Source organism: Brachionichthys hirsutus, chromosome 4 (assembly GCF_040956055.1).
Source record: "Brachionichthys hirsutus isolate HB-005 chromosome 4, CSIRO-AGI_Bhir_v1, whole genome shotgun sequence".
Taxonomy (NCBI): Eukaryota; Metazoa; Chordata; class Actinopteri; order Lophiiformes; family Brachionichthyidae; genus Brachionichthys; species Brachionichthys hirsutus.
This window is the reverse complement of record NC_090900.1, coordinates 5,687,071-5,831,249: the sequence shown is the minus strand read 5'-3', so window position 1 is coordinate 5,831,249 and position 144,179 is coordinate 5,687,071. Positions and strand designations below refer to the sequence as shown.

Below are 144,179 nucleotides of genomic sequence, written 5' to 3'. Positions count from 1 at the left end.
TCCTTTGGTGAATGAAAGCTGGCGGGAAAAATGATTCATGAAAAACCACTCGGGGTGGAAATCTATGATAAATCCATGTTATAATACTACCATGATGTTACAGTGTATGAAAATGATTCATTATGTGTTAAGATTGCTGTAACAGATGAAAATGTCATATAAAAAAATGCAAGAAAAACTAAATTTACAGTATATTTATACCAGTAGAATAGAGTCACAGAAAATAAATGAGGGTGAAGAGATAAACCTACAAATATAGGTACCGTATATGTAAAAATATCAAACACTGCAACAGCAACAACCAGAATCTCAACTTGTTCCATGACTGCAGCCGGAGATTGTGACGCTCGCGTACCCGCTGGCAGTGTTTGTAAGCGTCACAAGAGACAACAGTCCTTTTCTGTGGCACAACACTCAAGCAACAATTAACTGTGTTGCACTCGGAGCTTAAAGACAATGAAGGCGTGTGACCAACATGACAACATGTCTTAATGTTCCTCACAGGCGTGTCAAAAATATATATAACGCACGAGCTCGGCCCAGGAACGAATTATTCTCGTATGTCAAAGTATTACTGTAATCTATTTTAGCAATAATTCTTTGTTTATGTTAACGTGTGTATAATTAAGTACAGTACTTGAACAGGTAAGGTAAGAAGATCAAATGCCAAATGTGGCCACTTTTCTTAAGCTTCTTAAGCTATAAATAAGAAGTACACGTAACCTGTCACTTACATCGAAGTGTTCTTGGAAAGAAATCTGTCGCTTCATGGGAGGTGACAGAAGGGGTCAGATCATCAGCTGAAGACTGGGTCTCCTCCTCATAGTCCCCAGACAGCAGGTCTTTGGCAATTTCCTCCTGGGGAGAAATAATGATATCCTTGTTTTACTTGGGAAGGTGAGAGATGATGAATATCTAAATTTCATAGCAAAGATAAACAGATCTCCTTCTGACTTTTCACAAACGTATTTCCTGCATAACAGGAATTATTTACCTTGTCCAAAGTCATGTCAGGCAACTCATCAGTCAGATCTCCAGAGGAACTATCTATACTGGAGCCTGCAGAGGCCTCATAACGATAGATGGCCAGCAGTTCTTCTAAAGGCATGTTCCCCTCCTGATATGAAAAAGAGCAAAGTTACATTTAGATTTTCTTTACTTGGGGGGGAAAGGAGAAACACGTTCCTCATGATGTTGAAATGCTATTTTATTTACATGCATATTTCCTCCAAATATTAACTTGGCATAATACATTTGAGATTTTAATTCAGTAATTAGTTACTGAACCTTTAATGAAGGTCACACAACCAACAGAGTGTTATAATACGCATATTTTGGAAGTTATATCAACATGAATATTAGCATCTCTGCTGCATTACGACAACAGTGCCCTCTAGTTTCTACTCTAACCACATTCAAATATATTATATGAATAAATGCATACTAATTAAATAGTTTAGTCAACACATAAACTAATTAATGTGTTAAAGCTTTCACTAGGTAACAGACTTTCATTTTACCTTCTCCAGATCTGCAATCTCAGAGCGGAAATTCCTCCCTCCTTCGAGAGATTCTTCTTCCTCCAGAGTCCGCTCGTCATCACACTCATGAACTAACATTTCTGCTGTTGGGTCAAAGTCATGATCCTCTGATGACAAAGAGCCAACTGAGACAGGGCAGAGAGAACAATGATGGGTCAGTATCATCAAACAAATCCTAAAGATTCATGCGTGTAACTATACAGACACACAGCTGCAATGGGAATAGCAGCAACTATGTGGAAGCTGGCTTTACACATTGAAAAACAGGAACGTTTCAGCAATGTATATACAGTATACAGCTACATGTAAGAATATACTTCGTTAACTGTTGATACCATTAGTTGAATTATAGTAAAATAAATACCTGGACTTGAACTCCCGAGGGAAGCCTGGAAAAAGAAAAAGCAGAAATGAGCACGGTAAACATGGATGAGTCTATGCAGACGCTTTCAATTTTACATTTTTAATTAGGTGGACGAAGAAAGAAAACTTTCGTAATTTGTATAATGGCCACGGAAAATAATAGTGAGAAGCCACATTTACCGTTAACCTTAAAGTCACCTGAAAAGGTGGCTAATTCACCGTTAGCCGCGGCTAAACTTTGCATTCTGTGGAGGCTAGTTAGCAAACTATGCTCTTAAAAGCGTGGAATTGGTGTGATCCATTTCGCAGGGGATGATCGCAGTAAAATGGAGAAATAAGTCAAGGAGGGAGCACGATTTACGCAGTGTCGGCTTCTGTAACAGTGAGCTAGCCAGGGAGCTAGCCTGTTAGCGCTGTGCATTCAAAATTGTAAACATTAATTTCGCATACATGGCACAACAAACCCAACACTTGTATGAACTTTGCAATTTAACTGCCGGTGATTCTTCATAAAATAAAAAAACTCAATGCCCATTCACAAGACAGACGATTTATTTCCTCTAACTAGCAAGCTAGCGTTAAATTTACGTATCAATTTACACAGCCGATACACTAAAGCAGCTGAGAGCGAAGGCGCAGCGGCCTTGTAGTGAAGGATCAGTCCAGACATTCAAGTATATTCTTGAGGAATAAAAATGGTAATTATGCCACCAAAGACAATATACACAAGGCAAAAACTATTATGTATTTAATCGATAACATTAAAATGAAAAATATACCACAATTATCTTAGAAATATCGATTTAAGATCGTTTGCTTCTCCCCTGTTTTCGCTCTTACCTCCGCCATATTGGTACCTTTAGCTCATGGGCTCGTTCTAGCGCAGTACCCGGATGAGCCTTCTGAGCCAATCAGAGGTCCAGGTGACAGTCGGAGTCGTGACGTGCTCAAACCATCCACCGATCAGCGTAACGGGATAACACACGATAAATCTACTGTACAACGAACAAAAATCGAATTCAGTCACAAATACATAATACATTTCAATATGTTGGAATTGAGCCTAAAATTCCATCTTCAAATATATCTAAATACATCCCAGCTGAAGTCCCGTCATCATGAACGTCGTCTATCGCAGCTATGACGTCAATGCCCTGCGTCATCGCGATTCGTGATTCTGTTACACTGTATTCCTGCTTCCTTTAAAGCAGTAGCTGCTCTAAAGACCAAACAGTGATCTTCATTCAAATTTTAAATGAACTATTATTGTGATGACAGTCATGAAAAAGTCTTTAAATAAAGTATTTGTTGATAATCACCCATTGCTGCTGATCACTGTAATATCTATATCCATGACCTAAATTATTTGTTATTCTATGAATCACTGGTGAATGCTTTTAAAGCTTTGTGTCAGTAAGAAATTAACTATTTATTTACGGTACTTGTACACCATTCTATTGCACCAAACCATTACTTTGACTTGAAATGTGTTGTTTTCAGTGGCTCTGAGAGGTGGTCATCTGGCCCAGAGCGTATACACTATACACAATACACTATACACTATACAATTTTCTATTGAAATAGAATTTAAGGTGATCGTGAAGGTTGGCCAGCTTCTCCACTGCATACAGTGATATCTATGTTGCATATTTTATTGTGGAGTCAGGGGAATATGTTTAAACTTGTTGTGGAAAGCAAAATATTTATGCTTCAGAAAAACAGAATTCCCTGTAAGGCGTAGGAAGAGCAGCATGGGCTTTATTTAGAGAGCTCTCCAAACAAATGAGTCACTGTTTTGAGGCAACTCAGAAGGACATCGCTCCACAGGCGAAATCATTTCTGATCAGGAACATATGTTTGCTTTATTTTTAATATACGGTAAAAGTTGAACAACTGCAGATTCCTCACAAAAGTTTTGGGGTTTTCTTATTCTGCTTCTGTTACCAAGTAGCTGTGTACTGTTTCTGCCATTCTACTGGTTGGATGTTCATGTGCAGCGGTGCAATGACGGTGTACTAGTAATACGATAAGAGCTCTTGCTATCATTCTCTCTATTTTGCCATTTTTTCTTCGGCCAATTTATGACAAGATTACCATTTGACAGTCAATTTGAACCTCACTTTTACAGAACAACCTAGTTAGGCAGACATGTGCACGAAATCCGTCAGACGGACAACCCATCCTTTGACGTAGTTTGTGGGGAGAGTGGTGACAAAAGGTCACGATCCATTGTTCTTGTGTGAAAAAGGATGCGGCTGACCGGATTGGGCACACACCTACTTTTGTTAATGTGCTAATAGAGGAAATGAAGGCTTTATCATTCTAACCACCACATAATATAATTTATATTGCACTTAGATTAGTTCAATATCACAGCAGAGGGTAACAATCTTGGAAACAACTTGTGCTGTTGATATTAGCTGTGGACGGTGTCAGAATGTCAGTAAATCCTTCTTTAACTCTACAGGCCAGCACATAAAAGGAGTGTAAACTGACTGACATTGGTAAAACACTTCACCCTTCAGAAGCAATTAAAAGCACTAAAAGCACTGATGCTGGAAGCCCAAATTGCAGGACTACAATCACATTAAAAAAAATCTTATTTTGATTTAACATAAAAATATATGTAATCCAATTCACACTGTTGGAAAAAAAGTGGACTCAACAAGGAAAATTTGAAACTAGGCTCGCTGTCACACACCGCCACCAGGGGGCGGTGTGTGACAGCTTTATATTCCAATGACTCAGCTTTACCCATGTTTTCCATTCCCTCTGCTCCAAACACCACCTTCAGTCATGCTGCAGTAATGAATACATGAGCACAATCTTTAGTTGTGATGATATTGTTGGGTGAATTACGTCAAACTCCAACAGATGCAGCAATGCTGATTTATATGTGTTTACCATGTAAAGTATATTTATCCCCAAGCAGGGATCATTAAACAGTCAGCAGCTGTGGAGCCAACCATGTGGTGTCAACAAACCTTTCAGGAGGACTTAGTCAGCTTAAAGTTTATATTTCAAATGAGTGGTACTAACAAGATGTTGGTCCGTATCTGTGTAGGTTCGCAATCATCGAGGTCATGGGAGTCCTGAGGGATTTTTTCTATTTTGAAGACTTAAAAAAAAAAAGAGGTATCATTATGATACCTGTGGCAGTAATACACATTTTATTCTAAATTACATGAAATCAATCAGCTGCAACAGTGAAAAAAGGGACGTTTTTGTGCAGCATCCCATGAAGTTGCATGAAAATTACTTTAATTCTGCCTTTGTGAGCTGGAACACAGACATCTCCAGGCAGGTGGAGATTCGTCAGGTCACCTCGGGTAATGCTGGGGTTGGGGAGACATGCAATAACCAAGAGTTTGAGAATTAGCAGTCCCCTGGCAGCGGGGGGGGGGGGAATAAATGTGATTGGATGGATGGAGAGATGGAGACAGAGTTCATACTCAGAGTCAGAAATGTTATAAAAGTCATGTCTTCGAACGTTAACGCTGTCTGTGCCCTGTTCCTTTTTCTTACATACCGGTACTTGAAACTCTGTGCAGCGAGAGCCCACTTCAAGGCGTTCGTGTGTAGGCACTGCAATTTCCTCTGTTTCTGTAGTCAGACGCAGCATGCGTAGGTGTTTGTATATATCCGTAACTTGCGTCATGATACGTACTCACGTATTTTATGTGCTTTCTTTGAATACCTTTATTAAATAGAAGCTGGAAATGACTGCATTTGCAAAGATGGAGCAACGTAAACACTTGAAAGCTGTTTAGAAAGAAGCTGTGTTTCCAAATAATGCAAATTCCTTTAATTGAAATTTGCTAACTCTCAGCAATTGTAAAAAGCAGCGGCATAGATTTACGATATTAAATCCATGTGACAAATGTTTTTTTTGATGCGTCTCTGGAAAGGCTCATACATGTAAGAGACTGTCAGCAAGAGCCGGAGGGTATTTCGCTGTATCCTTCAAAAAGTATCTAGCACCCATGACAGTTCACAAAGCCACTTGTTGTGGCAGCAGCAGTGAAGGTCCTCAGCAGGTTAGGCAGGAAGTTCGGCTCTAACGCGCCTTTGATTCAAGTACTATTGAGAGCATGCAAGTGATGAGCAACGCACCAAATGTGAAGGATCGAGGAAACATCTGTGCTGCCATGGATAAAAGGCTTGTCATGGCAAGACGTGGGTGATTCCGTCTCCATGGTAACACTTTGTGAGCAGAAGATGCTGGCTGGGGACTGAAAACTTGGGAAATTCTCACATCTTTGGTTACACATGCATTCAGATGTCACATACTCAACACCCACAGAGACATTCTGACAGTTGCTACATCTCAGTAGTATGGGCTCCATGAAGACATTAACTCAAAAAAAAAGTGTAATAATAATAGCTTAATTATTAATGTTTAAGTGTGTGACAGGTTTAATGATTCAATTATTTATTGGATTTCTCCTCGCTGACTTTGTATATTTTCTAACAAGATCAGTTCCTCCTTGTCCTTTGTTCGTTGGTTTGTCAGCAGGATTTGCACAATAGATGTTTAACGCCAGTACACATCTACAAACTGTTTAAAATATATTTGTTCTTCATTTCTCTTTTGAGAAACTCTTCGTTCAGTGTGTTTCTTTGCAGGACGTCTCTCTGGTGGATAAGCTGAGGTCTCCCTCGTTGAACTGACCTCTTATTTTGCAGGTGATGCGCCCTCTGTGAGTTATGAGGATTACATCAACCCATCTGCGGACCTTATGCCTTGAAGCTCAGTGAGCAATTGCGTGCATGAGTACCTGAAAGTAACATCTGCTCACTGATTTGCTCACACACTCGTGAGTTTAACCCCCAACACTCCTCCTCACACTTCACCAAAAGCTGTAATTTTCTTTAATGAATATGCATGAAGAATTGATATCGTCCACGAAAACACTGAAATCCCAGCCTGGTCTTGCTGATGCTCCTTGCTGCAGGTTGGAGTTTTAGTGTGAACGAGAAGTTGGGAAGTCTTGACTTCAGCTGTCAAGCTTGTCTCTGCCAAAGGGACAAATCCTGCTATGAAACATACAGCACCTGGACTCTCATTTAGTACTATGTAGTGAATTGTTAATAACTGTGTGTGTTTTTTAAAGATATGCTACTCTCTGGTGATAATCATTCTATAAGGTTTTAGTGTTTGGAATCCACACACATTGAAAATGAGAGAAGAGACCCACGTTTGAGATTCGAGCCCCTCTTTAGAGACACCGTTAACACAACCCACCTCTGTGCCGCCGCTATATACCCGACTTCCCTTGCTGGGAGGAGAAACCAGGTGGCATAACCGATTGTTGACCTGCAATGACACGAACGTCTCAGAGACAACCTGTGAACAGGACACTTGACATAGCAACCAGGCATAGAGAAAAGCTTTATATAGTATATACACAATATTGAGGAAACAAATCCTAAATAGATGTATCTGGTAGCTGAATATATATATATATATATATACACGCACATATATATTTGTGGAACACACTATAGAATGAATACTTTAATAGATTCTTTAAATGTTAATGTATGCTCACATTTCCAGCAATGTAAGAATCTCATGGCTGCAAGATCAATGGAACAGGAAGCAGCTCATGAGAGGAGCAAGGACCTGCGAGGCCAACAAAAGGTTCCAGGCATTTGGCTCATCGGTTACAGTTCTGTTCCAAGATGTATTTCATTTTGTCTCCAACATCTGCTCTGTAAATTAGTTGTACCATGTTCTATCCTAAGAGGAAAACATATATATATATATATATATATACACAGAAACATAGTTTTTTAAGTTCAGTTTCAGTGACACCACATCCTGTTCTGAATTATTACCTCCACCGAGACGGAGGTAATGGAATCGCCGTCGTTTGTTTGTCCGTCCATCTGTCTGTTAGCAAGACGGCTCAAAACGTTTTGGATGGATCTTGAGGAAATGTTCAGGGAATGTTACCAGGAATAGGTGATTAAACGGTTTTCCTAAAGGAGACTGGGCTTTGATTCTTTCGGGGAGTCAATTTATTTGACCAAAAAAACCTAGAAAAGACATTACATTTTACTGTAACAACAAATATTCCTGTCAGAACCTCACCTGATGTTGCAATATCCTCTCAGTAATTCATTTGTGCATGTGAATCTTACACACAGGGAGGGCAGGTAAGCCTTTGTCTCCAAGAGGAAAGCAAACGTGCTCTTAGTTTCATCCCATAATCCCAAGGGCCATCCTCACATCGGAGAGCGGCATCCTGAACTCCGGCTGAGGGGAGGCAGGAAGGAAGAGGCTGTGTGTAAATGCCACATTGTGCTGTGTATTTAAGTGTAAGTGGCTGTGTGTGTTTAGGCCTTCAAAACCTCTTTACTTCACAGTGCTGGGAACAGCTGCAGGCAGCGCTTCCTGCGTTTCCACAGGAAACAAGATGGCCGAGTGTGGGAGGCCTGGAACAATAGTGTGAAAGCCAGCACCACCCAGGTTAAGGGATGAGGTTGCTCTCAATCAGAGGCCAGATAGGTGAGAAGAGCAAGGCCTCCTCGCTGCTGCAAGAGCCATGTGTGTTAGAACACCTCCTCTGGCCTTTGTGTAGAATTCAAAGCAGCCAGAACAGTGTCCTTGGCGGGTAGGAAGCAATGTGTGCTGCAGGCGTCACACTAATCTTTTTATAATGTGATAAAATGTTTAGAAATTCTTAACAGGTATATCTGCATAAAAGATCAGAGTAGAGCAATAACAATTAATAGAAAAAAAGAAATAAAATAACTATAAAGAGATTTCAGGCTGCCAACAATAGTACGCTCCTGAGCATTCTCACGTTTCAGAACTAATCTTCACAGTGAGGAGGATGTTTACCGCGGCTTTGTTTGGCTTTTACCGACGCTATATTTAGTTTCTTCGAGATAAAACAATTTCCTTTCAGCCCGTTTTCTGTCCTCTGTGGATAAGGAACTGATTTTCCTATGACTATAGCAACTCATTCTAAAATAGTGGCCATCCCATCCCTATTTTTTTTAAAGTTCTAATTCTAATGCTTTATTTGCAGCACTGTGTTAGTGACTGAGGCAGTGAAAGATTTAAGACAATGGAAGTCTTGAAATGTGAGCTAAATGCTACTCCACCAGAAATTGTTTTACAGTAAAAATAAAACAAAAAAACAATTCCAACCCAAGTGCCTGTAAGGTTTGCAGCTTATGTCTTTAAAAATAGACAGGTGCTGAAGGCCAATTCAGATGAACACAACACATTTTTTATTTGCCACACTTCAAACATTGTTATTATTGAGTTAGTATTAAAAAAATATTTTAAGACTGAACATATTTTCTGATATACTCTTTTAGAGATTCCCTTTCCTGGTTCCTTAAGCCTAAATCCCCCAAGAGATACTAAACTGGCTATATTCACACTGGGAGCCACTATTGCAAAGAAAATCTATTTCGTCACCCAGTTTCTGTCTTTTCTGTTTAACCAAATGTAAAATAGAACGTCAATCTTTCAAAGATTGACAGGTGAATAGAGATATGTTCTCTATCTCTTATCTGCACAGCAAAACTCTCCCCCTGCCCTGTCAGACAATTTTGTGAGGGAAATAATGAAACAGCACAGATCACAGCTGCACCGTCTCAGCTGAGGGGACACAATACTCCAAGTGAAGAAAAACTTCTAGACATTTTTCCATCCCCTTATCGCAGTTAGCAGATGCCGTTCACTTCCAGACACACACCTGTGAATATAGACAATGTTCTTTGCACAACTGGCCTCCCATTCAGCCCTAACACGATAATGATGAAAGGCAGCCGAACGAGTTTAGATAACTGTGATTTGAAATTAGTGAATGGAAAAGCAGTGAAATGTGTCACTGTGAAGATATGAGAAAAATTACTGCAGGCTACTTTCAAGTCAAATTCACATTACTTTCTCTTTTTTATTTTTTTCAAGTCATTGAGCAATCCAAATCCTACAGTAGTTCAAATGGCAGCAATTTAAGTAAATTTTAGTAAAATGTACATGAAACATCCTAATTTTAAGGAAAGGTTTTCAAAAAGCCTGGATTTCATCCTTTAATGATAACTTATCTTACACAGAAAACTGCAGCCAGATGGCCAGAACTTCAAAGCTTACACTCGGCGGCTAGAACTAATTACTGGAAGATAAAATTAGATCCCACTGTTCTCTTGTAAAGCTCCATTCTAAATCAGTTTCACAGTGCTTCTAGCCAGAAATAGAAAACATCACAGTATCCACAATCAGACCCAATTAATCACTATTGATTTCAGATTTCAATAAACCAGCAAGCACAAGACTGTGCTGATGTGAAATCTGGATGTCATCAGTTAACTATATTAATAATCTATTAATACGTCCATTAAGTGATAATGGGAATCCCCCCCCTCCCCTCTCATAGTGTTGATTGCTCCAGGAACAATGTCAATGATGTTCAAACTGCCTCAGAGCTCTCTTTCGAGAAGACCAGCTTCCTTTGACCCGTTACCTTATAGAGCCCTGAGCCAGCATTTGGAAGCAGGAGCTGAAGGTAGGTCAGCCCCGCCCAGCCTGAGACCAACAAGGGAGAGCGCAAAACTGACAAAAGACAAGCAGAGTGGGAAAACCAGCAGGAAATACACACAACATTCCTATACTGTCGAATACCAACATTTTTAATTAAGCTATTTTACCTTAAAAAAACACACATCTTTTACAAAGATGCAGACACGACATTTCTGTACAACACTCACTAAACTAAAACATTCACATTCCTGTAATTAATTAGGCTTCCTCTCCACGTCACCCTCCGGAGGAGCTGCTTTCCCCTCTACGACCATCCATATGTTTCCTTTAAGGAAGGATGCCATCACACCTCCTCCGCCCTGAAGGTTCCACCCTTTCCTCACTTAATGGCCCAGTAAAGTTCAGCAATGACGCGTGGACAGAGTGTGCAGCATTAATAATGCTCAGTGCAGAGTTCAAAGGACAAAGTGTGCAGATTTCAGATGTACAGGCTTTAGAGTGCATGGACACTGCACATGCATTGTGTGTGTGTGTGTGTGTGTGTGTGTGTAAGGAACCATGGTATTATTAAAAGCAAATTACCTCTGAGGCGCCGAGGCATTTTAGTTACAAGACAACAATTCTCACTAGGATTATTTTAACATAATTTGTAAAGCATAATTGCATTTTTTTTCTACTAAGCTGTAATAGTTCAGGGACATGGTGATTTAAAGGAGTATGTGCATTTGTGTGTGATGATTCCACTTGTTACATATTAATTAGCAGATAACATTCTTATTTGTCAACATTCTCATTTGAATGAAAATGATTGCAAAGTGGGGAAGCTGTCTTTTATGCAGTTTCTAAACATGGATGGATGAACCTCATAGTTGCAAAAGTTAAGCACGGGCGGCACCGTCCACCCACACAGGGCATCAATATCGATGTGGATCCGTTTGTGACTCACCAATAAAAAAAATTGAGATCTCTGACTCAGGGGAAAGAGTAGGACGAGTGCGAAATGTTGGTCTGTTCTGACAGAGAGAGGAGTGGATGTGTTTCCAGAGAGCACATAAGCTCCGTGAATCATCGCTGGAATCCCTTAAACACCGCCTCCTCCTGAACGTCTTCAGAGGAAGCCTCCCGCACCGAGAGCGGATGGGATGACCTCCGGCAAGGGGAACAGTGGAAAATCAGGATGTCTGGAAATGAAAAAGGCGTGGATGAAGCTGGAGTCGCTAATATCAAGAAGAGCCAGAACCCCTAATTGTTGTAAATCACCTATCGAGGCTTCGGTCCATTTCCGCTTCAGAGCCATTCAAATTAATGCATCGAGCGTTCTTTTTCTCAGAGTGAAACTAATTCACAGGGAGAAATGGGTTTGAATGCAAGCAGCTTAAACACATTTCTCCTTAGTAAAGAATGTGCTGTGCCCCGTTTTAAAACCAAAGCACCCCACCCCTTATTTTTGAAGTATGACATAATTACATTTCTGGCATAGTTTGTGTATTACTCCATAATGAGGCTGATTTTTCACACATGCGTGGGAATGCCCCCAAGAATGCGACTTGGCTTGCACAACCAGCCTGCGTGTGAATGCGTAGGCGCCAGACACACACACACACACACACACACCTGTGTGTCTTTGTAACGTGCTAGACATTTGGTAGACCCTTTCATATCATTGCAAGAGTTGACCAAATGTGACACCAGAAGATCGGTGTGAGATTGACGACACCGTGAAGCATTACAGCCCTATTTGCAAGAAGCATATTCTACATGGACTGGCTGCACAAAACTAAAAAGGAATTCAATGAAATAACAGTCAAATGGAATTCCAATCATCAGTGTAAAAGTGACGTAACCTTCTGACTAAGTAGCATCAGATTGCTTTTTGAAGGAGCTTCAGGTGAGGTTATCCGGAACTGAATTCCATTGTGAGGAGAGGAAATCACCTTCGCATGGCCCGCCGCCCGACGCTAGTGTCACTCCACTGGTATGACAGCAGTCAGTGGCGTCGCATTCTAAAGGCAGCAGGAATTATGCACCCTTCTCTGATTCACACGATCTGCCCAAAATAAGTCACACTTCACGACAAACGACATGCGCAGTCACACCTTTTATCTTACCATACCTTGGAGTTTAAAAAGGATGAGGCGTGTTACAGGAAGTAAAAAAAAAAAAGTAGTTTCATATTTTAGGCTGATGCAACACACAAACAAGACTCGCATTGAATTCACTCTGATTCTGTAATCCCAAAGCAGAAGGAGGTAGAGAAACATGATCTAATAAGTTCTTGTGCAGCACATGCTGTGTGGTTAAGCGGTTTAGGAAATGCTGTACTATGAAGCGATTTTAAAGTAACATTTAGACGCTGTTCTAACTGGAATATCTTTCCAACGACTCCAAATCTGTGCGATTTACAAGCTGCACCTTTTGTACGCACAGCGGTGGGGTGGTTCAAGGACCATGTTGCAATGTTGACCATGTCTTTACTGACAACACCCCATTAAAAGAATGCGCCTTTTTAAAGTTCCAATTTTCAATGTATGATGCTCATCTTCGTGCAACCCCTCCGTCAACCACAAAGGTTTCATCGGGGTGGGTAGGCAGATTCCTCACAAGTGCCCGTTTGCTCACTAGATACCAGTCATTTTGACAACTGTAGATCCCTAGATATCATTCTTTATTCAAAATTCAAAAGAACCTAACCCTAATCAGGTATATGTCATCCAGTGTAGTCCTTTTTAAAACTGTTTTGTTGCATTAAACCTGGAAAACAATGGATGAGGTAAGTCTTAAAAGCAAAAAAAAAATATTAGAAAAATCTCTACGATGTTGAACACAGAGGAAGGGGCGGAGCTTTCAGGCCTTGGTTCCCACTGACTGTGTGCAGCTGTAGGAGCTAAACAATAATGTGAAACAAACAGTGAAAGTGAATCAACATGACCATTTCCCTGGGGAAGTGACAGGATATGATGTGTCAGCCTGTTTCTGCAGAAAGATAAAAGAAACTGTCCTTGATTCATATCAATATTTCTGTACACAACACAGGTGACCACAGGCCATTTTAATGTCCAATGGGTTGCTAGGACATTTTAGATGCATTCATAGGATGGCACCTTACAGCACAAAAAAAAACAGGTCACAATACTTGCAAAAACATTAGCAAATGTTTGCATGCTAACACACTGCTGTCATCATTTTCAACAAGGCATGCTAACTCATTTTGCAGTTTTGTTGCTGCATACATGCTTTACTGTCTTCTTGAGGGAGAGTAGTCAGAACAGACAGGAATAATGAGACAGTGCTTATATCACACCAGCATAATAGATGACCAGTAATTACACCCACAGTGACTACAGTCAAATAGTTAAAATGCAACAGTGGTAAATACAAGTATCATTCATGTGTGTGTGTGTGTGGGGGGGGGGGGGGGGGGGGGGGCACAATAGCGAGAGAGAGAGAGAGAGAGAGAGAGAGAGCAATGTTCTTGGCATTCAACAATGAAGTGTGAGAATTTTCACTGTCACAACCTGTTCTTGCTCCATTTTCTACAGTCTATCACACTCCATCCATCCATCCATGAGTCCCTTTTCTGTTTATTGTCTATTTGTGTTAGCAGCAGGACAACAAGAGCTCCAAATGTCTCCCCTCACCAGCATCAGTCTTCAGCCGACGCGCTACGGATACATACCGTAATTCCTCCAGCGAGGTCCACCCTGAGCTTAAACTAGTTCATTGTCTTTGAAAAGTCATTTTTATCAACACATAGTGATCCAAGTTGGTTATAAACATGTATATATACATGCACACCAGTATAGTCTTACATGTAATATCCATTATACATCTGCTCTGCATATCTTTTCTAACATTCAATGATTATAAAATGAGTGAAGTGAGCCTCTTTACCCTCAAGACGTCTGGCTTCCGTCTCTGTTTGCAAAGCTCCATACGTCCTCATTAAAACACAGCGCACAGAGTCCAGCTATAGCTTGACAACACGGGCCCTGTGGTCGGTGGGTGAAAGTTCACCACATGAGAAAGTCTTTGGTTCCTTTGTGGACCACTGACAGTCCAACTGGCTGCCAAAGATACTAAAATACTGCATTAAAAGATTCTGACCTTTAAACAACCTCCTGTGTCGTTTCCACACAAATCAAAAAGACCTGGAGAAGGACAAAGCACAGAGAGGATGACCTTTCTTAGACAAACTGCAAATTGTAAAGAACAGGGCAATCTTTTCATGCTCTAAGAAGAGTCAGCAGTGATTCTGACAGTTTAGCAGCCTGAGATTACTCGTTGCTCCTTTTGAATGAGAGGACAGCAGCTAGCGAGGGAAGCGGGTGGGAGCACCAGGCAATGTGTAGTGTATCTGTGTATATCCAGAGCATTAGAGGATAGCAATGCAATGACAATGTGCGGCACTTTTAATAAAATTCTGTGACCGAATCACTTGTCACTGAATTTTCTCCATAAACACAGCCAAGTTGACATGAATTATTTAACCTTTTTATTTCTGTACCCAAAAGACATACTGAGCAAGTGTGTCACATGACTGTTTTCCTATGGCCAGAGAGAGAGAGAGAGAATAATCGGCAGCAATTCTAAAATTTACCTTCATTATGGATGCACAAACATTTAAACCCTGATTACCAGTTGCGGCTCCTTTCAAATCTCTCAAAGAGGCAGTTTTTGCTACTACTAGATAACTAGCATTACATTGCGCTTCATTTTTCACGTTACCTTTCGTACGGATTAGCAGGGGTGCACAGTCAGGAGAGGCAAAATACACAAATGCTTAGGGATGCCTAAAAACTTTGGGAAAGGTGGTCACACTACTCCTATCAGAATAGTTTGTAATGATAAATACCAATAAAACTCAAATGAAGCTGGATATCATTAATTGGGACACTTCTACATGAGTACTTGCACGGGGGGGTGGGGGGGTGTTTATTAAGCCTGCTGAAAAGAGAACAAGGCAAGGATTCGAAATAAGGGCAGAGAAGAGCCACTGCCTGCCTTTTTCCTCCACTGTCAGACAATAGACAATAATTGTATATGTTTAATTCCATTCAGTGCAGTGATAAGAACTGTTGCCTTATTAAAGGGTACAAAAGGCATCCTCCCACATCCTAGAAACCTGCAGCTGATTCGCTGACTGTAAGCTGTCCGTAAATGTAAATAGTTGGTTGTATTTCCATGTGTTGATCCTATAATGAACCGCCGACTTTAAGCCCAGTGTCAGCGGAGATGGGGTCCAGTTCCCCCCGGGGACCCTGCGCAGGATAAGTGGTTTGAGAAAATGGATGGAAGATTCATTTTCACGTTGAAATGCTGTGGTGACAGCGGCAGCAGTGACTCATGGAAGCAGGGGAGGCTGCGGTTGGCAGAGGTGACCTTGAAAAAAAAAACAGCAGCTTGATGCATGATCCGTATACGTGTTATTGACACGACGACAGGAGCCGTGCTGAACCTGAGTTATTACCATCTAAAAGCGTCGGCCCTGTGGTGTGACTTACATCGGCGGAGTCTGTCATTGCGACCTTTACAGTAATGCATGCAGGATGGTATTTGATTCAGATGAGGGCTGTAATATCCCGAGCCTTTTAGTCTAATAACACCGTGAATCAGGCATTTGAGGGTGGATTTCTGCATAATTCTGCCCTCTGAGTTCTCTTGGTGCTGCAATTGATATCTCTCATGTTAAGACTTGCACTCCGCAGACTTTGGCCCTCTGACACTGCGTCGCTCTATATACGAAAGGTCTGAACATCATCCATGGCTTCATGTTGGGGAATTCAAGTAAAACTCAATCCCCTCTCAGGATCAAAGTGTAAAGCTTTTGCTTTCAATGGTCGTATTTGAGAAGAACATGCATAACAGGAACAGAGACACCAGTTTCTTTACCAACTAAAGCCTCAATTCACCACGATGGCCACGGGTCACCGACTACACCTGCTCGGCCCAAGCCAAGAAGCCCAAGAGCTCAGGACCTTCAAAGTGAAAGACTCTTTTGATTTTGACATTATTTGCACAGTGCACACTTGAGCTTGAGAAACCCTGTAACAAAAAGCAAAATATATTTGTTCAGGTTGGTATTTTCTCATAGCCTGACTGTGCTTTTTCACACCTTGATGTATTTCAGATGTGTTTGAGCAAAAACATGCTGGCAGCACCTGATAAATATTTTCAAACATAAAAAAAAAAAAAAAAAAAACTCATAGTTTTATCACAATTTAAAAGAGAGCAGCAGAGAGGACTAGGGCGATGCCAGACTCCGATAGTAATCAATCACTACGCCACCGGGGGAGGGGGGGGGGGGCGTCAGTGGTTAATGGTTTTTCATTTGAAAGCTTCATCTGGAGCATAAGAAAGCTCTCAACCAACAGATGGAGATGAGAGGGAAGCTTTGAAGTGTTTAATGCTTCTCCTGGGTTGCGTAATAGACAGAGCGATGAAAGGTGCATCGTGGAGCAAAATGACAAGAAGCATTTGACGGAATACGGAATGGCTGTAACTGGTCTTCTTTCAAAAGACGCTCTCATGGTTGTCCATATTAGAAAAAAAACAAGTGTATTTGGAATATGGTAGGCCACACACACCGTCTATTGTCGGGGTGTACACCAGGGCTCTGTAACATCAGGAGGTGTGATGTACAACGCAACAGTTAGCATAGGAGGTGTTATATTTCACCGTCCCCCCCCCCCGTCTCGCAGTCATTTCCTGTACTTGTTCTTCAAATAACAGACTTCCCGTTGCTGCGGATCAAAGTCCCACAGGGAAGGTTGCAAACTCCGAACACATTGCTACGTCGTCAAACAGGCATTCGAGCAGCTTGCTAGCTTCCGAGGTGTCACAGAGGTGGAACAAACTCAGAGCCCATTACGCCCTCGTTGCATTCAAACAGACGTCGAGATGAAATAAAGCTGCGGCAGGCGTCCGAATGAGGCTTTAGGGCTGTGCTGCTGAAAATCCAACCAACCAGCAGAGTTCTATCAAATGTTATGAGGCCAGATTGCTTTTGTATTAGGTGCACGTTTCACACCTGCAATTTTGCTTCGGATTAAACCAAAGAAGTCTGAGACATTTCAGACCGAAAGATGCTGGTTTGAATACGTCTAAAGAATCAGTTTGAAACGCAACATTTCACTTCTTCAACCCCCCCCCCCAGAGCAGTCTCAACATTTAAGGATTTCTTTCTGCTTTCCCCTCCCTGTGCTTTCCTCTCACCCTACCCCCCTTGGTCATTTTCTTCTCCCTTTATAACTACGTCTCCTCAATCTCTCGCCCTGTCTCTGTGTCCTGTGCACATTAGTATTCTGTTCATTCCCAGTCAGTCTAAGCAGGGCGGGAGAGACTGTCTGCTCCTCTGGGTCGAACCCACTGCAATGAAACGCCCCAGTATTCACAGAGCTTTATTCATCAGTGTGTAATCACTCAAACACACACACACCATCCAAAATCATGCAATCTCTCTCGCTCCCGTTTTTGTGTGCTGCAAAGTTTCCTGCTGCTGTACTTGCGAGCTGTCCCTGAATGCCTTTGGTGCTGACAGGTCTCATCAGAGCTGTAATGCAGCCTCGCTCTCTCTTTTTATGCCCTGATAAGTCTTAGAGAGACGCTGCTCATCAGTACCCAGCACGACATGATGCCGCGCCGAACAGCACGACCAAGCACGGCACGACATCTGGAAAAATTACAACCACTCACGCCTTTTTTAGTTATCAGGAAGCAATACCGAATCGTGTCACAGAAAGTGCTATTCAGACCATTCCACAGTGATTTCCACGTGAAATCCCCACAAACACTGATTCCTGGAGGATTGAGCCACACTGTGATGCTCAATTATCTGCTGCGATGTTCAAATGTTCAGCAGAGCACAATATGCTGCTTCTTACTTCAATGCCAACTTAAACAAATTAGGACGCTCCTGCTGCTGCTCGGGAAACGTCACCACTTCATTGTTGCTGCGGCAGCCCAGCCCAGCCCAGCCCCCCATGGTTTTTCACGCTCTCGCAATCGGGCCACAACAAAAGAGAACGACTCTGAGACGCGAAAGAACAGCCCGGAGGAATGGATTGGTGTTGTCACTGAGATCGGACTTAGTGTGTGAACATCCAGTACTAACACACACACACACACACACTGCCCAAGGCTCAATCTTTCAAATTCCAGATCTGCCACCACACAAAATGTGCAAATCTCAGTCGGCTCAGTCGTCTAAAAATCACTTTCAGAGAATCCTCATAGAATCACACAAATAGACAGCCGTCTACCGTCACTTTAACGCCGGAATATAACTACTGTCCCTCGAACAATTAGAGCTGAAGAACGGTTGATTTGCCCTATTTGATTGCACCAGTCTGTTTGCAAGACAACTGGAAAAGTTGTGAAACTGATTGAAGTTTTGGAGGGACATCCGGTCGTGGTTGGCGTTTCTTGATTGAAATCGACAAGTGATGTATCAACAACTGATCTTTGCTTCAGCGTCTGACAAACAGTTTAGGAATTCATTCTTGCTTTAACTCTGGCTTTCATTTTTGCAATATTTGTCAGACATGCCCAGACAGCTTCTGTGGCTGCAGCTCAGTCAAATTGAGTCTTGAGAGGGAATTAGTACAATACACACAGTACACACAGTACACACATCACAAACCAGATAGCATCTATCCCAGCGCATTAGGCGCTCATAGAAACCGATATCCATAATTAAGACAAACAACCCCTTAGTTTACAATCTATGATTAAATCTCATGAAGTTAATTAATATTTAATCATTTTATAGCCAAGGACATCCTTATGGACAGCCATAAACAAACTACAGCAAATTAATAAATCCCATATATACTATGTCTGTGTACCATCACCCTAATCTCTGTTAAGATAGCAATGATTGACTGCTAAAATATAAGGAAATATTAAACTTGGATTCTGAAGAAAATACCCAATATATCTGACTACCGCTGCGTCACTAAATATCGAGCGCTGTTTTAGAAGGCAACAAACATTCATTATCACACGACATTGCCAAAGTAACTGAATCCTCCCATTAATTTGCAACCTCAGAAGTTCTGTTTGCTTTTGTTGCTTTCATTATTTACTCAATCTCTGCCTTTTTATGTGTTTTCTTCTGAGGAAATCTTTTTCCCATTCATAATTGACAGTAATTCTGAACAGGAAGTGGTCTCAAGAGACTGCATAGTCCTGCCAAGGCCCACAAATCACTTTTAGTACCGGTAAATTTAAACCTGCATCTAAATCCCAATAAATCCATTTCCTTTTTCTGTATTCCTGCTGACACTAACAAAACCTCCTTGGCCATATTAATCACTTGTGTGCATTATTTCTTATATATAAACCAGTATATAGTTCAGTCTATTTTCAACATAAGTGCAACGTGTGCAAACAACTAATTCACGCATCACACATCACTGAACTGTGAACACAGCATGAATGTCTTTTCACCATGGTAACAAGGTTAGGTTCAGGCCGGGCGTGAGTTTTATACCAATGTTAAATTTTATGTAAATGGCTGGTGCAGTTCAACATACAAAAGCTATAGTTCAACCAACAATAGTAATAAAAAACAAAAATGAAAATCAAGGAGAAACACCATTTTTGTTATTCTGCTAAAGACTAATCTGCACCTGTTGAGGAAGCCCAAGACAATGTGGCAAAGAGAGGTCGTCCATCAGCTCTGAGCCCTTTGCATCTCTCTCACCCTGCTCTGTGTTTCCTGTTGTGCAGGAAATCCGGCAAACTCTGCTCCACCCACTGGTTGGAGGGTAAACACAGCATGGGGCAGAAAGATAGAGAACAATTGCAAATGATCAAGAGAGTTGTCTGAACTAAAGTCAAACTTTGATTTATTAATTGATGATTAAAGTGGGTCAAAACCAAACAATATTATTAAACTCTGCCCTCAGAAGAAGGTTCTTTGCTGCTGCAAATTTCTATTGTAAGAGGTTAGCAGTTGCTCGTCAACTCAGGATGCAGGCTGGAAGGAAAATAACTATTTGGAAGAATTTAGGCAGCAGGAAACCTTGTGCTTAGACAGCTAGCTCTTTCCTGCTGGAAGGAAGGCGTTTTCACTTACGCATTCAGGGATCTGCAGCTGCAAGCCCTTTTATGTTCCACCCACAATCCATGGTACAAGCAAGTGGAGCAAATGCATGCTTTTAATGAACACACACTTGTTTGAAGAATATATGAATTCTATATTACATTTATGATATATATATATTTTTTTCTAGTGCTTGCTTTTGCTGTCTGGACTGGAGTAAAATGTTTGTGTGTTTGATAATCTGTAAAAACACATAATCTCATGTATTTTGAAATACTTCAATCCCATGATGCCTCTGGCAGTGAGGTGTGAAAGGCTGAGGCTGGGAAACAGTCCACCGCCTATGAGTTTGATGTGAATCATATGATCTCATTTTGTTCGTTTCATTGTTGAGCTAACCCAGCTCGTAACTTCAGACACATGTACTTCTATGCATGGAATCTCAGAAACATTATCGCCCTGTGTTTTTAACAGCAAACAGAACGATGAGGTACTGCACCTCTTTTACTCAACGGCGGTAGATATGCAGGTGGTGATTGCCCAAATATAAAAAAGTGTCTTCCTCGTTCTTGACATGGGACATTTGGAGCACGATGTGCTCTCAGGCATGTCTGGGCTTGTCCACAAAACGCACCGGTGTACACATTTGTACCTTTGAAGGATAGACAAGGAGAATGTTTTCTCACACTCTTATCTAGCTGTTGATAGCTGGAGTTTATATGCCAGATGTTGTAGACTTTATTTAATAAAATCATGAGGCTGATAATGAACAGAACTCCCTCGTTCTAGTTTCTACAACCGTTTACTCTAAATCAAGTCTGTGTGTGAGTGTGTGTTCATCCATCAACACGATCATTACTGTGCGTATACACTCTACTATTACCATCTATATTATTACCTGCACCAGTGAGAGTAGGAGGAGGCATTTAAAAAAATTCCTTGACATATTTTGATGACATTTTAATGTGGGGTTGATCTTGAAAGTATTTGGGTGGATCTTTGGAATCGCTCACACAACACTTAAATGCCACAAAAGATTAAATCAAGCCTCTCAAAACCAAAATAGAAAAATATTTAAAACATGTGACTCTCCACAACTCTGGGTAATTCCATCAAGGTACAAAGTAAGAACCTGATCTGCGAGGTAATTAGAAGTTTGAGTCATGTAAAGCTGAGTTTAATCTAAATGCCTTATGTGAAGGGGGCTACAGCAAGGACCAACAGCTATCAGATAAGTTGTTTAACTACCGGTAATAAAATATACCCATTGAACATACATGGAAGAATAAAATGTAAAAATATATACAATTATATACACAAGTCTCACAACATCCAGTGACTTGGAAATCATCCGTAAGTCTGTTGTTTACAGGGGATGAATGTCTTTGAACCTGGAGAAGAAAAAATGCGGGGAAAACCTGAAAACCCACGAACATAAGAGGAAACACGGAAGCATTTACACCTACTGAGCCCTGGAGCTGCAGTGAGCCTTTTCAAATACACATGACGCTACAGACATTAATAGGTTTTAGTCAAGCATAAGCAACTGCAGGTGGGCTCTTAGCTGACGCACGCACAGATGCACAGACAAAGCTTAGAACTACATGCAGGTGTCGCATCAGTGAGTCAAGTTGCTTGTTTGCTTTGCTGCATTTAGCCGAGGTCGTCAGAGGTGAGCTCATGAGAGTGAGCGAGAACTATGGAAGTAAAGCCATGCCATCGGAGTTGGAATGTGAATTTCCAACACTGAATTTTGTCAGCATCGAAATTCATATTCGAACTCCGATGGCACAGATTTACTTCCATAGAGAAACCCCATGTTATTTGTCATGGAGAGTAAGGTAATGTAACGGCCACTCGGCATGTCCTGAAATGTAGTTAACAAAAAACCTCGTGCACCTAGATGGAAAAAGAGAAAAGCACAATACTTAAATTTGAGCTTTTATTTATTTATTTATTTATTCGTCTATTGAATAATAACTGTAATATTATTTGATGCATTGTATAATTTTCAAAGACGATAAGATAAATAGGTTGCATGTAGTTTCATTATAGCGGCGTTACTCCATTGGTACGGGGGCTTTGTCTGGTGGCCTTTGTGTATTTGTTTGCTAAAGCCTGAGTTGAGTTCAACAAGGAGCTCCCTATTGGATTATGTCACTTGCAGCAAATTATTATTTTAATTATTTGTGCATTTATGATTCACAGGGGGAAAAACAACAACAACAACAACTCACAAACATAATGTCCATTGTTTTTTTTCTATCATTAATATTTGACGAGAGGAGTCATGGCTGAATCTGATTTCTCTTTGGAGACAATGCATTACTTATATGGGTCATTCATCTGAATGACGTCAGCAATGTCACTAACATGTTGCTGGATTTAGTTTGTCTCTGTATACCATAGATGTCTTCTGTGTTGTTCTTTCAGATTTCCTTTATTTTCTCCCACAGGCTCGATTTAACTGTAGGGATTTGTAAGGCTGCTAATTAGCTTGCTTCTTCTCACTCACTTTCTTTCAGAGATTACAGTCCACCTCCTCGTTCTACTTCCCACCTCTATTATTTTTGCCTATTGTTCCCGTCAAATCTGTCTTGTCAAACAGAGGATGTCCAGTAGGATGTATTCCTTTTCACTTCCCCCTGAAGGAATACAAACAGTGACAACAGTCCTGCTACAGCGTGAAAAGAAAATGACACTACAGTTTTTCAGCAGTCCGTCGTGTCAAAACGTCGACAAACAGCTCATTCAACAAAATTCTTATAATCTATGAAAAATCTATAAAAGATTTAACCAATCACAATTTTTGACTGATCACTTACTTATTACTTATCACACATATTATAAGGTCATTGTCATTTTTTGGATAAAGTTTTCTCTGGGTAGACACTTCCTGCTGATATCTGGGGTAACAACAAGGGAAGTTGCTAGTGCAAACTGAAAAGATAGTAGATAATAATAATAATAATAATAATAATAATAATAATAATAATAATAGTAAATTATTGTTGTTATATTTGAAAAATTATAATAATTCAGATTTTAAATGTGGAATGAGTCAAATGTGTGTTTAATATACTATGTATATATTTATATATATTAACAGAGGAAGTGTGCGCACAATACAGGATGACTCACAGAAAGCAGTCAAATTAAATGCAGTTGGGTGTCTATGCTAGGACTGGGATGTGACTACCAGTTGCCATGGATACAGTGTGTGTGTGTGTGTATGCGTGTGTGTCCCACTCAGCTCAAAGGGAGAGCAAGTGGAAACTGCTGATCTATTATGAGAGATGATGCATTGATTGGCTCGTTGATGGGACTCTCAGACAAACTGCCAGAAACGCTGCCCGACCACAGAAACCTCATGTCTGGCAGGTTACCTTTTTCATGATGGAGGGAGAGATCTTGATGAGTGATAGAGCCCGGGCACATAAAGAGACAGGAACATGTTGACAGACAGACGCGACTGAAGCGAAGCTGCCGTCTGCATTAAAAATGAGACAGCCCCTCAGTCATTTAGTCATTCTTAAAGCAGTTTTAGCAGTGCAGCAAGAAGTGGTTGTTGGTTCTTACATTCACTATGTCCATTTAACTGCTGGGGATACACATAACAACATGTGATAACAACTATCTTGTGTGGTTCCATGATTAAATCATGAAGGAGAAAAATGGATGTTTGTCTGCCACACAAAACACCCAGTCAAACTCGCAATGTGTCAACAGTAGCTGCTTTGAAAATGTTTTTGTGAATGCATATTATGAAATGCCAACACTTTGCAGCGTCATCTAAGAGTTGGTCCCTCTGTGGAAATTAATCTCTATGCAGCTCCTCCATTCTTCACTATGGGCCATTCATCTGCCCTCACATAGGTCCAGTGCATTCTGGGAAAACAGCAATTTGGAAATGGCCTTTAACATTTACCAGATGAAGGCTTGCCGCTGTGTGAAATGCCAAAGAGCCAGAGGTTATATCATAGACTTTTCAGTTACTATCTATGTTTCTGATCAAACTTTAGACAGTAGTCTGATCTATCTATCTATCTATCTATCTATCTATCTATCTATCTATCTATCTATCTATCTATCTATCTATCTATCTATCTATCTATCCATGATGCCTTGTGCTTTCTTCGTCATGCATTTCATGCCTTGCTAGGTGTTCAGACAGATTAAATACTTGAGAATGAGTCACCAGCAATGGCCATTCATGCTCAATAGTATTTAAGTGATGCTTTCTCGTTGCTCCTGCGATTTCCTGAAATTACCGCTCTTTAAAGGCCCTGACTGAAAAGAGAACCTTTTGGATTGCTTTTGGTTTATTCATGGGTCAAGCGTGCTCCCGCGGCAGAGAGTAAATTACAAAACACGGAAATGACATTGAATTTAAACCGTGAGCTTTTGTTACTCATAATCCTTTTTGTCCATTTGGGATATTAGCGTGTGGCATATTGTCAATTGCTCTAGTTCACACAGAGGTCACATGTTTCATATAGCATCCTATATAGCCACAAGCTCTGACTCAAGTAGCTCATATGAACCTAATTCTGTCTGCATGCTATAAAGCTGGAACTGTTTGTAAATGGTTAACATGAAAATATCCAAATTAAACTCAAATAAACCCCCAAAATTCGAATCATTATTGAAATATTTGGCCCTCATTTTTCTGATTAAGTGTATAGACCCCCACTACTTAACTGTAAGGAGAACATTGCGTGCCATACTAACTCGCTGCATGCAACCTACGTCACAGTGATTTCTGCAAAAGCACTGTCGTGTGCAGTGGATGAGCGTCAGAGCTGCGGATTTCTTTTTTGTTCAGTTTCTATAAAATAGGAAAAAAATAACAAAAAACAAGTGCCCTGCAGCCTCCTCCAGCAACTAAAGAAAGAATGCGACTTCCTCAAAAATGGGATGTATAATGAATGGCCTGCTGACTTTCATTATTAGAACATCCCACTTGTTGTGTGTGGGTGGCCTTCGGACAAAAAAAACTATAGAGAAGAAACAGAGAAATAGTCTGCAGGGGCTTCCACAGCAATGAAAATCAGCTTTAGGCTTTTTATTAGCCATCACAAGAAACACAAGTCTTATACTGATACTAGAACGTAAAATGTCCAGCATTAACAAACATGTTCTCTCATCAGTCCAGTAATTAGGCCAGATCTGACTCTCCACTAAAGATCAATAACAGTATCAGTTTGATTCATAATTCCATACATCAGAATGCCTTTGGAATCAACAGCAAAGCTTGTCTGCATGAGGAATTTGAGCTTTTGGAATGCATTTCAACAACATCCCACAGCATCAACCACCCTGTCCTGTCATTACGACGTATTAGTTCAGCAGGTGATCGTTGAAATGCACGGCTTGGACATAATTACTGTTCAAGCCCTTCTTTGGTATACTTCCGACAAAAGGGAAATCACATTCCATCCATACCAGCCTATGAATGAGCGGGTTTGGTTCCCATGCTCAGGCTCCTCTGTGAGGTTTCGACTTGTCTGAGCATCATCGAGGCTGTAGTTAGTCATGTGTTATAAGTTCTATTCTAACTATGGCTGGGAGCTGAAATTTTAACAATCAGCTTCAGCAGCTCTAAATAATATTTACAGCGGGACTTTCTTACGGGGCTTTCAATTAAATAAATGTTTGCTATGAAACAAAAAAACAACTTGAAGAAATGTCTTGTTTTAGCAGGTTATAATCTACGATTCCGTCACTAACTATGGGAAGCATGTGGCTCAGAGTTGCTTTCGTGTCCCTAAATGTAGATACAAGGCAGGATCTGTGACGTGTATTTAAATGCAAGCCTGCCTGGTGGAGGGCAGAAACATGAGAAGCTTGTAAGGAGTGTTTCTATCCTGTGACTGACAATAAAGATGGACAAAGCAACTCTCACACACACACACACACACACACACTTCTTAAATATTTGAAAGCACTTAATTGGTTAGCCTGCAGAAATACAGTCGATACTGAAGGCTTGTGTGTGCAGCAGGGAAACGGCCGAAGGCGCACTCTTCCCATCTATACCTCTCCAGTACATCTGTTTTTGTCCACAGAGTGGGAGGAGGAGTTCTGACATTTGGCATGCAAAGGCCTTTTAATCCCCCCCCCCCCCCCCCCCCCCAAGTGCTTCCCAGTGAGTGCATGTATCAGAGCAGGTTTTTATTTGTGTGTGTGTGTTTTGTTTTATTCCTTCCGGCAGAATGTGCGTATCACTTGTAATACCAGACTGACTCACTCGTCTGCCTGGAGAGAACTTGCTGCTAGAAGTTGAGAAATCATGTTCACCGTTGTCACTGCAGTTTAGATTCAATCCGGAGCTAAGCCTGACAGACATTTTTTTCTTTCTCCTGTCAGTGTGGCATAACAGAGGAGCAGACTTGTGTGGGTGAAGTGTCATGGCTGTGTTTTTTTTTTCCCAGATGACAGTGACACTCAGAACATTGAGTGAACTTGCAGTCTTTGTTGTTTGAATCCCACGGGGTTTCCCCAATTAGTTCATGTCCTCGCTTGCTTACACAGACGCATAGAACGTTCCCGTGAGGCCAACAACGTTGATCACCTTACATTTGCTGACGCACAGACCTGACCTGAATTGCCGCTTACACCAGACATCACTGGGAAATGTTTTCACATGTGTAGCCACTTCAATCTGACACCTTCCCTCAGCTTGCTTGGTTAAATCCATTGCAGCCATTTGAATGAGATGCTCACTTCTGTCTTGGGATAAAAACACCCACAAGAGCCCCCCCCCCCCCAAAAAAAGCTTCACATGACCAATAAAATCTATTTCTGTCTGACTTCAGCTTCCAATCCAGGGGCCATTAGTGTCAAAATACACACACTCGGACCAGGAGGTGCCTCCATGAATAATTCCTGTGGGCTACTTCCGCTTTAGCTTCAGTCTGTGTGGGTATGTTTATGCATCAGCCATTCATTATTGAACTCTGAAGTGCACAGATATTCTGAGTGAATCTCTACAGGGATGACTCAGTATCCACGCCCCCCCGCACCCCGCCCCAGCATTACATAAGCAACGAAGGCAAAGGGGTGTTCAACAGACAGCTGGATGACAATATTCACTTTGAGGACAGAAAGGCTGCAGCAGAAGAAGTCAATTGGTAGTAGCGAAAAGATAGGACTTACAATTTTATAAGGACGTCACAACATGAACTCCAGCTTCCTGCGAAGAAAAAAAAAAGTGTCAGATGCGTTTCACGCAGCCTCCATTCATTTCCGACTGCCTCCAACGTATTTAGTGGCTGCTTGTTGCCATGGTTACGGCCAGCGAACGTTCAAAGATGTCCAAGAATGGGTGTAGACATGTGACCCTACAAGCTCTGACGCGATCGCCGTCACAGTTGGACCAAGTGTGTCATTTCGTCAGTCTGCATCTCCAGCTAGGATTTGTTTGTTTGTTTATCTGTTCATCTCATTTGTATATAAAGCCATATGGCGGTGTGTGTGTGTGCGTGTGTGTGTGTGCGTGTTTGTGTGTTTCACCTTTGCCATCCTCGATTTTTGAGAAACAGAGTGTAATTAACTTGACTGTAAGCGTGCTGGCTATCACGCAACCATCTCCCATTCTGTGCTCATTTCCTGTTTGGATCCTGGTTACAGCTCAGATGTGTGTAGTTCAGTTTAATTTAACTCTCGACATGCTGGTCAGTGCATGAACTCTACTTATTACATCCTTAAAAAACAAACAAGTTCACAAAATAGATGACTTTTAAGAAAGAAAGAAAGAAAGGCATCTATTTTGAGAGAAATTATGAAAGCAGCAAAACACCCAACAGTTTTATATAAATAGACAAAGACTTTCTTTTAAAATAGAAAAAGCTTTTTTATTAAATAAATAAATACTGAACTTTTCTTACACAATAATTTATTGAGGACATTTTCTTTCATGGTGATAATGCCCCACCTAACAATCACAGTTTGAAATATTATTGTGAAATACAGCCTCTCACACACACACGCGTGCGCACACACACACACACACTTGGTGAATTCACAAATGTTAGTAGATCCTTGCCGAGCTGGCTGTGACATTCACTGTACATCATTTACACTATTTCACAGTCTTGCTCCGCTTCCATTCAGAGCAACATTTTATGGATCGTCTCTATAAAACCTTAAATATATCCACACACATCCCAGCTGGTGCCAGCCCAGCACTCGTCTTCACTTCTAAAATAGCCCTCCCTTTCTGCCGATCATGATCATTCACACCAACATACTCCGACAGCCTCAGTCAATTCTCTCCTCTATCAACCGACATACAAATCAGCCCTTTACCAAACATGGTCTTTGCTACATTTCATCTCCCCTTCCCCCAGTCTGCCGAGTCACGTAGCTGCATCACTGTAGGAATCTCATTAAATTTCTCAAAAAGTGTCGTCCTCAAACTCATCCTTCCCACGCACATCCTTGCGAATGCCAAGTCTGCTGCGTCACAACGCGTTTTAGCTGCATCTCTGCAGCAGCATGTTTAAGGAGTACACCATCCGATCACGGAGGTCGCTGGGACAGCCCGACGTCAGCAGGGACCTGAGCGCGAAGGTTTTAGAGACGCGGTCCTCGTTGATGTATGTCAGCATGTATTCGTCCTTCTGGCAGCAGAGGATGATCTTGGTGTGGTCGTGGTAAAAGTTGATCTGTGGGAGGTAAAGATTGGTTTATTCTCCATTCTCCTCCTTTTGAACAACGTTCATCGGAGCATGCCCAGCAACGGCGGTGCTGTTGGTGCGTGTTTACCTGGAAGGTGCCGTCGTTAAAGAGCATCATGAGGGCGCGGTCGGACTTTAGCCACTGCAGCAGGTAAAGTCTGGGCATGTGTGCATCCGTCATACTACCAAGGTCCCCGCCCTGAGAAACAAAATGAGCAGCACATTAGGAAGCAGGCTGGGACATGAAGGTCGCCATTTCGTCAAGAGGTAGACTGACGCATGAGATCGAGGGAGATATGGGTTATAAAAATAGAAGGGGGGGGGGGGGGGTGAAGAGCACTTACATCCATTAGGTTTTCCTCCATATAATGGGAGAAGTACTTGAGCACTGTCACTTGGCCCACAAAGTGTTCAGGGACCTCAGAAGTGGGGAAGACAGAGCGCTGACCCAGCTCTGCGTAGTAATGGATGGTCCTGAGGAGACAGAGAGAGAGTTGCTTGACCGGAAGGACTGCGAGCTCGAGCTTCATGGATCAGTGAGGACAGCAGCGAGATGTTTGAATTAAATAAAGGCTCTCTCTCTCGACTTTATCAGTCGTCTCACGATGCTAACAGATTCCTCAAAGCACTTCCGCGTAATGAGAGTGTGCTCAAACATGCCAGCTCCATTCCATGCAGCGAGTGAGCGTTGAGTGAAAGTGCAGAGTAGCGCGTACTTTCTGTCTGGCAGGAGGCTCATGTGAGTGCCGTTGTTGAAGAGAACTCCCACGGTGTGATCCGACAATTGGTATCCAAAGCCGTACTTGTTGGAGTAGTCCACCCATTTAGTCACCCACTGAAGGCTGCAGCTGTCGGAGGCCTGAGGAATGTCGCCGGCTGCGGGGCGAGAGCACGGAGGAGGACGACAATGAAATGAAAAGCTCAGCTATAAACTGTTCTGAGGTGGTAGACGTTTTGCAATGCTAAGTGGTGCGTCTTTGAAAATCAAATCAAATCAAGAAACGCTAATTCCAACATGATCGTCTCTCTGTTTATGAGATTCTTCAACACGGCCTTCTCTAACCAGCAACCACATGTAACAGTCACGAGTGGAGGCGATGTCATCGTGTCCAGTCACCTTTCGGCATGCTCTCCAGACATCCCCTCAACACGCTGGACACAGTCTCGGCCACGCTCCCCGTCGTGTTGTCTTCAAGGCCTTTATGAAGAGCAGCAGCAGAGAACACGCCGTCATTTAGATCGATTCGTCCGCTACCAGTGAATTCATGACGTTTTCTCGACGCGTAGCCTGAAATGACGTGCAACTCACATTCGCTGCTGCTGCTGCAGCTCCCCAGACTTCCTCTGACGAGCAGACGGATCGTATCTCGCATCGACGGGGATTGGCTCTCTGTTACCAGGGCAACGGGGCTCTCAGCAGATGGCGGAAGGCTTCCATTCTGGGGTGGGAAATCAGTGACGGCAGGAATTAGAATATGGGAGCTGAGATCATCTCTTCCTGTGATGACTCATCGGGCACCCACAGATTCAAAGTGGCGGAAAATAAAAGCTTTTCATTTTGTCCACGCAGCGCGCTTGTTAAAAAGTTTGCCGTCGCTCACCGGATTCCCCTACATTCATAATATTTCATTTTATTAGCTCTATGGATAATATAGCTTCAAAATGACCGGTGTCAGATATTCTCCTCCGTGGTGGGCGGGGCCACTTACCTCGGGGATCTTTTTCCTCTGCTGCTGGCTGATGGCAGTTCGCTCCAGGTCGTGCTGCAGTTTATAGATCTCCTCTTCCTCTTTGGACAGCTTATCTATCAAACACAATATTGACAACACTCACAGATTAGCCCATGGCCTCTTTTTAAGCATGAGCTAATTAACCTCACGTTAGAGCATTATGGGATAAAACATGACACTGGCGTGGCAACCGTCTCATCAACAAGGCTAAACAACATCATTTTAACTGCACGGCTGGGCTTAGTGCTTGATGCCGTACTCACTCTCGTAGTATTTGACCTTGTCTCTTCTTCCTCCAAAGAGTGCGGCAGCGGCTTTCTTGAAGAAACTCTTGGCAGGACTGGAGATGTGGAAATCTGGTGCTGAATGGCAACAGCTCGCTGGCAAACGCTCCGGACTGAAGCCCTGCAGAGAGTCGACGCGAGTCAGTGGAACGGAGGTCAACGCCGCACCGAAGTGACGTTTAGAGACAGACGCGGGATGAAGGGGGTAGAGGCTACAAAAAAAAAAAAAGGTGCCAAACCTGCGTGAAGAATTCATGCCTCAGAATGTGGTCCAGGTTGGGTCTGTCCTCGGGGATCTTGGTCAGCAAGCTGGCAATTAACTGCTTGGCCTGCGCTGACAGGGAGGAGGGCAAGGAGTAGCGCGCCTCCCTAATGCACCTGTACGTCTCCTTGAGGTTGGTGGTTTCAAACGGCGGCCTGCCCAACAGCATGGTATACCTGGAGCCGAGCAGAAGGCAAAAGGTCAGCGGATTGTCTCCACTACAGCATCCGACAATTCTGAAGTAGTACTCCATGGAACGCGGAATACCCATTTAAGCAGAGTATGCATTCTTAAATGAAATCAAACAGTGGTGCCTAAACTTTGCTTTGCTACTCACATTACACAGCCCAGGGCCCAAATGTCTGACTCGCAGCCGTGGCCCTGCTTGTTGAGCACCTCGGGGGACAGGTAGTTTGGCGTTCCACAGATCGTCTTCCTCCTATTCCCCGCCGGCTCCAGCTTGGCAGCCAGACCAAAGTCTCCAACCTTCAGTTCCATCGACTCGCTCACAAAGAAGTTACCTGCAGGGAACGAGAGGTGGTGAACACGGGACATCCAGCACGGGATCAAAGGGCAAACAATGAAGCAGGAACAAAAATACAGTCAGTCACAGCGACACTGCTGCAGAAATATTCCTTACCAAGTTTCAGGTCTCTGTGAAGGATCTCTTGTTCGTGCAGATACCTGAGACCAGACACAATCTGCCTGAGGTAATAGCGCACCTCCGGCTCCGTGAGCACCTTACGAGCCTTCAGGATGTGAGCTAAAGACTGCAAAACAGAGCAGAAAAGAATTAGTCCAGGGCAGGTTCCTAGAGTACAAACGAATGGAACAGTAACAGAAGGGGAACACCCAAAGAACGTTCTGCTCCACTGGTTTTAGGTGCAATGCAGACTTTAGCGGGTAACAAAACGTACTTTTCTACTGCAGTACTCCAACAGGATGTAGATGTTCTCCTTGTCCTCGAAATGGTGATAAAAGTGCACGATGTGTTTATGGTGGAGAACTCTGTGCAGCTCGATTTCTCTGTCAATCTGAGGGCGAGAGGAGCAGAAAGCAACAGTCACAAATGGAACTGATCACATTTTCATCCATTCATAAAAGAGCGCGCACGCGCTTACCTTCTCTCTTTGGTGGGGTTTGGAGACGCGCGCGTGCGGGATAATTTTGGCCGCATAAACTTTGCTGGTGGAGAGATCGGTCATCTCGTAGCATTTGGCAAACCCCCCCTGCAGGGAGGAGGAGGGAAAGACACCGTTAACACGCCGCGTCTTCGGGTCGGTCCATCCAAACAGAGACCGGTCGTACAAAGGCGCTACCTTTCCCAAAACGTTCCCACGGCAGTAGCACTTCCCCGTGGAGGGATCCGTGATGATCCTGGCCATCTCTGCAGGCGCGGCGCGCTCATCCATTCTCTTCCGACGCGGCTCGCAGGACCGCGGCGCGGGTTCGCACGTCTGTGGTTGTCCCGGATCTCTCCGTCCTTCCACGACAGAAGACATAGTGCGCTCAGAGTGCCGACCGGCGAGCGTCTCCGTGTCTTTATACTCCGGCAGCCCCCCCCCCCCCCCCTCGCTGTCTGACGTCACGATATGAAACGGGACCATGATATTGATTACGCTGCATGAAACCCTGCTGCTGCTGACGGAACAGACAAGGAATCAATGACAGTCAACATTGATCGTGTTTTCTGAGACGTGATTATTTGCATCACCGTCACCATCCACGACAATGGAGCCAGACATGATTGCGCATCACTTATTTATTGCTCACGCTTTTTGTTTTTGTTTTTTATCTGTGGCGCCTCAACGGGCCTTCGTGGTGAATATCAATTTCAGGTTATTTGAAGTCTGCTGCAAGTTATTTAATAAAAAAATATCCACAGGTTCAACATTATAATAAGCGTCTTCAAAACGTGAGCGCAGGTTGGAGCACTAGCGCCCTCAGCTGGAGAAAACGGTATTACAAGCTGACGCGGTTGGCTGCTGTTCGCAATGAAAAAGCTCGGGTTACAAACACGTCATTTTTTGATGTCAGATATTGTCCACAAGTGTCCATGGAAATGCTGCATCTTCATTTTGGGAAAAAATAAAAGTCGAAATTAGTTGTTCACTGAAAAATTCCATATTTGTCAATGAATTTTATTGAAATCTCTTTTAGATATTCACACATAGAGCAATGGTTTTCTGACATAGTGCATATTACACATGAGCCTCAAAGGTCAGGTTACACAGAGAGGCATTACAGACACCTGTCGCCTTGCACAACATGAAGACGTGTGCCCAACCTTCAGTGGCTGCCGATTGAACGAATCTCCCGAGAGGCATTGATCTGGGGAAATCGGACCACACGAAAAGGACACAGACAGAACTATTGAATAACGTTTAAGAAAAGAGAAAAGAGAAAAACCTTGGCCGTCACCATCCCTCATGTAGCATAGCTCCCATGCAGAGACTCGGAGACACGGCACTTTGTAGTGAAGTGATTCAATAGAGAGCCAGAGTCACAGCGCTCGATGGACTTTACAACATGATTATGACATGGTTTCCATCTGTTCTACCAGTGAGAGAGAAAAAACTGGACAAATACCGCAGCAGCCAAGTGATGTCAGAATGTATCTCATCAGCCGGCCGAGTCACACACAGTCTCACTCATTCTGGAAATCTTCAGGGACGTCACTCAGGAGGAGCGCTGCAGTATGGAGGACCAAAACCGGCACAATTAAAAATAAACAATATAAAGAAAAATGAAAAATGAAAGAAAAACATATATACTGTATATACATATACATAAAAAACTGTTAATATAAATACAAAAAATATAAAACAAGATTCAAAAATAAAAAAGATATATGTGGAAATAAATACGAAAATAAATCTATAAATATAATTAAATATCAACAAAAAAATAAATAAAAGTTCTCTGCTTTGGATAGTTCATTTCAGGTTTAATAGAGCAGATTTAGTTTACTTACGCCGCTGTATCTGGAAGTTTTCTCCGGTGTGAGCGCATACACACTGGACGCCATAAACAAAAGTGTGGCCAAGGCCCGGAGCCCAACTCTGTTTGGGACAGTTTGGGAAAGGAAAGGAAAATGACAAGCAATGACACGTGCATCATCCGGAAGCTCCTTGATCAGCTTCTCACCCACCACCTCCATCTGTAGAGCAAATAGAAAAGTCTACATCAGACACTCTGAAAGCTGTGTTTGCTAAGATCTACATGATGAGAAAGAAATACCAACCCGCCCCCGGAGCAAGAGGCCAGCTGGGTCGCATGGCGCTCCCTTTCAGCGGGCCTTCATCCTGCACATGGGCCACTAAAATGGAATTGATCTCAAAGCCTGTGTATTTGAAACCAGCAGAAGAGGCAGCAAACATCTGTACACAATGCATTCAGTTTTACTAAAACATGAGTTTTAGAGCAGCATTTAGGCACACTATATGAATATGTAGCTCATTTCTGTGTCAAGAGGTAGGCTGATGAAGCAGCAGTTATCTTTTAGGATTTCTGCTTCCGAATCTTTATGACTGATTATAGAATATTTGATATTTAGGATTAGCTGGTTAAATTCAATGTGTCTAAATTGTGCCAAAACTTCAAGATTCAAAATTACTCAGAAATTATATATATATATATATTTTTAAATATAAAGATTAATCTAAATTCCAGTCCAAACAAAAACATAAACAAAAACATAAACAACATGTATCGTCGCTGTTTCAGCAGCAGATGGCGCCATAGTGACTTTTTCTTTCTGGAAAAATCTCTAGAAAACTTTGGTTTACAACGCTTCGGTCGTGAATACCACGGCGTGGTTTACGAAATCGACACTTGCTTGAAGTTTCGAAAAGAACAGTTCCGCGTATACGAAATAATTCCAAAAGCAGCATTAAAACAATTGGGTTTTAAAATCCGTTTCAGACGCAGACAAACGCATCGATCATTATCCCACTCGTGAGGCACATGGATATATATAAATATAAAACATGTTACTAATTCGGAACATTCGTGAAGATAGAACACAAATTCTTAACGTGGAAAGCTTGGCAGGTACCACGCGTGGGGCTGACCCCAATGCTCTGACTCATGTAAAAAAAAAAAAAAAAAGTAATTCCTTATTAACGCTGTCGGAGCAGCTTTCACCAAAATACAAGCGCTATAGGTGCGCACTGATTCCCGAATTTACTGAATTTATTGGAGTCGAATCTGTAAACACTTTCTGCAGCGCGGGGATTCCGCTCAAAGGCTCATCTGATCTGCTTTATTAATGTGTCATCTATATAGTTCTTTGTATTTCATGTGGCACTGGCTCGGGTTGCGCTGTCTACTGGTTTATTGTATTATTTCCAGTATACCACGTCGACTATATGACACACTTCTGCATTAGGGAGCAGTGCAGGTGTGCAGTGTATATTTAGTCTAGCACAATGAATAAATGCATGTTTTACACACAGCAGGTATATTTTAATTAACTTGGGCCTGCACCGAAGTAGCAAAGTCCTTGCTGATATATGAGTAATGGGACTCAGATGCTTACAACATTTGCTCTCAATGAAAGACCCATAATGATAATAATAATCATCACCACTCAAGCCTCTCTTATTTGCTCAGTCCGCTTGTTCTCTGAAGCGCATGGGCGGAGTGCGGGGGGGGGGCAGCAAGGCCGACGGAGAGTGACGCAAGAGGAGAGGCCATTAAACAAAATGCAGCGGGGTTTATTATAGCAACTGGAGGGAATTGGAAATCGGAGCTGGCACCGAGACCAAAAATGGATTTGTATGGAAAGGTAAGGAGCATGACTGGAGAGAGAGAGAGAGAGAGAGCGAGAGAGAGAGAGAGAGAGAGAGCGCTGAAAACCTCTTTAAAACCGGGCTGGCACCGGGCAAAAACTACAACCCCCACAAAATGTTGCTCCCCCCCCCCGGTGACGTCAAAGACGTGCGTGAGACGCACTTTCCATTCCATTGCTCGTGCTCTTCTCACGCGAGCCTGGCTTATCAGCTCGGGGGGGGGGCAGATCCGGCGCGGAGGGGAGGACAGCTCCCAGGTGCTGAAACTGGTCGGCGCTTCAGAGAGAAAGAGAAGCGAGGGAGAGAAGAAAAGCAGCGCCACAAACATTACAGCCGTTTCCCTCAGGCACACCGAGGCCTCCAGGACAGGTTTGTTCACGCAACGCGTCGCGAGTTCCAGTTATTGATCGTGATGTGGAAGAATTTCACGACTATATAGATCAAATGGCCAGAATCTCCTCGCGCTGCGTTCACGGGCGCGCAGCTTCCATCCATCGCGTGTCCGTGAGCTGAAACGTGGAAAGCGGCGTCCTTTGCCGTTATCGTCTCCGCCGAAGCGAACAGAACCCGGTGCAGGCTCAGCAGCGGGACCGAGCTCCGGCATCCTTTGTGAAGTGGGTCCGCTGCACGGCGATGCGGAACGCGCAGCGGTTCCGTCCGGATAACGCCCGTTCACCTTGGAGCAAAGAGGACTGCACTCTGTCCTCGTGTCCGCTCGGGTCGTTTCGGCCGACAGCTCGGCAGGAAGCGCTCCGTGGAGCTGCAGTCGTTGCTCAGGAGAAACAAGCAATTTATCACAGACGCGTTGAAATTACATTTTGCTTCTTGCGGGGATGCTTCTGAAATGTTAAACAAAACATAATACTGCCAATAATGTAAAAACATGGGTTTGAAATGGTGTAGAGGGGGGCGTCCAGTGCAATGATATATTTAGGCCCTATTTGGAAATTCACTCAGGGGCAGAATGCAAATTAGCACCAGTAATAATAAGCTCTTATAGCTTCACTGCATGAATCCGTTCTTTTAAATCCTGGTTATTCACGTTCATCAGTCCAACAGCTTGGCCCTGCTGGTTTTGCCTGACACAGCCTTCTGTCACCTCTGATCTGCGGCCTCTTCAACAAGCTTGCATTACCCCCCCCCCCCCCCCCCCCCCCCCTAAAGGACACAGAGTGCTTTCTATCCTTTTACTTTCCTGGCTCGAGTACATCACCTCCTAGAAGATTTGAAAAAGAGCTTTCAGTTAACTGAAGAATTGATGAATTCTAATGAGGTGGACTCACATCTTTCCTGCACCGCTATGACAGTAAATTAAAGGTGAAGTCCCCCCCCCCCCCCCCCATGTCTATGTTCCTGTTATTGCAGATGGCTGCCACTCAGGATGTGAAGGGGAAAGGAGAGGGGGGTGACCAAAACTTTGACTACATGTTCAAGCTGCTCATCATTGGCAACAGCAGCGTGGGTAAAACGTCCTTCCTGTTCCGCTACGCCGACGACGCCTTCACTTCGGCCTTTGTCAGCACGGTGGGCATCGACTTCAAAGTGAAGACCGTTTACAAGAATGAAAAGAGGATCAAGCTGCAGATCTGGGTATGAAATAATAGCAAAACACCAGTAACCACCAAACATGTTTTTTTATTCGATTCCTTCTTCATACAAAACCCTCTGTATAGGATTTGTATATCCTCCTAAGACCCAGCCAGTTAGCAAGTCCTCTGTAGTGGGCATTCGTCCATTACAGATGACATGCTAACCCAAAGCTGGGTCCCAGGAGGATATGATATAATAACAATTATAGATAGTTTCCAGTAATAATGTATATCCAATGTTTCCGATTTCTTCTGTAAAGCCAAGGATGCTAACATTTCTAATTAATTTAGTTAGAGCCAGAACATTTGCATGTTAAAGCATGATTCAGGAGGACATCAGCAGTTCCCCCCCCTATCTTATTCTACTTATTTGTGCTCTTGTAGCGACTCCTGTCTGTAATACTCTTTCTTCTGACCTGTGACAGGTTGATACATATGTGAATATACTGAATATATGAAGCATCAAAAGCAATCTTAAAGAGAGCGTACGAATCCATCTGCACACACAATAACTTCTTTGTTCTTCTGTAACTATGAGGCGTGCATTAAACGGGTAAAGCTTTTGGGGAGAGCGTAGTGTTTAGTGTTGGTTCAAAGGCGTAATGTCAGCACGGAGACAGACGGAAGTGTCGCCGTTATTGACTGGAAACTAGTAAGTGTGAGTTTGGCATACAGCTGGCAAAAGCACAGACGCAACACCTTCCTCAGAATGTGTGACAAACTGAAGAATGTCGGAGGCTGTTTAATTAGGAGAAGCTGATGGTCTAGCAATGCCTCAGAGACAGTGCAGGGCTGCACATTATCTCTAGATCATTCTCTTTATTTCCCAAAGCTGACTCACTCTCTTTCTTATCGGTCCCAAAAGCAAAGCATTTCTTTAGAGATTTGTTCTCTTGTCAGAATAGTTTTCTTCCGGGAACAAGCAGTGTCCTGACATTTGCTAATGTTTAAAGGATATAAAGAAAATGCCCTTCAGTGGGTATGAAATCTGGATTTGACTAGTCTCTCATCGAGATAATAGAATTTTCCTCATTTGCACATTAGGCCCAGAGAAGCTTGGACTCTCTGTACAGTGAGTGGCCCGAACCCTAAACTTAACCCTAACAACCCCCCCACCCCCCCGTTTACTGCCTCTCCTCTTGAAACTGTCCGTCGCGTGCATTGATTTCTGGTGGGCAGACGAGAAGCAAAACTTTTCCAAGTGCCCCCTTTCACAGGAATCAGCATATTCCACTCTGTCCTGTATTTTATCCTAAGACTGGCTCCTTAAAATAGTCTTCATACGCCAAGGCTTGATCGACAGCTCGATGAGAAGCAACAGCATAAAGAAGTGTCTCACATATCAGACATAAAACTAAAAAAAACCCTGCTACATTAACGGTAACAGCAGGAAATGCTGCCGAAAGATCTTCCTCATCCTCTTTGACATTTAAAAAGCCATTTAAAAACAAACACTAGCTGCTGACATTAAAACAAATTTACACAATCACATGTTTATGTCATTTTGGAGCCATTGTAAATGGACAAAAGGTCCTCGCTGTGGCGGAAGGCTGACAGAATGTGAGTTCTGTGTTCAGCGAAGGTCAGAGCTGTCCTTTGGCTATAACCGGCACGCTGTTGCAGCCGTGTGCAGACTGATAGAGGGCGAACGCATTGTGCCCATAGTGCTGCCTGTCAGGCTTCTGTTTAACAAGAGCCAAGTAGAGCGGCCAGAAATCTCCATCGTGGACCCTGCGAACGCACTTGTTGTGGGTGGAGTGACAGCCAGTAAACATACAGAATAAACAGGAGGGACGTCAGTGGGAGATATTATTGTTCAGCGGGTCATAAAACAACAAATCGACACACCTGCAAACAGTTTCTGGCAGGAAAACGACTTCAACAAATGGAACGACTGAAATCACGCTTAAGAAAATACTATGAAAAGCTTCATTCGAGTCGATTTGGGGGGGGAAAAAATCGCATTTCTTTTGACATTGTAGCAGAGGCTGCAGCAGGAAGTAGTTTCCAGGGCAATCTGTGTGCTGCACTCTAACTACTGCGAAATCACACCTCATGTCTTTTGCCTCATCTATCAGGAAAGCATGCCTTAAGATGAGCGCTGAATACTGCCGAGTGAACGTTCTGTCGAGGACAGGGAAGGATCGATTGCTCCAGCCTCAACTGAAGGGCTGTTTTTGGCATCCCGTCAAATGCAAATCCGGCGAGGCGATTAGCGTAATGATTGTTTCCACATCACGAGCACAACGAAAGTACACATAAATAAAAGTAGATGTAGAAATCTAGATAGCCCTCGAATGTTGCTCCATTTTCATTGAAAGTACCTCTTAGAACCGTGTATAAATAACTGATGACGCATGCCTGCTCGCTTATGGACTAGAATATGCCGTGTGGCTTGATATCGATGTTGCTGAATATCAGTCAGGCACAAGCAGCATTGCTAAATCAAGCTGTCTGTGTGTAGGACACAGCAGGCCAGGAGCGTTACAGGACCATCACCACTGCCTACTACCGTGGAGCCATGGGCTTCATCCTCATGTATGACATCACAAACGAGGAATCTTTTGCCGCCGTGCAGGACTGGTGAGTTTGGTTAGCGTTGGTTTTGATTTTAAGATGCTTATTTCATCAATGTCCTCTTTTATTCCATTCCTTTCTTTGGGTTAAGCTTCCTGTCTGTCATTATAGCGCAGCCATTTGATGCCATGCCCGTTTTGTGCATGGTAACCCTTGCGGTTCCTCATGCCTATCTCCTAATGCCGCTGCAGCCATTTATACAAACGGTTCTCAGCATCAACAGCGCTTTTGTCTCTTCTAGCATTTGAGAGTCTCATTGAAGAGTGTTTCTGCATCTTTGTCATGTCCATGGGAAGCTTGTCAAGGTCATGGCTCCCATCCATCCATCCATCCATCCATCCATGAGTCACACCAGCTTCTGCATGCGGAACTGTAACTTTCAGCCAAGGCCTAATGTTGATGATTGATGATGCATTCATGTCTGTGACAAGAACATAGGAGCAACATTCATTTGGATGGAGAAACTAGGTTTCTGGGTTAAGAATCTTACTTCAGAAACAAGCATATTCTTGTGAGATCAGCGCAGCATGCAGACCAGGAGGCTTCGGTGAATTTCAGAGATAAATGTGTGCTTAGATTTACGCTATGCCCATTTTCTCTTTCCACCCCAAGTAGCATCTCCAGGACTTTTGTCACCTGACATTATATTTATGACCTCCTATCCTCTGCACTTATCTCTATCTGCCAGTCAAGAGAGATTACAGCAGCACAGAATGAGTCCCCCCCCCCCCCCCCCTTTTTTTTTAAAGCTAAATCATCTGAGTCATCGTGGTAATATTCCCACAATGTTGCTGCATCAGCTGCAAGGAAATGATGTTCAGACTCTGACTTGATAGAGATGACAATGTAGTTTTGCTGCCGAGGCTTCACCCCCATGCACACCCATCTTAGGTGTATAAAAAATCACTGTAGAGCCAGTGTCCACTTTGCGCTCATAGCAAGCAGCTTTTGTGTTGACATTCTCCACATCATCAACCTGATTTGCATCAGTTTTGCCTATTATGAGAAATAAGGACAGCATGGCTTTTTCATTCAAGAAGTTGAAGCCAGACACGCTTGTTATTATTTTAAGGCCTGTTGGACAGTTTGATAGAATACTGTAGTCTGTGGTGGTTATCTAAATTAATGGAGTTTGCATTACAAGAAGAGAGAACCGTTGGCTTACTTATCAGAGAGTGCACAAAACGATCAGCGGCGCAGAAGGGAGGAAGGGAGGAGACAAATTCACTCGTCATACAAGCAGAATTCTGTATGTTTGCTTTGCCACAGGCTTTTAATTCCATTTCCTCTATCTCTTCTTCCTTGTGACAAGGTTGTAAAGGGGGGGCAGTTGCCACGGCAACAACTCCTTCACGACTATGCTTGTGATGTGCTCATTTCCAGAGAGGGACAGAAGCAGGAATATATATTGTAAGGTTGACATGAAACAAAGTACTTCGTTTTAATAATTCATGCAGATTGATTGGTGTCTCAACAATTTAAAAGCATTTGCTTTCCATTTTTCATCCATCGATTTTCCTCCAGCGTCCAACAATACTAATTATATATATACTAATTATCCTTACAAGCCTGCATGTATGTGGAAGACTTGATGCACACATGCTCATTTCTCTGAGTGACCATGATCAGCATTTGGAGATGACTTCCATCTAACTGCACTAAGCAAGTCAGGAGGAGGAGGAGGAGGCGGAGTGGCACCGTCATGCTGCTTTCTCTCTTTCTGAGTCATATTTTCCTCCTCTCTTTCTTGCTGTCTCTCTCTCTCTCTCTCTATTGCATTCAGCCTGTGCTAAACTGGTCGTCTGGTTGAGAACAGTAACGTCACATTAAATATTAATTCCCTAAAATCCTTCAAATACTATGAGCACATGTCTGAATCTCACCTCTTCCTGTCCCGTCTGGAATTTTTAGAAATCCATTCTGAAATTATATAGTTTCACCGATTTAATTTTTAAGACAAATATATGACACTTCATGCTCGTACTTGCACAAACTGCAAAGCATTCCGCAGTAATGTAAAGTAACCCTAACCCTAACCCATACTACGCAACAGACGTTTATTTATTTGCTTCTTATTCCATGTAGGTCGACCCAGATAAAAACCTATTCCTGGGACAATGCACAGGTGGTGTTGGCTGGGAATAAGTGTGACATGGAGGAGGAGCGCGTGGTCTCAGTGGATAGTGGCCGACTGCTGGCAGAACAGTTGGGTAAGTTTTGGAGAGTATTTCGCCTGCTTTTAAAGAGATCATCACACAGTTGATGTCATGCAACTCTCTCCTCCTCTTTCCAAGGTTTTGAATTCTTTGAGACCAGTGCCAAGGACAACGTCAACGTGAAGCAGACCTTTGAGCGTCTTGTTGACCTAATTTGTGACAAGATGTCCGAGAGCTTGGACACTGATCCGGTTGTCACCACGGGGGCTCCCACTGCCAAACTCACAGACAGCGCTCCGCCCCTGCAGCAACCTGGATGCAACTGTTAGTGACTGATGCCAGGAAGCAAAGGGAGGCCTGTGCAGGCCCCCCGCCAGGCGGTAAAGTGTGCAGAGTTTTGCTTTCCTTCGGCATTGTCCCTCCTGCTAGTGCTGCTTTCTCCGGACTACGATTCAAATCCTGTCGAGTAGTAGAGTTACACAATCCAGTCGTATTACCCCTAAATTCTATCCTTTATATCAAGAGCAACTAACCAGACATACACATAAGGCTATTGTAAAATGTGTGACATTAGAGGACAACAAGAAAAGAAAGAAAAACATTTTCAGATATTTTAGTGTAGTTATAAACCCACGTTGTCTGAGAAGACTGGAAATAGTCCCTAGTCTTGATGTACAGTTAATCGGTAAGAACTTTAAAATCTTTCACATCTAGAATAATTATGAAAGGAGGGTCAGTGAGTGCTTTAATGATTCCGTCTTTTCTTTTACATTTTTTAGCATTTTTTAAAATTATTATTTTGTGTCCTAAAGCAGCCAAATCGATGATTTAGTGCTACAGGATGTAGCGGCTTTCGCTTAGCGGCTGTTGTGTGACTGCACAGTTAATGAGAACGTTTGCATGAGTGTGTATTTTTACACCTGAGTCACAGATGAGTGCTAACTTACCTTCTACCTTGGATTAAAAAAAGTGACCTTTTTTTGCTTCTCCAACATGGCCTATATAAGTTTTTCTGTCATTCTTATCTTTGGAAAGAATCCAGTATATATAATGTTAACGTGAGTACTAATCCATGTTTTGCTGTCTTTAGATGTGTGATTTCTCTGATAAGTATATCTTTAAACCTTAAAAGCAACTATTTCTATTTGCTTAGACTCTAAGACCCCTATCTGACCCTTTATTGTTTGATGTGATGAGCATGCTGGCAAAAGTCAATCCTATGTACTGTTTTACCTGAACATCAATCCAACTAGCCAGCATTTTCTTAAATACCACACTGACAAGGGGACAGTGTGAAACAAATCAAGCGATCCACTCTGGCATGGAATAAACAGCCATATAAAACAAGGTATTGTTACGCTTTTGAGTCAGCATGTTGAAATGTATTGTTTGTGCTTAAGAATTAAATCCCTTCAGCAAAAAAGAATAGAAAAAAAAGAAGAACCTGAGCAATCAAATAACAAATACCGTAGGGATACTAATGATAAGTCCACGTGTGGTAAGTGTTGCATTGTTTTTAAAAAGCCAGAAAGCCTCAATTCTGCAGCTAATAGAAAGAAAGTTTGTGAATATTTGTGCCAAAACATCACACTTCCCTTTGCATTGTCAGTTGTTTGTTGCATTGTAGCAAAGTTCCAAAAATTGCATGAAGTCAGTCCTGGTTAATCGATGTAGATTTAGGAGCATTATCCCAGCGCTAGCTGTGAGATGCAATGGGCCAATAAGTGCAATATTTTATGAATGAAACCCTGTACATAGTTCCTCCTGTTCTAGAGTACAACGACTGTGTGAGAGTGAAAGCTTGGTCAGAATTCCTCTGAAACTAATGTGTGCGTCAGTCAGTAACTGCAGCCTCCGAATGCGTGTGGGCATATGTGTGTGTGTTTAATGCCATATTAGAAAAAAATACTATTTACGTAATATAATGTATTGTTTGTGTATACCTTTTGTACCAACATATTCACTGTTTCCTGCTAATTGTTGGGTGTTGAAGTCATGTTTTCATGTCAAAATGCAGTGTTATTGTGAAAGGGGAATAACGTAGTCCATATACCATAATGTTGTAATCGCTAGCTCAAAGACACTGTGCATACATACACACGTGTACAGACATCAAAGGAATTTATCGCATTGATCTAAACTCAAGATTCGTTTGATAGAGGAAAAGATGTGTGTCGGTGTGAATCCCCAGTCACCGTAGTGGAATCTCGTCTTCAAACGGTCTAACTAACATCAACACACTCCTGAAATATTTGTTTCTCAGAGTGCAAGCAAAATAAGAAATATGTTTTTGAGATTATAGGAAATAAATCAAATTCTATCAGTCCGTCTCTGTCCTCCTTCTTTGCTGAACAGATGGAAACACGACGGAGCGCTTTTAGAGGCTGCTGCCCTCCAACCCGGTGACCCTCTGTCAAAGAGCGTCGTTATTTCTAGGCAACGTACGCCTCCTAGTGGTGAAATGCGACGCCTACATCAGTGTGTTGACGCTGGTAGCGAATGTAGAAATTGTTTTCTATATTTAGATATATTCTTCTGTTAAAAACACATTCACTACAGTACCTAAATACTTAGAAGACAAATCTACATTCTATTACTACCTACCTGCATTTCAGAAGCATGTATCATACTTTTTACTTATTGACAGTCTACGGGATTAAAACATATAGGACAGATGATTCAGATATTAAGTACTGTACAGTATATGACGATCACTCAAATCCTCTTTTGCTGCAGGGCTGGACTAATGACTGACTGAGATGAACAGCAGATGGCGCTGTTCAGTTAAAATGGATGAACGCGCTACCAATGGTGATAGGCAGCACCAGAGATAGCCTGAGCAAAGTCTGCAACTATAAATGAAATAAAATAAAGACTATAGAGGGGGGAAATGTACAAGCTACACCCATTTAGAAAGCGCATTCCTATTAAAATCTTTTTAGCCTTCGATCGCTTCAAAATCTTGCATATCTATGTCACCACATAAATCAATGACGTCACAAAAGCAGTGAGTAGGCAGAGTCAACCCATGCTTTTATTTAATCCATTGCATATAAAATGTTTTTTCATTCTTTTTTCCTTTTTTACACAAAGTCTTATGATCTACAGTGCTATCCAATAAACTGCAATTAACAAGGAATTCATTAAAATAACATTTTAATTGTCTTGTGAAACTTCCAGACAAGTTGGCATTCTAAAGACATAACCCAAAAAAATAATTGTCCTGAAGACCTTTTCTTAAGTTACAGTTTGTGTTTTCCTTTCATACCATAAAAAATAGAACACATAATGAGAAAAGACCCACTGTTTCCATTGGTCCAGGGCTGTTTAGAATCTACAGTATGTGTGTCAAAAGAAGAGTTCCATTTTTTGGGACAAGGATACACTCACCCGGTCCCATTACCCCCCCCCCCCCCCCTGCCCCCCGCCACTAAAAACCTTTCTCCTGACCAGGCAGACAAATGTCAGTGGTTTTGGGTATTGCAAGTAATGCGAGTGGAATCGTGAGCCGAGCATAGATAAGCAACACACTGTCAGTGTTCCAGCCGTAAATAATGCAGCAGTGGCTGAACATGCAGATGTGTCTCAGAGCCTCCGTGCTTTGTAGACACGCCCAGGACATCCCGTTGCATCCTTTTCAGAGTGTCCAGCTGAAATACAACCACATGAGCGTGCAGACGCTGGTGCAGCAGTCCTGTCAAGTTACCGCCATATTGTTTACATCTGACTGCATCACATCTCTGAGTGTAGGGACAGTCGTTGTTCTGACCAGGTCTACAGAAACTACGACTCTTGGAAATCTGGCTTTAGGCCCACACACATCCCTCAAATAGTAAATCCATGACTTGGGTTTGGCCTGAATCTCTTCAAGCTTTCTGCATCGACAACAGATTTTCACGAGTCACATTTTGTTTTTGTTTTTTTGATAGAGCGACTTGCGTTTGGCTGTGCGTAGTAAAAAAAAAAGGCAACGTTTTCAATTTCACAACAGGAGATCAGGTCAACCCAAGCCAAACGGTTCACTGATGCAGCAAAAGAGACCTAGAAAATCAACTGAAGAAGGCTAAAGTAAATGACATGCTTTTTTTTAAGGCACAGCCCATGGGCCAAGGAACAGTTTCTTTTTTAAAAAACAATTTGGCTCCCCCCCCCCCCCCCTCTCTTCACTGAGCTAGTTCGCAGATGGGCAACATGTCGATGAATCCTTATTACACTGAAGCTCATGTGTAATAAACATTCTCTCAACAAGAGGTACGTAATACAGCCAACCATCACCAGAAGGGATGATAAGAATCAACCATTTACGACAAACAGCGTTATGATAGTAATAACATTAATAACTATATATTATATACAGCACAATAAATATTTTTGTAAACAGCAATAAAACCAGATGTTTTTTTTTTTATTACAGGTAAGGTCATCGGGTGAGGATGATAAAGAGAGAAAATAAAAGTCTTGGCACAAAATAAAAAAGAATAAAATAAAAAGTCGGAATTGACACAATATTTAAACAAGCACTCTTAGAAAAGCAGTGCGCAGTATTTCAAATCATTGTAGTTTTGTTTTGTTTTTTAAATATCCGTTGATTCGTAGATTATGTACACAACAGGAGAAACTCTATTTGGGTATTGTAACTGGCTTGTAATGCGTCTACTGTGTCGCAATCACGTCCTGTACCACCTTAATTTAGCCAAAAATGACTTAACAAATTAGAAAATATTATAATAAATAAAAGCATCGAGCATTAAGTGAATAACGAGATAGAGACTCTTGGCTGAGGTGTAAGACAGCGCTGCTCAAGCGTAAGTATTCAGGAGTGTTTCATTGCATTGATTGGAGGATTTAAGCATCTCATCTGATGACAACACAACTGAGCCGTTTTGGAAAATAGAAATGGACCGAACACGTTATATAAGCACATTGAGATCAATTCACCCGCAAGTTTTAAACGTCATTACTATTGATCGGTATTTTGGTGCAATAATCAACCTTTCGTTTTCACTTTAAATAAAAAAAAAGTGCTTTTGTATGATGAAAAAAAAGAAAAAAGCATTGCATTGTCTCGGGATGTGTTCAAAAGAACTGCAGGCAACAACAGAAGATAAATAAAACTCAAAGGCTTAATTCGCATCACAGACAACTTCAATGTTCCTGCTTCCTTCTCAGTAAAAATGCTCACAACTAAAAACAGGACTTTATTATGGATAAATTCAAAAGCCTTAAGTCATGAGATGCACCACAGATGACTGTTAGTGGCATAAATGCTATTTGAGCAAGTGCACCCCCCCCCCCCCCCCCCCCCCCCCCCTCAAATGTAAATCAAGCCGTGAAGAGACCCCCTTCAAAAACGCTGCAACGTGTTTCTCTCCGTTGGCTTCTAAAAGTCCATCAATAGCCTTCGCTAACAAAAAGAAAGCCAAAGGATTGCAAAAGTAAAACTTCGAAATAAAAAATATCTGACTCTTACATACAGAACTATACAAAATTAAAGAAGTCTAGGTCAGCGTCGAGGCCGTTCTAGATTTGAGCTTTGTATCAGTCGGGTTTTAGAGGAAGACTTTCCGACCTCAGATCAGCTCCCCCCCCCCCGGTGCGCTGCAGCTTTCATCCCCGCAGCGTCCCGTCCCCGTCTCCAGCTGCTCGACGGGACCGCACAATGCCTCCTGACGCGCAGTGGGCAGGAAACGACGCACCGAGAGGGAGGTTCTCCTTGAACAGACCAATCACCGTCTCCGTGGAGTATGGGCACTTGATAAAACGCAGAAACATTTCAGGCCAGGCTGAGACTGAGCAGAGGGAGGGGGGCAGATGGAGAGCCGCTCCCGTCCGTGTCCTAACATGAAGCTTGTTCAGCAGGGGCGCAACAACAGTGAAACCAAAGACACACCACTTCAGTAGAATCGGGAATGGAAGGGAATATTCCTGAGTGCAAAAAAACTTGGGGGGGGAAAAAAGTACCGGTGGGCGTGTCCGAGCGAAGCTAAGAGGAGGAGTGGCCAAGGTGGAGAGCAGCGCACGCTTTGGAACCATACACATAGATGTATCAAAAACACACACAGACTCCACAAAAACCCAAAAATACTCTATAAATAATCATCTTGTTACTAAGAAGAACAGTTAATCAGGTGCTCGTCCAGAAACTGCTATGTGTGTAGGGTTTTCTCTCGCACCTCTTCCTCCTCCTCTGCTACTTCTTCCTCCACGACACATGGTGGTAAGCAGTGCGTCCCCCCCTCTTCCGTTATCTCCTCCTCCTCCTCTTCGTCCTCCCCCACCTGTTCATCTAAAGGTATCTCCGTTGACTCAGAGTCCTGCGTGCAGAGTGTTTTTGAATCAGTACAGCTGTTTTCCTCCTCCTCGTCTTCGTCTTCTTCCTCCTCCTCCGGCTGGCTGCCGCTGTCTTTCTCAGTGTCCGACTCCCCGTCTTCCTCCAGGGTGAGCTCGAATTGGAACTTGTCCCCTCCCGGAGGTCGAGTGCCGTCTTCGGGCTCATCCAAGGCAGGAGAAGGGCTTTGGGGGATGGTGCTTTGGTACCACTCCCTGTTGTCCTCCAAGGTGTCCAGGATGTCCTGGGCGTCTGGGTGGACCAGGTCAGCCCACGTCTCCCACAAAGGGTGAACGATATAGTCTATGAAACCAACCTGCAGAAAATAAGGGGGGGGGGGGGGGGGGGGGGGGTCACTCAGTGTGTCGCTGTGTGTGTTCATGAACTGCACAGCATGTTTGGGAGTGTCCAAAGGACCTGGTTCTTTTCGACTGAGGCGTTGTGTTTGTCGCACATGGGGCTGATCTCCATCCCCCGCTCCCTCTCTCGGTCACCCTGACTGAAGAACTCCTCCATGATGCGATCCGTCCACTGCCGGTACAGCTGGAGAGGCTTGGTGGGATTGCTCAGGTCTGCACAGTGCACCATGTTCTGGAGAACCTGAACGCAGCCAACAGCAGGGTATATAAAAGGAGGCTTCCCGGCCCGAGCTGCAGCGGAACTGAACATTTAGTTTGAAAGCATCAACAGTTGTGAATCGTATTTTTCTACAGGTTTCAGAAGCTGAACTGTGGATGCATTATTATGAGATGATTATTATGATCTGGATCTCGCTGACCTGTATCCGGTCAGAGTAGTTGTCGAGCAGCAACACGCCAGAGCTGGTCACCTTCTTGGTCTCCACCATTGTCTTCAGATCGGCGAGTAGATTCATGTGCTTGGACATGTCTGTTGCTAGAACCTGGGAACAAACGCCAGGACGAGGCAAGTCAGTTCCGATAGCCGTGACTCACGCCCACTTCTTCCCTCCGATTCTGTTCAGAGAGGTTCAGTCTGTTCACTCACGATGTCGATGACCATCTTCCGCAGTGATTGTCTTTGTTTTTTGGTCAAGTTTTGGAAGATGTCACAGTTCTCCTCTTGTAGTAGCTTGAAACCAACGGCTAGATGATGGTTTTCCAACACTGAGGAATCGTTGTACATCAATGCCAGTTCTGAATCTGCATGGGGGGGCACACACACAGTTAATGATGTGAGCTTGTAGTCATTTTTTTTCCCAGTGATATCCATATATTCCGCTCCAAATAGCCCAAATTCTATGCACTGCATCATCCCCCCCACGCTCCGTAGGCATCAGCATGTTTTCCCTGAGTGGTTCCCCCACTCTGGGTCATTTGAAGGTCGTCCGTCTGTATTTAGATTTCCCATTAAGATGCATTAGTCTTGGCAACAGCAGGGCAGAGGCGCAGAAGGGAGAAAGGGGATCCTGCTCTGTGGCTGACAGAAGATCATTCTGGTGGCATCAAATGAGGATGACTCACGCTGCCTTTACTGCAGGGAATCCCCATTTGTGTTTTGGGAAACACGACACATTTTGTGTGTTCAGAGACTGGGCAGTGCATTTCCTGCTTAAATCGAGTATTGCTAATGCTTTAATGCAACACTTGCCGCTGTAATTGCTTCCGAAACGCCCAAATACCCAGTGGACATAAGTTTTACGTGTTGGTGTTTTCTAAAATGCCAAATCAAGGTATCTAGAACAGAGAGTTGTGCTTTCACTTTGAAGCTGATTTTAAATTCAACTGTGACTGCAGCCCATTTTTCATTCATTCTTGACTAAACGGAACTGAAGCCGTCTGAGTTTTGTGGGGGGGGGGGGGGGGGTTTAGAACGGCTAAGTGAAGGCATGAAAGGAAATCACACGGATGAGCATAAAGCTAATTGCCCCGAGGAACTGCTGCCCCATGTCTACCGGAATAGACCGAGCTAATAGGTCAGAGCAAAATGATACCGTGGTTTCCATTCGTTCTGTCATTGGGAGGATTTTATTGGCTGACAACATGAATGCTGACGCGCTAGCAGGAAAGGGTGCTATTGAGGACAGCATTGATCTCTTCTTTGAACTCCTCTCCATCACGCGTCAGTGCTATCGCACCAGACCTCCAAAGCACATGCTGCTGAAGACGCGCACGTGTGATAATGTGATTGACAAACACTGTCAAACACACGTGTCTGTGCGCATGTCTGACTGGGCCCGTTTTAGACAGCTTCATCATGTGTGTCAGGTGGAAAGGCATCACGTTCATGCTGGATAATTACTCATGTGAGAAAACACACATCTGTTTGAGCAAGTGCAAAGTAAAGTGTGTGTTCCCAATTAGATATCAGATGTGTGTGTGTGTGTGTGTGTGTGTGTGTGTGTGTGCATAACGCCGCGGCGCGAATGACTTAGCTGCTGTGACTGCGCCATATTTAGACTCACTGGTGTTGATGAGGAACTGGTTTGAGACTCCGGGATGGTCCACGTCATGAATTGCACTGGCAAAGATGGCAGCGAGGATCTCGAGGTCCGTGAACACAGCCTGAAAAAGAAGAAGCAGGCGCAGAGGGGAGGAGGGTGGCTTTAGTCATGCCTGAGAAAAATACCCTTGCAAGTATTGGACTCAAAAAAGAACTCTGAGCTGTTGATCAAGAACACACACACACACACACACCTCTAGGGCAGGGGTGGCTAGCAGCACGTGAGTGGACTGGGTGACGTCAGCAGCATGAATGTTGTTGTGGTAGGCCACATCGCCATGGTAATGGTCTTCTAAGGTCATCAGGTATGTGATAAAGGTGTCGAGTGGAATTTTGAATGTCTTTAACAACTCTCTCTCCTGCAAACCAGAAATCAGAAGAAGTAAGTTTACAGTCACAGCAAATGTAAGAATTCAACGAGCGTCCAGACGCGCCGGCCGTTACCTGGAATATCGTGTACATCATGACTGTTAGCGGCCGATTCCCAGAGAACTCGGAGATTTTAAAAACATTAAGGCCCCATTTATTGACATGCTCCAGCTCCTGGAAAAGGAGTAAAAACACATTTAAAGACACATTTTAAGTAACTCACTTGAAGTGCAACACAGTCTGTGTGTGTGAATCGTTTGTCCGGACGCACAAACGAACCTTAGCAAGTTCGTCCTCAGTCTCCGTCTTGACGCCAAAGCGAGGGATGTTGGAGTTTGTGAGGCTGGAGGAGTGTTGCAGCTTTTTCACCCCGCTGATCTGAGACATGGGCTTGTTCTTCTTCTCCTTCTCCTTCTGAGACTGAGGGGTTGGCATCTCCACTTCATGTTGCTTGTCTGGGAAAATAATTGATCGCAAGGTGAATTAGAGGTCGATACAATTTTCTCATTGCACATTTTTGTTTTGGGTTTTATTTGTAGGGGGTTCAACCACTTGAAAATTCATATTTGTTCCTGGAAAGATTTGGAAATTTTGACATGATGGGAGAGAAAAATATTTTGTTATGGAAATTAATAGTTCTAAGTCAAAAAAACAAACAAACAAACAAAAACATCTACTGCATGATTATTTTCCTGAGTTTAATGCAGACCGGTGGTGAGTCCACCTTCCCATGTCTCCCATTACTCACCCAGGAAGGTGCTGGAGATGAACTCAGAGACCTGGTTCCCAGAGCGGCTCATCTCTGATAGGTGAGTCAGCTCTCTGTTCAGCATCCTCTTGAACTGAAAGAAGGGAGCAATATCACAATTTTAATTTCTTATATCAGCTGATGTCTCATACACACATTTAAATAAATGCTGAGAAACGGCAAACTCAATTCAAAACTCAAATGAAATAAATATGCATTTGACTATAAATATGCTCTAAATATGTTTCAACCATTTGAGTCAGCTAATAAAAGCTTTTGTTTTTTTTGCTTTTTAATAAAAAATATTTTTTTATGAATGCACTGAAACCGGCCCTCCTGTCCGCCGGGTTCTTTGCCTAATAATTTCCAATCAAGCCACAGGAGACGTACTCAGTGTAACACACATACACACAACCACACGCAGCAGGTCACAGGGCTACTGTCTGGCTTTTATTTTTATTTTATTTAATCAGTAACTCCATTTACCAGTTGCTTTCTTTCACATTCATTTATTTTCAAGCCGTCTGTTCTGCAACCCATCCCCCCCCCCTTCCTTCTCTCGTAGCTAGAGCGGCAGTCCAGTACATAGCATCGGCTTTTCATTTGAAAAACAAAATGACTGATATGGAAGAGAATGCTTGAAATCAGATATTTTCCAAAGTGGTGGTAAAACACAGAGTTACACAGCAAAAAAAAAAAAAGACCTCTGCAACAAAGCTGCTGAGCTGTCTGGATGACTGCGGTCCTGATGCATTATGCATGTATATTGATTATTTACATGAATCAATACTAAGCACCTAAAATAGAGCACTGCAGCAGCGTGGAGTGCTTTTGCTGTGCAGTTGTGTATTGATGGTCTTTTTATAGACTTTTTAAAATGGAGACACAAATAGCAAGGAGCCATCTGTCGTGTGCTTTTGTCAGGCGATAACAGAAATGACAAACACATGACTGGAAGCGCTTTGTGCAAATAACAATTATGAAAAAAATTCATTAAATAACAGATGCAATGTAAAAATTATAGAATTTAAAGATGTTTGTTTTTTTATTCGGATTATGGAGCGATGCTAAATGACTCTTTTATGAGTTGTTTTTTTTGTCCCATATAACAAAAGCCTTTGCTGCATAAGAAAATAAAATAAAATGGCAAAAATGTATTCCAGGTGCTGTGAAAACTAAAAAAGGATTATAAAAAAGGATTTCAAAACACCTCCAGCTCCTCAGATACAGCAAAAAGGATGATGGATTCATACATAACTCACCTATCAAGCCCTGATTTACGATTGGCATGTTACTGAGGTGATATATATTTTATATTTGTGCTTTTTATTTCATGGTCAGACAACCTGACTTAAAAAAAAATCCTACATCTGGATCATGGATGACCCTCAGTGAAAAAAAAGCACATTTATTCTCTAGAAATAAAACTATACAATCAGGTTAAAACATCATAATAAACCACTTGAACACCCAGACGGAGACCACATCTTACCTTTATATATCCCCAAGACACAGTGAGCAAATAATTTGTTTCAGGCATTTTGACAAATCAAAATAATCGAACAAAAAAACTGATGAAGAAACAGAAAGGTGGAGGTTTAATGCTCAAGTTCACGTCAAGCCACGCCTTCTGTTTGGATGCTGGCAGCTCGAACCAGCCAGTGAAACAAAACCTGTCTATAGTTCTTGCCAGTAATGGATCTCAACCCGATGAGTTTCAGTGCAAATCTGTGGGAGAGAGTCCATAAACAAAGCATCCGGGTCCTTTCCTCCGAACGTCCACAGAGACGAGTCCTGATTCCAGGAAACGGCGAGGATGAGCAGACTCCAAGAGGCACGCAAGGAACACGGCTCCCCAAAGATCCGGTGAGAGCATAACGTGACCACGTACACGCCGTGCTACATGCTGGCCATGTGCACAGATTCCAACATACATACACGCGCACACACACTCGGATACAAGGACACACTGCTGAGGCTGTGAATAATTGATGATGCTGCAGACGCCTGGTAGATGCCAAAGCACCAGGTTGGTGCAAACGCTGCCTGTTTCTGTGCGTGTGTGTCACAAGCTCTCCATGTGAAGAGCCCAGGCTGCCGCGCCAGAGCAGCAAATCACAGCTCAGATAAGGAACAATGTGAGCTCATCATCACCTCTGATTGGCTTGAGCTTTGAACAGAGCTGAGGTCACCCGCTGTGTGATTGGCTTGGACAGTCTGTCAGTGGAAAATCTACCCCCTTTCTTTTCCCTCCATACCTGCAGTGCAGAGGGTTTTGTGTATGTGTGTGCGAACAGTACACACGTATTTGTTTGTGAGCAATTTTAGATTCCATTCACTGGGAGATACACGTATTTTCTTGCGGAGCGAGCCGAGCTCCTGTACACGATTATGTGCAAGCGCAGGTTACCTCATCAAACACGATGCAATACTGAAAAGGTGCGGTCAGTATTCAGGCAAGGTGAGTCACGGTAACATCATAGAAGACAAATATTAATGCCACCAAAAGAAAACACGTCACCGTTATCTAAAGTGGGTTTAGCCATATAAACCAGAAAGCAGAGCATCCACACATGCTGATGGATGCGTCACGGAGCTCAAGAGGAAACAATGATCAAACCTCATTGGATGAAGATTTAGGTTTTTTTTTTATTTAACTTTCCCCATCAGCAGCAGAATAAATAGTCCCTTTATGAAAGAAATTGAAAACGAAAAGATGGTGTATAAATATGAATAAAACATGATGAACATATTCTACATCTCTGGCAGCGGTTTCAGCTGCCACTAATTCAATAGCACTTCATTATCTGCCGCTTTACTGTTATTACCGCCGCCAAGGAGGCGTTGATTTGTCTGTCCATTAGCAAGATTACTCAAGAGGTTCAGAGAGAAATTAGTGGGAATGTTTTTAAGGCCCCCCAAAAAATTGGATTTCGGTGGCGATCCATGATCCATATCTGGATCCAAACATTTTAGTGCTGGATCATGAAAGGGAGGAAAAAAACCATGGGAGTGAATCTGAGTTTGAAGAATTTGCACTTTCATTTGATTGGACCGAAAGGCCATATTTCTATGAGGTCATCAAGAGGTGTAACTTTGAGCCAAGTCTTTACAGAAACACTTTTAATTGTACAGGAGAACAAGGCAGAACCTTCTTCCATGTGAATATTTGGCCTTGCCACAGAACTAAAGGCTCAAAATATCTGATTCCCAAATCCACGGTTACGACACAAAAGAAATCCCCGTATGAAGACGACGTTCTCCTACACAATGCCTCAAACAACGACAACAGGAACATTGAAAACATCTGACCTATTTGGAACATTTTTAGGCTCAAGCCTTCGTTTGAACATACGAACGCTCGTCCACTCCGTCTCTCAAATGTGCCACCTTTATGCAACGACAGAGGAACTCTGAACTTCTGACTGGCAACCTTTTCAGACGCTTGCAAATTATATGCTGGCGGGGATTTTAGAACAAACAAACTAGTCAAGGCTTGCTTAACACCTATTCCTACAGTCAGAGTAATTAACAGCTACACTGGAGCAGATGAGACGCCCGTCGAACCGAGACCCAACAACTCTGACTGACTCTGAGCCAAGCAGGCCGGCACAGCCTCACAACGCACACAATAACACACACACACACACACACACACACATAGCGCTTACTCCCTGCAGAAGCATATGCACAAATACAGCACCCCTCGTATCCACACAGGCCTCTTCTATCTCTCCCACAAAGAATGTGTAAACACATATTGATAGCTTATCCAAGGTGTCAACACAAAGTATTGGATAAAAAATTGGAAAGTGTCACACCAAGCATAGCTGTGACTTGTGTGTAATTTGTTCTTTGGCGGAGTGACCAAAAATATCCATTCCCTGTCGCACAGAGCCCGAGACACCCGAGGGCCGGTGCTGCAGGACTTTCTTGTCTCGTGTCGCACATGTAGTCCGGTGGCAGAGACCCCCAGCTACAGAACACACGGGGCAACCGCCCACAACAGGTTCCAATGAATGGCGATGACGGCAATGACGTTTGAGTGTATTGTGGTGATTTCCCCATCAGGACAAATACATGTTTTGTTTTTTGTTGTAATTCAAGTCATTTCACATCACATTAGTAAACAGATTTTATCTGAGGAATCATTCATGAATCGAGGATCATGGTGGTTGTGGAAAAATGAATTTCTTCCAGGTATAAAATACTGGATGTGTGTGGGAGATGTAGCGACTGTGTAACCTATATGTGCGAGTGTGTGTTGCTGTAGTGAGGCTGGTTGGGCCTGTGGCTGTTGTCATAACAACCAGAAAAAAAATGTTGTGATGGTGAGCAAAGGTGTGAGCTCAGTGCATGAAAACTCAAAAAAATATTTTTACTTTTAACGTGGGAGATTTCCTGCACGTCTCCCTCCCATTTTGGTCCAGCCCCCTATGGGTGACATCATAATGTGACATCACCATCAGCATTCAGACAAACACAGCAGTGTCCCTCCCTCCCTCCCTCCCTCTCTCCCGACACACCCACACGCACACAACAATAAAACAGCCCAATGTCCGCATGATTTGTGCTTTGAATATTTATGTTAAAAAATTATCTAAGTCGTGAATTACTCAGGCTCCCCTAAAATATGGGTGGATTCTTCTTCCTCTTTCGGCTTGTCCAGTGAGGGGTCATGAGAGCAAATCAACCATCTCCACTTCACCCTGTCCTTTGCATCGTCCTCCCCAACACCAGCCACTCTCATGTCCTCCCTCACTACGTCCATGTATCTGCTCCTGAGTCGACCTCTAGTCCTGTTCCCTGGCAGTTCCATCCTCAGCATTCTTCTACCCTGTCTCTCTGGACATGTCTAAACCATTGAAGTCTGGTCTCTCTGACCTTGTCTCCAAAACATCTAACCTTCACTGTCCCTCTTATTGTCTAATTTCTAATCCTGTCCAACCTGGTCACTCCCAAGGAGAACCTCAGCATCTTCATCTCTGCCACTTCTAAAAAAACATGATAACAAGGATAGATGCCTGATGGCAAAGCAGCAGGTCGTACATGGAGCTGGAATGGTTCCTAAAATTGCATCCTATATATAGTACTATGCACCACAGTATATATTGATCCTGGCCATTTCTATAAGATTGCGTTGCAAGCCTGGTGTGTCCTTGAGCAACGATTTCCCTGCAGCTGAATGAGCAGTATGAAGTAGAGCACATGGTACATTCAGAAAAAACCCAAAAGCTCTATCAATTCTAGCAAGAGGTGCTGCAGATGCTGGCTTGAGATGCGACCTTTGTCTCAACAAGGTGTTGCAAACATCTTTCATCACCCTTACCTTGTTGGAGGCCATCTCACTGACAGAGTGTCTTGTCTGCAGGGTCTCCAGCTGGTCCAAACACCAGTCCAGCTCCTCCAAAGTCTCAGTGGCCAATTTCTGGTAGGCCTCCTCTGCAGGAGCAAGACAGGAGGGCAAGGGGTCAGTAAGGGTCCGCTTCAGAGGGCTAGTGGAAGCTCTGGATCTGGGGTCGCCCACCCCACACAGAGCTAAGCTGGGATACCCCGAGTAGACACATGGATGACTCTTCATACTGGAAAAATGAACCAGCTGTGCAGGCCAGGGAATTGGGCCTTATTGTCCCGTATCCTAACCCAGAGATGAGCAGTCACGGGTCAGCTCTGAATTTCCCTTGGGGAAAATAAAAAAAAAACTCCAGTGGAACTGCAATGCAGTTTAAATCCTGGATTCTTCCTCCTAAAAGTCAGATACAATCCCAAGGAGAGCAGCTACATGTATGGGACGGCAAACAACCACCCCTTAGTTCTGAGTGTCCAAATGAATGTCAATAGCAGGAGAAGCGCATGAAATAGCAACGGCGCAGAACGCAAGCGACAGACTCACTCACAGCCCCCCCTACACATGGCACACATATCACAGGCAGCGATCGAGATGCATAAGGTCGATGCCGCCATTCATGGGACAGATGTAATTCCAGTCATGTAGCAGGATGAACAGGAGTCTGCTGAGGAGGCCCATGTCTGCCACAGGAGGGACGGAGGGACGGAGGGAAGACGGACGGTGGGAAACAGAATCCAGAAAGAGGCTCAGAACCGGTCAAGATCCACGTCAATGCTGTCCGGCACCAAACAAATACGAGACTGTTCACGGCATCCTGACACGGTTAGCAAATATAAAGACATCACTCACACACACACACACAGATGCTCACACGCATACGCACAAGGAGACAGACACACTCATGCATACACACGCATGCTCACACCAGACAAAATGCTAACCATAACACATCATGATTTTGTCTCCTTAGCTTCTCTGCCAATAAAAGCATCCATGATATCCAGGAAGCAAAGCGTGTAAATCCGGTGCAGTGTGTGTGCAGGATGGGGCTCCTATGGATGCCGTGTGTGTGTGTGTGTACGGGATGCTGCTGTTGCATCGGCGTCCCTGGTAGCCAAACGTGCTGCTCTTCCCAAGCTGTATCTAAAGCCTGAGAGGACTGCACTGTGGATGGGGAAGAGAGAGCAACAAAACGTGGACTGGAGCGTCAGCCGAGCGGCGCCAGAGCTGGGACCTCCTGTACTATGTGAGCACGAATGCCAACGTGTGCTCGGCATACAAATGCTCCCAAAGAGAGAGGTAAACAAATAGACGGCTGATGACACGGCAGCAGTGGCGTCACAAGCCCCGTGTGGACGCATCCTGCATGTTAATTTAAAACTGACGACATTTCCCTCTCTCAAAGTCAGTCTCTGTTAGCAGAAAATGTCACCTTGTCAGAGTGATGCCTTGTGATATTTAATATTTAATGCTATGTGATCTGGGAGGGGAGTCACTTTAGCCGTAATTCAATTACACAGATGGAAGGGGGAAAAAAACAAAGGCAGATTAAAAAGGACCGAATTTAATCACATGATGCTATACAAGGCTAGCATTTGAGTTATTAAGGTGTCACTGGAAATAATGATTAGCCTATAGTGTTAAAATATGATGTATTTTCTTTCATTCTGCGACAGGTTTATGTAAATGAATGTAAAATCGCTTGTATGCGTGTTATTTGACATTGAATCTGTGATTGCTCGGGATTCTCCAGACATCTTTTGTTGCCTTTTATTCTCAACTATTTCTCCCCTGTCCTGCTTCATTGTCTGACAAATACTTTCCTTTGTGCTTCCATTAGTCTCCTTCCTCTCCCACAGTCTTCATTTTCTCCACTGATCTCTGAACATCCTTTCTCCTCCCTCCTTTGTCTCCTTTCTATCTCTCGGTCCTCCCTTTCCCTCCCTCCTGTCTCCTTCCCTGGTGTGGTGTCAGTGGCTGGGGTGCTACTCTTTCTGACAGCAACTGCACTGACGTCAATGACATTCTTCTCATGCTTAGTGCGACATCAGACACCGGCGTTCAGAGAGGCCACTCTGCTGCACAGACACAAGGCTGCAGCCAAACTATGCACTGGAGCAGCTCGGCAATGAAGTCGGACTGAGAAGGGAAGAGGAGAAGAGGAGGGGAGGGAGGCTGATGGGAAAGGAGGAGGACAAAATACAGAGACAAGCGAGAAAAAAGTAGGAAATAATAGTAATGTGATGCATTTATGCAGTTATACATATACCTTATGTATAACTGCATGCTTGGATATTCTGCATGTGAAGTAACACACTTTCAATTTAAGTGAGCAGAATGAGTCATTCACATAAAAACCAAAATTTAGATTGTCCTTTCGTTGTCTTATATAAAGATGTTTCTCCCTTTCTGTAAGATGTTGCTTCATGTAGGTAGGTTGAGGAAATTTGAAGGGTGTGAATAAAATTTAAAATATCCAGATTTAGTATCCCATTAGGGATAAAGTTCAAATATCCATCCAGCAAATATTTTAAATGTGATATATTTGGGACCTGATGTGACTCAGGCTTTACTCTTTACATATGAAGTACAAGATGCAATACCAAGGGGAGCAGGAAACTAATAGCAAATTTAAAGTACTAGGTACTATTCTTTAACTCAAAAAAGATACTGCCTGGAATCAGCATGTATTCCCATACACAGAGGTGAAAGTTATAGAACCACCCATAATCCTTTAAAATCTTAAATAACTAAAAAAAAAACCTTCAGAAAATCGCACTGGCAAAGAGGAGAGGATGGCAATGTGGTGGGCATAGATGTGTCTGTCAGCCCATCATCTCCATGCCGACGGCTTACAATGGACATAACATGACTCTTAGAAAACCAGTGTGAGGCATGCACATTGAAAAATGCATCAGGTGATGGATGCAATGACAGCATTCCCCAGAGATGAATATTTCTGCACATGTGAAAAGCATACACATGTGATGAGACTCACACACACACCATCACATTAATGGCAGACCTTATGCTGCACCTCACATACCTGTAAAGGTGGTCTTGGTGATAGGTGGTGGGTTACACATGGGTGATCTCCTGTCATGGGGGAAATAACACACTTAAATATTTCCTCTCCAGACAAACGCAATCACCTTAAAATATTATATTTAAATTCCATAAAGGGCTCTTAGAAATGAGGACAAAAACATGTGGAATGCCTGAGATTTGTTGTTGTAATACACAATCCGAACAGCAGGGGGCGAGCAAAGCCAGACTTACTTACTTGGATACTCTTTCTTGCTGTAGATTAGTTAATGCACCAAAGTTGTTTCGTACAGTTCGCAAACTGGCGAGGACCTAAGTGGAAACATGATCAATCAGGGCTGAATAATAAAGTATTTCTGTTTGATAGAAAACACGAGGCAATGCCAAGAACCACAACGGCTCACCTGTGCAAATGGTGTTACAATCATATCGTCACCGTGGCTGAAGGACGCAAAGAGAGCAGATTTCATGTTAGATGTAGGTTTACAGTATATTGATATTTAACAACAGCATCCTGTTATACTCTGATATGGGTCTTCATATCAGATTAGCTTCAGCATCTCTGATGTACTCCCACGGTGACACTGTATGTGTGGAACATTTTAAAGCTTCAGCAAGAGAACAGCGGTTGGCATATCTCTGGATGCAGCAGGTGGTTTAGTCAAGTTGATACTTGATATATAGACATGAGCCCCCCCCCCTCCCGTAGGTCATTCTCCCCCTTTCTTTCCACGACACAGAAAGAAAGAAAAAGGGTGATGCATGACTCAGTCACTTCCAGTTCAGAAACCTGCTGAAATCTAAACTATGGAGTCTCGTCTGGAGTAAAATACGTGCAAACCAGGCAATACACCCTGCGTGAAAGAGATGGCGGTTAGGTAATGGGTTATACAACCTCCGGGAGAGATAAGACGAATCCTTGCAGGACAGCTGATGACAGCATCATTGCAAGGGTTTTTTTTCCCCAAATAATTTTACCACTTCCCCAATGTTTTACAAATGTATTTGATCGTCATTAACCATCTGGTACATTTGTCTGAAACAATCGGGCTCCTGCTCATAAGTTTCACTGCCATGGTTTTAAATGCGGTAACCGTAGTGTGGCCGCTGGGTCAGGGAGGGTCACTGGTTGAATGCTCAACGGCAAACAAAAAAAGCAGCACTCAGGAGGACGTCTAAGATGACTGCAGGAAATTCTTTTTCATCCATCGGTCTATTTGTCAGCTGTTTCCACAGGGGCCATAGTGGGAAGGCATCTTTAATGGACTGTGTTGACGTCAGAGAGGCAGAAAATAAGTGGAAATGACCTTATTCAGTGCAACAGGAAGCCTTTTTAAGTGTATTTCACTCACATGTCACTGGCAATGGAGGAGTTTCGGGACATAGATTTGGGCGAGAGGTCGTAGTCACTGTCGGAGCGGTAGAGGAACGACTCTCTCCGTTGGCTGTGGACGAAATTGGCCTGCAGGATGAGGCCTGAGCCCGGGCTGGCCATCGGGTCCAGGGGGCTGCGACCTGATGACGTGCCATTGTCCACATCAAAACTGCATAGTCAAAGAAAAAAAGAGAGCAGGAGAATGACATAAAAATTAGAATCAGATAATGAACATTTGATAGCGTCTGGTACAATTAAGACAAAAAGAATAACAGCGTGGACGCAGTGTTAAAGTTTCCTCAGAATGAATTTCAACCGGCAGCTTTTAACTGTAAATTTAGATCATCTGTCACCTGAAATTGTTTTTACGTGCAGTTTTCATGCCAGAGCTCAGACAAACTCAGAAACAGATTGTACTTGTGGCTGTGCAATGCCTCGATGACTTAAGACCTTGACTAATCCCACATTATTATTATTTTTTATTGAAACGCCATGGGTTCTGCCATGTATTTCCATAAGTCACTGTAAACTGCTTTTACGGTCATCAGCTGTGAAATTCAAAACACATTCCCTGTGGGATTAATAAAGTATTCTGAATCTGAATCCGAATGCCTGAACTTCCTGAAGTGGGTGCGTTGCAGTCGGCTTTACACATTTAGTGTTTTATTTATACATTTGAAATTATAATCAGCCGGTGCCTCATTATCTGGTTGATAATTATTAGTAGGGATGTCCCGATCCGATCACATGCTTGCAGACTCGATAGGAATCCGTTTCTTCACTCTACTTTATTTTTTTTTAATGTATTATAGAAGTATCGGATCGGGATTCGGCATCAGTATCTGTTCACAATCAAATGACTCAGAGGCAAAAAAAAAAAAAAAACCTGATCAGGACAACCCTAATTATTATCATTTATATTATGATTGACATCACTAGCAATTACGAATATTGCACTAATCTTCAAAGTCATCTACGCAGAAACGACATTTGCTTAGTTTAAACTCAGGCCTACAGGGAATACCTCTGTTCCAAAACAGCTGCTGACTCAGACATGAAAGGTGTTCTTCCACTGGGGACATGATTTCCCACCAGGACGTCACGGACAGCTCCTTTAGTCTCCTAGGTGATTGTCTGGCTAGGTGATGACTAATTCCTGTCACAAGAGGTATCTGCCACATCACTGAGGCGACCGAGCAATCCCATAATCCCATCTGGTGCAAATGCTAAGGTCAAGGTCAGGAATCCCCATCATCTTCAGCAGCCCTGTGGACCAGACGCACGTTTAACGCAGTGTCATCAACAACAGCCCGTTTACTTGTGCTTATGACGGCACACGTATGTGATCCGAAAGAACAGAGATTGCTTCCCAGTTTGACTTTGTGTGTTTTCTTCAGGGCATTTTCACATCTTCGAGGACAGACGATTCGGAGACACGACAGGTGCATGTCACTATTATTGCTTTGTGTTCAAGCAAGTTTGGTTTGCAGACTGTTTAGACTCGCAAGAGAATGGGGTTATCTTGTGTCACCGGCACAGCCAAAATACAGGACATGCCAGGGATTTTTACTCTCCCAAAACTAAAGGGCTAAACGACTCCCTGCTATCGCTCAGCGGAATCGAGTTTGGATGTGTGTCCTTGTATTTAATTCACTCTTAGGTACACACACGTCAACAACTTGTTTTAACGGTTGTGTTTGTCTTAGCTAACGCACCTCTCCTTCAGTCAAAACCGCACACACACACACACACACACACACGTACAGTTTTCGTCCCTGCAGGTGTGAAACTGAACACTCACATCGTCATAAGCAGGCACAGGTCAGGCTGTTCTCCAGCCGTTCTGTGCAATTATTGTGCGTACAATGCTTGGAAGACAATGATAAGAGAGAGTGATAGTGAAAGCACAGAACCACAACACCCGGCATATGTTGCACAACTGATTCACTATCACACTCCCTCTGACGTCACCGCCTTCACAGATCCGCAACGAAACCTCTGACACGTTCAGCATGTGCGTTCGTTCGTGTGTCTGAAGTGCGACGACGCAGACGCTCCCCCTCCGGAGAATTACAGCAATAATGTTGAAACTGCTGAGGTATTACTCCGGCATTGGCATCAGAGGGAATGTCTGGAATGTCTGGAATCCCCCCCCCCCACGACTCAAAGCGGCAGTGTCTACACTCCAGTGACTCCACTCTGAGCATCAGAGAGCACGAGTACGACAGAGGGAGATTATTGTGGAGGTGGGACGTAAGTCCAGTCATCACATCCAGCCAATGAGGGAAAATAGGAAGCCAAAGTTTACCCAAAAAGGGAAAGAGCCAGAGCTGAGATATAATTAAGTACACGGAACTTATCTAGGAATGAGGGAGACAAAGAAGGGAACAGAACGAAGACTCAGGGCAGCAATGTTTCATAGATCCTTAACTCTGTGAGTGCCATTCACGTCTAAAGACGACATTCACTGCGCACCCTGACATTGGAATCTGCCTCCCTTCAAAGGCCAATAACTCTGGAACACACTTTTTTTTTTCTGACGAAAGAACCGACTTTAATGTTCCATTTGGTACGTTCGTTGTGAGCATAGTCACAGTAAAGAATATTCTGTGGGGCTTGAACAATTGGGGGAAATGCAGCATATAGCTGAGCTGAAAATGGCTGGCACTCAATGAGTTAATGATCTGTTGTCTTTTCCTTCAACACGTTACCAGCACTGACACTGGACTGCTGAGACCACATGTCTTATAATAGCACATTTCTTATTCCCAACTTTTGTCACTTCCACTAACAGTTTACCTGGGTCAGTTTATGTTTTGTTTTCATTCAGTATAGTTATTATTCTTTAATTATTTATATTTGACACAGACATGCAGCATCATTGGTCCTGCAACTTTTAACCGCACACGGGTAACGAGTGAAGCCTAAAAATACAATAAGAAGTGCAGTCCGGTTATCGGGGCAATACAAATACAAAGTTAAAGCAAAACAAAAGCGGTTAAATTCCCGCATATCAGATTACTAAATTATGCTGGCATCAATAATAATAATAGTAACATCAACCGATAGCATTTACCTAATAGAAATAGGCTAAACTATGTAGTTCCATTTGTGATAATATTGAGCGTTTAATCCCTGGAAATACATAAATGTAATATATTGTAATTTGATAATACCCATCAAATAGAATTTTCAGCTGCAATTCATTCATTTGTAAAGTGGACATTTATCTGGACTATTCTGCACATCAAGCATGTTTCTTGTAGACTTGGCAGACAGTAATGTGCTGAAGAGAGAGTTGGCGGGTCTTCGCTGCAATTAAATGTCAATAACTATCTGATGGATATGAGCTTTCGCTAAGAAAAAAATACTCAGCTGCTTGGTGAGACAAAAAGACGTCCTATAGGGACGTTCCAGTTCAGAATTGCAAGGAAAGCAAAAATACAAAAGAAGCTGCTGCTATTAAATCTCACCGTTGCAGTTAGTTGTGAGGCTGCAGAGACGAAGGAGCAGCGGCTTTACACCGCTGCGTCAAACAGGACACTGTTCGGTTCTCAGGTTGCTCCCGTCTCTGGCTCTACATCTACTTTCTCTGTCACACACTTTTATATGCACAACAAGCAACTTGAGCAATCAGAAACAGCACAGGAGGTGATGCGACAGCAACGTGCAGGCCTCTGGTAAATCAATTGTGGTGAGGATGAGGTGGGTTGGGCTTGGGGCTTTTCTGTGTCCTTTTCATATATACATATATATTGAAAGAAAATAAATAATTCCTATAATTTCCTCCCAAACCTCCAACACAACACAAGGAACAGCCAGTGAGGAGAAGGAATGTGTTCGGCCAGTGTGTCACCGTCTGCTGAAACGGTCAGAGGAAAGACTACACTTGATTTATTTTAGAAAGCTGAAAGGACAAGTAGAGGACCAGGCAGTAGCAGAAGGACAAGGAGAGATATGTCAGAGTTAGGGTGTGTGTGTGTAGTGTTACATTTCTAATGTATTTACGAGGATTGGGAGCACAAATGTGACAAAAATCAGACACGAAAGTTGGCACAGATTCAGACACATCACTTGAGGCAATGACGGAAACGTTTTAAGGGTTTGATGACATCTTTGTTTTATACAAGTATTCGTTTTTATATTCAGAGACTGACCTAACGTGACACTCAGTGTTGCTTTATGAATCAAACCAGGGGCACTTTGACTATGTCCTCTTGCTCTGTTGTCAGGCTAGCGACACAGAAAGCATGCACACGCCACCACGTTGCCGCCGCTGGCAGGCATGCCACGTCACTAATGGACGAGCTATGTTTGAAAGAACTTGACTGATACTGCAGTAACATGAAGATATGGACCAGAACTTCATTAAAAAAAATACTGTTCTGACCAAGTATGTGATTCTTATGAATGCAGAAGTGTCTGCAGAAACTGTCAGATGAGTCAAGATAGGTGTTAATCGGTGCTTCTTCTTTTTTCTCCACACATCTTGTTTACTTGATGATTAAACAATATAATATATATATTTTTAAACATGATTATTTTCCCAGGTTTAAGCTAAATATTCCTAAATAAGGAGTAAGAGAATAAAACAAAACTCCTAAGAAAAATATTTGTGAATGTAAAATGAACCAAAAAATGTCAAAGCAGCTAATGTCACTATACTGTACTCCTCAATACTCCTTAACAAAAACAAGACTCCATGTGACACACTTTTACTCTACACTTAGCACTACGTCCTCAATCTTGCATGAATAGTCAAAATGAGCGAGGGGGGGGGGGGGGGGGGGGGCAGCAGCAGCTCAACATAAGACAACATGTGAGACCCATAACAGGAAAACCAACCGTGGAGGGGCCAACACCCACAGGGCCATCAGGCCGAGCAGATAAACTACCGACCACTCGTATGCAAGTGTGACTCGTTTTCTACGTCTGTCCTACATTCATTCATCTTTGTCAAACAGACACACACAAAGTGAAATTATTACCTGCCAGGCTGCAAATGGTGGCAGAATCGGCCTCCGGAAGAAGAATCAATGACGGTTATGAAATAAAATTTAAAAAAATAAAAAGTGGTATTGGAATGAAAATTGGAATACGAATAAAAATGAATCTGTTGCTCTGTCACGTTAACTCCTCCCGGTTTGTCCCGGCTTTAGTGCTCACTCTTTCTGCAGCATTCGGGGAAACTCAGTCAATCATGTGGGACACGTAAAGACATCACCACGGCAATGTGACGTCGCCTCAGGTCACATGCTTAAAAGAAAAACCAGTTATTCTCCTATAGAGGTCTGCTTGACAATGAGCTCATTCGTCACCGAATTCTCCTCGCTTCATCTCGGCACGACACCAGTCGGGGGGAGGGGGGGGGAACCGGAATCAAACAGAAGAGCCGTGTTTGATTCCGGTTCTTAAATGATAGCTGTTGTTACCTGCCTATTGTACATCTTCTGAGCACAGTGGTGGTTATGAAACACAAAAGCAACGATGAGAATGAGTGAAAAGAAGCTTTGATGCAAGCAGGCGTGCGGCGGGCCGGACAGATGGAGGAGCCGTTGTGTGTTACTCAGCTAAGTGCTGCTTTTGGTAGCCGTTCAAGGAGAGGACTCATGCACCCCTGACATAACCAGATTACAGTACCAGCAGTTAGCTCCAACATATTGAGACCCCCCCCCCCCAACACATGCACATCAGGTACAGACTCTAATATGTCTTTGCTTCACATAAGCATCATTTCCTGTGGGGGGGGGGGGGGGGTTCAAACACAGGGCACCGGGATTCAACCGCCACCCCGTTTCGCTGCCTGGGAGTGTCTCACAGCGGAGCAGCGTTCCGGCTATGGGGCAGCTTCTTAGCTGAAAATGAATGCTGACAGGCAAAGACAAGCTGAGACAGGAGGGTGAAGGAGACAGGAGGGGAAGGGCGACTCCTGCCCCGGGCACTGCGCTTTGCATCCTGTATTTATATATGTGAAGAGAGGAGAACGTACGGGATGACATGACACCTTCCAACATTTCTGCTCGACAGCCTTGTGTTGTAAATCATTTCACATGCGGCATGGACGTTAGGCAGTCGGGGATCGACCCAAAGGTCACCGCAACTTCAGGAAGCCCAGAGTCGGTACGATGAGGCATACAAAGACAGTCAAAACAGAATCCATGTCATCAAGCCACGGAACACGTCGTGCTGTGTCTTTCACAGAGACTGACATACAGGATCTACAGGGTGCAGAAGGTTTCTTCTTCTTCTTTTTTGTCTAGCTTGCATAGAGAAGAAGTGGGAAATCAATAAACAGAGCGCACAGCAGGGCAAAGAAGTGGACAAAGCGAACGGGAGAAGAGGAGGGAAAGTGTATGGAGAAGAACAGAGCGAACACAAACATGGAATGGGATTGAATGGGAATGAACATGCTGTCAACGGAACAAAGTTTTCAGTCTGGTTACCATATTCCCTCCGTGTTCTTCAGTGAGCTGGTGGAGCGCGACCGGGGCTTCAGAATGATACTCATGGTCTGGATTGTCCTTCCACAGCCACGAGCATTATACCTTCACAAATGCACACGCAGAGCGGCGAACGCTCAACCCTTCCGGGTCACCTGGAGCCCCTGGTAGATCCGGTGGGAGCTCCCACCACCGCGCTCGGTGACAGGTGATCAGTTCTGCCGACCTGCTCAGTCCGAGATTATTTCACACTCCTCTTCTCGCTCTCTCTCTGTTGCGCTCCTGCTCTTATCTCGCTTCCCAGACCAGCATGTGATCTTTCCTAATCCATGCATACACTCACTCTGTTACTCTTTCTCAATTTGCCTCTCACTTTCAGGTCCCTGTGTTGTTTTTTGTCTTCCCCTGACAGGAAATAAGATCTCCTCCTCCTCCCACGTTGCCTCTCCCTCCCCTGTGTACCTCTATCTCTCTCGCTCTACCTTACAAACTGCATCCTCGTCTCTGAGTTGCATGAATCGCCTGCTCTTCCTCCCCCCCCCTCTCTCTCTCTCTCTCTCTCTTGGGTATGTCTAAAGTGGGAGGGGCTGTTTGGTAGTAATACTTTCAAGGGCGGGACTTGTATCCCTAAGGAATTCTGTCAACAATCGTCTTAAGTGTCAATCACTTGGCTGCCACGGTAACTTAAAACCAAAAGGGAAGGCATGCCAGTGATCCGGAGAGAGTACGCACACAAAGGCAGGTTTAGCTCAGCTGCATCATTCCGGGGAGAGAGGCAATAAATCGCGTAAGCAAGGGATTTAGAGAAAAGCTCCAGACAAAAAGGGGGTTAGGAATGTCTTGGCACATGGCAGCATGATCAAAATTAAATGCGATGTGAGGGAGTGACAACATATCAGAGAAAATAAAGGATACCGTAAATTCAGCCGCTTATTAATACAAGATGCTTGAATGACCGCAAAGGAAGCCCGGTTTTTATCCAGAAATAAAATTACTTTTCAAATTGCCTGAAGAGATTCCATATTTCATTTTGCCAGGGCATGTTGTCATCTCACTAATTTGTTCATTTTGTGTACATTTCCTTTAAAAAATATAAAAAAACAAACCGAATTGCACACCAGCAGCAGCATTTGTGACTTCAGGAAGTCCTTTAAGGGCCAATCCTGTAATTTTTAACATTTTGCAAACAATATTACACAAATAATGAATAGGTTAATTATTTGAATATTTGAGTCTTTTATTTTAGCCTCTGTATATTCAGCATGACAATGACATCATCTGAAGTCAGATGTCTGGGTCTCGGAAATAAATTAGCACAGACAGGTGTGTCAGCTGTCTGACATGTCAATCCCACGTCAGTGAGTCAAGCAGGTCAAGCAAGTTAGTCCTTTTGTAATCACCCTTTGTGTACGGCATTGTCAAATACTACAGTAAAATACACAAACAGGGACAATTCTGTTCTGTAGAATATAGAATAAACATTCGCATGCATGCATGCAAAAAAAAAGCATTTATTTTTACCAGTAGCATCATTATGGCCAACTTTCAAGCATTTCCCAGCATTACCATGTCCTGAACTTGCACTGCAAAGGATTTTTTTTTTTAATTCTATGTCATCAGCAAATATAACTAAGAAAAACAGGACATAGCACAGCATCTGGCCCGAGTTTCAATCCTGTAGCTGTTGGTTCAAGACATGAAAACATCAAACCAAGAGGAGCAAACAAATTTAACCAGAAAGACAAGGCTTTATCAGAAGCATCATTCCAGCCTTGAGAATAGTCGCATGTCACAGATAGTGCACCTGGTCGTAGGCGTAAGTAACAGAGAGTGACAGCAATCAGAGAGCATTCCGGTTTTGTTCAACGCAGGCATTGGTTCAAGAGACAAAAAGCAGCAGAAAGAGGGAATGCATCTGGTGAGTGATGCATCCATTCCGTACTGCGCAGACGAAAAGGGTTGCATGAAAGCTCGAAAATGTCCTCAAGGGTTTGCATTCTAGTGCTTCCTGTGTCTCTCCTTCCTTATGTCTGATCCCGAAACCCGTCAAATAGAAGCTAAATGATAATGAATAATACTGTTTAGCATCCATTGTTCTTGTTCTCTCCTTACCTTCTTCCGAGAAAACATAGGGTCGGGACACAGACAAAAATAATGAATGTAGTTGTGCTTAAGAAAACACTGACCCCCCCCCCAACTCACTAACTAACTACCTCAGCCTAAAGAAAATTTGTTTTCTCAACAACACAAATAATTGTTTTCAGTGATGAGTCTGAAATGTTTATTTTCACAACAGAACATAGAGGGTTTCTGTTGAGCCTTTAGATTGTGATCACTGCTGACCGATATGTTTAGATGGAGGTACTGGGGAGCCGACGGGTGGATGCTGGGGTGAGTGTGTGTGTGGGTGTGTGTGTGCAGCATTCCACAGGTGGAGCAGCAGCAGCATTGGCAGCAAGAGGGGGAGATGTGAAACTGTCTGCCAATGCTCCATCAGCAACGATGCTGTTGATGACAGTGAGCCACTCATTTGTGCCGTTTGCAAGTGTGTCAAATATATGTAGTCCAATGCCGGTGTAAAGAAATGAGGAATAGTTCATTCATTGCACCCAACCAATGAGGATCTGTATCTATATTAACTGTAACTCTATTTTAACAATGATGATAAAACACAGGCAGCACTCAGCGTAAATCACATTTACAACGGCTCTATGCAACTCAGAGGGCCCCTACTGCCACCCAGTGGTGGGATATGTGTAATTCCCATCATAGAAACAATCGCATAAATTAATTGACCTCAATAATTGACCAAAGTATTGATGTGTGTGTTTTGTTTTTTTAAAGTGCTATTCCATGAACAAGGTTCAGTATATGGTGGAGATAAACACACTTAGTGGCTGCTGATATAAATAGCATTTAACTGAGAGCACAGATGGCAAAGACTGGAGTATTGACAAGGCTCCATATCTATATGTCTACAAACGTCACCCGCCATTACTGCAGAGGTTCAAACACAGATACACAGTTGAACCACCCAGACACGCTAGAAGCAGAGCAGGCGTGGATGTGCATGAGATGAGAGCACATCTTAGTTCTGACAGGGGTGGCTGAGTACATATTAGTCAGAGAAATATAGAAAAGTGGGTTTAACAAGGTCTTCAAATGTCCTGTCGGTGCGTTAATGGACAGAGTGCTCTGGTGATTGGCTTACACTCCGCTGTGGCTAGTGAGCAGGCCACCTGAACACCCCCGTGCTTCGGTCGATGGCTGGACGAAGCCCATTTTACTACACTCTATTCATCATCTCTCCGAGCTCCGAGCTCCGTCAAAGCAGGTGAGCCGATTCTCGCCAAGAAACATGCATGTTCGGGCAATTGCACGCATCAAGTCGCTGTTGGAGGTTCAGAAGAGCAAACAGAAGAACCAGAGCTTGGACAAAGCAGCCAGCCGCCAAGGAGCAACCATTGAAACAATGGTTCCAGGTCAGTGTTGTCCAGGTGGAGCTATTCATCGGCTAATGTTCTGATAAGAGAGAACACACAGGCTTTGTGTGCATTTATGAAAGTCACGCAAACATGTTAAATCCACATATTGTGCATCCGCAGCTTCCACGCAGACAAGATCCATTTTACATTTGAGGTTTCTAAATTCTCACTCTCTAATTTACTCTATAACTTTGCAACAGGTGAGAGTTGGACACCAACGATAGAGCGTGAGCATTAGATTAAGCAACAACACTGATACGAATAAATAAAACACTTCCTTAAGAAAACAGATGATAAAAATCTACCAAAAAACCGATAAGGGTCCCGTCACCCCCCCCCCCCCCCCGGTCCCTAACCCACACACACACAAACACACGGGCACAGTCCCAGAGGGGAAGCATACCCTCTCCTGCCACGGGGTTTTATGTCGATTGGCTTGTTGGTGGCGTACGGCGAGCCGTTGGAGCAGGCGTGGCGGTAACGGGCTATTTTCTCCAAAGATAGATAATCTGAGTTAACAGGCAAACTCATTTCAGCAGCGTCCTCTTACACACTTAACACACACACACACACACTTAGGGACTGAAAGAAGAGAGAGAAGGATGGAGAGGAACAGACTCCGAGTCTCAGACGAGGTCTGTGGGAGAGGAGGGGGCTCAGAATGGGTGAGGCTTGGCTACATAAAAGAGATGGAGAGGGGGAGAGAGAGAGAGAGAGAGAGAGAGAACTTGCAAGAGAGGGAGGAGCAAAGTGTTGAGGTGAGACAAACTAATTTGTCTATTATAACGTCAGTCAATTTCAGCAGCCACAGGGACCATTTTTTTACTTGCTCTAATGTCATCCAGTTATATCTCTATGAGGGATGAGTAGAAGAGAAGATAATTAGCATACAGTAAAATAAAGAAAAGTACATTTAGCAGGTAAAGCCGGCGATTTGATCTCCCATGTTGCTTCTTTAAATCGTGCGAGAGCTCCGACATCGCAGGAATCAGCTGCCTTCCTGCAGAGTGACTCAACCCTTTGTAATACTGATGTAAAAACAGGCTACCAAACAAACGGCTGAACACATTCAGAAAGGATGGTTTTTTTGTTATCCTGGCTTTCCATCTATTTGTGAAAAACAATTTGTACAAAGCTCCTTTGAGTAATGAGCTGTCATCCAAACTCGGTTACAGGACATCATGCAACATATAGACTCACCAAGTATTAAAATGGTTTATGAATACAAGCCAAGAGCAGAAAACTGTGAAGTAAAGTAAATCTTAGTAGTAAATGAAAAGTATCTGCCAATTTATAAGGTGATGAGTGGGATACAGACAATCAAGCATTTACTAAAATAAAAATAATAAATAATTTCACAAACTACTTCAGTCCATTAAGAATTCCTATAAAAGCCCCCCAAAACAATAGGACTTAAAGACTGAGCATTATTCTACAGAAAAAGACAATCTTTTTATAGTAACTGAGTGAAACCTAAGCTATAACCAATTACCGCCACTAGGGGGTAGCAGACTACTACAAATACACAACCTGGAACCAACAGCAGTGAAAGCCTGACGTTTTTGAGCACGTCAGACACTTTGTATGGCAGACAGTACGATTTATATTTTCTGACATTCTGAATGATTTGAACAGCTAAATCTCTTAACTGTTCTTCTCTGACAGCAAGGAAACTGCAGATACAAGAATGGCAACAGTGATCAGCACTGCAAAAAAGCACCGACCGGTGAATCTCTGTGGGGTTATGGCTTCTGCTCGGCACTGACAGAAGCAGCCCGCATGTGACAGCAGCTCCTGGGTGGTCAAAAAGCCTGTCAAAGTCACGGATGCAATGGCAGACACAACGCTCACACTGAACATCAGCACATGAGCGCACACACACACACCTCAGCATGCATAGATGGGATCAATACAGCATTGCATTCCCTGAAATGTTCCATTGTCAGACATTGTGTTTGCAGAGCCGCTGAGGCTGCTGCACGGTGTCAGCAGAGGCGGCGAGCTGTGACAGAGCGCCAGGTGATGGTGGGACTGTCGTCGCTCCACGTCCCTGGGGCTCAAAGCCGTAAAACCAGAACCACTGTTTCTGAATTTTAAAAGCTCCCCTTGGAAAATGTGGATAAATACAGCTGAAGTATGTTGTTATATTTACAAAGACATAACTCTGTTGAAAACATATTAGAAAATACAAGACTTTGTAGTTATAAGTAAAATTACAGACAGAAAGTGGGGGGGTCAGCAGGGTCTGGAGCACCTCATCAGAGGCTTAGGGACAATGCAGCCCGACAGAGGTACAGGGAGGATGGAAGCAGGAGCGCTACGGTAACTCGTCTTGAAGACATCCGAGAGACTGGCTGACAAGTTACGTCAGCAAAATGTGAACCAGAAAGGCCGGAGGGCAGAGACGTAAACAGAAGAGCCGTCTGTCAGAGGGGGCTCGAGCCAACCTGCATTTATTATTTCACAATGTGGCTTTGGTATTGATAGTGAAATAATATATTACAAAAAGTACCGTATTAAGCGCAAATATGACGTCTTACTCATCGGTTGCTGCAATGCAGACACCGAGCCACGATTCAGTGGTGACATCCATGAAGCAAAACAGACACTGAGATGGACTGGGAGGAATTCAGAGATCAGAGGATGACTGCACGGTATTCAGTTAAAGCTGCAGCAAAGCAGAAAGTGACAGGGAGCGATTGAACGAGCCGATTAGCTTATCGGGAAAGCAGTTTGATGCAAACTAATCTCACTGTGTAAGAAAACGGCAGCAGCAGGATGAAAAAAAAATCTGGGATAAAACTGTGGCTTAAAGCACAACAAGAACACTGCTGGACGTGCGTTACCAGGTAGATAGATCTGTAAAAAGCAGCGCATTAAGAGACAACAAATGCCGCACTGTCAGTGCATTCATGGAACGGCTCAAAGCCGGTCATTCTGATTCCTCGCATGTGTCAATGAGCAAGTTTTTCACCTCAGCTAAACGCAGACAGCCTTTCTGCCTTTACAATCCCCCCCTTAACCCGCGTTTATAATGTGGTTTCTACGGTGGCCTGCGACAGCTGGTGTCCTGCCAACCAATCAGTCTTCTGTTGCTAAGGGCACGAGGGCAGATTGTGTAATGAGAAGATGAAAATTACAGGAGGCATCTAGGAGGGTCAAGGCTGGGAGGACGGGAGAAAATCGATACCATCGACACTGATTGCTTTATTCCGAGTTTAAAGGGTGACATGTTAACATGCCCTCACAGTGATTAACTCGATTGGTGGGACACGGCTGCAGTTCAGGATGAGAAGGGAACGATCCACAGGTTTTTGCCTGTGCTCTCTTTGCATATCGAGCTGACTCACGGCCTGGAGGGTAGAATTAAGCTAACTGAACCGACTCACAAGAACAAAATGAATCAGAAACCTGACAAACCCGACTACCAAAAAAAAAACCTTCTTCTAGCCTGGACAACCAACCAGCCTGACATAGTGGTTTTGGAGAAGTATCAGAAGACAGCGGTAGTGATAGATAGCGAGAGCAACATCAGGAAGAAAGAACACGAAAAGCTGGAGATGGAGAAGCTGTAGAAAATGTGGGGAGTGAAGGCAACAGTGGTGCCAGTAGTGATTGGGGCACTCGGGGCAGTAACCCCCGAGCTGGGTGAACGGCTCCAGCAGATACCAGCAGCAACGTCCGACATCTCCGTCCAGAAGAGCCCAGTCCTAGAGACAGCTAAGATCCTGCACAGAACCCTCAAGCTCCCAAGCCTGTGGTAGAGGACCAGCGCTTGAAGGGGACACCATACCGTCCGGGTGGGCGAGACAAAGAGATTAAAAAATAAAAAGTAAAACAAGAGCAAATGAGAACAGATTTCAGAACATACCAAACCCACAAAACGCAGACCGTTTTGTTTATTTGGAGCTCCAAAGAATGTCCTAGATTGGCAGTGAATTGCGGTAAAGGTCACGTAGTCTGTACTTAGTGCTTTGCGCAGTTGGCTGTCTGGCTGAGCTAACCTCACAAGTAAATGTTTAACAACCTGATGCTTGTTAGATGGAGAACAGTCACATTTTCCAACGAACTAGCATTTGCAATTAACTGACCAGAATATTTATATCTTTCACATAAATAGAACAGTGACACAGCAAGTCTATAAACGTGTGCAACTGGAATGTTTGTCATGTTTTCTCCAGTTAATCAGTTAAGTATCCACGTCTATGTCGTTATCATAGAGATGAAAGGGTGATAATTGTAGGCAGACACTCATGCATCACACATTTTCCTCAATACGCACTTTTATATAACACACACACACACACACACGCACTTCTAGCTGTAGTGCACCACAAGCACATGGTGAGGCTAATAGGTTTAAATTGGCAGCGGTCCCAGTGATGTCAGAGTAATCCTCATTAAAACCCCGATGACATCACCACTCTTGCAAGAGTGCGCAAGAGCTGAGGCCACATGCGAATGAGGAACTTTGGAAAGTGTGTGTTTATGTCTGTGCCCTGTGTGTGTGTGTGTGTGTGTGGGGGGGGGGTGCTACTGTCATAACAGCTACCTTAATTAAATACAGTCCCTGCTTCACTAGAGACAAGCCTACTTTCAAACCAACAACTTTAACCTCCGCTCATGAATAAAAATAAAACAATAAAGGCTTAAAAGAAACCTATTTTCCCTAAATAAATAACCTAACTCAGGGGTGGGCAAACGTTTTGACTCGCGGGCCACAATAGGTTCTAAAATTTGACAGAGGGGCCGGACCAAGAACATATGGATGGAGTATTTGTGTGAGCTAATATAAATGACACATGAAAGCTATTGCATTAAAGGATTTGGCCTTTTACAGGTAGCATTACAGGGAAAAGGTAAAATGAATGAGGTTTAATTATTATACAATTTTATTTAATGATATTATTTGGACAAGTTTGGCGGGCCGGATTAAAAAGGCCAACGGGCCGCATATGGCCCCCGGGCCTGGGTTTGCCCATGTCTGACCTAACTGCTAAATCCCAAACAATTAAAGGTGTCGGCTGATATAGACAAATTCAAAAACATCTGGAAAACGAGCTTTGTCTTGAAAGACTCTGCTGGAAATGATCTCAGGCGTAAATGTACCAACATTATAAGTTCAACTATCCTAAATATATGAAGTTTACTCATTTTACTTTGTAGTAATTAAAATGGCCTTGTTTGTTTTACATCTGAGAATTTCTTTTTTTTTCCCCAGTACACAGAAGGTGTGCACACAGAATGAGTCTAAATTCAACTGGGAACCATGGAAACTGATGGACAACAAAAGTCCTTAAAATTGCCAAAGGCACCACATCAATACTTGGATGCTGCGTGCAGAAATGTCAAGAAAAACACTGAACAGCATGTGAGATCTGCTTTAGAAATAAAAACCAATTAGCAGAATGGCCTTCAGTCCCTGTCGGAATCATGGGGAAAGAAGAACAGAATAAATACATCGGAGTTAAAAAAAATACATCATTCTACACCCTGCAATGCGAGAGTCCGTCTCACAGATGGATCAAAAGTCGAGCACTTTGGGTTGTGCAAGGAAGCTGCACAATTGCGTTCGCAGAAAAGTACAGAGGAAGGTGACTTATGTCGACTAAACAGCTAAGAACGAAAGCTTTGTTAGACTCGGATATCGGAAAGGAAGCGGAACACAACGCTAAAAGTAAACAATGAAGTGTTCACAAATTATTTAAAGTTATTCCAGCAGGGCTTTATTTGAATTCTACGGCTCAGCAAGGTCATTGCCGAAACACAAGTGAACAAACTCATCTCGGTGAGTCATTCACCTTCCCTTAACCTCACAGGTTTCTGGCAAGCCCTTGCCGCAACCATAATACCATGTACGTCTTGAATAAATCTAAATCCATGCATTGCATGTGTGTTTACGCAAGGGGAGTCCCTCTTCCATCGTAAATCCTTTCTAATCTGTTGTAATATGCCTCCCCGCGAACATGGTCGTCATCGTGGCAATCCTAATCACCGTCATCGTCACGAGCGATTCTCTCTGGAGAAGAGCACGGCCGTCGTCCTTCGCCGCCGCTAATGAGAGGTAATTCGCATACGCTTGAGACGTTGTGCAATATACGTCTGCAGGGAAAACCGCAAGGGAGGTGGTTGAACAAAAAAGCATCTGAAAGTCTGAGACTTATTGAGAGTGATTGTCAAAAGTCTAAAAGGGGTTCAAGATTAGCCTGTTGCCGTTTCAGGTTGACTCAAAAGGCCCATAAACAAGGACTGCATGTATCTTAGCGAGTCTAAAATCCCAGGCCTCGGCATGTTTTTCCTTCAAACTCCATTCTCCACCTCTTCTTGCTTCAGTTGTTTTTAGATGCAGAGGGAGCTACTAACCGGTGGCTGCTTTGTTCCTGCAGGAAAGGACCCGGCCATGATAAAAATCTGATGCAGGTTCTGTTTGGGTTGGATGGTGACGCACACCGTTGCACAGCAGCACTTCAACTCGCCACGGAATGAGCGATGATATTTCCTTATTTCTTCGTTTTGCCTCTGAACCAACCGCGACATTTTAATGCCAGGAAAATAAGAATGAGACTTTGATACACAGTAGCTCCTAAAACAGCAGAGTTTTCAATCGCCGACTGCCTCAGTCCTTGCTTTAGCCTGCAAGGTTTCTACTTGTGATTTATGCCGACTACATGAAAGTCCTTTGGTTGCCGTGCTATACTCTTATTGATCTGGCCGTCTCGGGCTTCGGTCCTGGAGATGAACACAAAATTGAATGCACTATCTTGCAGCTGCTGTGCAGACACAGATAGAGAGAGGGAGAGAGGGAGGAAGAGCACAGGCTGAAATTCATAAAATAAGTATGCAAATGATGAAATTTAAAATAAACGTGATGTCAAAGCTGCCTCCAGGATTTACGGTTTTGTTATTGTTGCATAACTTTAATCTGCCATGCAGAGACCTCTTAGCAGTGACGACGCAGACGACAATGATGGAAAATCCTCCTTCAGGAAAGACAGTTGGTCATTTTTATTCATTGTAAGCCACTATTTTAATGATGCTAGCAGATCTCAGCAGTGCCTGTTAGACAGAGCAAACTAAGGAGTGGTGAGTTTCAGCCATAAATATGTCACAGAATTGGACAATAAGGAATCAAAGAGCACCAATATGTGAGAAAAACAACTGGATGGAACAGCCAGAGAGTCTACAGATTTCCTATACTGACTAACTGCTTGTGCACTCAGACAAGATGTCCTACAAAATAGTTGTGAGTTCAGAAGAGAGGCTAAAGTCTCGTGAGCAACAGAAGTATGTGGGTACATGACCTATTAAAACGGTAATATCCTCAGACAAATCCCAGACAATTAATAAAATAGTCACGCCTAGGACTAATCAAGCAGCCATTCGAACCAAGCTGAGCCAATAGTGAGAAGTACAAAACATTTTGATTCCTATATAGTCATGCTTCATTCCAACATCACATTGATTTTCTTTTACATCCCAAAAAGTGATAACTCAATTCTATTGTTTTAAAAATCATAATTAATCCCAGCTAATTATTGTCGTGAACTTGATTGTTTCAATTGATCATGAGTGACAATAAAAATGTACATTTTCAAATTCAACTAGAAAATTGGCAAATGAGACAATGGCATAAAAAAAAAAATCAAACGTCGGCGATCACATACCCCCCCCCCCCCGCCTCAGCGGAGCTAATAATGTGTGTAACGTGTACTAAAGATCCTTTTCATCCCCTCGAACAAGTCTCTTTCACACCAAGCAGCCTGGCTTCTGCTTCTGGCAGACATTACTAGAGAGTAAAAGGTGTGAAGAAGGGACGTGTTACACCTTGCGGCCCCATTAGGGGCAGTCAGTTGAGAACACACCAATAAAAAGACCGAGCATCCCCCTGTGCAGCCGACTGGCACACACACACACACACACACAAAAGCACATGCACACTCAGTAATAATGGCACTATAGTAATAATGACACAAAAGTGAGTGATGGTTTTGTCCCTTCAAAACTGACAGCGGGTCTCTGCTGCCTCCAAAAAAAGCCCATTTTAAAAGCTTCACCTCGGTCCAAACATCCTGGAGTGATAAGAAGTCATCTAAAATATGGCTGAGATTGACTCGGCAGCACTGGAATCAGCGGCAATGCGCAGTGACAGAGAGCCTCAAAGAAATTAGATAACGATGCCCTGTGTCTTGTTACCTGCGTGAAGAAACATGCAACACCCGAGGCCACGCTCACAGCCATCAAAAAACTGGTGGAGAGAAAAGCAGTGAAATCTAATGGCCTCTAACACGTTTCCTGAAAGAAAAACAAGCTAAGAAATGACTTTTCTTCTTTTTTTTGACACAATTTATTATCCACTGACTATAAAACACCCTGCAACATTTAGAGAGAGCAAGACAGAAGCGATGCAACAATGCATTTCCATTTCCCAGGTTCTAAATATAGCCTCGTCTATCGCTCCACCTGGTCTTTGAGGCATTCTGTTCACTGAAATGGATTACAACACATTTTTCATTTCCTTTCTGGCCAGTGTTTTTCAGAGTTTCGACAATCGTACGTCTCAGATTATTCTTGCCAAGGACACTATACCCTTATGCATTTAAAAATGTAGGATGGCAGTTTGGTGCATCAATTCGTACATCGCTCCTCCGACTTTCTATGTATTAACGATTATGTATGCAGTCTAAAAGCATAGTGATCAATACAAAATGCTGATGGTAGCAATAACCCTAATGCAAGTGAAGCCTGTTAGAGAGAGAGAAAAAAGCCAATAATGTTCCTCATGCAGTCTGAAAGCACTTTGGAGCGTGATGGATGTGGACGTTGCAACCGTAATAAAATCAACACATACATTTACTTCCTCGTGTAACACTTAATACATGTTCTAAACTAAAAAATACACAAATTCAAATATTTTTGTCATTTTTCCTATTTTACTACTACTCCGCTTGAGTAATAGCAAAGGAGACTGATCCATTAAAAAGGTGCAATAAATAAGACTTTGAACACATGCACATATAAACTATGATGATGCATTTATTTACCACGTTGAAAAAAGAGGAGAAAAAAACCCAAACTCAATTGGATTTAAGATTTAAAAGGAGTCCGACATGATCGTCTCCCATTTTCAGAACCTCATTCTCAGTTTTTGATAACGGCAGCCCCGAAATGTTGTCTGAACACTGTCACTGCATTTCTAACAGGCATTTAATGTAGAAAGACAATATACCCCCCCCCCCCCCCAAAAAAAGATAGCTTAACTGCTAATTCAGATCTCTTTCAAATCAGTGAAGGAAGTAATTATAGCAACAAAGGAAGACCCAATGATGAGTCATTGTAATGCGAGTCACTTTCCTGTGACAGCCAGTGGCTGCAGCTAATGTTAGCACACCTGAAACAACCGCCATCTACAGAGGCCACTGGGGTATATTTAGAGTGTCGGGCGAACTAAGACGAGCATCTTTGTCAAAATGAGTTAGCACACTGCAGTGTTTCCTCATATGATGAACTAATAGTTCATAAACTCTGTAACCTTTACCGATGCATTTTACAATATGCACATACTGTGGTAACAACATAACAGCTGTGGTAACAACATAACAGATTAATTTCATGCTGCAATGTGTGAATAGTCCAAATAGTGTTTGTTCATTTCCAGTACGTTTGGAATGAGTACGGTTGCCCTCGGGTATTTGAACTTTTGAACAGCTGCCTCCTTTGAACCAATGTTAGCTTTTCAGCATATCTGGTGATGTCTTTTTTTTTTTTTTTTACTGATATTCTCCAAAATAAATTTATTACAGTTTTATTTTATTACAGTGTCACTCATCTGAAGTCTGAGTTTACAGAGTTTGACGCAATGTGAGCTAAATGTTAGCCCGAGTCGAGTATTTGGGTGGTCAAACTGCTTTTCCACATTTATTCTTCTGAGCTCCATTTACATCTTTACAAAACTCCTTCAATGTTCATACTTCAACGATCAGTTAATGACTATATTTATTCAGAATTATATATATATACATATATATATATACACACGCACACACATGCATAGAGAGAGAGATCAGCACTATTGATCAGCACAATTTGTATAGATCTAGAGCTCATCTTTCCACATCCTCCTGCCTTTTCATTACCCACTCAGAAAAAAGAAGAAACATACAAATGGAAATGTCTGCTAAGCTTTGAAATAAAGTATGAAGACACTTCCCAGAGGTCCAGAGCTTTTTGTGACTGAAATGAACACGATTGTGGGTAAAAATGTGGTCATGTGAAGCATGTGCCTTCTTGTGTAACGCCACAGTCCAGAGAAGAATACAGACAAAGAGGAACAAGTTAACAAGTAGGTCTGATTGATGCCGGCACAACTAAGCCCGGCCATTTTCTGGATGGGTTTAATATGTTTTGCATGAGTAGCATTAAAACTCAAACCAATGGAAAACAAAAAGAAAGAAAGAAAGGACGGAAATACGAGCGTCCTTCATACCCCAAAAATCCCGGTGTGGTGACATCAGCGATCCCTTTGTGTCCCTCCCAGCTTCTAACAGATCACTAAGACAACAATTCCCATAAGATGCTCAACCTACGTATGACTCCAAAAAACACAGCACTTCTATCAAGGCGTTTTGTAAAGCACTCCCACACGGAGCTGTTCCTGACTCGCCTTTGTGGATTAACATGAGCATTTAGTGTGGGCGAAAATGACAGGAAACGTCTGGCCCCTTTGACAATCCCGTTTCCCTGAGTTTAGCTGGGAAAGAGCTGCGCCAGTCTGGGATAGGAACTGTGCCCTCCCCCACCGGCCCCCCCTTCACTTTTCAGGTTCTTTAAATTGCTATGCACGTCCTGCTTTGTGTGCATGAACTGTTGCATACATAAAGGCAAACATACCAAAAAAAAATGCATTAAAGCAAACGAAATTTGACTTTTGTCAATCCCAATTAGAAACACTCACCATATCCAGGAGTGTCGTCTAAAAGGAAAATGGCCCAGGTGCATCATGGGCCTGTCAATGGGAACACCGGGACATTGTCCACGCTTCATAAGGATGCTCTGTCAGAGGTGGGCGATCCACTGGTTAACCTTTCAGTCGCTGAGCCTCTATAGGTAACTAGTAAACTATCGAAAGACACTGTCCCACAGTATCCACAGGTCCCAGCACAACATGGACTGTCCCATACTGCGGTCAGCTGCTGGACGTCTCCATTCAGACCAGTCTACCAGTAAACAGTCCAACAGTCTCAATGTCCAACACCACACGTTTGGTCCGAGTGCATCGCTACATAAAGACCATGGCTTACAGCAAAAAAAAGTCCAACGACATGGCACCATAAAATCCAGAGGGTAACGGAAGAAAAATAAAAGTCACATTCACAGACAGTAAAAAAACGGAAGGGAGACAAGCACACAGGCGGCCACCCGGCAGGACCAGCCAAGCGCTCCGGTCGCTGCTCTTTTTTCCGTGGGATCCTTCCAGCAAAGGTTTGGAAATGACTGTTCCACATCCACATGGTGAACCGGTTCAGGGGCTCATTCTTCCGGTAGGAATTCCTTTTGCCTGAGAGCCGCCAATGCCGGTTGGAGAGGCAGCGGCAGCATGACAGAGCATGTCACACACACACAGACACTCACTCAGCTGTGTCTCTCTCACTTTGTCTCTCCCTCTGTTCAGTCCTTTGACAACCTCCCAGCAAAGGAAGTGAGGAAACAAGGAAAGGACCCCCCCAAACCCCCCCAAAAGCAAAACAAAGCAATGACGCCACTCCTCACAATCTCCCCTTCTCTCAGTCCCGCTCTCGCTCATCTCTCTCCCCCACCCTCCTCTCCTCTCCTCTCCTCGCTCCAGTCAGTGGGATGTCCTGACCCTGTTAAAGAGGTGTGTCTGCTGATCCTCTTACCACACACTGTTCCACCTCCAAGCCTACACACGCACAGTTCACACACACACACACAAAGGAGGCTGATAGTCGCACAGAAAGCCTCTACTCTATAAAGTAATAAAAAAATCGTTGACAGAAGTAATTCCTCTCTAATTTCCGCCATCAAATTGAACTTTTGTTTGTCTCTATCATGTCCGTCCATAGTCCTATAAATGCGATCTTTGTTGCTGCCCTGCCGGTAAGCTTTTGCGACTCCAAGCTCACCTTCAGTCTGCCTTTAGTGTCTGCTCTGCTTGCGTGCCAGTGAAACATAGAATTTCAAACCGCACCACAAATGCCATATCATCCCCCCCACCCCCATACTTGTGTATATGTGAACATTTGTTCATGTGAAAGCATGCAGGGGGACTCAGGACATGTTTGTCTTGAGAAACTTGTTATGCAGGATGTCACTGGCCTTGCTGTGGTAAAATATATTCCACTGTCCTTATGCCAGGGGCTGTGGGATCCAGACAAGAGTCAGCAGTCCTGCCTAAAAACCAAACAGCAATTAAAGCGTAAATGTCACTGTGTCTTTAATGCCTATTAACTTATGAAGACAAATCACAGCAAGTCTTTAAAACCTTTTTTAGTCAGACTTTATATTTTTGTCAGTTTGCCTTTGCATGGGCGCACTTTTGTGCCCACATATCAATTTCTGCATGTGCAAGTGCCGTTTAGCGCGGACATTATGAGTCGAGGTCACCGTTAGCACTCTAGATTGTGTCTGTGTGTGTGTGTGTGTGTGTGTTTCACATTAAAAGCCATAGCTGTGGCTTAGCTCCAGTTGCTGTGGTTTTGAAAAACAGGATCCATCACCGCTTCTTACAAACATCCTGCCAAAGACACACGTCAGCAGCCTCTCAACTGCTGCCAAAAGTCAAACCACCTTGCAGCCTCTGTAAGCCTGCAGCTTCAGCCACAACAGCTGCTCTCTTGAATAGGGTGGGGGAGCCCTGAATGGGGAGGAATCTGCTTGCAGAAAAATTAGGACAAATGTAGCCTTCAGGGTGGAATGTGGGTGAGTTTGTGTGTGTAAGGAGGAGACAAGGGTGACACTTCAGGCGCCAACTGGAAAAACAAAAAAAATCAGTTTAAGGGGCCTCAATTATTTTTAGAAAGAGAAACTAGTGTTAGAAAAAAAAAAAAAAAAAGAAATCTGCATGTCCTGTCAGCGTGCATCATATGGATGTAATAATAAATATTAGAGACTGTTGGGCCCCGCTTTACTGAAGATGGGAGAGCTGTCACGACTCACGCAGCGACGAGGGGAGAAAAACCGAGATGATAGAGGCGGAGAATTTATGTAAAAAGAAAAAACGGGCGAGGGGGCGAAATAGAGAGAAACACAGATGTGTCGAGGGAGTAAGGTAGAGGGTTGAAGCTTCCATGCCACGCTTGAAACAACACGTACGTGCCTGACAGAGAGCTGACAATAGAATATTACAACCATAAGAGGACATTAAGCCATCATCATCTGTGACCCTGCTTGTAAAAAGAGCGATGCATTCTCCATCTCCACAATACCCCAACATTCGCTCCGACATGGGTCTCTGCTGCCGGACAGTCGGACGAGAGAGGTTGGATTCCACAGCAGAACGAGAACATATCGATTTCACGTGTGCTAACATTTATCAAAACGCGTTTCCTCTCTGAGCTACAGTACAATGTCCAGAGAATGCAGGCCGAACAACCTCTAAAGACACATCTATGTTGGTCAGACAGGATGGGCCGCCAGCAGCATGACTTCCATCACTCAGTGTGTGAAGCAGAAACAACAACAGGCATGACGGTCCTTCAGGTCACATGACTTGTACAGGAATATATGGTAAGCTTTGGAACAACTAACTCAATATTCAATCAATCAAATTGCATCTTAAAAGGCGATGACAAAGCACCGCAGCACACAAACACACGACTCAATCGACATGTTCAAATTAAACTTCTTGCATACATTGCATTCAAACAGGAAAGCAAACTGGGCCCTCGTGCACGCGTTGTTGCTTTGAGGCAAGCTGACTGTCCATCACTCTGTATGTCACTGTGAAAATGCCTTGGGCTCTCTCCACTCGCCATTCACAAATGGTTCTGCAGTGGCATTTGAGCAAAGGTTAACTCCCCCCCCCCTTTGAATCAGATGTTTGTAATTAGATTCCAACCTCTAACAGGGACGTGGAAGCTTCGAGGGCCATTTCTAGAACATGAAGAATGTTGAAGTGTCCAAAAAGTTATCACTTGTGGAATGGAGAGGAGGTTTTTGACTCTTTGATATAAAGGCTGCTTTGCCATGCTGTGTCCTGAACTGCTTGTCAGAACTTTCCTCCATAGTCCCCAACTTCCTGCCACACCGTGCCAGGTCTCTGTTTTTGTGATGCAACCTTTCTGGCCTCGAGCCCCCCCCCCCCCAGTAGCTTCTACATCAAGAAACCCCTGGGCTAACCAAACCTGAAAATCTTCCTTGACAGCGTTCTGTGGTTAACAAACTTAGCAGACAATAACAGCCTCTATAATGAAGCCTTTGAACATTCGGCATGTAGGTTGCAAAGTCTCCCCTGGGATAAATGCAAAGGGAGGAGGTGGGAGAAAGGGCCTTCACCCTCGCTGCATGTTTGGGGCCATGGGGTACGCCTGGCCATCAACTTTCCTGCCATCTGATCTGACTCAGAAAGCAGAGGGTGACCAGATGAACTCGCTCTCCTCATCCCTGTGTCATCGATATCTACAGCTAGACATCTGATGATGTCATAAAATCAAGCCTCACTTTAAGGTTTATGGCCAATTATTCACCGAAGAATGACCTCATGCAAAAAGCTTTATTTGATAAAGGACAAACGAACAAACAAAAACCCACATTTGTAAATAGTGACATCTATTTTGACTGCTTCATGAGCTGCTCTCCCAGAAAAAGCAGATGGGAACGTACTGAAATATCAATGGTGCACAACTTCAGGCAATCGCCACGACACCATCTGGTGAATATGGAGCCCAGTAACATTTGGTGCAATGAGCTCTGCTCTTCTTCTGATACTTTCATTATCTCATTACAGCATCACAGAACTCTCCTCCCCCACTCTTCCAAAATGTCAAAACTCAGCACGACTGGACAAACTACAAATGCAAATTCATTTAACTGCAAATATGTGTGTTTTTCTTTTTTTCTTTGGAAGGTCTTGGTTATTACTGGGGTGTTGAATACTTAATTTAAATTGCCATGTCACGCCCTGGCAACATGTCCGGGGTGTGCCCCGCCTGTCGTTCATAGCAAGCCTGTGATAGGCTCCAGCTACTCCTGTGAGCCGCAAAGCGGAAGAGCATCTGCAGACGAGACGATCGTCTCATTTACAAGGAAAAGCATTGATGGACGGAAACACGTAAGATGTTAAATGACAGCGTAACAGATTAGTTTTGAGATGTCTATTTGTTGAAATGTTTTCTGCAATTAAAAGAAGCATCACGATGAATTCCCCGAGTTATGAATTGCCTGGAATCATTCTACGGCAGCGTCTGATTCCACAGGCAGGCAGCAGTGCAATGCCTGTGGCATTCGTTTGCCTCGAACTGCCTGTTGCGGTTTTCATGTGTGGATATTTCTCTCAGCTACGGTGCTAAAAGCAACAAGCTAAATATTCCTGCCAGATGTGTTGATAAGGATGCCTGTTTGCTAATTGTCAACCCTGATGTCATACCTAGTGTACGTAATCTAACTATTGATTTCCCTTATCTAGGTGTGGAGTTGTACAGTAATCCCCCGCTCTTCCCCCTTAAATATCTGTGTCATCCCATCCAATAGCCTCCCCCTCCAGTCCCAGCCGTGGCGTATCTCTTGCTCAACCCCTCCAAAAATAGACTTTTCCTGCATTGCACCAATGTTGTGTCACTGTTGCAGCCAAGGCACTCGATTGGCTCCCACTACACCGTCTGACGAGTCTGCGCTTAAATCACAGCACTGAATGAAGGCGAGTGTCTGTCTGGGTGTGATTAGTAATTCCTCTGAGGGATTTAATGACCCAGCGATGACCTCTGACGATATGCTAATTGCCGTGGGCTCATGGGTAAACACATCTCGCTAAGTGATGAAAAATGTACGTTCAATCGTGTTCAGTATATGTTTAGGCAGCTTGCTTAACATGTTAAGAGAATTTGAGAAAAATCCAATATTGCATTCTCAGTTTGCATTTTCAAAGTGAAACAGAGAACCAGACTTTGCTTGTTTTATTTATTAGGCATCTATGTTTCTTATTTATCCAGCTATGCATCTATATCTATCAACACTTCTCCACGGAAACATATTTAATTTCCCACAAGGATCAAAACATTTTAATATTATTATGCAAGTGCTTTCTACTTAAACTCTACTACTAAAACCTAAATTTTTAGGGGTCTTTGGAGATATTTGTAACAAGATGAGGAATTTAACATTTATAGCCACATGAGTTCCTCTACAAGTCCAGATAAAATACCAAAAAAGACAGAAGACAGTAGTCACTTGGGCGGTGCAAGGATCATTAAAAAAAATATTCAACTTAGAATACTTGGATTCCACCCGTAATTTCTTTTTGAAATACTGTGATTTTGAAAATAAATATTTGATTGATGTTAGATTGCTCGGCATGCAGAGAGAATTAATGCCCATGCAGTGACCAGGCCAAGTTTAATAAGTTCACAATGGAAGTATAAGGCAAGTCAGAGGATTGACATCAGGATTCATCATCTGGTGACTGTTTTGTTATTTATTGTTGTTTTTAAAAACAAAACAGCATGGTAATCCGTCAATTACATTTTCAGATATTTCAGTCTGGAGAACATGAACAGAGTCATGTCGAGACGAAGGAAAAGAACAAGACAAAGACCAACAATCAATCAGGGTATTTAGATAAACCAATCAAGAGATGTAATTACTTAAATATGGCGATAGCTGGAATAAAGGAAAATTAGGTAATGGAAAGTCTGTGCGAGGTTTTGCTCTCTCACTTATGTAACTGTCCCCAATTCAATTAAAGGGTATGAGGTATGAAGAAGCAGCAGCATGCAGGACAGAGTTTTAACTATTAAGTAATTACAGGTTAGGGACGGCCTGTGATATTCTGTCTGGAGGAAACCCACTAAACTCAAACGGCTCTTATATTGGGCTTATATTTTCATTTATGTGAACGTGCATGGTGAAGCCCAACCAAAGGGGCAGGGCGGATATGAACACGCAAATTAGATAAGAAGTTAATCAATACAATTACGAGTTAGAAACCCTCAGAGTATTAAAACCAGCTGCTTAAAGCAACTTTAATCTAATTTATAGTGACGCGAGGGCAAAAACGTCAACACTGCACAACTACATGAGGATTAAAAATCCATCTCCATCTCCATGACAAGCGTTCATGAAGCACAAATGATGGGTTGCATCGCGTTCATTTCAGTTTTTACTCTGGTACTTCATCTGAGTATAGACACAGTTGACTTGTGAACAGAATACTGCATGTAGGAATCGAACTAAAAAGATTACTAGTGGATTTCATTTAATCTTTGGCTTCATTAAAAGAGCAGTTTTCAATATAATTGATTTAAATGGTCAACGTTATGAATTATGTGCAATGAGGAAAATGACTTCCCTGAACCTGATTAAGATTTCGATTTAAACTCGGTTCTGGAAGCACAAAATTCACCGGAAACATTGTGGAGCTTGTTATTAATATATTGACACTGTGAGACAGAAAAGTAAATTCCATCTTTCTCAATTCAAACATCTTCCTTTTCCTCACAAAACACTGATCAGTCCAAGGCAACAGAAACATTTCAGCAAAAAAGGATTTCCCTTCATAAGTGAAACATTATAAACATTATGATGTCGGAATGCAAAATAATTAAGACGCTGATGAGAGACGCTTGACATGGACTCGGAGCAAAGACTTGAGTAACGGAAAAGTGGATGAAATTCACATAAAGACGACAGACGACAACAATAAAACGTTGATTTGTGTTCACCTGACAGTTTTCATTTAGTTTGTGATAACATGTTTTAAGATATATATATATATATATATATAGTGACATCAGGACAATAACAGCAGCCTGTGTTGCTTGTTGATGGGATGTGAACTGAATGGCTGAGGAGGGACACACAGATGGCCTTGCCACCCTCGTCTGTTGCACAGCTCCCATGACATTTAAAAGTCAAATCTACAGGCCCTCCCCCCTCCCCTTCATCCACACCTCATCCTCACCACCTGCCAACCCACTAGACTAGAAGGAGAGTGGCGGCTTGACGCCTCGGAATGGAACAGACAAATGGCTGAGGAAACCTGTGATAACTAAATATTTTCATTACACAGTAGGAAGAAGAGAAGAAGATAGAATCCGTTTCAGGGAATATCCTGCAAGATGCCGTGATGCACGAGATGAAACCGGGAATGCAGTGTCCAAGGTTAACAGCGAGAGATCACATGTGAGCCTTGAGGCATTTGTGTGACGTCTGGTCCGCAAGACAATCATTAGATAATCTTCAGACGAACAAACAAACTCGTAAAATCTTTGTCCCACAAACAAAGGTTGACAACAACAAAAGACAGACACGTAAACTCTGCTCAACAGAACACAAAGGCATTTCAGTCCAGAGGAGACTGACTGGCGTCACAGTGCATGTTTACCTCTCAGTTTTGCATACGTGGGCTTAGTGTTTGCGAACATACAAATGCAAAAAGCTGCATATGTAATGTGAGCTGCCTTGTGCTCTGATGTTTGATGGGTCGCACGTCAGGATGAGACGATGACGACATTCCCGCATCGCCATGGCCCCGGGATAGAGCGCTCTCTGAGAAGCACTCAAGCAGTTCAATTGAACATGTTGGTTTTTCTGACTATAAAACCACAACCTATATGGCTTCCCCACAGGACAGGGGTTCCCAAATGTCTCCACTTTTATTTAAAAATCAAACTAGTATTACACTAGAAGAATTATGGCTACAATATTGGCTATTTCCAATCATTTTTTAAATTGTATTTCATGACCATCACTTTGGAGAAACCCTGAATTTCCCCGCTGCATGTCATTAGTGATTTAAAGTCACACCCAATTGCATTTATTACTGCACTCTTTTGCTGTGAATCTCCAACCCTTGGTGAAAAGGTACCGTACTAACATGGTGTGGAAAAAATCCAATTGCCCACAGCCCTTACTGCTGCAGGCCCTGATTAGCAGGAACCTTAGCCACCAGTCCCAAGTCCTACGACAAAGGAAAACCTTGCCCATTCCTGGAAACTATAAACCAACTGGACATTCATATTTGTTAAAAATCGTCAGCAAAATGTGTCTTCTGATGAATCTGGCACAGCAGGCGGCAGCACGGAGCCAATCTATCCCCCATTCAGCTGCAGTATGCCCATCACTGGAAGGTCTTCACCCTGATTCCTGAGACTTCAGAGGAAAATGACACCCTCGCATGCTATATTTAGCACACTGATCAGCACATCCAAGGAATACACAAGTTCTCTCGCAACTGGCCATTGCATTAGATGACCAATTTGAACTCTTAGCTGTACAGTGATACGGAATTTGTTTACATCTACAATAGAACAATTAGAAACACATGAATGATTGTCTGCTACGAAACCCCACCAAAATGTTTATGATGAAGCAGGGGGAGTTTCAAAGCCGTTATCAAGGCAGAAACAGGATGAGCTGCTTTTGGCAGCCAAAGCTGACGGCACATCCATGATTATCATGATGTGGGGTTACATTCGTGAGCTATGCGCAAAATACTACTGCAGTTGTGCATTTCGGCAGGTGACCGTCCAGAGCGATTTCTGCTGCACAAACAGCACACAAACAGAGAGCTTCCCACAGGGATCAACTGTCACATCGCGGCGGTCGTTAAATCTGTCCATCAAGGTGATGGCAAACACTTGCTCCCATTTGCATTAAAATGGCTGCTTCTCATCTATTGGCGCCAGGTTTGGTGCACAGTCAGCAATTGCTTAAAATGGAAAATAATATGTTCAACGAGAAAAAGCACTCAGAGAGCGCAGACCTCCGCCGAGCAGCTCATTCTACTTGCATGTCATTTATATATTGTACATGCATATGTCCTTTAGGTAGATCTGTAGTTCACAGGTTGAGAAAACAGCTTCAGATTAGATTTAAATTCATTCCCTTTAATGCACCTCCTTTGCTAACACTCTCTCTCTATTTTTCTTCATAAGAGAGGTCATATTTCCTTGGTGCATATGACTGAATTATCTTACAAGTTCCTGTTGGAAAAAGCAGTATTCATTAAAAAAAAAAGGTTTTTTTTCCCTCCAACTGTGACTCCAGCTGTATCACAGGAAGGTATGCAGCAAAGAATGAGTGGGTGGGGCGGGGGTACACGGATACAGAGAATACAGGTATACTACAAGGAAGAAACAGATAGGAGACAAAAAAAAACAGCAAAAGAGAGACAAAAACAAAATGGGACAACGGAGAGAATATTGACTGGACACCTCTTCAAGTCGTTGTCAGATGCAGTGTGACACAATTTCGAGCCCAGCATCTGCAAAACCAACGCGCATAAAATTGTAGACATAAAATTGCAACCCTCTCTGCATGCAGACAAAAAAGCATGAAAGAAAAATTTGAAAGTGATGAGGGGAGAAAGAGAGTGAGAGAAAATGTAATAGTGTGAGAACAGCAGTTACATAACAACGGATAGAAGCAGCATGGAAGCTACCAGCGGGGAGCTCCTGGGCTTCTGCGAGTCGCAGAATGACGCATTGCCCTCACACACACACACACACACCACCTTTAATGCAGCAAATGACACTCATCCACATTCATGTATTCGATACAAGAGAAGCCACTCCCACACATTGATAATATTCTCGCAGAGTAAGTGACAAGACATTCATTGCAACACTCCCAGTAGCCGAGGAGCAGAAAAGCAAAATGCACACTCACTATAATCTATAAACTGCTTGGAGACACAGAAGTCCAGAACCATTGTCGTAGCTCAAATTAATATTTAAGAGTATGATGAAATCACAATTCGTAGATCCATTGTCTCTTTCGGTCTTACATGGATCATTTGGATTTTACGCACAAACAAAGAGTCAGAAAAAAGCAACAACTAAATAACCATGAAAGCTTTATTTATGCTTCTGGGTTTAGAATGTGTGAGTGTGTTCAATGAAGGAATTTGCCAAGTTAAATTCGTGTTTCAAATTCGATAGGCAGATTTATTTATTTTTTATTTTTTACTTTTGCAGAGATGGATTTCTGGTGGATATAACTTACAGGGAAGTTATACAACTGCATATTTCACAACCAACAAAGAAACAAAACCATAGCAACCCAGTTTCCACCAAAGGATTGTACATGTATAGGGATGGAAACATGTACATTTCAAAAACTAGCAACAGACGATAGATTCCTCAGTTTCGTTTATGAGGCTTTTCTGCAAAAATAATATTAGTATTTTTAGGAAGGCTATTAATTGAGGAGGTGACATGATGTTAGAGAGCCCGAAATAAGTATTGGACAATGTTCAGAAATGTATATGATAATGTTTGCAGTATTGAGGACGAAAGCTAAATACGCTAATAATAACTACAGGAGATCTTTTTGAACGTCATACATGTCCATCTATCTCTTAATGTGCTGCTAAACATAAAACACCACTCTCTAACAACCAATCGCGGAAGCTATTTTTACTCCAAGGTATTTTTACTCCAAGGCTTATCTGAAAACACAGCACGACGACCCTGAGCTCAAGGATCGATTGATGAGCTCTGAGGAATAAGCAACACATATTTCTCTCATCTGCAACTGTAAAAGTGAGCTACTTTGCATTTAACAAGAAATCAATACCCTGCAAGATGGACTCCCCCCTAACCTCTACATCGGATTAGATGCAACATATTTGCAGCAAAACACAACCCTGTCGACACAACCCCCAAAGCTACTGATCCTAGAGTGAAGGACGGCAGCTTGTGATGCGCAACAGCTGTTAGAAGGCAGGTGTGTGCTTCTCATTATGGTCATAGCAAGATAAGGATGGCTGTTAATCTCTGGCCCCAGATAGGAGACTGCTTATTTGCGTGTGAAGAATTTGGGTCATGTCCACGCACACACAGGATTTCACATGGACAAAGCTATGCTCCATCCACATATTTCCTCTATTCCTGCTGGCTTTGTGGATGGATTTGCATATTTTTATGTCATTGTTAGTGTATTTCTGTATCGTGTGTATGTGTGTGTGTGCAGAGAGAGAGATTGAGATTGATAGAGAGAGCGAGTGGTGTGCTTTGGTGAGAGTGGAAGCATAATGAATGCAAGAAATGGGGGGTGTGTACCAGCCACCTCTTTCTAGTAAACAAGCATGTTTTATGGGCAAATTTATAATGCATGGAGCAAGACACCATTGAGGGTTCACCACTGGATTGAGAACATCGGATTTGACATTATCTATTTAATTGTAAATAGTCTATTTACTATTATAAATGAGACATCAGAGGACAAAAATGCTAAATTCAGTGGAGAGGGAGGATGGCTCAATGCAAACGAGAACATGTAGAGGAACGAATGCAAACCTGAGGACTCATCGCTCAGCAATGCCCGTTCAACAACAGACAAATGAACCAGATCCCAGCTGCGACTCACGGTGGCAGCTTGTCCTCCAGGACCGTCCACAGCTGGGACCCCACCAATCGCCACTTCCCTCCGTATCACAGACATTGTCAGTGCTCTTATCCTCTCCGAATATGTAGTCAACATGAACATAGGAAACAAACAGCATGAACACATCAACATAGCATTCTCTCTATGCTGTAGAAAAACATGTATGCGAATATTTAATCTCTTATTCTAAGTGACAAACACGGACACTCACAAAGCATCCCAAACCACTTATAGATCATCGCCTACAAAATAAAGCTACTTTAATTATTATATTATGTTACTTATGATTAATTACCTTGACCTCCCTTACAGCATATATGTATACAGCAATATTGTTACCCTAAATGTAATTATATTATGTATTTGAGAAACTGGGAACTCTTTTAGCGCACCTGTTGCTCTGTACTCCTTTGTTGCCTCCTTGCTCCATGATTTTATTCCCTGTGAGCGAGAAACGCCAGAGCAATAAACTAACCCCGCAGACCGCATGCTTGGGTGTTACAGGGATGGGGAGCTTAATTTGAGATGGGCAGAAATAAACATTGATGGACGCCTTGCTGTATAATGATGTTGTGTTCTTGCTCATTTGGTCAACACCCTGGTTCGCTTAATTGTTTTCACTCCCAACCAGTAAGCAACTAAAATGGGAAAAGTAACAAGGGTGAAATCCGTGCGATGTGTTTAGGCACTGTGGCATCCGAAGTTTATTTAAGGCGTAATCATTTCTAAAGACGACATTCTCTCAGCTCCTACATGCTGTACGGGGGGGGAACCAATGGCTCACAGACGCTATATGCTGGAGATATTCTGCATCGATCAATAAACAGTTACATCATCTTTATGAGTTACTCGTATGGTTCTTCGGGGGTGCAAGCGTTGTTTTACTGCTGTTTGTTTGGTAATGTCAACTGACAACCTGTCACATGTAATTAATCCCTCTCAAGGGCAAACAAGGGCGTCATTATCAAGTTACAGCATTTTCCATCCTCATGAATGATGCAGGTTTGTCGGCTGAGCAGCACCAGACTGGGAATATCTGGATTATAAATGAGGAGCCTGGAACAGGTTAATTCAGAATTAAATTTGGAACAAATTTCATCTCGCCTATGAATTACATTTCACAGTTTTTAGTTCCAGTTTGCTGATTAGGACTGTTTATTTTACAAATAACACAAATTCATTTTAATATCACTGTTCGGGATATAAAGGAGTTTTTGCACATGACATTCTTTTTTTTTTCATCACAGACACTGGTCAGTTTATGAAAATGGTCTATTGCATCTGAACTCTCTGATGCAGACTAAAATCATGCATCCCAAATCTTTGAAATCCAATCCTCCACTACTTGCTGCCTCAGTAAGAAAGGGACAGAGAGAAAGGGGCATGCTTATCTTGCTTTTATCCGTTCTTATAAAAGGGAAGTTTATGGAGCTTTGGATATTATGAATTTACTACCTATTTCCCACTGAGGCAGTCACGGGAATGTTTTGGAGCTAGTGCTTAATTTTTAACCGGTTCATTGCAGTTCCACAATCCAACAACATTATCTCAGCCGAACCTTTGCTGGTCTACAAACAAGAATCGATTACATCAGGGAACGGGGGCAGGATTACGATTATTGTAAAAAAAAAAAAAACAGACCAGCATTGTGTAGACAATACAGAGCGGAGTTCGTATATTCTCCGAGTGTCCGCTTGGGTTTTCGCCAGTTTCCATCCACCTCCAAAAACATGCAAACCCCGCCTCTCACCCACAGCAAGCTGGGACAGGCTCGAGCAGACCAGTGACCCACGGAAAAGCGGGTCACAGCTCAATCGTCTACAAGCGTCTCATCAAGAAGACAATGGATGGATGGACGGACGGATGGATGGTTGAAATGCAGCTGTGACTTCAGTGTAGGAATATGACAAGAGTGTTGGTATTTCAGCAGGAAATGTCAACTGCATGTGCAAGCATGCTATGAAGGTGCTTTATTGAGCCCGAGCGCCTATCTAGTTCGTCTTGTGTCTGTCTGCCATGTCACGGTCAAGTTAGTCATAGTCGATCCAACTTTTTATTATTGTTTTGGTCCAGACTGGCAATACGTTAATCAAAGGAGTTAAGACTTAATCTGTTCTTCTGCCAATTGAAAATGCACCATAAACCTCCCAATGAGGACAACAAAGACACATCCTTGATTAAGTAGGATGACGTAAGCAACTAATTTAGCTCCTTACTAAACAGATATGCAGCAGGTTTATTCCAGTTTCAGACCAAGAGATGCGCCTGCGGCAGCGCAGTAACATCTTTTGGATAGCATTTTTTAACATAAGGGTTTGTCAGCAGCACATATTCATTTTACACTCAACAATTTCATTCTTTCACAATGATGACAAAATAAACATTCATCTTCCTTTCAATGACTTAAATGATGAAAATAGTTTCTTGTTGGCTGTTCTCCAAAAACACAGATTGCCATTCCCTAGAGGGAATGCTTCATAATTCATCCAGCTCAAACAAGTTGAGTCTGTACAAAAGAAGTCCATGCACAATCAAGTCACTGACGCAAAAGAAAGAGATCTTCCTTTCATTTCTTTCCTCCACTCCTTTTTCCACCTTATTCCACATTTTCCTCTCTGGCTTTTGAGATAGGTTTTCTGTTGCACACCAATTTTAAAAGAAGATTACAACGTTCTGCCTCTCCGATCAATTTCACCCTTACTGCAACATGAAGACGAGTGCATGCACAAACACACAAGTACTCACGTGCACAGACACGGACACACATCTCAAACCATAGGAAAGACATGGCACTGAGGAGCCTTAATCGAATGCACACCAGAAGTAATTAAGAGAAGCCCTTGCATGGCAGCCATTATTTCCGTACTCAAATAGAATCTAGATTAGATTCTAAAATTAGCTCCTTATTTCCAGTTTGTTGATATTAGACCATACAGAGATCTGAATCCGCTGCAGTGGATATCTGTTCTTCATCCAAACCCAGCCGGTTTGGTGGTGCATCCAATACCAAAAACCCAACAGGTCTGAAGACAAACTAACAAATCTGATTGAGCACTGAAATTGAAGCGCAATCACACTGGATTAGTTACTGCTCAAAAGACATGCAATCAAGCCTTCAAGAGGAGTGAACACACGCAGCAGCAGCAACACAAAAGGGTCACCTTTCCACAAGTGAAGGGAGCATGCTTAAACACACAGCGCTCCCTCAATGCTGTCAGAGTTCATATCCAGGTTAGCCTGTTGTCATGGAAACCACTGAGTATGTGTTAATCAGAAAAGCAAGTGGAAGCAACAGTTTTTAAATTGTTTTTAATCGGAAATCTGAGATTCACCGATACATGTTGGCCCAGTATTCATGAGCATCCAGAATAAGCTCAGGTGGAGACACTAAATGAAAACCATACATTATATACACTTTGAAAGTGTGCTGGTTGAGGTGCAGGTGGATTTGTGCCAGACCAGGTCATCCAGAGTTCATCATGCATGAGTCACTCTTCCTCACCTTTCACTGCGGAGGTCAGTGTTAAAGCTGCAATAGGTAACTCGTAAAAAATGTTGCATCACATTTTGTAAAAACAGCTGCTATGCTCTCACAATCTACCAATCAGAGCCAGCAGGAGTGTCTGATGGAGCGCGAAGCCCCTCCCACAGAGGGACAGCATTTAAATGGGCGTTATTAAGACCATACTAGCAAAATGTTATTCTTATAAAGGTTACCGACAACAGTTTGGCATTATTTAAAATGTCAGTGGCCTCAAAGAGAAGTTCACGTCTGCGAATAAATCTGCATGTTAATTTCCACCATTGCGAGCCACAGCCAGTATAGTACACTACAGTATTTCAAATTGAGTGCAGCAATGATAATAGGCACAATAATTTAAAATCATTTACTGTTACGTATAAAGACAAAGTCAATCATTAGAAACACTTTCATACGCAGCAGTCAAGATATTATGATTAAGGACATTGTTTAACACGACCATCTAAAGTCAGACACTAAACAGAGCAAAAAAAGAACTGAAAAAATGGCACGCTGAGGAAGAGATCAGAACATAACCTTGTGCAGAGTTTGACAAACTTAACAACCTTTATTACTACAGTACCTTCAACCCTCTCAGAGCAACACACAGTTAGTTACGGTAATCTTAAAAACAGCATTTTGCTGCAAGGTGTAAACCGAGGAATTTAACCTGATAATGTAATGTCTCACCTCACCACTGATTAACGAGGGATGTGCTTGAACAGCCTCACACGATGCTGCAATGTGGGGTTTCATTGGAGATAGCTTCAGTCTTACGTCAACTTCGACACCTGAACCATCCCTGAGCTTCGGGTTCACGTTGGTGAGAGCAGAGAGAACCCGGTTCAAATTCAGGATAATTTGGAAGCAAGGAAATCCAGAAATGTGGCCGAGCTGAATTTTCACGGCCTCATTTATGGGGATCTCAATGAGGCTCTCTTGCATGCATGCTGACTTCATGCTGGGAAAGGGAGAACAAATCCATTTATCTCTGCTGTCTGTTTGGGTAACGCATGTGTAGCTGGCTCACAGAGGTGTTTCCCGATGTTGCACTTGGCACTGCACTCGGGTTGTTTGCAAACACAATATTGTGTAAATAAAGGAACACTTAAGTGTGCGACAAAGTCCGGTGAAAAAAGAGACAGCAAACAGAGTTTAGAAGGTGAAGTGAGAGGATACTTCCATTACAGTACAGTTGCAGCTTTTGATGGGAAACACCCCTCACCTAAATTCCTTCCGTGCACATGATGCACTCAATTGCCAAAATGTTAATCCAAAAGTACATTTACAGATCGATATTGCAGACCGCCTCGATTGATCCACCTAACCCCAGGATAAGGCCCACCCAGATTTGACAGTGATGCAGAATTAGTTTGGTTCAGAGCTGATAGTTACCAGTTAGTGTTAGTTTTTTTTAAATATGTTCTTGAATGCAATTTTATCATGACAGAGAGCGCTTTGTTGGAGATTCTGAACGTGTGTGTGTTGTTGTGAAAGTGTGATCTGAATGTTTTCCTGAGTGTTTCCAGTTCCGACTATGCGTGGGTACATGGCAGAACATATCTCCGCTCCACTGAGCAATACATTGAAGAGCAAATACTGTTGAGCTTGATGAGAAATGCTCAAAAGGAGCTAAACGCAACCAAAAAAGTTTATTCTCAATATATCTGTAAATATAATTAATTATAATGTTTTTACATGGAACCAGTCCGAATAAGTCTCATCGTCCTTTTTAAACTCCTGTGGGTTGAGAGTTTGAAGCAGGGTGGCCTGACGTCTGGACTCATCCTTCCACTCCATGTCAACATCCCAACACTCTGTACGAGCTTCCAGAAGACCCCGTTAGTGCGGCCAGACACAGTCCTAGTAGTCTTGAATAAAGACATCTGCTTTAACCTCCGTCTGTGGCGTGTGCGAGTGTGTACCATTCTTCATGAATTTTGTGTCAATTAAATTAGTAATTACCCGACTTTCTTTTTTTTTTTTTTTATCTAACAAATCTCCTAAAAATTGTTAATAATCATTAAGAAACAAAATGCCAGCTCGCTGGTTCTAGGATCTATTTTGACTTTTACTGCTTAAGCTGTATTGATTAACTGCAAATCTATCAATCCAAAAAAGACTTGACAAATGAATCGCTATTAAGGCTAATCATTAGCTGCCGTCCTAATTGAAGTACGCGGCCGAGCGCCGGGACCGACTGCAGGCGTGATTGGTTCACAGCGCTCTCCCTCACATAGTAGCTGGCCCGCCATAGCTGTTTGGGATTCTCCGACGACAAGCCCGCTCAGTCACTCCGAATATTATTGCCGCTGGGAAGCGTGACAGAAAATTAAACCATCCATCCACTCTCCTTATCCACTCAATTTCTACCCCTCCATGACACCTGCAGCGCGGGCTTTTACGTTAAACCCGCCAGAACCATCTGCTTGCTCCAAGATAAACCTGGAATAGCATCTGTCCCAAACAGCACTTTCTGTGGCTTATATGCTGTTAATCATGACAACAATATGAGTTCTGATGCAAGGACTCATTTGTCCCGATAGGAGGGCCTTATACTGATATATACAGTGAGTATTGAACTTTACTGCCAATGGCTCTGGATAGGAAATCCGTTGTAGACACAAAATGTCAACATAACCAAAATATATAGAATTGCCAAAGATGATTTTGGTAGGTATACAATAAACGTGAATTTCACAGTGAAGCTCTAAATGGTGAGAGGTCTGCTGCCCACAACTGGTTCCCCTGTTCTCCTTCTGCATTGGTTCCAAAGAAACACTACAAGCTGCTTGCAGAGGAACTCCCAGACACCCAGAGAATGCGGCTCACTTTTTTTTTACTGTTGATGCTGCATGCAGAGGCACTTACATAAATGCAATCAGAGAAGACGGTCCCCATGGTCTGACATTAGTAGACAATCTGGATATAGGTGCACAAGCAAAAAAATGGCAATGCTTGCATGGACACACACAAACACACCAATGCACAGATCGTATTTGCACTTTCTATATTTGCACAAACATACAGGCTCAAAAGCGAGCACATAAAAGATGAAAACCCCACCCTCATAAAGAACAGGATATTGGAAGCAGCTGTGAAAAATGATCAAGGGGTGACATCAATAACAGGACAGCTCTCACAACACAGGAAGCAGCTGCACTTTAATTAGACATGCACCTCATTAGAGCTGCCCGGGGTGGACACGCTCCATGTGCTGAGGACCCGCTCTGGAAGAGAAACGCAAGGTGGAGCGCAGAAGGAGTCCCAAAAGCGGAACAGAAGCATTTCCTCTAACCACCCTGAAAATGTAGGCAAGACCACGTTGAATTTATAATCCACACTACTTCTCAAAATGTGATCTATTTTCTTACAATGAAAAGGAACAAGTTGCAATGTTCCAGATTCAACCCGACAACTAGTAGTCATGACTCCACAACTACTGTTTGTTTGTTTTTATCTCGCTTCCTCCCGTCTTACATCATCTTTGCTTGGATGACAAACTGCAACTCGCCGTGTCACTGCGTGAGTAGGGTATAACAATAAAAGCAGTGAAGTGGATTCAAAGGGATCAAAGGCGGCATACTGTCATGCATCACACCATAGCAAACCACGATATCCAGGTAATGGATGTAGTCAGAACAGGCAATGTGTGAATATAGCAACGGGGGAGATTCTTTAGGGGAATCGTTTCTGATGCAGAAATCTGCTTTCCTTGAACAGATATCTTTGAAATAAATGTGTCTTCCCTGTGATGAAGACAACTCTTCAACGCTGCTGTCTTCAAATCTGAATCTCATCGGAAACACGGCAAGGTTTGCCGTTTCTGTGACTCTGAAATGGCCTGGACCTAAAAAGGCTGTAAACCAGTCAAAGTGCACAGTGGGAATAAATCGTCGCCTGGAGCCATTTTCCCCACAAACTATTTAGAATTCAAGATAAAAACAAAAATATATCCGATGGCTTTTGGGACAATCGTTCCATCTTGCGCTTGATTTTGAAGCATTAATGGGGCTCGCCTCAATAAGGCCATCACAGAGAAAATGATAATGACAGCAGCGAGCCACATCTGACCATTGTTTAGGTCCATCTGCGACAAACAGAATCTGCATGTCGGATTGAGAATGAAGCTGCAGGGATGGAAGTACAGCCAGCGGCTTCGTCGCTGATTGCACAATAGACTGCGCAGCCATCTGGCTTCCAATGCAAAGATTCCCATGGCTGTAAAACGAAAAACTATGGCACTCTTGTTCTTAACTCTCTCCATCCTCATGGTAACCTGCCCCAACCAGGAAATTAAGTCTGACTTAGCAATGAAGTCAAAACCGTGATGGGGAAACCAGCAGACACAAGACAGGCTGGTAGTAATGAAGGTGTAAGCAAGAGAATTAGAGCGAGGCGCATTCAGAAAATGGACTTGGAAGGACAGCAGATCGTCAATGGTTTACTCTTTAGGCAGACCTCTCAAACCTGCCTCCAGGCTTTTTACCCATCTGCAACATTTCAGTGGGTGTTGTGGCATTTTGGAGATGATCTCTGCCTTCTCTACAGTAATATTGATTTTTATTTTTTATTTTTGTGTGTGTGGTGCTCAAAGAGCCAAAAACGAATGAAAAGACTCAACAGCAATGTCTCTTTCTAGCAATCCCGACACTACCCGACTATCAACATATCAAAAGAGCTCAGATCAAGCCCTGTTTCATGAAATCTGGACTTACCTCCTGCTAACACACCTTAATGTGGTTACGAGCAAATGATTAGCAACATGCACACAATTCATTATTTCAGCTCACTGAAGAGCTGCTGAGCTCAGCAGAGCTAAACAAGTTCCACCAGAACTGGAGGCGGTCCGAGTCCCCCACTGGTGTTTACAGGGCTATAGAACTCGACGAGTCCGACTACTTTTGGCATTGCGCTGGGCTTGATAATCATGATGTGAAGAAAATGAGGTAGCAGACAGCTGAAAAGCCGTCAAGAGTCACGCTAGTTTGGACAGACCTAGATATAAAAGTGTGGAGCCATCCTGTTACTGTATACCTTTTCAGAGGGAAGCGATGGTTTGCAACTATTGCTTTTCCTTAATAATGTTGGATAAGAATATGCAGGATGGAAAATGTATATGAAATTTCAATGTACTGCTGACTTACTGAGGGTTCTATGGTTCCAAAGTGACCAGAACTCAGAGATCATTTGCACTGCACAATTCAATAATTGACCAATTACGTTTAAGTCCCTTCAGCTCCTCTTTTCAGCTATATCTCAGATCTTTAAGTCCCATGCTGGCACATGCTATGACGTCCTTGGGCAGTGGACTTTTATCAGGTTCCAGGCTCCCAGCTGAAGATAACAGCGGAGAGTTTCATTTTATTTTTAACCAGAGACCATTAGCTCTAGAGTTATCTGCCTGAAGAAAACAGATCTGGTGACAATTTCTTCTTCTTCAAACATATTTTTCTCTCAGTGCCTTGCCTGATTTTAGGAATTTTTGGAGAGTTATAATGCAAGGAAAAAGCTATAACATCTAGCCAACCCAAATCGTCCTTACCTGGGTCCAGAATATTTTTATTCTTTTCCATTGCAAGATGGGTCAGTTGTAAAACTGTTCCTTTTAACTTCATGGATAAAAAGTGCTTGGACCAAAAATCACAGAACGTCATCTCCATACGACTTCCGATTTCCTTCCATTTCCTTCTCTATTAATAAAGATTGTTATTGCCGTTATAAATATGCGACCATAAAACATGAAAATCCTCGTCCCCTACTCTGCCATAAACTCGGAATACTAAATCAAACCTGAGTCATGCAACTGAGGTCCTGCCTAATCTAGAAAAATGAAAAAACTCCCGCAAAGAGTGCGTTTCCCTCCATAGTGTGCATTTGCGTACAGAATGCAAAAGCATGCATGTTAACAAACCTGCCCATCTTTGCAAATGAAAAGCCTCTACTGCAACATGTCAGCAGTAGCACTGCTAAAACGCTATTATAGATGCAAATCACAGACTTTCTAGACTCCAGGGTGTTTGGGATGATAAGACCTGGAGAATCCTGCTTGCTGCACAGACGGATAGCAGCAAAAATCCAAAGCCACCTCAAGGGAAATGAAGGTAATTACAATAGTGAGGTAAAGGTATAATGAATTTATAGAATGGACTATGAGGCTGGAAGAATGAAAGAACAAGCAAAACGATGCTATAAATAGATGTGTCATTTCAGGTCCAAACCAAGGTAGCTGCAGAGTCCTATTTGACCTGGAATATCCTCTTAGCCATGGCTGAAAATTCACTGTGAATACTCACACCAAGGAGGCGGTGAGAAGGCTTCATTTTTAAGTGGTAAACACATTAGCTCCATTGAAAGAGGCACGACTCGCCCACACATCACGATCACGGTCCTGAGGAAGACAATTATGCTTCCGACAGTCACTCCTGAACACAACCTCATATTTAAAGGGTGCTAGCCAGGAAGGATGACAGGCGAGCACATTAAAGGGTATTTTGTAACAAAAATGCATCATTTATTATTTATAAGAACATATTTAATTGACTTTTACAAACAAAATATTTTACACAGGTACTTTTGCCTTCACACTAATACATTGTCTTGTTTTTGGCTACAATAATAATAAAAAAAACGTTATCAATTAATCACTAAATATTTTAACATTGAAAATATTGTTCCAACAAATCTTTTGATTGTTGCTTGCATCTAACCAACCAATTATCACATCTGACCAAGAATAAATTGAAAATTACAAAACAAATAAATAATAATTTTCAGCCAATACATACATTCGCCTACTTTCTTTTCGAGATTAGATCAGTCGATTCCTTTACGTCTGTCATGTCTGTGGCAGAGAATCAGCTACGGCTTAACTCACAATAACGTGGAAAACGGGAAATCGGATGGGAAATATATTTTCATACCTTTACGCCCAAAGCTCACAGAGAAACAATCGTACAGTAAAAATGTCATATTTACAAAAGTGGAATTTTAATCAAATTAAAAGAAAATTCTTGAAAGCATAAAAGTCTTGTCAAAGTCTTACAGCTAACTGCAGGAAGTCCATCTGCCGCCTTGGGAACGGAATGAAAGTTGGAAAGAAAGTTGGAAAGACAGCCAGAGAGAGATGATACAAGCAAGGGAGAAGCAAAGAGTCATGTTCTGCCTGCATTAGTACCGCTGTGTTTAGCTGCAGGCCAAATACACTCACACTTCCTCTCCTCTGGCTCTTTCCCTCTATCCCACCAATCCTGCATTCATCCGCCCACCAATCATCAATCTTTCACCCACCCATCTTTCATCCTCTAGCCCCCCCCCCCCCCCCCCCCCCCCCCTACCAAAAATCCCAAGTCAGGCCATCAGTGCCACCCGACCAGTCAGACCCACCTGTTCTCCACTCACTGAAATCCCCCTCTCCTGTTACATAAAGAGGCATTTGAACTGTTGCACTGCAGCATCAGACGCTGTTGTGCAACAGCATTAAAAATATCTCAGGGTCAGCGAGAAGGAAAGTTGAAAACAGGACGGAGTTATTCAGATGGAGGCAAAATGAAAACATAGTCGTGAGCGGCGGCACCGCCGCCATTGGAAGCGAGCGCTCGCCAGTCAACCCTCGCTTTAGATGCCTTGTGCCTCGGTGAGGCTTTTTCGTCCTCTCAAATGTGCACATTCAGCGGTATTTATTTATTCAGCCTTTTTATTCAGCCTTTCATTATGAAGCAGAAGGCTCTCGAAGGCAATTTACCTGCTGTCATACTGCAACCAAACATGTGGGCCAAGTATGCACGCATATTACAGCGCTGCCTGCAGGTACTGAATGCATCAGCATGTGTGGAAGGCAGCTGTGCATATCTAAAAAGTCATACATTTTAAATGAAGTTTTTTTTGTTTTGTCTTTATTAGTTGCAGCTTACGTGAAATGGCTGCAGCGTCTTTGTTAAAAACAACTTAAATCCTTTAGTACCACCTCACAATTTAATGCTGTAATTCTGAATCCATCGCTGACACACCCAGTTTAGATACGCTCTCTCTATTCTGTAGAGAAAGCCGCACTAATGCTGCTGCTGATGCTGGAGGTTGGGCTGCAGCTCAGGTGCTAATACCGGCAACAAGAATGCTAACATTACTTTAAAACCCCTCTAAAGCGGAGAAGCCCATTTCAAATATTTAGAGCTGTCAAAACACCACCATCACATTCTCTCAACAATCAGAGAACAAAAGTGAGACCAAACACTTCTGCACTGACGGCAATTCAATTCCACTGAATCCCAAAATGTTTAATTATAACAGACTTTTCTTCAATCAGAGCGGAAATGCGCATCAGCAATTTGAGCAGAACATTTCAGAAGTTTGAAAGCTTTCCCGAGGCTTCCAAGCGACTGCAGAATATTGAACGTATAGTTTATAAAGCGTCGCGCCTGTAAGAGCTGTGGAGCAGTGCATCAGGCCAAGTGGTCGATGGAGAAGCATCGTCTCGCTAATGAAGTGCAGATCAGCGCCACAGAGGACGGTGCATGTCACCAGATTTACAGCACAGCAGTCCTGCGATGCCCCGAAGCTGGGAAACAATGAGGCGGTGATTGGACTAAATTGCACTGCAGTCGACTGTTTACAGCCATTTGATGGTGTCACTCTCCTAGAAGCCGTCTTTGCTGTGCCCTCTGTCAGACATGCACACACGAAAGCCGTGACATCCCAACCTCAGATCTCCTGTCCGCCACGTGCTTCCTCAAATGTTACGACAGAACAAAGGAGGCGACTGACGAGTAACACTGTGATTAAGTGCTCATTGGTCTGATCTGCCTGCACCTGCTTTTGCTGTCTTTTCACCCCAGTTGTCATGACGCAAAGAATCGTTTCTATAGCACACATACTGTCAGACCGCCTTGGAAGCTGCATCATTCATTCATTCTCTCTATCTCTCTCTCTTCTGCAGCACAGTCAAGTGAAGGCCAAACAGACAGACAGACAGACAGCCAAGGATGAGATTGAATTTTGACTATGAGGAAAAACTAAAATGTGGCAGTCTGTTGAGAATGGGAATTTAAATTCTAATGGTGACTTTAGCTCAAGTCAAAATGTCCAATAATAAATATTTTTTGTATTTAAATCTTAATCTTAAATAATTAATTTGTCCTACCAAGCAAGAATTGCTGAATAGCTGCGAGGACACTGCTGCACAGTAATCCAGTGTAGTGCAGCTTGGAGATACGTCTTCCTACTTTGTACTAGTACGCCAGACATTCTTGTAAGAACATATATTGCTATACAATTACAATACTAAACTAGCATTAACTAATCATTTATAATGTGCTGTACAGAATAGAATGAGCAACATATCAGCAATAGAGGAGTTAAAAACCGTTAGCTCCGTGGTTACCAGCTGCAACGGCAAAGTGATGAGAATCAAATAATGATTTTTGAAATGTCCTTCTGCAAAATAAGTCATTATACTCTCGGTTTTGCAGGTGCATTTAGATGCTAATGAAGCTCTAGCAAACGTTATGTCAAGAAGAGTAAACCTTTGCACACTATTTGCACACTAATATTTCTGTCGTTCCAAACCTGTTCTTCCTGCCACCATTGTGTGGGGCTGTCATTTGATCATCTGCTGTTCACATTTATCATATCTCATAGCAAAACACGTTCACTGTCAGCCTGTCTTCCTGTCGTCTTTTTAAATATGAATCCGTCATTCTTCTAGTTCCTTCACCTCCCCCAATCTTCACCATTCGCCAGCTTATCAAAATTCATCACATTTGCCAGAGTAATCAGCCGCCACCACCTTGTATGGACTCAAAGGGGGAGATATATAGATGTCACTACTGCTCAGGACGCAAACCCCTTAAACTCAATCTCGTCTTCAAATTAATGACACACTAATTATCACATTTCATTTGCTGTGATAAACAATAATTATCTTCAACCTCTTGTCTCTCCTGACTGAAGTTCTTTTGAAAGAAACACTCTTAATGAACTGAAAGTAATTTATTTGACAACTCCCTCCGTGACTGTCAATAGCTCTGAGCTGCAAAACAAATAAAAACACATTTTAAAAAGTAAGTCAAATATGTCTCAGAAGTAGCTCTGGGTCAGGATGACGGTGAACAATTTTCACGATGCAGTTCCATCATGGCTAATTTATGTTTTTTAAATATTTACTGGACTGCAGTGTCCCCTCTGTTCTGGGGATACAACCTCCAGCAGACTTTGGCCACACAGACAAAATTTGGTACTACTGTTAAGGTAACCAGCCTTAAATAATGTTTTAAAACCACAAAAACACAGATTACTTAATAATCAGGTGGTTTTACACCCACTTTTCATGCTGTGCCAGTGCTGGAAAAAGATCCTACAGTAGCATTTATCTCTTTTATTTTGATGAACTATGCTACTCTAAAACAAAATGCAGTTGGAGACACCAACTCATTATTGATTCCACTAGTAAGAACAATGATGCTTCCTAAATACATATAAAATACGTCATGTGAGTATCAGAACAAAAGAAAAACGACAAGTCAATTTGTATTAAAATACGGAAACAGTTATTGCATCCCTTTGCTTATTAATAAATGAATCGTCATGCCACAAGCCAGCGCCACTTTCACCCCTGCTGTTTTCACAAGTATCAGGGATGGTTTACCGGTACTTGAAAATGAGGTTCTCTAACCTCCCTATCATGCCAATGACAGCAGAACAATGAAAGTCCAGCAATGACAGCATCTCTGCTTCCTGATATGGAGATGTGAAAAATTGCATTCTGCTTGAAGTGGAACAAAATGCAGAACCAGACTGAAAAAATGACACAATATAATCTACTCTACAAATAATTAATTCATAAAATTGAAATCACAGGCACACGGGAGGCAGGGCGCCACTAAGACAGAATAGAAACTACAGGCAACAGACGCTGCAGATCTCATTGAGCTATTTATAGCAGTAGTTGTAAGAAGCACAGAGAAAAACTAAAGGAGGGACGAGACAATAAATGCAAAAGAGGGGAATCAAAGATCAAAAGAAAAAAGGGATGAAAGTAGGGGAGACCGAATGGGGAATTGATGTGCGATGGAGTGAGGAGTTGAGGCGTGGGCGTGGGCGAATGCAACACAGACTGATAGACAGCCAGAAATAGAATGGCAATTAATAGTCAGAAACTGCAGGCAGGCAGGTGAAGAGAGGAAACTACAACGGGAGGGAAGAAAGGCAGTGACGGATGGCTCCACCTTCCGAATGAGACAGGCGGCTTTACAACACATCTCATCATCTTCACATATTGCATTACTCTATATCACACAGAGGTGAGAACAGGGACCGAATGGTGCAGAGGGAGCGCAGAGGAGTCTGGATAGCAGACAGACAATGTGGGGAGAGACAGAAATGCATTCTGCTAGACAAATGAACAAAAAGCGGGAGAGTGAGAGGAACATTATCTAGAGGTGGGAAGATGGTTTCCCAGGAGATTTGGCATGAATAACCGACAAGAGAGATTTGTCCGCGCATGCTCCTGCTCCTGCCATTTCAAGTTAAGCCGCAGACAAAGTTTAATAACTCAAATGGCTAAGCACACATGCCTCCCTCCTGACAATGTTCAACAAACACGGCACCAGCCTGGAAAGTTTGTCATGGGTGCGGCTTAGAGCATATGCTCGCTGACAACAGACACGTAGATGTACTTTGTACATCAACACGTCCTCAAAGACACAATGGACACCAATTATTTCCCATCCTTTCCTCTCCATTTGAGGCTTACCATGTGTGTGCGACAGTGAAGCGCCTCTGTTTGTGGATGTTGTTGTTGAGCAGCATGCGGCGAAGCAGACGCGGGGAGTTGCGGGGAGAAAGGCGAGGGGAGATGGAGGAGGGAGAGCGCCGGTGTCCTCTCGGCCTCTCTGGCTGCAGCAGGTTCTCCCGGAGGATTTTCACCAGGTCTTCATTCAGGCCGGAGTGTTTTGGCATGGGTGGCACTGCCAGGGTGTCTTGGTGGGTCACCCCCATGCCTGCCTGCTGGGCCATGCCTGCCCCCGGCGTCACCACTGCCGCAGCCACCAGCACCGGCCGAAGGAATGGCGAGCAATGGATGTACAAGAGACAAAGCAATAAGCACACTAATCGGTTGCTTCTTTCCTGTCAGAGTTCATGGATTTCCTCAAATTTTAGAAATTGGTCGAAAAAAACATGTCCAAAAAAAATCCTCTTGGGACCAAAAGAATTTTAGATCCCCTTTAGAGGCTGAGAACATAAATGAGAAGAAAAATCCCTGCCGTCGTTGCCCTCCGTCTTTTAATGAGCCAGCAGATGCACTGAGGTCCGCTGCCTTTGTCTTGCTCTGCAATACTGCATGTCTGCCGTGGAAGTGCGAGGAAAGGATGAGTGGTTGATGGCAGGCGAGAGGGAGGGTGGGATGCAAAAAAGGAAGAGGGAATTCCGTCTATTTTAGCCCTTTCTTTCCAAAGCCTGCAGGTGAACTTAAAGCAGCTCAAAGAAATCAAGCCCAGCGACAGTTGAACTGAGCCAATTCAGTCTTTTCGAGCTCAGGACAGCTCATCTTTGCCTTGTAAACAGGGAGCCCATGATGGTTCACCAGTTAAAAGAAAATCCCCATCCCAGTATGACTCAATCCAGAAGGGTTTGGTTGAGATTTGTTCGATCCAATCAAAGCAATTTCTCTCTCTTTCCTTTCCCTACACAGAGAGCCTGACTGCCGACTGCAGCCAGTTTATAAGCAACTGATCCTTTGGAGCCGAGCAGAGCATGAGCAATGTGCGACTGTGTGTGTGTGTGTGAGAGAGAGAGAGAGAGAGAGAGAGAGAGAGAGAGAAAAAGGAGATGCGGTAAACTTGGGTAATAATGCAAAAAAAAATATGCATGAATGTGCTTGAGCGCTGAAGCAAATGCACGTGTTAGGCTGCAGCTCTCAAAGCTAAGAGCGCCCATTAGTTATTGAGCAACCCTCAATCCAGCCTCAGCTTCGGAGGATTTCCCTCAGAAAACCAAACGATGACGTGTGTGTATAGCTGCAGGAGTGCATGGCCGCAAATTTGCATTGTGGATACTTGCAGGCATGGGAGACATGCTTCATCTTACCTCCTCGAACACCGCGAGACGGGAAATCATACCATTCAACAGACACTGGACGGTTTCTGCTTGGCAAGGGAATCCAGAGCATAAATCTATTCCACTGCCAAACACTACTCAGCCGATAAGTGTGCCATAGGAGTCACAATTTTAGTGCTATACTGCACCAGTAACCGCCCTAAAGGAACAGAAACGTAATCTCTGGCTTTTCTTAGGTTATCCTCGAGCAAATACACAAACTAGTATGTTTCTGTATCTGAAGCCCTGCCTAAATATACAATAGACTGCTCTCCACTGGGACCTTGCAGACAATTTAGGCAACCAGAAGTCATTCTGATTCTTCCTCCTTGTCAAATAGTCCACGTTATCCGTAAAAATAGAACAGATGGTTATTTTGTGGGAGGGTTTTCCATCTGTCTTTTAGCAGGATTATGAGAAAAACCACAAAATGGATTGTCATAAAGCTTGGGAACGTTGGGTGTGGCAGAGAAGAACCAATTATATTTTTTTCCAGAACTGCTTTCACAAAGAATCGTTGTGCACTCTGTATAAACTACCTGCTCTTGAAACAATTCAAGAGCCACAAAAGGGCATGGATCCTCAGCGTTGTGAGAAACATGCCTTTTAATTAAATGTATTATAGACAGATTTGCATGAATCTTTTATCAGAAATAGAATAGAAATAGAAAGCCTTTAGTGTCATTGCATAGCAAATACACAACGAGATTAGGAGTGCTGCTCCGTTTGGTGCTTCGATACAATATTAAATAGAAATAGCAGTAAATAAAAACAACAACAACACAGTGATGACATCACAATTTGAGATGGATGATTGTATTTTAGGAAGAGCCCACCCATCTATAAATGAAATGCAGATTCTTCTGGAAAAGCTGCTCTACAACAAAATATATGGATCTAAATTCTGGGTCTTTGTTATTAATGTGAAACAATCTCAACATAGCTGTTGCTTTTCATAGGAATGTAATTTAATTTAAGTAGAGAAGGAAGCCTTTTGGGTGTTTTTGTTACTTTTTTTGGTCTATTGGCAGCTTTATCATAAAAAATATTTGTCAGGTGTTCATGAAACTGGGGCATAAAGCAGGGATGAACCAAATACATTCTGGAGTGGATGGAATAGCTCATTTCAATAACCTTGAAGCGAGCCATTCATTAGAAATTAATTACATTCAAAGGGACTGTTAGTCCTTGACAGAAGAACAGCACGTTATCTGCCGTTTGTCCTGCAACCATGAAGCTGTGTGTGTGTGTGTGTGTGTGTGCTAGCTGTTAGCAAAGCGCTATCTAAATATCATTTAGTATGAGTTATTAGTGTATTTATATCTTAGCCATTAGGAAATAAAAATCACTTAATAGCTAAAGCGATCACATAAAACGTACAATTGTATTTTCTGCTAAAATCTACTTTGATATGTATAACAGAATTTCAAAATCCAAATGCAAAAAAAAGAAGGCAATTCCAAATGTGAAGCATTTGAGAAAGAGCAGTGCCATCAAGTGGGTGCTACCACCCACTGGTGCAACCCCCCACTGGTGCAACCCCCCACTGGTGGTACGAGGTCTTTACTTCTAATGAGGTACACACACCTGTAAATTGCTCCAGACTTGGCCGATGTCTACCATGTCAGACATGAACCAACAGCAACCTGCAAACAGACGAATAGAGGTTGACAGGCCGAGTTGCAATGTAACTGATGGCATCTTTACATTTCCAGAAGCCTGTTGAGATAAATCAATAACCAAAAAAACAATTACCGGACCCGTCTACACATTCACATTGCCGTCCACATATTTACAAGCATGTGTTTCTCTCTTTGTTTAATTTTCAAACATTTTCATCTTTTTGACCCATCCCCGTCGCTGCATGTGACGTCTGTGGGCATTTATCCCTGGTTACCAGGGGCAACGTGGATGGCAAGGTACAAGCGGATTTAGCAGGAACTAAATGCTGGAGGAAGAAGGTAACAAATGGAAAGGCAATCCGTGAAGTAAAACTGGACACTCAAAGAGACAAGCAGCACTCACACAGATTTGCAATACAAACACGCCTACGCACAAAGCTGGGATGCAAATGAGATTCACTCCGTCCAAATAAAAACAGATTAAAACCCCAACAATCTCAGAATTGTGTGTACAACAGGTGTTGACAAGAACATCTCAAACCTTGTACATGTAATATGTGTTACCTTATAAGATATGAGATTTAAAATTATTTTGTATTAATTTCTGACCTTTTAAATTCCCCTAATTTCTTATTAGGGAATACAAAAAACAAAACAAAAGAAAACCCCTGAATGAGAAAGGACCCGGACAAACAACACGGTTGCTGAACGATCACAAGCTTCCTGCAAAGTGTGATGACATTTCGACAGATCGGATGACTTTCTGTTCGGCAGCACGCAGCATGCGTCCCAGAACACAGCCTGAAGTCTGGCTGTTGTTGGAAACGGACTCTCTGCTGCGTGACACTGCATTGTCCAAGCAATCAGCGTACTGCCTTTCATTTTATGTCTTAAAGTGTCTATTATTACATGAACCTGATGATAGTTAGCACTTGCATAATTCCAGTGCTCACTGTGATGATGTAATAGATGGAATTTGTCTCCAACTGAATGTAGAGGCAAGTATTTACTGCCCATTTCGCTGTTAACAGACACCTGAATCCACATCCAGTAAATGCAGCTCTGCCTCCCTCATGTGGACGTCTCCTTACAGTGTGCTTCAGGGACTGGACCAGAAAATAGGATGGTATGGTGCAAATACTGATAATGAGTAGGTAATATTAATCAGGGTCTATACAATTGTTTTTTTATTGTGGAATATCTGAAAACTTTCTTGAGAAATTCCTTTTTTTTTGGTACATTTTGTAAAGAATTGGTCTCTGGAACAGAGAAGTTGCGATTTGATTTTTAAGCCAAATCTGGATCAAGGTGTGGGATTTGAAGCCCGGGAGGGGGTAGGTGCTCTCCGACTGCAGATTTCAGATTTCAGTTTCAGATTTATAATACACATTTAATATATGATGTAAAAAACATTCACAGAAATTAAAAAAAGATGCAGAGGTACAAAGATATATCAAGATATATAATGTCCTTTTCTGCCACAGATGTAGCCGACTTTGTAAAGTATAGAAAATATAATCATCATACCGCTTTAACTTATGATACAGATCCATCTGATTAACTTTTTAATAACTCGTTCACATTGGCACTATGAGAGTTTATTCCATATTAATTTGTATACAATTTGGTATAAGACCAAACAGGAAAATAAAATGTTTGGAATGGATGAATCATGAAAGCAGCTCCTGGTGAAGAGACTAACATGGAGCCGAGTTAGTTTTACATATCTGACCAATAGATGGCAGCATTTTATTAGACATGTTCTAGCAAAAAAAGAGAACACTTTGTGTGTCAACAGAGTGGAAAGCCCAACAGTGATGTATCTCGACATCCACTCTGATCTCCAGTTTATTCATCTGTAGTCACTCTGGCTGCAACTTCCTGGGTTACATGAACTGTTGTTACCTTTATCAATACCGTTCATCACCTTTTAGAAGTGGCACGTTTCCTTTCCATTGTGCTGTGTTGCTTTGAGCTTTATAGTTCTAACGTTTAGTAAGATCTCCCTTCAGATGACTCAGGTTGAAAGTAGTCAGCCACGTGAAGGAATAATGGAGACAGTTTCCTCTCCGCAAAAGAAATGCATATAATATATATAATCCACATCCATTATATATATAATGGATGTGGATTATCAGCGCTTTGCACAGCTTTTTTTTTTTAAGAGACATTTCAAACTCTAGACCACAATAGTATCTTCTATCCCAGTGTCCAATTTTCAATCCTTCCTCTTTGATTAATATCTCCACCTCTGCTTCTTCCTGTTTTATAAGCCGCCTTCCTGATGACCTGTACAACCTGGTCTCTTGGCTGTTGAGCTTATCTCCTGGACAGTTTGTTGCCAAGCAAATCCTGTCATTGTGACCCTGACATGGACTGTGGTCTAAATCCCATCTCAAAACTAACATCATCTCCCCTCAAGGCCCACAAGCAAAAAAGCACACACACTCCTATCATCTAACATTTACACAGACATGAATTACAACTAACAATAACGCTGTGACACAGCAGCAAACAATAGGCAGTACAATAACAATAGCTCGGGTTTGAGAGGAGCAGATTGGAAAATCAAACTAGTAATTATGATCATTTTCTCTCTCTGGGAAAATAGGATGCGTTTTCAGATTCTTCATTAATGAAATCAAATCCATTGATGTTCTCTTGTATCAAAAATGTCTCCTATCCACAACCCTCACGCCCAAAACTATTGCAGAATCAAAGCATCTACTGCTGTTAGATTTAATTTACACTTCTGAAATTCTCTCCGTATTAGAAATCAAAGCCAACATGCATCAATACTGAATGACCCCCGAGTTTTACTCGGTTCGTTACGAAGGAAGGAAGTCATTCCCACTCCCGCCGCCTTCTCTGATGCGACGTGTGATCCGATATGTGCACGCCGACATGCCTGCCCTTGCAAAATGAGAAAACCTGGAAATTGCAACGTTTGAAAGGAAAATAATTTCTGCTTCCACTCATTTTCTTTTGTTCATGTTGAAACAGATTGAACAGGCGAGGAAGTGGAAGAACAGAGGGATGGAGGAGAGGAAAGGAGGAAAGCAAACGATGCTGCTTGCCAAGTAAAAGGGGAGCTCAGAGCGGGCCGTAACTGACCGTAAATGAAAGTCAATGAATAACAAATGAGCACGGGGATAACGAAGAGGGGGTTTAAGAGGGGCTCAGGGGGGACGGGGGGACAGGAAGACGAGGGCAGCTCCAGGAAAAGCACATTACTGCAGAAACGATGGTCCCAGCCAGTTGGTGTACTCCATGAAGTACTGCTCATAGTATGCAAATCACTTCTTCAACACACACACACACACACACACACACACACAAGAGAAAGCATTAGCAGCCAACACAAACAAATACATTGCTATTCTCATTATGAGTAATGAGTTAAATGAGGTATGAGTGCGGCTCGTTTCGGATGGGAATAACAGGGAGACGGCACCGGGATTGGTCCGGTGGTGCGTTGAGTATAGAGGAATCACTCTAAAGCAACGCTGAATAATTCATCAGATAATAAATGCTCATTCTCCACCTCTAAATATCACACCTGGGTGATTCTCCAGTCGGTGAAGAGCGCTCACTCAAATTGACGAGTGGGACTCTTTCAGTGCCGTGGGCACGGCTACGCCTGGCACAGACAGACAATGGAATCCACCGAAACAAAGACAGGTAAGGAACACAAGTAGATCAGAGGCGATGGCAACCTTGGTATGAGGGGGGGGGGGGGGGGGGATCGTTTGAAGAGCACCGAGAACGTGCTGTGGGTCAAACCACAGACGGCTGAATGGCTCAGCACCGCACTCCTGCAATTTAAACCTATCTGTGCTGACATGTATAGAGTATAACCTCTGGGGGGGTGTTCACAAACAGAATACTCTCAGAGAGCTCCTTAATTAGCATTAAAATTCATAGCGAGTAGTCTTCACTCAGGAGGAACTTAAGAATCATCTCAGAGGAACGCTACAAGAGAAAGAGACGGAACACATCGAGGGGGGAGGGGCTGATGCTGCTGCTGTGTGAGATGTATTTTAAATACTGTGATAGACAACTGGGTATAGCAAAGGTTAAAGCACACACACACACACACACACACAGCTCACAACTCAAGAGTGTGTTATAACTCCCCACTGATTGAAGGTTGTCAGTCATCGCTGCTGCACTGCTGTATGTTTCTGAAATGTGAGTGCATCTTTAATGAGATCAGAAATGATCCCTGCACAATCTAATCTTCAGAGCTTCATTAACTCACTGCCGCTAAGCATTTGGAGAATGTTTGTGCTATCTCTTTGTCTTTCTGACAGTTTCTCCTCTGCTTTTCCACCACTTAAAATTAGTCCCTCTTATTCCTCTGTCAGGTTTTCAGCCAAGGAGGTTTGTGAGAGACAAAGATGCTCTGATCTCACGTTAGAAAACACCTTAATACTATAATGCATTAATTAAGAATCACTTTGAGGTCAAAGAGTGGTCGTGTGGAAACTTGTTCAAGGAAGCAGGAAAATAAACCAGAAGGGCTGAATCCAAAAGTCCAGAGTCAATCCATAGTGAGATTGGTCTTGTTCTGCAATGAGTTATTAATTAGGTATTTTTATAACACATATAAACATAATCTTAATCTTCTATATAAACAACCCTATCTGATCGTTTTATTCCCTGTAAATAAGGGACTGCAACAGTCATTTTATCCAGATTCATCTGCCTTTACTTTTGTCTCTAATTGTTTCATTGATAATTGGATTATTGTTAAAAAAATAATAATAATAATAATGTTTTGAAGTCAGAGTCCAGAATCCAAAATTAAAATAATTATATTGTTTGTTTAATCAAGACAACAGTAAAAAGAAAAAACAACTAATTCTAATGTATTATTGTAAATGACAAAGACAAGAAATAATATAATAAAGAAATTCTTGCTTGAAAAATGATCCAAAAATGATAATTAGACTGAACAAAATTAAGGAAATCTAATTTTACTTTGATGAAGGAATCATTGCAGGACTAATGGACCATGGGTCTCATCAAACATTTGGATTATTCATTTCTTGTTTGCATTCAAGCTACTGTGATGATGCATTGGGCTGCTTTTGTGCAGATTCAAACCTCACACATTTTTGCTGACAAAGAAAGCACACTGGGGGGGGGGGGGGGGGGGGGGGGCATATTAATCTTTCACACACCCATGCACTGGTGTGGCTCATGTTTTGATAGCAGCCAAAGCAAATCAGTTCCATCACCAGTTTCCAAGCCACCCGGGCGGAACGTAACAAAGATGCAGGAAATGCTGTGTGTCAGGAAGAAAAGCAAATAGGAAAATAAAAGCTGAGAAATATTTGATTTCTGATGATCCCATCACAGCAGAGAAAATTGCTGAATAGGCTGAATATACAATAGTGTAATATTCATACCCATAAACTGACACAAATCAGAACACAGATTTCCGGTCTGATTGGATTTGATAGGATTTTCTTGGTCTGTGTACCAATTTGTCACCCATCTGATAAGATTCGTCTTTTAGACGTTTTATTTCAGGGTGTGTGAAACCCAGCAGCAAAATCTCTCGAGTCAACTTCTGTTTATTGATGATACAACAGTCTAATCAGTGCAAAGAGATCGCCACACACATTTCGTTCCCTCAGATTGCCCTGTGCATTCTCAAGCTATCGGATGAAAGAGGGAGATGATCACTCCTTCAACACTGATGCCTTTTGCTTCATTGCAAGCAGTTTGTTTTTAATGATACCGACCTCCTGGAATAGATGACTGACTTAAAAATGAATTATCTCATCATCATTGTGGTGGAGTGAAGATAAATTGAAACTGTGGCTGTACCTTTTGATTAGTACAGTGTGAACCTGATCTGATTGGAGAAGCAGTAGCCCAGTACGTACAGTACTTACTGTACCCGTGTTACCGTTAGGGCTGTCATGATTGTGACATTTTGCCGATGATAAATTGTCATTGAAAAAATCGGAATAAACAACTTGATTATGATAGAACCATTTTATGTTTTTACTCAGTACCTCCCCTGAAAGCTTCAGTAATAGCCAATTACCTGGATGGATCTGTGGCTGCAGCCATTTCTGCAAGCTCAGTGAATTGGATGAGCATGAGCACCTGGAGAGATAAACATTAGTGGCGCTAAATGTTACGTGTAGTCTTCACTCAGACTAGGAACAACATGACACCATTAGTAAGTGCTGGTCAAAGATCAAACGGTTGAAAATGATGCGGACATCGTGATGGAAAACGATATTTAGGTTTCATTCTGCTGTCTGCATGCAAATGAATGGAAATCGCTCCAACAATTATGCTACGCAACTGCATAAAAGAGGCAACCATGCAATTATGGAATAATTGCAGGCGTAATTACCACGTCTGTAATGCACAGCCATAAACTGAAGAATGTGATTTTTGTGGACATGTATATTTATTTTTCCCACCAAAAGGTTTGGATGAAGTATGTGAGCCGGTATTGTTGAGACAATCTGAAAGGTGAAGAGATGAATGTTGTCAGAATGATAGTCGAGTTCAAGCGCTTCAAATGCAACAACCTTCTGCACATCAGATAACTATTCCGGAATCCCTTTCTTATGCTGGCACTTCTTTTGTTGACCACTAAATGCTCTCTTGTTCAGCCAACGACTCAAAGGACCCTCATACACACGCAACATTCACTTCTTCACAGCTGGAGCCGGGAATCAAACCATCAACCTTTCAATTAGAGTATGGTCTGTTCTCTAAAAAAAGACGCAAAAGACACGGTAATGTGATTTTGTTAGATTCATCTTTGACCGTTGAGCTCAGTCTCTTACTCACACTACATTTCTGCTATTGGAATTCATTAGGAAGTTCAATATATATGTAGGCATGCATCCTTTCAATAATCACAGAGAAAATTACAATCTTTACATCGATCTCAAACAAACCGCACATTTTCAGAATGGACACTTTAAGACAGAACCATCCTTTTTTGGTGATTTGTATAGCTTTGAATAGCGTTATGATAAAACTGAGCGGTAGCACAGCTAACGCTACGACCGAAAAATAAATAAAAAAATCACCATTATATATTACTGTCAAGTAGATGATTACAGTGGCAAAAGAGCAAATGGAATTCAGGGGAATGTTAAATGTGTGTATGTGATTACGTTTTGAGGCACAGTAATTATACTGAATTAAATTCGACAAAGTAATGAAGAAAAGGCCATTGAGAAACTTAAATGCAGAAATACATATTTGTGCTAACTGCAGAAAACATTTCCCCCTTTTATTCACTACCTTCCAGTAATGGTTGAGAAAATGACATTATCTCACGGAACATATTCCACAAGAAAATACCCGGAAAATGTTGATTACGTCTGCTGATAATTTCAGCTTCTTTCCCTCGCCAAATGAGCAAGACAGAAAAATGTAATTTCCTCTGATGTGTGAACATCTTTGAAGAGAGGATCCATCCACGCACAGCCATCATGTTACGTATCATGACCTCTCATCTAAAGAGTACTGAAATTGCATTTTATGCTTCAGAGGAATGTTTGACTGACAGACAGACCAGGCAAATGCACAGTAAATGGGATCTGCCTGTGAGATCTGGGAAAGAGGGATGAGACTGAAGTGGAAGTTCAAATGTGTTGGGCATCATTAATTTGAATGTGGCTATGATCAAGGTTTGTAGTAAGACGCACAGCTGGATAGCACATATTGGAAGCAGACTTAAAATAGAACTTCTCTGCATGAATTTTAAATAAACACTAAAATGTCTCTTCGTGTTTCAGTTTCTTCGTCATGCTGTTTGAGAAGCACCATCGGGGCACAAAAACAACTCTTCACGTTGGAAATGAGAAATTATTTCCATCAAGAAACTGCAAAGAAATGAAGACGCGTCAAATTGTATATTATTATTCTTTTTTTTATCACTCACATTGATGAACACATTTCTCCTGAGGCAGATGTGTCAAAGTGTGTCATGTTTTACTACTACTATATATAATTATGTAATTTCCCTACAGGATTATTAAAGTATCCTGATTCTGATACTAAACCAAACATCCTCATCCTTTCTCAGAGAGTGGATTGCACGTGTGACACCATCTTAGAGGCAGCACAGATGTTCTTACTGTCAACATTGTGATAGCTTGTTTCAGTCACCCTCACATCATTAAAGCTGCTCAGATGTAGCCATCCTGCTCTCTTTTCTACAGACACAACAAAATGTACTTTAGCCCACGAGTCTTCAGGGCATCAGAGTCCAGCAGCATCACTTCCATCGCCCACTGTTCCCTCTTTTCCCTCCCAGCACGCCTTCTCTCATGCCAGTGGCCCCACTGGACACGGCTGGCGTGACCCTGTCGGAGTCTGATGAGGGGTCGGGCTCCTTTTCCTCCCCACCGTCCACTCCTGTGTGCTCCCTTTAGAAGGAAACATGATCAATCCTCCCATGCCCCTTACATTTCCATCCGCTCGCTCTGTCTTGTGCACGAGATACAGACCAGCTATGGGGCACACAGGCATCCAAAGTGGTGTTTTAGGCATCCAAAGTAAATTGAAGCACCTGTACATAGATTATGATCCACTCATTAGGGCAGCAAGCTCTGATTAATGGTTATTGACTTTTATTTAACGTCAATGTTTTCCGTTTGTCATTGAAAGGGCCAGCAGGGAGTTAAATCAAGCCGAGGCCAGTGCCTCTCTTAATTTCCTGGTTGAATGAGTGAGACATTCTATTACGTCATCATCAAGGTGAAAATACAGGTTGTTCCGGGAATACCAACTGAGGCTGAGATTTGGATTGGGACTGAAGCGCGGATAAATTGTCGACATACTACTCTGGATGCTATAACCTCGAAGTAGACCACCTTGATTATGGAGCCTCCATTCAAAACGGCAAAGTGCACACTGGACTACACTGCATCCAAGAAGAAAAAAAAAAAGAACAAGATTTGTTAAACATTCTTTTGTGACTGATTAATCAGTCGAACTCATAAATAAACTGACTTCAATCCAGAAATCTGCAGAGGATGAAGTCAGATTAACAAGAAGTGGAAACTAAAAACGCAGATTAAATGGATCTACATCACAGCAAAAGTCGTAATATTGTTGAGTGCTGGGCATGAGGCACATGAAGGTCAGAATGATTCATTCATAGGCACAGTCTCCTCTGCATCCCCGGAGGCTGATGCTCATAGTGTTTATGTCTGATGAAATGGATGTAATATTGCTGGCAGAATCATTTTAGATAAATTATCTCAGAACTTTAAATTGCTCACGATTCCAATGATACCTCCAAACTGGTTCCTTAGACGGAGCTTAGGAAGCACTCCTCTGACACCGTTTCTCATCATTCCAGTCCTTATGCTAGGCTAGGCTACCTGGCTGCATGCTATTCGTACATATATATTTAACAGATGTGAAAGTGGTTTTGGTGTCCAAATAACATACTTGTTGCAAGGAAGAAAATAAAGTTGTTTCCCAAAATACTACCTTGAAAATATACCTTGAAAATCCAAATATTGATACCAGTATCAATATAGGATACTCTATTGTACATATTAATACACTATTAGTCAGGCTTTAGCACAGAGTCTTTTGGACTCTATCAGAGACTCTCTGTTGGAGCATGCAGGGGTCTTTGCTGTACACATGTCCCTGTTGTGCTGAGGCTCCCATGGACTCTCTCAAGACCTCAAAAAACAGTCTAATAAGTGCATTCTTGACCCCATGAGTGGTCATAGTGTACTACTTAACGCAGTCTGAGTGGTCAGCAGAGACATAAAAGTGAGAGAGGAATGGTAAAAGCCACGCTGTTATTGACTGGAAGTTTCATCTAAGGTTAAAAACTCTAAAGAGAAAGTACTCTACTCTTGGAAATGAAAGATAAATGTAGTGTAGCAAAGAAGACAACCAAGAGGACGTAACCAATGGCTGCACCTCTGGTTTAACATTCATGTTGCTCTTTTTACTCAAGCGGCAAATGCTATTAATATTCCGAGCTCTGATTTGCCTTCATGTATTCTGGTCTATCTGGTGTTTAGTTGTCTCTAACCATGTCAGATCATAGCAACAACTGTCTCTAATGGCCAACCACCGCCTCTCTGATGTAGAGTTTATTACCTCCGCCAAGGAGGGGTATGTTTTTGAAACCGTCTGTCTGTCTGATTGTTAGCAGGAAAACACTGCTGGGTGGATCTTGATGAAAAAAAAGTGATCTACCGGTAACTGAAATGCTTAAATTCAGAGAGTTCACTAAATTCCCGCCTGGATACATAAAAAGAAAATTCAGGATTTTCCCAATTTACTTATGAGGGCTTTTTCAAAAACTTCTATGAATTCTGTTCACTCACCAGAAATAACAGTCACAAAGGGGTCCGATATCAAATATGCACTATCATGCAACAAAAGAATATTACATTTTAACATTGAAAACCCCATTTAGGGATTCAAAAATCTGTTAAAAATACGCACCGACTCCGATTCACTTTTACTATTCATGGTTGGTGTATAAAGATACCAAGAACAATTTATAACGTTTTGATGATTAGCCACGTCACCATGTGTACGGTGTAAATCCAATTACGATGGGAATGAGCTGCTTGGCGGAGGTCTGTGCTTTTCTCGTTCATCTCTACATCATGTCAAAGGGTCATAAATGATTAATATAATTTACTCTCTTGTGAGTTCTGCGTGCGGGCGGACATCGTCCACACAGGTACTCGTGTCATTTCTGACTGATTCTTTCACTCATTCTTTTCATTTAGCCCTGGGTCATTGTAATTAAAATAATAAATAAAGTACAAAATGTCACTTGAGCTCCAAGAATAGCTCCATCCACCCCATTTCCTTTTTTTTTGAGGCCACTTTCCCGAGTACATCAAAAGCACAGCAGCGACATGGTCTTGAGAAAGGGCATTCAGCACTCGTTGTTCTCCTTTCAGACTGTCCAGACGTCTCTGGAATTCAAACCACTGATGAATGATTACACTCGTTCAGTCCTTGCTACAGGCTGGGCTACACCCGTTGTTGTGCTCTTAAACTAAAACTGATAAAATCCAAAGCAGAGACATAAAAGAAAGACAAACTACCGGTACCTGCACCACTCATGTGATACTTGGAGAATAATAAAACAGGGATTTGGCATGCATGAATGTGGATGATGGGATTGCAGATGGAAAAGAGCTCCACATTTGAGGTGATTATTGTATCCAACAAAAAAAAAAAGAAAAGATTTCATTATCAAATGAAAAAGCATGGACTTGGATGGGGGCTGCCTGGATGTCTTGGTGCTTGGCAGATGGTGAATCATCTGACTGTCGCCGGCTCTCCTCTCAGCTGGGGAGTTAGTTATATTGCTGTCTGGCTGATTGGCTGACTGGTTGGCTGGTCCACCTTCTGTTTCCAAGAGGACAGAGCCACACAATTCTCAAGACGGTAGCAGGCGCATGCATATTTAACCTTCTTTCCCCTTTTCTGCCCTCAATACACATCAGCTCCCCCAGGGGGCCGCCATTAATGAGCCCTCGAGAGAGAGATCTTGCTGTGGATATACTCTTCCCTCTACATTGGGAACACGTTTACACCAAGTTTGTTGTTACTACTGTAATTCTTCTTTTATACTGCAGCTTAGTGATGAAATATATAAATCCAGGTTGCATGGGATTCACTTGTGTCACTACCTTCATGCTACTGTGCACAATCTGGCCACGTTAAGCCACGATTAAGAGCAGCGAGTCATCCATTTGGCTGAAACAAAGGCAGACGTCTCCGCTGGAGCAGCACTAACACAATCACAAGCACCAATTGATCCATGCTGGTTAGAAAAACAGCATCTTAAACAGCTTTGAAGTGCATCAGCCACACACAGAGCTGCATGACCTCTATGAAACCGACCTCAATACCACATGCAGCTCTATGTCCCATTTCCTCTTTAAGTGGAGATCACACACACATTACAATCCGGAAGCTGATTCCCCCCAGGGCAAACTTTAAAAATCCATTCTCTCATTGCGTGTGTCTCGATCACTGTGCTCATCTTTACAGCATTACACATCTGAGAGTGTATTAGCGGTAATCTCCAGGGAGAAGGTGAGGAGTAAGCATATTGGAATATGCAAGCACGGTTGCCTTCCTTCAACAAAAAGATGAGATTTTCATTCCTTTTAGTCTGCATATATATGCAGGATGTAAAAGTGATCCGGATACTGGGATCGTCTCCATTAAGCAACATCATCTGTTAAGCATTGAACAATAAATGAGACCCGAAAGAGCAAATTGTATGCGGGGTTTTCTTTTTTACCCCTTCTTTTTTCTGTAGGCCTGATTCAAAATGCATTTCTTGCATATAAACACGATTAATTGCGCTGCTGTGTTTGTTTCGTTAAACAGAGGGACACCCTTTTCAGACTAGGTCCCATAGCGGATGTAATCTTTATCTAATCCACAAGGTAGTCATCAGGCTCACAACGCAATCAGCAACAGTCTGTATAGAGAAGCGATGACAGGCAGCTGAGGTCACCGCCAGAGGGAAATGCTGCTGTGTGATTGGCCGACTGATTATGTGGTCTTTGATTAAATCGGGAGCTCTTTGCATCTGTGCCGAATATCAGAGAAATTCAGTTAACGTTACGCAAGTAATGTGCTAGCTTGACTGATAGGCAGCAATGGTGCATGACCATCGCTGACAATGGAAGGCCATTAGCATGAACGCCCATCCCCAGCCCAGGAAGGGACAGTTGTGTGAAACAAAAAAATATCTTCAACTTTTTGCATGTCAGCTAAATTTCTGTTTCTTCATAGCAACCGAAGGTTGTGAATTTGTCTAGCGCTCTCATTAGTGCAGCACTCATCAGGTAACGGATCCGTGTCTATAGAAGAGTGAAACTCGCACCGCTTCAGCTACCCAAGCCAGATGGTTCAGACAGGAAGAGCCCCACAGAGACTACTTAGACAGCAAGAGATAAAACTGTCAGGGTACACTTGTCCTGTGATGAATGTTTAAAAAAGAAAAGAAGAAAAAACATTGTATCACTGCAAAAATCCAAATTGTGAGCAGATGATTTTCAAACCAGAAGACCATTTGGAGAGGACAGAGACTGGCCCAAAGAGAAGCGTGAAGAGAACAAACCGTGCAGGACTCGAGATCACTCTGAACGTCTGCAGGATGAAAAGCAAGAAGGAGACCCGTGACTTTATTTGATGTGCCGTGTTTCATCAAGTATAAAAGGGATGATGTAGATATAGGAAAGAGATTTTGTAAAATATTCAAAGTAATGAGTTTCACAAAAAAATCATTTTGATGTTACTAACATTGCTTCCATGTATTTATATTTCCAATCTGATTACGGTAATAAAATGTGGGATATGCTATATTTCAGTATTCATCATCACATCTAGGAATACGATGAATAAAATATATAAGAACTTTACATCACATTTCGTAATCATCAAACCACAAGAAAGTGCTTTCCTCACCCCGTTTCTCTGCCTCTCGTAACAGAAGGTGTTTCTTTTTCTCAACATTCTTTGCCTCCATTCGGCTCAGAACAGGGTCAGCGCTGCTGCATTTCAGCATCTACCTACTCGGGCTTGAAAAATGTTACACTTTAAAGAAGTTTAAATGCCAAAACCTTTGGGGCCCATTATTACAATATTGCTATTCATCTCAACGCGATATCGCCTTATTAAAATGACATTTAGAGCAAATTGAGGCTCACACCGTTTTCCCTCAACAAGGTCAGCTGCAGATTTGAGTTGTGGCAATTTATAGAAGGCCATTGTCCAAGGACAAGGCCATCAGTTTTTGAGGATAGGCCGTACCCCAGTCAAATCTCTTCAGCGCCCGTTTGACGAGAGAGTAAAAGCTTTTGTTAGCACATTCACAAAAACACTGACTGTATGAAGAAAACAGGCTAAATGCTCTGATGCGCCTTCTCGCGCCGTTTAATTCATCACACAGTCTCTAATGGCATCTTGTCAAGAGTGCCTCCTCCTTTTTTTGTCTGCAGCCAAGTTTTCTTATGAAGTGTGCAACAAAGTGTGAAAAGTGGCGATTCATCAAGAGGCTTTACTCGGCGCCAGCTTGCCCCATGTTCCCTCAACGCCACCGCTGGCAAGGCCGTCCCCAATTGCTGCCATGCAGGCATTTATCAAGAGTTGGTTTCCCTGCTCCCGGAACACCTCCACTGCCACCATCACTTTCCCAGCATGCAGAAACAGATTTATTGATTCCGATAGCCGACCACTTCCTCTCAATTTCCAGAATTGTTAGGTTCCCAGGAGATTGGCAGCTCCCACTGTGGCGTCTTGTCTAAAACGTCAAACAGTGCAAGATGTGTCTATGTTTTGATTTGCTGTTCGATCGGTTTGTCGTTTGTTTGGCCTTGGTCAACCACTTTTTCTCCAAAAAAATATATCAACAGCTATTGGTTGATGTGATAAGATGGAACAGACATTCACAGTGACCAGATAAGATAAATCTGACTTATCCTTACATTATATCAGTTTGAAAATGGACTTCCCATGTCTTTTACACATCTCTTTCATTTGCAGCTCAATTATCCAAATCGTTAAATACTGTGTTGTGCATATGACAAGGTGAACAGCTGTATTTTTGTTTTCTTTTGTGTATAGCAGGCTAAGCTATGATGGTAAACTCAATGAGAGGGTGAAGCAATCTGCGTGTCGTCCGTTGGAAGACCGCTGAACAAGATCAGGGTTGTGTGTTCCAGGCCGGAGCGATGCAGAACGAACATCTCACACCTACAGCCAGGAACTCCCTGTCCTCATTCTTCCCTTTTTTCATCTTCCATCTCTTGCTCCTCACCCTGACCCGACTGCAGCCTTACAGAACCACAGGGGGGGGGGGGGGGGTTCTGCCTTTGAGTTTGCAGTATGAACATTTCTCTCAGCGGCTGCTGACATGAATTCTATTCTTCTTATTCATACTGAGACAAGACTTGTTGTCGACTGAGATAAGAGTTTGAATTCAGCTAAGTAACACCATAGTATGTCTACTATGGTCCTTTGGCTTCATAGCAGGTGATAGACAATGGGAGTCACGTTTGTTGCAGCTCAACGCATTTATCCTTTTGAAATGGCAGAAATAGAATTTTTAGATAAACAAAAAAATTGTCCTGAGGGATCTGTTCTTTTTTTTTTTCCAGGGACAGAGAAATTCTTTGAAGAGGCTATTTCTCACTCCATTCTGTGAACCTTTAGCGCCTGCAGATGGGGCGCGTCCCTCCTGTCACTGTGTGATTGTTATCAGAATTTAGACTGTAAAAAAATGCCCCATACTGCGCATGGAAGATGTAGTTGTGAAGGGCAACACATCACTGTAAATGATGGCTGCAGGGCTGTGACTTGGAGTTCAGATGAAGCTTGATTGCATGAAAGAGTACCGTTAGGCCTTGGCAGAGGTTTGGACTGTAACAAGTGCCATCCTGGTTTTTAATGAATAATGAATAAAATCATTACGCTTTGGTTTTGCAAAACTTCACCTACCTCACCACAAATTAGAGAAAAGATGATCAGCGAAAGAAAAAAAAACACTGCAATGAAGAATAAAATACTTCTTCCACGTCTGTGTCAAATACACAGATAAAAAGCATTACACTGACCCTATATAGAAGTTGCCTTATCAATAAATAAACTAGAAAACAACAATCAGAGATTGCAGACCCTCGTCTCCAAAAGACTCTTCGATCTTGTGAGACAGTAAGCAGGGCTTCCGGATCAGAGGGGACAAACCTGCTCTAGCTTGCTGCTCCGGAACGTACTACAAGACTCCTTCTGGACTCTTTTTCCCATCATGCCATTCTTGTCCCTCCCTCTTAAAGTGGCAGTTTACAGCACAGGCACAATTCCAGATGTAAAAATAATTCTAGAATCTGGATCCAGATCCGGACCATTCTCGGGGAGGACCGAGCCACGGACAGAACCTTGCTTGTGTAAAATTTTCAAGTTGATTGGGTTACTAGTTTTTGAGTTATGCGCTCGGACAGACAAACAGACAGACAAACGCACCCAATTGCAATACCCTCGCTTCCGCTTCGGCGAGGGTAATAAAAAATAGCATTGACTTCACATTCATTCATGTCTGGTGTATTTCAGAAAACAAAGTCAGCCTCGGTTTGGCTTCAGTAGATCTTGGTCATGTGGCATCAAAGGGACTTTGGTTTGTAGCTACTGAGTATTCGGTGCAGTTTGATATATGCAGTGAAATATCTGCCTTTGACAAACTGCGATGGCTTTCAATCACTCGTGATATGCAAAAGTCAGTTCATCAGCAAACTGCCGCTCCTGAACCGCCGAGCATCATTAGAACTTATAATGTGCATTCCTCTTAAACCAAAGTCGAGATTAGAAGGCAGCAATCTGCAAATATGCCTTCATAAGTCCTTCATCGGTCTGCAGGCACATTAACATAATGTTCACTTCATCAGTTACATCACTGCATTGCATGAACTCCATTCCTTTGTGCACAGATAGAAATAAACGTGCAGACAATAAACAAGCATCATTTAGCACGAACATCTTCCGGCTCATTCGCCGCCAATTAGCGTATCATACGGCCTAAATATTGAAGCCTCAAGAGGCGTTGTGATTTTTGGCTATATAAAATACTGACCAGTTACTACAATATACTAATTTGCCACGTGAAAGCGGGAGGCCGTGATTTAAACCAAAATAAATCAGTGTAAGCAGTGTTCTGTCCCATATCGATTTTCTAACTCTACATCTTCAACTTCTGACACTCCTTTGTGATTTCACACCAGCGCTGGCGTTTTTTATCTCCTCGCTAAAAGGCAGAACATTCTCCTCATGGTCAAACGTACTTCAATAGAAGTAAGTGAGTTGTATGAATCATTGTCTCCCTGCCCACCCGCGCATCTACGAATCCTCTGACATTGACTATAGAGTCACGATCTACGGTGAGCTAAAAATGTTCACCGTCTAACTGACATGTAGTGGAATAAAATCACTTCTCTTGTCCTTTGGTATAGAGGAGTGCGACCCCGTCCACAGCCTATATAGCATCAGAGATGCAAGTGTCTTCAGACCCGGAGAAACAAAGGTTCGATATGAAGGACAGGACCTGCAGTCTTATTCCAGCCTGGCCTGAAGACCTACGTCTCTCATTACATCACGCACACATTGTCCTGATTGTCCTCTGTGCAGCTTGTAACTTTCAATCTTTCATTTAACCATGTGAGTAAAATGCCAGCCTGGAGCAGCTGTGGGTAGAAATACATGCAACACTGAGCACGTCATTAAGCTCTGCCATGCTGACTCATCACATTTGGATAAAACACGTGAGGAGAAATGCACTCACTGTTCCAGCCTAATGGATCTTTGAACAGTGTTGATGTTTGACAATATCAAACTAATTTCCTTACGCTCGCTCTTCCTCTTCACTGCACTTTAACTTCAACAGTGACTATTTGCAGCTGGTGCATGCACCGTCGCTGGGCGTGGATGATAAGTGGAGCAAGACAGGAGAAGACAAATGGGTTAAGATGGCGATGAGATTTCAGTCCCTGCTGGCGAGTGCGCCGAGTGGGAATGGTGTGGTTTATCAGCTGGCTGCGAAATGTGCCTGAAAGTAATGAAGAGCGGTAATGCGAGACTTAGCATGATGGCATTTCAAAACTCGTGCTCGTCTAAGTGGTTTTGAGCTTTAGCATTGCTATCAATGTCCATAACATAACAAAGCAATTAGATTAATATTCTGACCGTCAATGAACTACAAAAAAACAGCAGGCAAAATGCATCTCATATGACGTCACATGCAGTTCTCTCAACCTGGTGTTTAATGCCCCAAAACCCTGAAGCCTTTGAAATTTTAATTTGGATATGATGCAGTTGAGTCGTCCTGGGCTAAATGACGCAGATGAGCATAGACAGGTAGGGCATCCTTGAGGGACAGGAAGAAAGTAGGGCACAGCTAGTTACTGCTCCAAGATGTCCTGTAGATGCATTCATATCATTATAATTCCTACATCCAGAATCAAAGGGATCATGACCAAATCTGGTCTTGCCCTGGTATGCATTTATAGTCTAATACAAAGCATATGGCACAATAGCAAGGCCTATACAGTTTCTGTATTCACACTGTGACTGAACTGACAAGAATCTGACAAAATGATCCAGATCAGGAAACAAGGGTTAGAATTCAATATGTTGAAATGTTGTATTTTTGTACTGCCCTAATGTACATTTGTGCATTATGCAAATAAAGAATTAAATGTGGATCTGCAGTGTCAGCGTTTGGCCTCTCCACATACTACCATTAAATGTCACAATTGCTGGCATTGAACTGCTTTGACTCCTTTTTTTATTATTATTCCTAGAGATTGAGAAAACCAAAAAACTGCTGACATTTTGTGTTCTAAAATGGGAGGGCAAGAGTAACGCGTTCAGGGCAGCAAAATAAATAAAACAATTTCTAAAATAGTGGAAACCGACATAACAGCTTGAATGAGAACTCCCAAACTTCAGCTCCCCATGAATAATCGCTCTCTACTCCTCTTTCCTGCACTCTGTTCACTGTCCTCATGAGAGCTCATCGCTAATGAAATCAGGGCACCCCTTTAACTAATGTAGCCATGGTGACTATTTCCCAAATGAGCAAAGTGACCTTCTCTAAAATGTATTTAGGGAAAATGCGAGCAGATTATGATTCCCATCAAACCGGGTGGATCCGTTTCATACTTAATAAATCTAATTTATTTTACAACTGGCCTTTGAATTTTGCCAAGCAGTAATAGTACAGAAAGGAATGTCATTTTAGGTTAATTCCACAATTCAGAGGCTCACACTCATCAACAGGCCCAAAGAAAACGGAAGTAACGTTAAATGCACAAGTCGCTTTATTTTAACTTGGCCTTTTGCCCCTTGAATGCCTTGCCCTCGCCGATAGGCTGGGGATAATGCCTAAGACTTTCTCCCCCAAGTTCGGAGAAGCATGATCATAGCCATTAGGACAGAGCAGCGGCCTGAATGGCTTTCAGTGTACGCCACTGCTAAAGTCAAGAATCGTATCACACAACTAACATTTGGCCTTCCCAGAGAAAATGCTTCCCCAACAACTTTCATTATTTATTGTCCATCCATCCATTTTCTTGCAACTTTTCCACTTTGCGGATCACAAGAGTTGCTGGAGCCTATCCCAGCTTGCTATGGGCGAGAGGCGGGGTACACCTCGGACTCGTCGCCAGCGCATCGTGGGGCCACACAGTTTTTGGAGACAAGAGGAAACCGGAGAACCTGGAGAAAACCCACGCAGACACAGGGAGAACATGCAAACGCCGCAGAGATAATATTCCCACCGGTACCTTCTTGCTCCGAGGCTACAGCGCTAACCACTCTGACATCGTGCCGTCCTGAAATGTTTATGTCAAGGGATCATTTTCGTTTCCCGTCTGTATGGTTGGTTATATATTGTGTATAACAGAAATTCTAGAAATGATGTAATCACAAACACTGGCAGACAATCTAAAGAGTTCTACTAATGGGTCTGTAATCGGAGCCTGTCCACTCTTCACAATGGGCCGGCTACAAAATCCATCTCATGTTAATTAGTAAAAGGGCCTGATTTATTACACATCCCATAGTGGCATGAAATTAACAAATGAACCATGGCCTTAAACTGCTGCTGCACATAAAGTCTTTTCAATGTAATATACACACAGCCAGTAGTCTCGTCAGTTAGCCTTAAAAGAAACGCTGATCTTTTTGCATTATTAGCAGTGATAACTTTTCTCTCATGCATCTCAAATTTACTAGAAAGAATGAGGTTACATTTTCATTGTCCATCCCTGAACAGGCTTAAAATCTTACAGAATAAGCGTCCCTTTTGTCGCCAGCAGGGTGTTATATTTATTTATTTATTGTTTTTTTACGTTACTCTTGCAGTTGCCCAAGCAGGCCATTAACACAAACTATAAAATCATCATTTTTGGCATGAAAACGTGTGGCATGAAAACGCATTTCACTGTACCATCAGTCTGTCTTTCGAGAAGGCGGTTATCCGAGCGGTGGAGGTGCAACCCACTGCACGGCTGCTTTCACAGGAGCAGGCTGGTTGAGACGCGTGTGCGAGTGCCACAGGTCGTCAAATAGCAGCTGACAGATGAGTGTGCCCCGAAGAGGCAATTCTTTCAAGATGAAGATGTTGAAAGAGGAAGGCGAATCAATAGACATAAAGAGCGTGTGTGTGTGTGTGTGTGAGAGAGCAAAAGGAGAGAGAGAAGGGCAATGGGGCAGATAGAAGGTTAAGAAGGGAGTAACTATATGTCAGTATGAACTTCAAATTGTATTCATGAGGCCGCCTTTGAACAAGCATACGAAGCAGATATACGTCTCAAGACAATGCACTGATTTGCAGACAAAACAAAACTGGCAAAGGGGAAAACAGAATAATCAGAAGGTGAGGGGGGTAATGTGAGAAACTTGTGCAGGGTTCTAAGGCTTAGCATGACTGATGGTTTCCAACGCAGCTCCCTTCACCCCACGCAAGAACCCTGATCACGTTAGGGGAGCCGTACAACTTGCTGGCAGGTTAATTGTTAGTCAATTTCCTCCAATAAGCAATACCTTACTCCACTGGATGAGGTAGTAAGTTATCACAGTGGAGCGGTGGGAATCGTCAAAGTCCACTAGATTAAGGTTCTGTGTCTTTGAATGAGAAGTAAATCATTGTGTTCTCATCGCTCGCGACACAGCTTTGCCATGGATAACCTGACAGGAACGATCAATAATTCAACCCTCTCTCTCTCAAAGCTCTTAGCAGGTGCCTATATGGGGCAATCACTAGCCCAGCCAGAGCCTTTATCAGCCGGTGGCGTGTGAGACGATCAGGAGGGGTGAGCCAAGAGCTCAGGAAATCTCCCAGCACCATGCAGGCAGCCGCAAAGCCGGTGCTCAGGGCCAAATAATGGCTGTCCTTCATCAAATGCCTGTTATTCGCCAAGCAGATGACCAGTAAGGAAATGACAGCCGGGGGGGGGTGCCTGTTGCTGCTGATAAAAATTAGATGTTTCTATTTGAGGTCTCGCCATTCAGCACATCTCCTCTCGTTTATGAAGTAATAATGTTTCCCTGGAGCCAGTCAGAAAAAAACCTGCCCGTGATTCCGGCTGCATGTTGTTCAGCGTTTACAATGAGCAAATACATCCGCACAACTGTTGTGCTTTAAAACAACAGATGTGTGCATTAAAGCAAATTTCCCAGTGGTGATCTTGGTCGTCACTGCATGTTTACTTAAGTGTCACGACTGTGCACAATTCTGGAGTCTGAATTTTTGTTATTTTTGTTATTTTAGTACAGAATTTCAGGGGTTTAGACTTTGCTATTCTGTAATGTGTAGTTCAGGAATTAGATAGCATGTTAAAGATATGACCAGAAGCTTTTTTTTATCATTCAACCCTAACCCTAACCCAGATTCAATTCAAAATCCGGAATGCATTACAGATTACTTAATTGATTTCAAAGGAGATATAACTGATTACAAAAGAGGTGTGTGCTGATAACAGCGTCCATGAGGAGTGCAATCAGAGCCCTGAGGACCATCGTCTCAGAAATTACTCACGCATTAATGTGCGTTACACCACAGTCAGCCGGAAAGACCAAAATATGTAAAGCAACTGAGATTGGCTCTGGGAAATTATGGGATTAATAACCCCTGACCCAGCCATGGTGGCAGGCGTTAGGGTTATCTGAGTGGCTTTCAAAGTTTCCCTCAGTTTGCTCTTTTTTTCTGTAATGTAACAGTTACGATGGTTTGTGGTCATTTTATAAAATGATCCATCTTGTTTCATTGCATCTGAGGGGGGGGGGGGGGGGGGGGGGGGGGTGCTCGCTTATAGAGACAAAACAAATCTGCCTCTACCCGACGCTGGGTGCAACAGAGCCATCCACTGAAAGCATGCCTTAGAATTTTAGGCTTTGCCAGTTATCTGAATTATTATTTAGAACACATTTAGATTGCAAAATTACCACAAATATATGTAAACAAATAAAAATAATATCGCCACTTCCTACTAGCAAAGAACGGTTTAGTCAGATTGAAGGTTATATAAAGTTTCTACCAAACACAATTGAAGAATTTCACTTCAGCCTCGTATTATTCCACACGAGGCTGACATGCGGACCGACCGCGATGGTGACTGGTAGTGATATAGACCTGCTAATGGATTCTGAGTATAGCTATCAAGTGGCACATTTTTTTTCGGATTTCCAATTAGTGGTTTTGGTTATAGTCAATCCATTTAGACATGAGAATATAGACCATATTCCACCCACTTCTAGGCATGCATATTTAGCATGATCTGTGTCGCGGCACGGCTGGTGCTGCAGTACATCTGCTACGTGGTGCTCTTATGGGGAGAAGCTTTTGCTCGTCTCCTAATTGCTGTGGATTCACACCATAAACTGGCAGAACAAAACTGACAGCCACCCAGAAGGTGTCTGTATCGATAAGCTCCTAATGCACATACTCACTTATCAGAGCGGGAGAAAGTCACATGATCAGATGCCAAACGGTCTATTTCTGTCCGACTTAGCAGCTCAGTAAGACCCACCGTCAGAAATTGTCACTCACGAATCGTTCCATTACCCAAGCGACATGATGTTTGACACTGATCTCAGCTAATGGAAAGTTTAGTACCATGTCTGCAGCGAGTTCATTAGCATGAGCTGGGCATATTTCACAGGCCCAGGAGTACAGCCCCTCCCAGTAGATAGGTTTTGTACCAGTGCTGTAGCAGACTATGACCTGTGATTATGGCCCTGGCGGTGGGGGGGGGGGGATATAGCCATGTACCCAATAGCAGTTCCTGCCTCGCTCTCTAACGCCCTTGGGACCTAATGACAAAGCCACGGGGTTATGCTTCATGCTGGCTAAAAACCTCACTCTGGCACTAACAGTCTCAGTAAGGGGGTGGAGGTGGACTGGCTGGAAAGAAAAACGTTACAAAAAAATAACAGAATAGAGTACGAGAAAGAACAGGATTGTCTCTTTTTTTTTTTTACAGTCTGCTGATGTTCAAGGGACAAATTATCCAGATGGTGCCCCTTCTATTCAACCCCTCCCTTAGACGGGGCATCCTTTTTTACTCTGACATTTCCTCGTCCGACCACAAAAACACCCATTCTTGATTGCGACTTCAGTAAGAACAATCCCTTTCACTGATATCTTTGCAGATAAAAACAAAATAGCCCTGCCCCTCTCCACATCCTCCACTCCCACCCCTTCCCTACAGCATCTACAAAGACAGGGACGCAGTAGGGGAGAAATGCCAGATTCCCTCTGAGGTCTCACACAGGCCTTGAGCAGTGTCTCGGCTCATCCTGGATTGTGACACATTTGGGTGATGTGTATTACCTTGGGGCTGTTGGGCCTTGCACCCAACGAGCTGCTCCGGCAGACACAGCAACATCCCCGGTTCTCTGAGTGAAGGATCTGCTGTACTGCTCTATACATACGATTAATAATAACCAAGTGTTGAGCAAGTAGCTGGGTGTTCTCCTGCATTTTCAACTGGGATGATGTTGCAGAAGTTGTTTCTGCCCCGTCTGTTACAATCGGGAAATGTGTGTTGTGTTTCTGATCCGCAGCAGCAACTTGATTGCAGGGTATTTCATGTGGCGATTTGTGACTCGCTGCAGCCTTTGCAGCCTTAGAGAACATGAAGTGTCGACTGGACTAAAGAGTGTCTAAAAAGTCTGGCTTCATGTGCTAAAAAGCTGTCAAGCCCAGGAAGGGAGTTAGTGGCTCAAAGGCTTTTAAAGCAATCCAAGAAATGTCAAGGAGCCGAAGGAGCCGAAGGAGGAGACAACTTCAGGTGTCTGGGCCATTGAAACAAAAATCCAATGCTGCATCCATGCAATAGGTAATACATTCAAATCTCTTTTGTGTCATTCATAGGGTTTAGATCATTATGATTTACACATAATGAAAAGAACTAAGGATAATTTGCTTTATTTCCAATGTAACATTTTCAAATCTCACACTAAATGTTGAGTATTGCATAATCGCTACTCGGGGGTTGAATCCGGAGTAATTGGGCTTCTATTGTGGATTCGAGGACACTTCTCCTCTCACCCGGAAGGCATTGCCACTTCTATCTGATTTGTGTACAGATACTCAGAGTTTTCTCAGGACACTGACACAGCAAGAATTAGTAAATTCACACGTTTCCAGTTTGCCTCTAAAGCAGCTCTAAGTAGATGCCTATTGGTCCAGAGTTAACCTTCAAGGATGAACACGGGCTGGATGAATTTAAATCAACATGACCCTGATGAAGTCCAACGACCCGAAACGTGTTGGCCTTACTAATGATATACTGCAGATGTTGCAGGGGTTTTTACCTTCTTTGAACAACACCAACACGACAACACCAACGAGCTGCATTATCACCTGTATTGTTATTGCAAACAATGAGCCATGAGAGAATTCTATGTTACGATTTTCAGCACTGCAATAAAATATGCTCGTTTCTTGACATCCACACTGGACGAAGGCCTCTGAGACTCGCTCTGGCAGCCGACTACAACCAGGCAGAAAACAACAACAGCCCTGCTGGCCAGCTGCTGATAATGGCGTGCAAAGGGCAAAGCTTAATTTAGCCTGGTGTCCCTCTATATGTGCTCGTGTGCATTGTGCCTCTCACACAATTAGCTTCCTGTCTAGAAGTTGATTTGTAGGGGCCAATCTCTGCGTAATTGCCCTCCCGAAGCAGCCTCGAAACATGCTTGAATCAGCTTTCGTGGATGTCGACTGTAAAATGTATCCGTCGAGGGGCATTTTAAAACTCACACTGGTGTATCAGTGCGCCACAACATTTGCAATGTCACATCCATTTGTGCTCGTATCTCTCTCTCTCTCTCTCTCCGGCTTCTCCGTGTGACTGATCGGCCACTGTGCCACTGTGGCTGTCTGCCGGCCAGGCCATCCTGGGCACTTCCCACAGTCGACTGATGAGTGGAACTGCAGGGAAGCATCAATCACGTCGGAAAATGTTTCTCTTTTTTTTTGATAATGTGAAGAAAGACAGGAAGCGGGGATCTGTGGAAGGGAAACTTACACCCGCAGCAGTCATTTATGCCACGAAGCTTTGAGGTCACCTTCTCATATTTCATTTCAGCAGGTCTTGTTTTTTTCCATCCCTCTTTCCCAGAACAAGTAAATAATTAGAGCAGAAACATTTGCCTACATAATCAGGCGTGCTGAGAGCAGGGCTGCATGTATTCCTGTCCATCCATCCATCTCTCTCTCTCTCTCTCTCTCTGTCTGCCTCTGTGTCCCTCTGTGTCACTCTTTCTATAGAAAGGGAAGCTTCACTTAAACTGCAGCAAACATTATGTGACTGTAGCCGTTCAGGCTGAATACAGACAAACATCAGAATACACAGCACTTTTCAGATCATCCATACCGTCAGCTGCATTATTGTGATACACCGTGTATTAGTGATGCGGTCATGTGTGTGATGTGTGTGTGCTGGGGCACATAGTCGCACCGATGATTAGTCTTTGGTAAACACTTACATTTCATCTCCAGTGTCTTTCATGAATAAGTAGAGCTCTACATCTCCTCCCGTGCACGCCGACCGAACAAACAGATGAGCAGAAACATAAAATCTCATAATAGCTATTTATATTTTTATTATCACTTAACATCTTTTGACTTTACTATTTGATTTTATTTTGTTCTAATCGGGAAAGTAAACCCTCATCCTCAATCTCACACATCGTGCTGATTTACACCAAACTGTAAACCCATAAAATTATATTCTACATTTTAAGAATATTAAAAAAATAAGTTACGTGACTGCAGATTTAAGTTTGGACAGAAGGATGTGATTTTTTGTTCTTTCTGTATTTTTTCTTTTATTTATTTTTCTCTCTCCCAACATGTTCCAGCCATCCTTCACTGGCCGGTACGTTCGTGTTCACAATGATGGAAAACAGAGTTCCAGCATTGGCTGAGACAAAAAAAAAAGACAATTATATTCATAACGTTCTCAAAGTTGGGACTAAAATGTGAGCCAAATGACTTGAAACGCTCACGCGCCTCTGTCACGCACGCACACAACGCCCATCTCCACAATAGAACTAGGGAAATTAGAAAGCGGGTTCGCCTCACCGTCGAAGACCCTGAAACGACGACGGCCACGACATCCTGGATTTCTTCAGCCCGGGTCGGTGCCCCGTGTCCACCGCGTACGTCCGGTCCATGTTCCTCGGCTTGAGGTACCGCTCGGTGTCCGAAAAGCCTCTTTGTCTCACTCGGTCGTTCTTGCGCACTCCCAGCGCGTGCTGGTGCTGGAGCGGACAGAGCGCAGCCTGGTTCTGGTTCTGCTGCCTCCACAAATGTTTGGGCGCCTTCGCGCACACGGCGGTTCCGCCGCCGGTGACCGAGGACGCAGACCCGACTTTACCACAGACGGGCTCCATCCTCCTCCCAAAGTGCTTATTGCAATGTTTTATTTGTAAAGGAATACGCGTTTAAAGGGACTTCAGAGAGAATGCCCCCCTTGATGAAGGTGTGGGGGGGGGGGCGAGGTGAAGGCGAAAGTCTGAGCCTCGGAGTAACTGAGACAACTTTTTGGGTCACTCTGGGTGCGTCGCGTCCAGTTTGGGTTTGGAACTCACGTAATGAGCTTAACTTCATCAACTTCCTCGCCGGCCTGCAGGAACACAGTGGACGGAGCCCAACACGAATCCATTTACGCATCACGGGGTAGATCCCGGTAACGGCGGCGTGGAGGGGAAGAACAGTCCCTGAGTGAAGACGCGAGGAAGGGACTACCATTTGTATCTGGCAGCCGAGCGCTCCCCGCTCCCTCCATGCACGCGCATTTCAGCAAGGTGCGTCTGTTGACGCAGCAGATGTTCAGCACAGGACGGTGCGAGCAGGCGCGCTCGCATCTCCGCAACACCACCCAGGGGGAACTTCTGCAGACCCCCCCGCGGCTGTAGTTCACCTCGCGCGCGGCATGCGTAAAACCATCCACGGATGACAAAACACTGTTCTTCTCTTCTCACACCCCCTGCAGGAACAATCGGCGACGGGGGGTGTAGTGCACAGGATAATGCATTAAACATGAGGGACCCACCCAAAGCGCCCCCCCCCCCCCCCTCCCGCCCTGGATCTTTGCAGGGCGCATGCCTCGGCCTGTGATGAAGAGGAGCGCGATGGGACAGCAACCTTTTTCGTCTCTCCTCTGCTGTTCTGTTTGTCATCAGTTCAAGGGACTTTCAGAGAAGGCAAAACTCTAACCATCCATCCCCTGTACTGTCCTTGCGGCAATGTTGGTCTGCAGCGCCGCCCCCCTGCTTTAAGGGCAGAAAGATAACCTTGTACAAAACAATGTAGCTCAGACAAAGTCATTGAGGGCCATGGCGCAGGGACAGGAAGGGGGGGAGTGATCTTCAGTTCAGCTCACTTTTAATCGGTCTGTTTCGGTTCGTCTCTCCAAGTAAGCCTCTGTTTTTTTGACATTTAAGAAGAGGCAGATATCGTTTTGAACATCAATGGCGTCTCACAAGTATCAATAAATTCAGCACTCTTACAGGACAATAATCAGAGCAGAGACAAAGGAGCTCCACGTCCTACGAGGACACGCTGGTGCAGCGCATGCAGCAGAGCTGATGAGAAATGCATGTGAATTAATGTCGCTTTGATTCGACGCTACGTCACAAAAAGGCATCATCCTGTGGGTGATGTCATGGGAGTCACCTTCCCCGATTAATATACAGGATTGGCAGCTTTTCCAGCGAGCACAGCTTGTATGTTTGTCGGTAGGATTTATTAACTAGGTAAACATCAAATGTCTGTCGGGAAATTTAAATTTAAAAAAGAAAAATACTTTTCCAGTTCATTTTATGGTCGATCATGTGCTACTTTAATTTTATCCTCGATTGATTTTCTTTTCCACTAAAACTGAATCAGGCTGCTATTCCCGGGATAATGAGCCAATGACTGATAACTATTAGTGGAGTCAGTAGTCATTGATTATACCTGATTGCTCTCTGCGACAAGAACAGAACAGGTTCAGCCTTACCTGACGTTTCACAGCTAGCCGTCTCTCAGTCATGACACCACGTCACAAACCCTTCAAGATAAGAGTCACAGACGCAAACCTAAAGAAATATTTCTGTCTAAAGCCTCTAGTTAAAGGCATAAAAATGAAAGAGAGAAAAACACACTTAATTTTCAATTGAGCTTATCCAGTTCTTTGCAGACGTGAATGAACCAGCCCCTTGCCCAGAAGCTTGCTACAGATCAATCAAGGATTCTCATCTTATCCACAGCAATGTCCATCCAGACTCTCCATGCATGCAGCGGCTGATCGAGAGCTTCATCGCATGGCGCAGCAACAAGCGCCAAAAGGTTCTTGTTATCAGTGCCTTTCATCTGCTGATGGATTGCAAGCCTTCAAATATGTTGCTGCAAATGATCAGTTCTAATTTAGTAATTCTGCACGCACATCTTTACCACCATGCAGTCAACGCAGAGTCAACGTGTCTGACCCAAAAGAGCCAGACACGGAAAGAGCAGAGGATGACAAGTGTAACATTTCCACAACAGTACGAATGATCTGTGTTTTAAAGATAGATTATGTTATCTTTAGCAACTCTTTATCCTGTTGTAAAAAAAAATTACACAGGAGCACTCCTCGTAAGCATTTCGGAAAACATTTCACAACGAAGGGTGTCGATCTAACGACCATCTGCCACGCGTCGTAAAAATTACGTCTCTAATAAATGATCTGAGGTGCGCAAAGCCATCTAATGAACCGAGTGGCATCCTCACATTCAGGACATGAGCTAATGTCCCCGATGTAACAAAAGCTGCGCTGCTGTTTACCGAGAACCATGGCTACTACTGAAAGGACATCACCGGCTGTCTGTTTGTATTCATAGCATGAGAGCTTTTAATGGGAAGTCATGGAACCGCTCTGTGCTGCTTTTCTGCATCAACACCAAAGTCTCATTTAGCGGCAGACAGCATTAATAACACCAGACACGCATTTGCCGTCGCAGTCGGAGCCTTTAGTGTGACACGTCCTCCATTCTTAATGCTTGACAACTACATATTTCTCTGTCACCGCCACGCTGAATTATAGATGGATCAAGCTTGAAGCAAAGTTAAGATATACGACCTGAAAAATCTCCCCGTCGTTCATTTTGCTCCCCGCAGTCCAGTTTTTAAAGGCTCATACTCAGTTTTGTTATGAAAGCAGTCAAATTTACTTAATGGGATGTAAATAGTGGCACAGGGTTACACGCACACGCACACACGCACACACACACACACAGTATGCATGAGTTCTCCAACATGAAAAAAAGATGTGAAAAGGACGATATGGTGACCGGCCTGTCCAATGTTGGTCCGCCTTCGAATAAAAGTACAACCACTTTTCAAATTTACCAATCCTGACTGGCCCTCGTGACTCAATTTGCAAAGGACAGTCAGTCACACCCTGGAAAAACTTTGTTGAAGTTTGCTGCCAGTTATTCAGAGAATGGACTCCACATTATGAGTATGTGAGTAAATTATTCAGCGCAGACCGCTTCTCTATGGGAAGCCGTGTCTCTCGCTGATACATAAGGCAGTGTCGCGTAGGTATTTTGTATTTTCTTGAGTCAACATGTTAAAAAAGAAATTGAACTTTGAGCAAAATAAATTATTTTTGCGATGCTGTATATCAGTGTTGCCTTGAAAACAGCCTCGCCTGTCTGAAAATGTAATTTACAAGTGACAGGTATCCGTTTTTATTGATTCTTGATAAAGAAGCATAGAAGTCCATGACCTTCTTCATGTTTAAGGTCTGTCCATTAAGAGTGCTGATAACAGGCTCTAATGAAGTCTCTTTTAACAAGCATGGGATATTTATGTACCCATCATCCTGGGAGCTAGACGGGAAAACACCGTAAGGTGAAGTATTTTTTCCTGTATGGGCGCATGGCGGTCCATTGGCGCTCTATGATGCTTCAGGACTATGGAGAGTTTCTACTGTATTATGCAATTTCCAAATGTATTGACTTTTTTTCTGGACCAAATGCTTTGTTCAATTATGAAACCCCACCAAACAAATCCTCTGCAACAAATAGCGAATTCTCTCTGAGACATGTTTGAATTTTTCTTCGCCATCTGCAGACCTCAGGGAATAAAGCTGGTTTGATCATTTGAGTGTATCTCTGCCAAATTTCAGAGAAGATGCTCTTTGATATGTTTTTCAGCATTCTCTATAGGTTGAGTGTGATTCTGCTTTTAGTCGTGTTTTCCAAGTCTATTTTCTAATTATATTTGTGCACATGAGTTAACCTCTAAAGCAGAGGCTTTGATGATGATGAATATATTTAATAGATAGAATGTTAGAGCAGTACATGTGCAGTCAAACAATCGAATGTATTACAGTACAAGTACAGCCAAACATCCTGTCTAAGAGGAGCATTTCAAAGAAGCCCTTGCAGTCTTGTTTCCGTTGAAAGTCCTTCGTACATAAATCATCGACATTTAACAATACCAATAAAAATAAAAATAAATTACTCCATTTATGCAAAATAACAATAAATTAAAAAGACACATAATATGTACAACATTGGTGGAGAAAAAAGGGGGTGAATGAGGGCAAGGTAAGGGGGAGGGGGATTGATCCGGAGAGAGTCGTGATGACTATCTTTGTTTCTGCCCCCCTGAAAGGTGAATTTTCGGGGCCGTTTTGAAGGAGGCCATCGAGGAGCATGTTTTGAGGGCAGGAGTCAAACAGTTTCTTTAAGGTAAAGCTGGCCTTTATAATATCTCACATCCATCACACAGATCAAGGGTAAACCCAATGTGTTGAGGATTGATCAATGCCTGTGCTGTGTTTACTGTGAGGTTCTGCTTTATTTTATTTAGCATGCTCCTAATCATGAATTACATTTCCATTAGTAAGTGACGGAAGTGACAAATATTAGGTCTAGTAAAGTGATGAGTCACACTCCTTAGAGCAGCCAGACAGCAGCCGGTTTGGAATCTTGTAAATATCTTTCACGTTATCCAAACAGACGCACTGCACCTTCCTTTCAGACGGCGTTTGGGTTCTGATGCCTCTTCAAAGTGGGACAGGTAATCTGTCACGATTAACATGTTTGTTTGTTTTTTTACTTTCATTCTGCATTTCTATCCAAAGACCCGATCAACTGAAAAGGCTAACTTGTAAGTCATCTTTTTTGTTGAGCACGAACAGAGTGTCAAATTAGAGCTGACGGT

At 42.9% G+C, this 144,179-nt stretch overlaps 4 protein-coding genes across 4 annotated transcripts in view; 1 reads left to right on the top strand and 3 right to left on the bottom strand.

Moving 5' to 3' along the window:
* The window catches only part of mier3b (mesoderm induction early response 1, family member 3 b), a 4,314-nt gene extending 2,387 nt beyond the window's left edge, over nt 1–1,927 (bottom strand). Inside the window, exons 1-4 of the mRNA XM_068738435.1 lie at nt 1,906–1,927; nt 1,521–1,666; nt 995–1,117; nt 735–858 (exon numbers count right to left, since the gene is read on the bottom strand). Of these exons, the coding sequence (XP_068594536.1) occupies nt 735–858; nt 995–1,117; nt 1,521–1,619 (346 nt within the window). The 5' untranslated portion in view covers nt 1,620–1,666; nt 1,906–1,927. The remainder of the gene's footprint in view (nt 1–734; nt 859–994; nt 1,118–1,520; nt 1,667–1,905) is intronic.
* Nucleotides 1,928–28,288: 26,361 nt separating this feature from the next.
* On the bottom strand, nt 28,289–32,911 carry plk2b (polo-like kinase 2b (Drosophila)). Its single transcript, XM_068760742.1, has 14 exons — nt 32,729–32,911; nt 32,531–32,638; nt 32,327–32,443; nt 32,050–32,179; nt 31,747–31,930; nt 31,387–31,585; nt 31,127–31,268; nt 30,843–30,937; nt 30,443–30,572; nt 30,251–30,331; nt 29,850–30,009; nt 29,478–29,607; nt 29,222–29,332; nt 28,289–29,121 (listed from the first exon to the last, which is right to left on the bottom strand). Exons 1-14 carry the CDS (start codon nt 32,909–32,911, stop codon nt 28,930–28,932), a joined length of 1,962 nt encoding a protein of 653 aa, XP_068616843.1. The 3' UTR covers nt 28,289–28,929.
* A 3,269-nt stretch (nt 32,912–36,180) lies between these two features.
* On the top strand, nt 36,181–42,853 carry rab3c (RAB3C, member RAS oncogene family). Its single transcript, XM_068738668.1, has 5 exons — nt 36,181–36,198; nt 37,568–37,792; nt 40,256–40,374; nt 42,454–42,578; nt 42,663–42,853. The coding sequence occupies exons 1-5, from the start codon at nt 36,181–36,183 to the stop codon at nt 42,851–42,853; spliced, it is 678 nt and encodes a 225-aa protein (XP_068594769.1).
* Nucleotides 42,854–48,131: 5,278 nt separating this feature from the next.
* On the bottom strand, nt 48,132–139,372 carry pde4d (phosphodiesterase 4D, cAMP-specific). Its single transcript, XM_068760814.1, has 16 exons — nt 139,062–139,372; nt 62,177–62,368; nt 61,229–61,265; nt 61,063–61,136; nt 60,826–60,875; nt 57,759–57,871; nt 52,430–52,523; nt 51,961–52,136; nt 51,757–51,855; nt 51,507–51,671; nt 51,275–51,374; nt 49,858–50,012; nt 49,631–49,753; nt 49,270–49,452; nt 48,698–49,168; nt 48,132–48,275 (listed from the first exon to the last, which is right to left on the bottom strand). Exons 1-16 carry the CDS (start codon nt 139,370–139,372, stop codon nt 48,132–48,134), a joined length of 2,487 nt encoding a protein of 828 aa, XP_068616915.1.
* Nucleotides 139,373–144,179: the final 4,807 nt, after the last annotated feature.

What these genes read in the sequence shown, in the direction of transcription:
- plk2b (XM_068760742.1), bottom strand. Translation starts at nt 32,911, where the DNA reads ATGTCTTCTGTCGTGGAAGGACGGAGAGATCCGGGACAACCACAGACG. An exon ending in CTGCAGCAGCAGCAGCGAAT is followed by an intron (nt 30,332 to 30,442) that starts GTGAGTTGCACG and finishes CTCTTCATAAAG; the next exon opens with GCCTTGAAGACAACACGACG. An exon ending in TCTGGAGAGCATGCCGAAAG is followed by an intron (nt 30,010 to 30,250) that starts GTGACTGGACAC and finishes CTCGCCCCGCAG; the next exon opens with CCGGCGACATTCCTCAGGCC.
- pde4d (XM_068760814.1), bottom strand. Translation starts at nt 139,372, where the DNA reads ATGGAGCCCGTCTGTGGTAAAGTCGGGTCTGCGTCCTCGGTCACCGGC. An exon ending in TGATGTACACGATATTCCAG is followed by an intron (nt 51,672 to 51,756) that starts GTAACGGCCGGC and finishes TCTGGTTTGCAG; the next exon opens with GAGAGAGAGTTGTTAAAGAC. An exon ending in ACTACTCTGACCGGATACAG is followed by an intron (nt 49,453 to 49,630) that starts GTCAGCGAGATC and finishes GGCTGCGTTCAG; the next exon opens with GTTCTCCAGAACATGGTGCA.
- rab3c (XM_068738668.1), top strand. An exon ending in GGATCAAGCTGCAGATCTGG is followed by an intron (nt 37,793 to 40,255) that starts GTATGAAATAAT and finishes GTCTGTGTGTAG; the next exon opens with GACACAGCAGGCCAGGAGCG. An exon ending in TTTGCCGCCGTGCAGGACTG is followed by an intron (nt 40,375 to 42,453) that starts GTGAGTTTGGTT and finishes TATTCCATGTAG; the next exon opens with GTCGACCCAGATAAAAACCT.